Source organism: Thunnus albacares, chromosome 13, assembly GCF_914725855.1.
Source record: "Thunnus albacares chromosome 13, fThuAlb1.1, whole genome shotgun sequence".
Taxonomy (NCBI): domain Eukaryota; kingdom Metazoa; phylum Chordata; class Actinopteri; order Scombriformes; family Scombridae; genus Thunnus; species Thunnus albacares.
The window spans coordinates 22963591-23107769 of record NC_058118.1 but is presented as its reverse complement, the minus strand read 5'-3'; the positions used below and the strand labels follow the sequence as shown (position 1 = coordinate 23107769).

Here is a 144179-nt window from a genome sequence, read left to right as displayed (position 1 = left end):
TCCATTGTTCTCGACAGTAAAATTGCTGGGACAATAACGTCTGCCTCCCACATCATGGAGGTTTGGGTATTTGGGCATCAAAGTTCAATTTAAAGTTTTCCTGCAAAACCTGTTGAAAAATCTGTGCAGTGTGAAGCTTTCACCTTTGGAAAAAATGCTCTTTCTTTAAAAAGTGTTGTGAATATTAGCTGCATGTCTCTACATATTAATTATCACATGTATAAAATATAAATATAACAGAAGAATCACAAAAAGTATAACATGGCCCCTTCATCCTTCTTCTTGCTTCACTTTTTTCACATTAATTCAAGTGTATTTTATTTTACGTTCTCTTGTTCAGTTGATATGCACTTTGTATACCAGGTTTTGAAATTTCAAGTCTTAAATAAACTTTTACTCAGTTGCTTGTTTACACTGCTGTTGCACTGTTGGTCTGACTCTCAGAGGAAAAAATAGGCTTTATCTGGATCCAGCTCCAGCATACTTGAGACAAAAACAAACAAAAAACTGGGTGTCAGCTTATTTGCTGTGTCTTATGTATCTGTTACGTATGAATTTCAGATGAACTTGGGCTCGTGTAGAGAAACAGAACAGTAAAACCAAGAGTACCATTACCTTCATTGTAGTTCCGTCTTTTGTCATGGTCAAAACTATAAAAATAAGATCCAGTTTTTACGAAGTGGCGACCTCTGGGGCTGTAAAATGAAGCCAATGCTGAAGTACCAAAAACTGCAGTTCCTTGAATGGCCACTCGAGGCTCCAAAAGGAAGTCAATCCCCATAGACCCCCATGTTAAAATGCCCAACTTTACAGCAGAAATAAACATGTTTACAGCCTGGTACAAAAAACGGTTTAAGTCTCTAGAGCTAATTTCCTCTTTCATGACAACTGTACTTATAACTCGCCCGTTTAAGTTTTATTAAACCGTAAAGTTATGCATAATGAAGGACATGGCTGCTTTGAGTGACAGGTCTGCTAGCCACTAGGTGGCTTGTTTCAGCCATTCGGCCCACCTCTTTGCCCATTTTTGATTGGCTGGGAGTTAGGCAGAGTCACGCAAGATGGCGACGGCCGGAGAGGCTCACTTTGAGCTTCAAAACCGCTCTTCAGAAACCAACGAGTGACGTCACGGTAACTACGTCCATATCAACAGCCGAAGAGGAAAACCTCCTATCTGAAAAATGCACTTTTTTGAGAAAACTAAAAAAAACTTGTTTTCTTGCAGAATGCTATTTGTTAAGGATACCCAACACATAATACACTGTTTTTGGACTATATTATTATATTATGTGTTAACAATAGCGACTAGATGTTAATGCCTCGCAAAGTGCAGATAGGAGCTTTTGCACTTGGTGCAAGTTGGAAGAGGTTCTACAAAACCATGCTCTAAATTAAGTTAATAATTAAAATTAAATTAATTAAATAAAATTAAGTTTGTTTTTAGATAAAAAGATGTAGTAAATATAATAGTTACTACGTTGTAGTATACAAGGGTCAGAATTCCTTAAATTCAGTGTATTTGCTTCCTCGTCCACTGGAAATGAATGTTCAGTGATTGTGTAACTCACTCGTGCTGCAGCCTCTCTACACATCCAGGGACTCTGCGTTGTGTTTTTGTTTTGTTGTGTGACTTTTCTGTGACAACAAAGGGCGGGATTATCTTGCAGACAGACTGAATATGAGCAAAACCTTCCTTGTTCTCATCATCCAAAATGAAATCCGCCAATCAGAAAATTCTGCAGATCGGAGATTTTGCACTTTGGCCATCGATATTTTTATATAGTCTCTGGTTTTTACGAATGATGACTTAAGATAAAATTTGGTGTTAAATATGGTGATTATAAATGAGGTGCCTGAACTCTTCACATCCTTTGAACCATCGTGTTCTGTCTTTATTTGAATTTGTTCTTCGTTGTCGGGTTTACATTTCACCCTCAGCTTTGTTAGATGGGAGAATCTTTTGTCAGTTTCCTCTTCATTATAGCGTCGCTTCTTGATTTGCATGACTTTAATCCTCCCCCGTTTTGGGCTGTAATGCAATCTGTCAAGCAGCTGCTTTTTGTACAAAGTGCCATCAAAGCCATAGTTGTGAGTTCCTTCCAGCCTTTCTTCTTCTACAATCCAATTTGAAGCCCTAATGATCACCCCCATTTCCATACTGAATGCTGGAGGGGAGCGCTGCACCCCTGCCATCAGCTCAATTTCCAGGTGCTGCCACGCTGTGATGTATTTCCATGTTGTGAGTCTGCTGAGCCTTAGAAACAGGCTTGCGCTGGGTTTCTAAAATCATTTTTTACTTCAACACTGTGTGGAACTGAACCAGAAGAAGGTTTTGTTGTACTGTTTGATTGCTTTTGGTACCAAATCACCCTTATACTGCTTTTGGCACTGATCTGTAAATTAGTTTGGTTTGTTTCCAAGTATTTTTGTTTCCAAACTGTGTTTTTTTTTTTTTTTTTTTTTTTATATTTTTTTCTTCGATAATGATTTCACAAAGGAACATCTTAACATTAACATCCTGGGAAAAAGGATTCTTTGCTTACTTGCTGAGAGTTGGGAGGTCAAAGAAAAATCCAAGCGTACCAAAATGCATCATTAAAACCCACATGAGAACATTCTTTCCTCTCATTGGTCAGATGTATCAGGAAGAATCTGCCCAAATATCAAAGACAACATACTTGGTTGTTAGTCCAGGTTCAACCTTGATTCATTCTCCGGCTAACTGCTAGAAACTGATGATTTCACCCGTCAACATCCCAGCATGCAAAGTGCTCCTAGCTACGGGAGCCGTTAAGCTCAAACTTGGAGCCTTGCAGTCAGTCAGATGGAGGTCGGATCACGTTCCCACCACAAATGAACCACTCCAGAACCAGTTTGTGACCAGACTGAGACCACTTCCTTTAAAGGGTCCCCCAAGTTTTATAAAGAAGTGATCATGACATTAGGTGCCGTGGTGAATGGCACTTTTAAGGATGCATACCCCTGCGTCACACAAACCCACCTACCACTGCGAGCCAAAATAGTCCGATATTTGTCAGATTCCAAATCCGGACATCCTCCATTAACCTGCCGACTTCCCAAACATCCATTCCCCGAGCCGAATGCAGCACAGTGACCAAACTATGGGAGGCAACTTGCTTTTGAGTGGCAAGAGGTTTTACTCTGCTTTATTTGTGTTGGCCAACATTTGCAAATAGTGTTGAACTGATACATCTTGTTTTTGGTTTTGCCAGGATCCTGAAGAGGAGTTCTTTGATTGAGAGATGAACTCTTGTGATACACTGCAACTGCAATTGTTTTGTGTGTTTCTTGTTTGCTTGTATTCTTGTACTACTATCTGTTAGTATCTGGTTATTCCAAGGGTTTTGAATTTGTGTGCAAGTATGTTTTCTAGGATTGATTTTTATTACAGGGACTAAAAAATATACCCCAGCTCAGTATCAGTCAAAACGCTACTCTTTTCATTCATTTTTATTCATAGAAGGAGTGAAAAACACTGAAAAATTATGAATAAATATCATGAAAAACCCCCCAAAGTGCTTGATTGAGGAAAAAATTGGTGTATCATTATAAATGATGACATGTCACTAAAACGTCACTGAAGGTACGAAAACATCATATCTGTGTGGAGCGATGAGGAGACTGTAACGTTCCTCAAATGAATATATGAAACAAACAGAAATGTCATATTTCCATCATGTTTTTCACATGGTTTGGATGCAATTAAACCTCTCTGTGGTTGAACTGCGCCGACTGGAGAATTAGCACCACCAGCTGTTTATCTCTTGATATCAACACAACAGGACTGGATAGAAACATGCACTAAATTTGGATGGAAACCTAGATGTTGTTGTAACGTGCATCCTGGATAGTTTGTAAAAAGGGAAATTTGGCTGTTGTCTCTGTGGGAGTCATGTGGTTTGGTCCATACGGTACAAAGCGTGTCATCAGACTAAAGAGACTTCAGTAGATGGTGTCAGAGCGGATCATGCTTCAGTCTCATGACTTCTTATAAACAACAACATGTTCTGTTCTCATCTCTTTGTTTCTATGTAAGCAGAGGAGCCACAGCTGTCAACATAAATACAGTGTGTGATGAAACACACACACAGTACTATGTAATGGAGTAGTGTGTGTGCTGCTGACGGTGTGTTGTTGTTAATGTTAGTTAGTCCTGAGATCTCTGATGAACACAGGGCTTGCACATTAAACACACACACACACACTTTTATACTTGTGAACACAAACCTTAACATAATTCTAACATTAACCCTGAAACCAGCTCTTAACCTTTAAAGAGCCATGAAGGTCTACAGAAGGTCTTTTTACACTTGACTGCAGAGAAACATTTGGCACACTGATAATTATGATAGATTTATATGGGTTTATATGGATTACAGACTATTTATTTACAAACTGGATCAGATATACAAAGTTCTAACTGACATAAACGGATGCACAAATGTAGATTTATTTCTTTTTTTTGGGTCAAGTTTGTTTAAATTTGTATATTATGTTTGTGTCTGCGGGGCTGTTTCTATATATATTTAATTTCTACTGTTGGATATCTCCTGGGACATTATTTTTATGCTTTTCATATCAGGATGATGTTAATGTGTTATGATTTTGCTGCTGGGTTCAGATGCAGGAAGGTTTAGTTTGTTGTTGATCAATGTTTGTGAATAATTCCATGTGGGACGTGTCATTCAAATGGCCGGACGAGAAAATAAAACTATTCATTTGATAAAGAGGTGTGAAACAGGTTGATTGGAATTTTTCAAAAAAAATAATGATAATGTTGCAGTGACAGCTTCTCATTGACTGTTCGTTAAGCCCCATCCGCCTAAATTACTGCTGCTACGGTTGTCGAGCTTTTTGTTCCTTCATGGCACATAAAGATGTTTACAATAATGCTCACCAGTTGATGATCCATGTAGAGGACATGTAAATTAAGATGCAGCTTGCTTTGCAGAGTAGAGCTAATTATTACTAGAATTTATGACAAAATACTCTTTCATTCTAACATAACCGTTTGGATATTTAGCTGAAGACAGAGGTTAGATTCATGAGGATGAACTGAAGTATTTGGTGAACTTGATGTTGTCTCGCATCACGTTGGTTAAGGACCTGGAGTGTAAACTTCCCATCAGGGGTTTTGGGGGGACAACAGGGGCCAGTGCCCCTGTAACACTGAGCTTGGACCCTCCCGTGGCCTCCGTCTGAATGAAGAGTCTAAAATAATAATACAATTATGGATTTGCGATGATATGAAAAGCGTAACGAATGTGGCTCAACATTCCAGTCGGACCCGTTAGAGCGGTACAACGCCGCTGGCTGAAGCGTGATTCAAAAGAAAGCAGGATACCAACAACCTGTCCGCTCTGACCGGAAGCAAGAATCAAAGATAAACATTACAAGACCACAAAGAACTGAAGGTGAGCAAAACTATTTTATTTGTGTTACTGTTACAAGGTAAAACTTGTTGTTGTTGTTGACTAGTTAACTTAAAAGCAGCCAGCGTGAACAGCTGACAGTTTGCATGCATTAATATTTGTTGTGAGCTTTGTGATGGTGTTTGGAAGAAAAATTCTCTCTTCATGAATTGTTAGCCTGAGTTGATGGCATGCTATGCATTCATCTCCATCATTTTTGCTATATAGTCGTGAAATATAAGCGCAAAGGCTACCACAACATAAATTAATTCAAGCAAGCAACAGTATATTAATATTCTGGGTTGCTGAAGTGTTGTGCATTCTTTCCATTGTTTTTAATCTATAGTTATCATCAAAATGAAGAGACAAAAAGACATTATGTCCTATTTCACCCCTCAAAAATTAAAACAGCAATGATGAAGCAGACATTGAGACAAAGCCAGATGATCCAGGTGTTGAGAGAGCTGAAGAGAAAAGGCAGGAAGTGGAGAGCGCCACAGAGAGAAAGCATTAAGACTTGTTAGTTTGAGAGGCTGGTTTTCAAAGTGAGGACACAGAGCAGGAAGTAGAGACAGATGAAGATCCTGAGGATGACATACAAGCAGTGTGAGACACAGACAGAGGATATAAGTGCATCCACAAGGTACTGGACCTTCAGGTCTGTAATGCTGAAAAAAAAAGCCTGCTTGTTAAGCAAAGTAATTACAGTTCACATAGTGTGTCCATGTAGAGGTTTGTAGTCTTATTATCTCCACAGATATCAACAAATGTAAAGCAGCCGAACTTGAAAGAGTTTCCAAGGACCTTGATGGGGGACAGGAGAAGGTGGTTCAAGGTAATGTGGAACAACATTCACCCCTGGCTACAAACATTTTAACCCTCCAAATAGCACAGATACAGTATTTGACTAACCATCCATCCATGCCAAGTCTGAGCAGCAAAAACAAGCAATGATTACATGGAAGGACTATCAGAGAGCTGTTAACAACTAATGCAACACTGGCAAATGTCCTAAACAAGGAACAGGTTAGAGGAAATCAGGAATATATAAAAAAAAATAAGGGAGATGCTACTAATTACTGCTAAACATTGCTCAAAGTAGACACAATGAGTCTGCAGTCTCAGATAATAAAGGGAACTTCATGACAATTCAAGTGACAATTGCTAACCATGACAAAGATGTTAAAAAAAAGTACACAAGCAAAAATCATTCAGAATGAAGCTCTGGATTGTTTAGCAGACATGGTTCGAACTGATATAACCAGAAGAAGTAAAAAGCAGTGAAGTCTTCAGCATCATGGCAGATGAAAAAAAAAAAAGAAACAGATGTCTCTAGTACTCAGGTACCACTTCAATGGAGCTATCCAGGAGAGTTTTCTCCATTTTTCACCCTGCTGAGAGGCTAGATGCAGCTTATTGAAAAAATAATCCACATACTGGATAGTCATGGTTTAGAGTACAAAAACAACCTTGTAGGCCAATCATATGACAGTACTGGCGTCATGAGTGGTAAGCCTTTGAATCAAAGAGTATGCAACATATGCCTATTACATCCATTGCAACGCTCGATGTCTAAATTTAGTTTTAGTAGATACAGTCAAAGCTGTCCTGGAGGCAGAGGAGTTCTTCTCCTTATTAGAAAAACTATATGTGCTCACATCTGGGTCATATATTCATCCTAAATGGTGAACTACGGCACCAAGAGAACTCCAGTGATTAAGTGACACTCAATGGGCATGTCGATTATAGCTCTATGTCACATTATGGATAGATTGTCTGCCCTTAAGTGAGTACTACAAGAGATAGCCCAAGAACACACTGGTGAAAGATCTACTGAGGCTCGAGGTTTACTGGCACAGATAGTTCTTGAATTCATTGTTCATCTTGTTACATCCATGAAGTGTTCGGAGAAACAAAACTTCTCCCTGACGTGTCGCAGTCTTCATAAAAGCTGTTTATTTAGTTGAAGCTTTAGTTCAGACATTGAATGACTTCAGGCAGGAGTCGTTTTTTTGATAAGTTGTGGGATGAAGCGTTGAACATTTTCGAGCAATGCGATACTGCAATAGAGCCAGCTGCGAGAGAGAGTCAGAGCCAGATAAGGACGGGTTCGTACGGTCTTTTTCTACCCCGTCACTGAGCGATGAAGGGCTCAATGAGCTTAACAGACGGTTTTCAAAGACAAACTGTCTGTCGGAATAGCATCCAAGCTTTAAACCCCGAAAGTGATGCATTTCTGAAAGAGACGGCTCTGTTTTCATTTGCTCTATTGTATGATTCAAATATTGATGCACTGGGGCATGAACTACATCAGGTCAGCAGAATTTTAGAGAGAAAAATATAGAGTGGGATGCAGAAACCCTCCAGTACAGTAGAGCATGTACTGTTCATTGAACCTTATAAAGAAATGTTGAAGCAAAGAATGTGCTGTAACGTGAGCTGAAGCTAACAGGAATGTGTTTAATTTTGTTTTCAGTATTATAATTTAATAAAATTGTAAATCTAGTGAGTTACTGAAACAAATACTGTTAGTGAAACAAATACCAATCATGTTGTTGGGGTTTTTTGTGTGCTATTACTTTATATGCTGAACTAAACATTTTGAAAGCTTGAACACTGTCATTGTCTCTTTTGTCCCCGGTCAAATGTGCCCCTCTGACAACTATCTGAGTACTTTTACTTGACGCTCAGACAACAAAACAACCTGAATCTGGTCCATTCTGAACTCAAAAAAGTCTCAGCAGAAGACAGTTATGGTTTTTTTTTTTGCCAGCACAAGTTTTGAGATTTATGGTCTAAGCTACCACTGTAGAAGTGAGTTATATTAAGTGGCCGGGGGGCAGCTGCGGGTTTTGCTCATGAGCACTTTAACCACATCCACTGATAATGTCGATGGGGACTGAACCTGCGACCTTTTGGTTTCTGGTTTCTCTCATCTCCCTGCAGGCCTCCAGCTCAGTGAGAACAGTTTTCCTGCAGATCTGAGGATTAAAACACTCCTCCCTGCAGCTGCCTGCCTCCCTGCCAGCTCTGTACATCCACCAGTACAGCGTGAGCACGAGTGTGTGTGTGTGTGTGTGTGTTGCTGCCTAAGTCGCTGCACCCCACTCTGTATTTATTTGTGGCCCAGTAAATCTGCGAATCATCAGTACTTGCCGTACTTCCACCCTGAAAAACACACACACACACACACACACACACACACACACACACACACACACACACACACGCACACACACACACACACACTCATAGCCCTGAAGGAACCTAAAAACCATCAAATGGCTTCAAAGAGTAGCTTGGTTTCCATGACAACTGGCATAAAAAGCAATTAGAAAGTGATTTAAACGCTGATTGGCTGCTAATGGTTTGACAAGAGAGAGCAGATAACTGCTGGTTCAGAGGGACGGAGGAGAAAGTGTGTGTGTGTGTGTGTGTGTGTGTGTGTGTGTGTGTGTGTGTGTGTGTGCATTTGCATTTTCTCAAAACACACTTTCACAGCCCCAAGCATGGATAAAATATTTCTTTAACTGTTTTTTTCTACGGATGCAAATGTCAGTCAGTTGGTCCTCACTGAAATATCTCAACAACTATCAGATAGACTGACATGAAATTTTGGTGCAAGAAGATGAATCCTACTTTGGTTTGACTTGATTTCACTTTATTATCTCATTATTTTTCTGAAATATGTTTATTTTCTGATAAAATATTACCAGCCAGAGACAACACTCTTTTAGCAGTTTGAAAACTCGACTTATTGGATTGATCTGGTTTAGAGTGACGACTATTGGATGGATTGCATGAAATTTGGTTCACATATTCATGCTGTCAGGATGAACTGTAATTACTTTGGTGATCCTCTGATTTTACATATAGCACCATCATCAGGTCAAAATTATAGTTTGTCCAACACTTTGGTGTTTGTGTTTAATGATAATTAGCAAATATGAGCATGCTAAACTAGGATGGTGAACATTATATGTGTTAAACATTAGCATGTACTGTAAGTATTGCCTCTGTGAGCATGTTTGCATGCTGATGTTAGCATCACAGAGCTGCTAGCATGGCTGTAGGTTCTTGCTGTGAGTTCAGAACGCAAAGTGAATTTTTGTGTCATTCGCCTGTAATTGGCTGCTGAACCATCTGTGTTTGTGCACCTCAAACAGCCAAAATACCAAATGCACATTAGCTGTAAGCTAACAAGCAACTTTACATATGCGTTTACTCGCATCTTTATGTTGACTTAAGTGTTTCAGCATCGATTTTCAGTCATCCATTTCACGACTCTCCGACAGAACAGATAGTTTCTATTTTAATAAACACAGATGTCTACAAAGGGTCACAATTTATGTGCACTTTCCATGTAACCTATGGAAGTGCATTGCATTCACCAAAGGAAAATAATGAAGGCTTTATCTCTTATACTTTTCCTTATTTTCAGTCATATAAATAATGTGACAATGTTGGATGTTCATAGTAGTCATGGCCAAAATAAAGAGGTAAATTTATGTAGAAGTAATCCCTATGAGTAGAAAGCATTGGCTTCAGATTGCTCTGAACGCTCGGTTTCCAACAGTTTTTTCTACTTTCAGTCCAAGCTGATGTCGGCTTGTGACAGATTTCTTTAAATGGTCATCTGCTCCACACACAGGGTGTGAGTTAACTGCTCTGCTCCACTAATATTACGGCATTTTCCATTGTTTTGGGGGCAGTCATGCCAAGCCATAACTCTACTTGCTGGTCGTCTGCAGCTCTTCATCAAACATCATCATCACTATGGCTGTTTCTGCTTGTAGTATTCCTCCTTGCATGATTTCTAAATGATCCGCTGAACAAAACTTCAAATTTCCCCATATCTTGTTGTGTCCACTGGTATTTGGCGCTGCTGACGAAGCTCTGCTAATTCAGGGGAAGGAATATATTTCATTCAAAAGCTTTTAATATGAAGCAGCAAAAGAGGGAAATGTTTGGTTTTCAGAGGCAGTAACTTAACACGACTCTGATACGGCTGCCTCTCAGCAGGCTTCCAGGAAGCTGGCCAATCAGAATAGAGTGGGCTTATCGGGAGGGGAGACTTAAGAGACAGGGGCTAAAAAAATGGCCTTCAGACAGAGGCTGAAGTGAGGAGCTGCATAAAGGGCCAGTATAAGATAAATAAGGAGTTTTTTAAACTGTGAATCATGCAAAGCTACTCTAGTGGAGTCCAAGAATAAAAATATAGAGCTGGAAATAAGCATAACAGGTCCCCTTTAATTACGACTTCGGTATCTCGTAATTATTTCTTAGTATCTCATAATTGCAAGAAAACTAGAAAATTTCGTAATAACAAGAAAACATCCCATAATGATGAGAAAACTACAAAACTATCTCGTAATGACGAGAAAAAATCAAATAATGATGAGAAAACTACAAAACTATCTCATAATTTGTTCTGTTTGTAATTGTGATGTAATAATAATAATAATAATAATAATAATAATAATAATAATAATAACAATGATACATTTAATTTGTACTGCATTTTTCATTCATAGTGAGATTCAAAAGTCTTGTAACTATGAGTTACTAATTCATAATTACAAGCTATTTTTTATTGGTGAATGCGGTGTGCTTCCTAGCAACCACAATCAAGGCTACTCTGATTATTGCCAAATTGTGTTGGTATGTCTGTCTATCTCTCTCATTCCATTGTATACTGTCTAATAAAGCAGAAACATACACAAAACCTAGATAATGATATAATCCTTGAGTCAGAAAGAGAAATACATGTGTATGTGATGTGTGTGTTGACCTAGATGTGTATCTAATAAAGCAGAAATACCATCAAAGAAGCACATTTTTTTTCCCCAGAATGCCCTCAAGAAGTTGTTTTACCATCATCTTTGCTGGAACAGTTTGCAGCTTCCAGAGCCTCCTGGAACAACAACAGAAACAGTTTCCTGAGGTTTAGAGGAATCACACAGACCGTGAGAAACTCTCACCAATGGACCTTTGAGCCAGGCATCGATGCCTGGTGGAGATCATCAGCGGAATCATCACCCCTCTCTCATCTCCGGCCAATTAACAGACTGTCTGCGCTCAGGAGGAAACACCAGGCTGTTTGTAGCAGTGAATGTCTGATCCTGACTGACAGACCTGTGAGCTGAGTTGCTGCTGCTGCTCTTTAGCTCACTTTTATCTGTACATTCGGTGGCTCAGGGCTGCCAACTCTCACGCACTCACCGTGAGACTCACACGATTGATACTTTTCACACGCTCTCATGCCACACGTCCTTTTTCTCATGCAGTGAAAAACAAATTCATAACTGATAACGTTGTGCCACGAAAAGAGAGACACTGATAGCGCACAGACAGACAAGACAGAGCAGCACAGCGCAACAGCAGCACTGTACAACAGCAAGTTATTTGTTGAGAAATATACACAAATCTATTATATTGTAATTTATTCTCATGCATGCTACTCAGTGTGATCTCAGTCAGCGGCTCTTCTGGCAGCAGCACAGTGTCTCTCCGTCTGCTCTCAAGCCGTACACATGCATTTAGGAATGAGGGAGAGTTACTATGGTTACAGGGGGCGCTTTGTGTCTCACATTCACAAACTATGCACGACATAGCCATTACATATACTATCGTTCAACGTTCTTTTGTGTGAATAAACAGTAGTACATATCTTTTCACACGCACTTAGCTGTAATTGTCACGTCACTTCCTGAGAGCCTCCTTGTCATTTGGAGCCGCATAACCATGGTAACCTGTACCAGCCATTAAGTCTGAACTAATTTAAAAAATATGTTACACCTAGCAAAGTGAAACCTTACTTAAATTGAAGCATTATTGACTTCACGCCAGAGCTGCCTTGGATGCTGTCTGCCATTTTCTGTTATGTTATTGTTGTCATCATTGCACTGTTGTTGGCATTGCATTGTGGGATATTTATGCTGGCGTAGTGTCCAGTGCTTGCATACTGTAATATTTCCCTGTAAATAGATGCATTTCACATACTATTGGTTTCATACCAAGGTTTTGGACATACATACTGTATCACATACTGTTTTAGTGTACTAATTAGCTAAAACAGTATGTGATTAGTTAGTGTGGAATTTCAGACACAGCTTGTCTCTGAAACTTTCTTGTGATTCCCAGTAACAGGTTTTTAGGTAACCTACTACCATTTTGGGCTACATAATGTTTTTATGAATGTAAATAAAATAGTCATTCCTCTAATAATCATTTCCTGTCCTGATCCACCCAATTACACACTGATTTTAGTCATGTTAACTTGACAGATATGCAATGGTCATTTGTCTAATTTTATGAATTCATTGGGTGCTACTCAGGATCTGTTGGTGTAAAGTTGTAGAGCTGGCCTAAGTGGAGCAAAGTTAGTAAAGTTATTGCAGCATTGCAGCACTGAACAAGTGCTGCAATGCTGCAATAACTTTACTGCAGCGGGGACAAATCTCACTCCAAGCTGAAGTTGGAAGCCCTGCTGTAGCTGCGTTAACAGTCACATTTTGTTTTTCAAACTGGACAATTTACAACAAAAAAATGTGAGAAAGTATTCCCTTTCAGCTCTGTGAACAATTCATAATAACACAAACAACCCTGTGTAACTTTTATTAAAATTAAATAGGACGCATATTAGTATTTTGAGTGTATTGTTTAAAATCTATTTCTGTTGTAAAATAATTTTGGGAGAACTTTTAACAGTTGAAAAATTTGCTATTTATTTAATTTCATGGCAATATTAGATTAAACACCAAGAGGACATTAAATGGACACAGTTCGTTATGAATTTTCTATGCTTGATTCATGATTATTAAATTAAAAATCAACACGTGTTTCTCTGGTCCTTGGTTTTCAAATTTAAGAGATATTACTATGAAATAACGTAGAAACAGGTAGCCCTGATTTATCACACAGAAACTACCAAAAGTGTTTCCAGGTAACAATTTACAGCATTAAAAGTAGAATTTTTACAGTATTACCTTAAAACAAGAAGAATTTCAGCGTTATAAACTGGTAATTACCAATTTTTACTTCCAAGAATTTTCATGTAATTTTGAAGGTTTATTACACTGATAGTAGCCTGTAACATTCTGAAATATGATCCTATGTTACCTCATTATTATCAGGTTATTACCTGATTATGTCACCATATTACAACTTTTAATCATAATATTACGCTGATATAACCTTATTATAGTTGCAAGTTACCTTATTGTTACCAAAATGCTACTTTACTGTTACTAAATAGTTTTGCCTCGTTGTTATGTTTAGATGTGTTTCGCATTAGTACGCTGTTATAATAATTTCTGTATTATCTAAATATACCCATTGTTAATACAAGCTATTACCTGTTATTACTTTGTAATTACCGTGATATTAGTTTATTATTTCTCTTTATTATAGAATATTACCTGTCTATCACCTTATTACCGAGCTGGAATGTAAAGTGCTACCAAGATTTTCAGCCATCTGGTGAAAGTTTGGAGACTGTGTTCTTGTGGATGTTTGTGAAGTTTTAATAATGGAATTAACACTGAACACGTTTTGGAGAGTGTTTGTGCTTTTGGCCATCTGTTCCCCTCTCAAGGCAAACTGGTACATAACATTTTAGTTTACTTAGCAGCTGCTTGTTTACCTATTTTATTTTATTAAGATTCTTTTTGGCTTCTTTGCTTTTATTTGACAGATAAAAGAGGTTTGATTACAGTGGGCTACCAGGGCACTGAGCTTGTATATTTAATTTAGTTTTATTTTCATTTTTCCATGTTAAAAGCTGTGTTTTATCAGTGGGGGTAGGTGTAAAGACTGTCAGCCTGCAGTATTTTAATGGTATTTCTATGGAAAAAGACTTTTGGCAGAAGTTTAGCTTTGTAAGAAGCTTCTGATGTTTAATCGTTCTGATTTTGGTTGGCTGTTTTATCGGAGGATGGAGGTTTAAAGAATTTGTCTGTTGGTGTGTGATGTTGGTTAACTTGGCTGCTGCAAGCTTCATATTTAAAGTAGAATTCCGGTTTGTTTTCAACATGGTGTATTTCCCAAAATATGGCCATTCTGGCTCCATGGGTCATGCTGAATTTGCACTCGTGATAGAACCCGCACAACTTGCAGGGTAACCTAACCACCCTGTATCTTCATCCATGCACTCCAGTTTGTTCACAGTACATATGTGAGGCTGACTTTCACTGTTTTGGAAACTCAAACATGTCTTTATGTCGTGTTTGGTGCATGCTACAGGCATTACCTGATGCACACCAAATGATGTTACACTACGCACTACGTGTTAAAAAAAAGCTGTAACTGGTTATAATTGGGGTAGTGAAATAAACTTTTCTTGTTATCTCCAGAAATTCAGTTCTGCCCCTACACACTGTTACCATGGAAACACATCAAACTACAGAGGAAAAAATTCTCTCAAAGCCATGGGACGTTCAAGAAATAAGAGATACGAGAAAGAAAAATATTGAAAATGTAGTGAGTGCTTTAAACAAGCCTGATTGTTGTGGTTGTTGCGTCTGAAAACTTTGTGCTTTTTATTTCTTTGTTGGTGTTTTATGTAACTTCAGCTGCGAGCCGAACTGTCGCTGAGAGGGCAGAGAAGTTTTTTTTTTTTTTTTTTAAGTCAAACCTTTTTTTAAAATCTCTTTCCATCTCTTCCTCTCTTTTATTTTGACATCTCTCGCACTAGGGGTTTCATCCATCCAAAAATTACCCAGAAAGATGAATAAAAACACCTCCTCGACTCCTCTCTCATCCTCCTCTTCCTCTCTTCTTCACCCTCCCCTGTTCCTCCTCTCCTCTTTCCTCCTCTTGTCTCCTGGAGCTCTAACCACTGCTGACAGCCGAGCCGGTGAAAGGAAGTCTTTGTTTTCTTTTCTTCCTACAAGACGAAGAAAGTGGAAATGGAGAGAACAGTGAACATCACAGCTTCTTTCTTTTGGGAGTATTCTGATAACATTCCTGTGTTAATTATACAGACACATATTGAATGATGAAGAGGAGGGCTGACAGAGAAAAACATCTGCCACCATTTCTCATCTCTCCAGCAGGGCGGAAGTTTCAGGGACATTTGAGTCACATGCTTTCTGTACGTCACCATTTATTCACTAAATCTGTTTCCATTGCACTGGGGTTAGCGTCCATCGCATTTTGCTTTTATCAGTACATCAACTTTTCCACCTCATCCAAACATAAAAACCTTTTTTGCAATATTTCAACAGGTTTCCACTCACGTTTTTTTTTTTTATGTGCAAATTGAAAAAGCGCATAAAAAAGGATGGATGGAAACCAACCTAATAAACCTCTCTTAATCCACTAAGAAATCAGTGAAAAAAGAGGCTGCAGAACCTGCCTGACAATCATCACATTTTTAAGTTTTCTTCAATATCAAAGTAATCCAGTGATAGTTGTCTGTACATCCATGGCTGCACTGCAAACAGGAACTGCTAGTAGACAATTTGACAAGATGTAAACAAATATCGGCTAAAAATTGGTCTGAAAGAGAACAGTAGTACCTACCTGTTGCTGACATTCCAACACCATATTTTTAATGAGCTTTTACGGGGTCTTGCTCTCCTGATGCTTTTATTTGTTGGTTCCCAAACAGACCTATATGTTGCTGTTAGCATGTTTTCATTTATTAGCAGATTAGCAAAAACGTTTTTGACTTCCACCTTAAAATCAAGTGGCAACCTCTGGGGCTGTAAAATGAAGCCAATGCGGAAGTGCCAAAAACTGCAGTTCCTTGAACGACCGCTTGAGGCTCCAAAAGCGAGTCATTCCCCATAGAACTCCATGTTAAAATGCCCAACTTTACAGCAGAAATAAACATGTTTACAGCCTGGTACAAAAAACGGTTTTGGTCTCTGTAGCTAATTTCTCCTTTCATGACAACTGTACGGGGGATGAATTTTTTTATAACTCACCCGTTTAAGTTTTATTAAACCGTAAAGTTATGCATAATAAAGGACATGGCTGCTTTCAGTGACAGGTCCGCCAGCAGCTAGGTGGCTTGTTTCAGCCATTCGGCCCGCCTCTTTGCCCATTTTTGATTGGCTTGAAGTTAGGCAGCGTCACGCACTGCCAAGATGGCGACGGCCGGAGAGGCTCACTTTCAGCTTCAAAACCGCTCTTCAGAAACCAACGAGTGACATCACGGTAACTACGTCCATATTTTTATACAGTCTATGCTTAAAATACAAAGACGACGCTCTGGACGGGATTTAAAGGAGGAGCAGCGAGTTCACTGAAAAACAGTAGCAGCTGTAATTATTATTGAGGTAGGGCTGAAAAATTGTTCACATGGGCCAGATTAAAATCACTGATCAGGGCATGTAATGCCACACTTTCCCTACAGACAGAAATAAAGTCTGAAACTTTTCCTTTCCTTATGAAGGAAAAAATGAGAAATAGAGCAACAAAAGGATGGAGAGGAAGTAGGTTTGAAGGTGTGAAAGATGGATTAGAAAGCGGGTGGTATGCAGGAAAAAAGACAAGAAAAATAGTAAAATAGTACAGGAAGGAAGGATGAAAAGACAAAGTGATCTCCTCAGTTCACTTCCTTCCTCCTTACTTTAACTCGAATCTGATTCTCCTCTGCAGTGAAATCACATGAACTCATTTTCGTGTAATGTGTGTTCTGAGTAGATGTGACGCGTTATTTCTGGCCTTCCTGCACTCTGCAAAGTGCTTTCTGGCTTAAGTGCTTTTGTTAAAACTGCTTTGGTAAACAAATCAGGTTGACGGCGGACAGAAGCGAGCTGGCAGTGCCGAACTGGGTTTAAACCATGGACCCGAGAACAAGCAGCATGGTGGCCATCTGACAGCTTTAATGCACGTGAAGTCCATGAATAAAACAAGACTAAACTACACACAAGTGTGCTGTTTGCACACGAATTTCCTGGTTTACTCGGGTGTTTAGTTGCAGAGTTACAGAAACCTAAGCATTAAAATTTTGTCATTAATTACCCAGTGACAGCAGACATGTTGTTGGACAGCCTCCAAATACTTTTCCATAAAACAAATTCAAATAAGAAATAAATTGGCCCTCCAGCTTCAGTTTGGTCATGATTTATGAATACTCCAATGATTCAAATTTAGTCAGTAAGAGTTATCATGCTCAGCCAAAGAGACACTAACCTCAAAATGTATGTAAAGAAGAAGATAGAGTAAAGGCCTGGTCACACCAGTATTTAAAGTACAACTGAAATCACATTTAATCGTCCCTCCTTGCAGTCAAAAACAATTTCAACGCCATTTTAAATGTATTGTTAATAGTTTTGTATGATCAAAATGAAGAATATGATCTTTGGGGAAATACCAGAATAATGCTCCTTTTTGTCTCAGCCGACTGGAGGGGCAGGTCAGTGTCTGTGTTTGACTGACAGAAGCTGGCAGGCCACCGGTGTTACACTGTGTGAATGGAGACAAAGTAAACAAACTGCAGCTGCTACAAGTCATGGACACAGTGTGTCGCTAACAGAGATTTTGAAGAGTGACGCCCAAACCAGCATCTAACGGGTCTGAAGTGACATTTGCAGGTATGTTTACATGCTGTTTAATGTGCTGCAGCTGAGCAGCTAATTGGCTATGTAGCTGCTAACTGATGTTAGCGGTGCACTTTTTCCTGGTGAACGTTTGTTTGGTGGCTCGTTCAACAAGCTAAACTGCAGGATGACGTGTGTTCATGTTTGTTAGTTAGATAAGAAGGAGACTTTAGCAGGAAGCTAATGTGGGTTATTGTTCAGAGTCTGTGGCTCTTGTGTTGTGTAGCAGGATGCAGTCAGGCTCAGTGTGACCGTCTGCTCCGACTATGATAGAACGACACGTTATCACTTTATGCAAAGATTTGCTGTATGGAAATAAGGACTCCAGCTATATAAGTGGATGATGGAACAGTATTTTATGAATTTAAAATAGAAGTGTATCCTTTTAGGTTTCAGATTTTTTCTCAAAGGAGAACATAGAATAAATTTACAAGCAGATATATTGTTGTAGGAGACAAAAAAGGCAATTTGATTTGTGGAAAATTCAATTCATTCCATGCAGTGGAATGATCAGTGGATTCACTTGCAGGGTTGAAGTTTAAAAATTTAAACAGTTAACCAATAGAAAGCTATTTCCTTTTGACTGATTTTTTTTTCTTTAAAAATAAAAACAAACTTTTGAACCCTTCACAAAAACGTCAAACACAGAGACAGAAGGAATACACAGCAACGACAAAAATATGAAACACAAATGTTGAATAAAGACCATAAATCCAGTGTTTTACAAGCCTTTTTGGTTTTTCAGGGCACAACATTGTTTTCATGTATTGCTTACAATCAATTTCAAAGACTTAAATTAAATGTTTGTGGTTGGAGAACTTAGATTTATGAATAAATAATATTAATAATGTAGTATTCAATACTTAGTAAAAACCAAACAGTTCATTAGAAAGAAAACATTCAGTTAGAAATAAATGCACTTTCATCTTGCCAGAACTTCAGGGCACATTTTAAATTTCTCTTCATCTTCACAGAATGAAAGATGGTAAACTTGTGTCAAATATTGACCCAAAACAAAAAAAGTTTCAACCCTTCAGATGGACAGTGTTTGATACTAATACAAAACATTTTGCCGGAAGAAAAGGTTTGCCTCTGCTAATGTGGTCTAGACAAGATGAACTGAATGAATTTCTTTGATGATCTCTCAGTACAGAAAATGTCTCTGAAACTAACCGGACTCGATGGAAGTTAGCATCTCTGGAGAATCAAGATTGTTCTGTTTAACTGTGAGAAGAGTGATTGAGATTGAAATTAATTTGACCTTCGTGTCGACGACTGCGTTTATTAGACCACGCTGAGAAGCTCCAGTGATTTGTGGCAATTAGAGTCTTTAATTTTATACAAGAGGAGGTGTGATAGCGAGATGTTTGATTACAAGAGGAGTAAAGAAAAACAAAATCAGCCTCATATATGCTGATGGGGCTGCCACACTTCCTGTTTTACTGTATTATTGACTTCCTACCTGTTTACATGCTCTGTGCTTCCTGTAGTGTGTTTGTGTCTTTTTGATTGGAGGAAGCAGAGAGTGTCTCAACCTCATGTCCTAATTCTAACCTCAAACTAATTTTAAAGTTTTGACCTTCAAACCTTTATACCAAAATGTCCCCACTTTTCAGAATATCCCATTTCATCACTTTCGTAAATATCCTCACTTTTAAAAATGATTCACTGTAAATTTTATTTATATAGAGCTTTTCAAGGTACTCAGGGATGTTTTACAAAGAAGAGAGAAAAAAAAAGTATAACATTTCCTCCAAATTATTCACTTTACAAAAGTTTTCACTTTCAAAAATGTGGTTATGTTGCAAAATGTCACCCTTAATGCAAAAAATGTCCTCACTTTTTAAAAATATGCACATTTTCCAAAACAACGTCCTTCTAACTTTGCTAAATAATCTCTTCACTTTTTAATATTAATTGTTGTGATACCGCAAAATGGCATCTCTTATTCGAAAATGTCCTCACTTTCCAAAAAAATGATTCGATTTCTAAAAATGTCCCCACTTTCTAAACATTTTAACACTTTAAAACTTTTAATTATATTGTAAAATGTCATTCTGTATCCAACAATGTCCCCACTTTCCTAAAGTGTCCACACTTTTTAAATATATTCCAAAGATTTCTTAATTTTCTGAAAATGTCCTCGGTTTGCCAAAAGTCTTCATTTTCTTGTGTCCTTCACACTGTATGAACAATGAAATGATGCTGTACTTCAGTTCTGTTTCTATTATATGAGGTGGAGAGAGGTCAAAGGTCAAACTCCATCTCTCTCTGGAGACTCTCTGCCTCCAAACAGGGTTCTCTGTGTCCACGTCAGCCAATCAGAGTTCATATTTCAGTTATTAAATTTAAAAATATATAAATAAAATACAGTCTGTTTAAATTTCCACAGAGATCAAAACAGTTTCTCTCTATGAGCAGATGAAATAAATGAAATCTAATTTGTCGTAAAATCAGGTGACTTTAAACCAGTTAGGTACACACACACACACACACACACACACACACACACACACACACACAGCTGGAGGGTGTGTGGATGTTTTATTAATAGGTGACCTATTATGGATTCACATGCTGAGGTTGTCTCATCAGCAGCCGGCTCAGAGCCAAGAGGATCCTCCTCACTCTGAAGCAGAACACTCTGCGTTAAGGGGAAACACCGCTCAATTTAATGATGGATGGCAGCAGGTTGTTTTTTGTGCAACATGAGACTCTAGAGAGAAGTTTGGTGACTAAGCTCAGTCTGGAGCTACTGCATAGTTCTCGGATTTCTTATTAATTGAATTTGTGTTTCCACCATCTAAGGCCACATATACACTTCTGCCTCATATCTGAATAAAATCAGATGAGATTTAAAACACATCTCAGTTGATCAGATCACAAATCTGACTGCAATCTCTCTTGGTTTTCACGGCCACATGCAAATAAGACTATGTCTACATTAAGCCGGCTAAACTCTAAAATGCTATTTTTGTGCAAAAAACGACATGCGTCCACAGCAGGAAGTTTTAGCTCGTTTCTGCAAATACCTGCGTCCACATTAAAACGCCAGAACAGGTAATTCTCCTACTGTGCATGTGTGGAGGACAAACGAGTAAGTCGGCCTCAGAAAACCAGCGAAGAAGAAACGGTAACTGTTTCCATTTCTGCAGCGGCTTCCTGACATTTACTTAATTTCAGCAGATTACAACAGTTCCAGCAGAGAAAAGGTGGCAGGTATCTACATTTAACTCTGAACAAGCTGTCAAAGCATGAAGCCGTCCGCCATTGTTGTTACTGTCGTTGTGTTTCTTCTTCTTCTTCCTCCTCCAATGAAACGCTGCACTACTGCCACGATCTCTTTATTCAGCGACATGACAGCATTTCTACAAACTCTGTTTTCCCCCGAAAACACTACAACACTAAGCCAGTGTGTGGAGGACATTTTGGAGAAGCTCAGTTTTTGAGGGAGAAAAACACTGTTTTAGTCTGGACAGAGGGACAGAATGGAGAGAATCTAGCATGCTTAGTGTGGACCTGGTCTAAGGGTCGGATCAATCACTACTGATGTGACTGATCAGATTTTTAGTCCGCGTTTTGAACTGTAAACTCATGAACATCATTAATAATCCGAAATCATGATGATTTAAATACCTTAGTTGTTGCATTAATTATTGTTCTTGCATTAAGGCATGCAACCATTAGTTGAGTAATTGAATCGCCGACTATTTTGATAATCAGTTTTGAATAATTGTTTAAGAAAAAAATGTCCAAATTCTCTGATTCCAGCTTTTTAAATGTGAATATTTTCTGGTCTCTTTATTCCTTTATGACAATAAACTGAATATCTTTGAGTTGTGGACAAAACAAAGACATTTTTGGGCTTTAGGATAAAATAATCAACATTTTTCACCATTTTAGGGCATTTTATTGACCAAACAACTTATTGATTAATTGAGAGGTAATTAGTTGACAGATAAATCGATAATGAGAATAATAGTTAGCTGCAGCCCAATTCAGCATGAATGAGATGCTGGTCATTCATGAGGAATTGTGTGCATGAATTCATGATCGTTACCAAGAAGGGATTTTGTTGAAAAAAGTAAACAGTTCATTAAGGCTGCAACTAATGAATAGTTTCATTATTGATTAAACTGCCGATTATTTTCTAGACAAACTGTTTGTTTGGTCTATAAAGTGTCAGAAAATATTGAAGGTGTCAAACGTGACATCTTTAAATGTCTTATTTTAGTCCAACCAATGGTCCAAAACCCAAAATATTCAGTTTACTATCATGTATGAGACATGAAAGCATCATCTTTGTTCTCATGTATTTGTAGTTTAACATTCTCTTGCACTTTAGTTACATGCTGCATATCACTATTTTCACTCTATTTAGTTGGTGAAGCTGGACTCTGTGTTTGGACCTGCAGATCAATGACAAAATAAAATAAAATAAAAAAACATTAAAAACACCTTTTTAGAATTTTTATTTGTACAGATTTGTTAATGTCTGCTTTTGTAACAGTGTGCTCGTTGTTCAGTGACTCTCTGCAGTCTCGTCATTAAGACTAATTCCTTCACATTTATTGCACTTGGTGTCTGATCTGATTCTGGGTCAGATTAAAGCAGTTTTCAGAGGGAGAGCTGCCACTGCAGTCACATGTCTGCAGAGAGAAACACTGCAGCAGGACATTTCTCTCTCTATGGACTCTCTGTTTCATTGTCTTGTAAAATATACTGAAGTTTTATGGTGTGTTTACATGTTTAGGTGAACAATTAGGACACTAGAAACTTCTTTTCATGCCTGTACATACACTTAAATTTCCATGAGGGAGCTCAGCTTGCAGAAAGGCCCAATCACACGATGGCTTTACAGAGCAGTTATATACAATTATAAAAGGTGGCAGGTACAACTGATGTGAACCTTTTATGCTGAGCTGCAAAAAAGCAAGATGAGATATTTTATCTTGAGTATAAACTAAAGGTTCTTGCAAAAAGTCCTCATAGAGCTTCACATTAAACTAATGTTTGGGTTCAATCCATAACAGAGGAAAGTTTAGATATTATCAATGGTTAATGTAACAAAAAATTAACAGTGAAATGTAAAACCGTGTAAGACCTTTTAAAAGTTTTAACTACAAATACTGCTCCGAAGAACGACACAGAGCAGCGTTTTCTGATCTGATGCTTTATCAGCAGTTTGTGCTTTCCAAAACTGTCACACATGTTTTATGATGTCACATCGCTTTGGTTATGGTTTGATTAGGGTTAGGAAACACTGTGGTTTGAGTTAAAATTACTAATTTGTTAAACCTGACCTCTGCGCCAAGGTTTCTCTGCATGAAGCCTTTAACTCTCTTTCCTTTTTTTAATCAACTCAGTGTGAAATCTGACTGACAGATGGAAACATGCTAACACCAGCATATAGGCTTGTTTAGGAACCAATATGATGACAGAAAAAAATAAAACCATCAGAAGAGCAAAACCCTATAAAAGCTCATCAGATGTGCTCTTTCAGACATGTTTTTACATCATATTTGTTAACATTTAGTTAAATAATCTCCATTAAAAGTCTGTTGAATCTGTTAGCAGCTCCGGTTTGCAGCGTATTCATGGATGTACAGACAACTATCACTGGATAACTTTGTTTATTGGTGCTGGACATCAGAGATTATGATATGGACAATTTACTGAACAGGTTTCTGAAGTAAAATATCTCGGCCTTACGTTAGATCTCATTAGAGATGGTTCACCTTTCATGCTGCTAATAGTTTTATGTGCTCAATAACCTTTTACATTTGAGTTATTGTGTAACTTCTTGGTCACAAGCAGCTTCAACAATCAAGTCTCTTATGATGATTTATAATTGAGCAATTAATAATTGAGCAATTTATTAAATTTGCTCTTCTATAAACTCATCTATAAATGCCTAAACAGCGAGAAATTGTAAGGTTCCCTTTTGTAAATCTGCATGTGGACAGACGCCATTTCCTGTAGGGATGTGCAGAGAGCCCAGTATTTGTATTTGTATCTGTATTTGTTGAGGCAGCAAAAATATTTGTATTTGTATTTGAATAAAAGTGGAAAGAGGCTTAAAAATACTGTTTATGTTTTTATTACACTTTTAATTTTAGAATATAAAAGTGTCAGAAGCTCCAGGAGTGATGTCCAAATTAGGAAATGTGCGTCATGTAGCAGGTGGATGTGACTCCCCTCGTTGAGACCTGCTGATAGACGTAACAGCGGAGCAGAGGAGAGACACTGAGATAGAGATGTAACCGACCTGCACGCTGGTATTTGACATGTTTTTTTTTTCTTCCCGAAAACAAATAATTTTAAAAATATTTTTATGAAACAAATATTCATAAGAAACACCACTATTTGTGCTTTGCCGAATAACGTATTTGTATTCGGTCACACCCCTAGTTTTCTGTTCAAGGGGTCATCATGCGGTGCTCAAAATGGATCATCACTGGGATCATTTTAAACTCAGTCATGTTGTCACGAGTGATCTAGTCCTTTTATGATACTTTTATTTATATTTATAGTATTTTATTGTTTAATTTGGAGGACGTGTTGAACAGGACCCAGATCTGATTAGACTAAAACTAAAATGTGAAGACCAAACGTTGGTGAGTTTGTGCAGCACTGCAGCAACATCTGCTGTATACATGTGTAGGTCACATCAACTGAATGGCTGTTATTGTAAATGTAAGGTGGCAGGTGAGACTGTGGGAGATAGGAGGGGTGACGCAGAATAGCAAAGCAACAACATCAGCAATGTACGTACACTTCCTGTCTGTCCCTTCCTCTCCACATCTATGATTTACACTCGCAGGAGGTGAATATGAGCGCTGAGGATTGTAAACCAGCTTTTAAACACAATACACACACGTTACACACACTCTGCATGGGTAAAATAGTGCTGCGCGGGCACAATGAAGTCATCATTTATTCATTCGCCCATCATCCTTTTATGGAAAACCACAGATTAAAAGCATCATTCTTTCATGAGCCTACTGGTTGTTTTAGATAATTCAATGTATAGAAATATTGTACGTCAGACCTGAAGGCAACAACAGGGCTTTAAACAGCAGCTTCATGTCAGACAGCTCTGACTAAACTGCTACCAGCTCGACAACACGGTGGCACAAAATGTAGTGAAATGAACATGAAATTTTAATTTGAACACTGATTATTGTGGGTCTGAACATGTGAAGACTGTGTTCCTTTAATACATTCATTCCTATGACAGTACTTGATGTTTCTGGCATCTGTCCAAAAAAAAAAAATTACCCAGATGTTCCACTCGCTTACAGTTTTTGGCCCCATAGAGCATGCTCAGTCCTTATTCAGCTGAGCTGGTTGACTTCCTGTTGGCTTCCTGCAAACACGAATAAGATAACGTCATCATATTGCTCTCTTAGACTTTTCAAATCTTACTGTACCAAATGCATCAAATTCTGATCATAAAAAGAGTCATTTCTGAGGGGTTTGTGATGCTCAGAAAAATGTATTCACCATTTTACAGCCACTCCATTTGTAATGATTGTGGTTGTGATTTGGGCCAGTGTGCATCATGTGATGAACGTTGTATTTACACAGTATGATCACAATATGTTCACAGCCCAACACTGTTCCTGTGGGCTTGATACAAATAGTAGCCTTTCAGTTTGCGCCTCTCACACATACTGTGGCAGCTGGTAGTGTTAGCAGTGCTGTCACAGAGGCTACGTAATCTCCCATGAATGGGAGATTTATTCCTCTTCTGTGGCAGTAAACACAATGCATGACTCTGCTGATAACTGCGCTATATTCAGAGCTTAACAAGATATTTAGAGCTGTAATGAACAGTAATGTTAACCCTGATAAACAGCAGGACCACAGCTATGTACAGTACTGACACTTCCCCCAAAACACACACATACACTGGATGATCCTCTCGTAGTAGAGCCGCTAGCTCAGCTACAACACATGCACCACACAGAAACTTTTACAAAGAGCCATATATGTGCTTCTACTGATTCTACTGATTGCTGTGAGTTGTGACCATGGATAGAAGAGCTGGATATATTGTAAAAACTCTGTCACAGATTGTCTGACCTCCAGATGTCGTCTTCTGTGTAATGAAATTGGTTTCCAGCTACAAATTACAGCATCAAGAGCAAAAACCACAATTCTTTCTATCTTCAAACCCCTCTCAAATCTCTCCCTGTTCTTCCAGAGAGTACAAGTCCTATCGCAGCCAGATCTCCTCCAGATTTTATCACTAAACGGACCGTCGACTAATCACCTCCGCCTGTCAGCAGGCAGGCAGCGCGTGGACTCAGATTAGACTGTTTGATGTTATTGTAGCTCGTGTGCCGCCACAGATAAACCAGACGTCTAACTGTATGTGCTGCTTTCTGCCGCTTCAGCTAATTACACGCAGCGCTAATTAGAGTCTAAATGAGGCAGAGAGTGGACTCCTTATTGCTACTACTGCTGCTAATAATACTTTTACTATTACTATCTTAGTCTCCAGAGAACCTCTCTGACCAAGAGTCCTCCATGTCCTCAACAAACTGCCACATCAGAGTTTTTGCTTTTGCAACGACAGAAGCTTCAGTCGGTCTGGTCTCCCGATTCGATGTGAGTCATACTGTACTGTATCGTTCATTATGATACCAGTGTAAATCTTAATTAAATAAAAGTTTGTCACCTTACGTTAATTGTTCAGAAAATGCTTTACATTACATATCAGGTGACAACAAGAAATATTAAAATTTCAAAAAGCAAATTCAAGTCACACGATCACAAGTTACAGTGTTTAAGGGGGAGTGACAAAAATGCTTTAAGAGCACCACTTCTACAGGTTATCTCGTGATTGCTCACAATACTGTGATAAGAAAAAATAACCAAAGAGTTAAGTCTAAAATTCCTTGTCTGTTCCTCTTTCTGTTCTACAAGTCTTCAGGTGACTGTGTGTAAGAAATACTCATAATAATGAACCTTTTAAAATTCAATCAGGGTGCTGTTTAACGCATGGGGATATTACGTTTGGAAGGGATTAAAAATGAGACATAATGTGTTGAAAAAGACTATTAAATGCATCATAACCTGTCAAAATGCATTTTCAAAGCAGCATAGTTACAATACATACAATATACAACAATTATTCTCTTTACATTTTCTTACATAAAGCACAACTCATGAATTTAGAACCATTTTAAAAATCAATGACACACAAATACAATGTTTTGAAAAAAAAAAAGATTTTCAGATACTTAAAGGGGACGTATTATTATGCTTTTCCTTATTTTCAGACATATACATATATAATGTCACAATATCGGATGTTCATGTTTAAAGTGGCCGACGAGTCAAATAACGAGGTAAACATATGTAGAAATAATCCCTGTGAGCAAAAAGCAGTGGCGCCAGACTGCTCTGAACGCTCAGGTTTTTTTTCTACTTTCAGCCCGAGCTGACATTGTTTGGTGACAGATTTCTTTATATGGACATCTACTACAAAGTACGTACGTAAAGACATCTACAATGATAAGGAAGTAGTGAATGGGAGTAGGACACCGCTTTAAATAGGGTAGGACAGTATCAACAGTTTAACACACAAAACTACAAGTGGACAGTCAAAAGCTAAATAAGTAGCAAAGCCTTCCTAAAATCAAAATCATGTAACTCTGACATCGGTAGTGAGAAAGAGGTTTGATAAAATTAGGAAAAAGAGTGTCATCTAGTGACTTCACTGACTGTAAGAACAAGATCTGATCCAGTTCAGGTGACATTGATTGATCGCAACATTTGAGTCAATAAAGCACCAATACAACAGCGAGTTCACAGTAGCAATCTGTTATTTTGACCCAGTGTTACACACAACAAGCTTTAGTTAAAAACCGTCAGATACGTGTTATTTCTTGCACAAAACGATGTGCATATGACATCCAAAAGATACACAAGTTATTAACAAATCAATAACAAACTGTGACATATCAGTTTAAAAAGAGCAGAGTAGATTATAACAAGCTTTAGTTTGGCTAAAGAACCCAACAGTAAAATAAAAAAATAACACAAAAACTGGGTCAAAACAATCTCTTCACTTAAATATCTTTCTGGGTAACAATAATCCAGTATTGTGTTGGTGCTATATTGATCCAAACTGGTTAAAATTTTAACCCAGTGTTTTATAGTGTTTATGTTCACTTTGTGGTAATTAAACCAAGCAGAGGTCTAGCGAGGTAGCCTTTTGTCCTACAAATGACAGCAGCAGCTGCATTGTTTGCAGTTTTTCACAACTCAATGTGCCGATTTTAAAGTCAGAACCTTTTTTCTTATAACAACCTGCACAGCTCAGTCTCATCCATGCTTGTTGCCATTTCTCTGTTTTGTTTTTTTTTCATGGAGAGGTGGCACAAAGCTGCAGTGGTTGGCACTAACGTCTCACAGCAAAAAGGTCCAAGGTACAAATCTCTAACTGGCTGGATGGGGCTTCTCTATGAGGAGTTCGGAAGCTGCTATTGCCAACAATACTTTTATTACTGCTGCCAGCATTACTGTAATGCAGGGTTTAGCAACTACTTTGAAACATGGGCCAGTTTCTTTCAGAGGTGTTTCTTGGGAGGTTGATGTTGTACAGACATGGTGAAAACACGGCCACGGAACACCTTTCAGTATAATGCACTCCAGTACACCAACACCACCCACTACAACCTCAATTGGATTGCACAGGTGTTACTAATGAATGAAGTGCACAGTGAGTCAAAGTAGCATGAACTAATGCCACATACCACAGCATTTATAAGCTAAGCTAGTTTGCAGTGTCTGTCTCTAGATGAGCTGTTGAAATACACAAAAGTCAACAATACTTATACATACATACCGCAAATCTCACAAGAAAATATAAGACTAGAAATGTAATTAATAACTTATCCACACACAATAAACAGTGACTTGACACAAATGTGTTATTCAGTTTATAAGATGTTACGAGGTCATATTTATTGTGATCTACTGTAGAGTCATGAAGTGTAAAAGATTTGCTGTTATCCGTAAAACAGAAAACTTCAGCTTTCGTTAAGGAACCAGATATTTTTGTCGGAGGGCCAGATTAGTGTCTACTACTGATTTACTGTTTTACTTTGCTTTGATTTCCTGTCGCGCCTGAGACTTCTAGTGCCACTCCAGTACAAAGATGAAGGAAATACACTTTGTGGTCATCCAGCATTACACCTGAAAATCTCAGAAATGTCTCTCTTACTCAGGATAATTTACAGCTTTTGCAGAGAACAGTGTTCAATGGGGACTACGTTTTATCAACAGAAACAAAAATGTGTGATAGATGTCTTCGCCCAGCAAAACCGAAACTATCTGCATGGCTAGACCATGATGGTGTCTTGGGTGTACTTACTGTCTACGGCCCAATTAAATACTGAGAATTGCTCGGTTTAGATGCTAACATTTGCAACAACATACATCAAACACCCAGCTGCTGGATAGAAAAAGATAAACGAGAGCTGTGAGCAATGAGAACAAGGCATCTTCACCGCATGTCACCAGAAGTCGATGGTTTGTGTTCAGCGGATCCACCTACGCTGCCGTTAGCCTGTTTGTAGAGTGCAGATAAATTAATTAGGCAGGGATATGGATGAAGGAGGGTGATCATTTTCCTTTCTCTCTTTGTTTTGTCTCAGTAAATTGGCTGGCTAGAAAGTGAATAGAAGGGGATTATTTGCGTCCCCATTATTCCTTGTGTGGGCAAACTGTGTAGGAGGACGGCCATTTTATGATTAGAAAACTGTAAAGCCCAATAAGTTCATGTTGTGATTGCTTTCCTTTGGACCTGATCAAGAAATCAGACAACTAAGGACTTTAATGTGCTTCTATAAGGGATGTTAAAGGATAGATACTATGAAATATTGATTAGCTAATGTAATAACAGTATAGGAAATAAAATTACCATAACATGAAATACCCAGACTTTTCCTTTAGCGCCACCATGAGGTTCACGTTTGTGGTTCTTAGTGAAACATCTCAACAACTATTAGATGGAGTGCCATGAAATTTGGTACAGATATTTATGGTGCCCAGAGGATGAAATTAGGACAAATGTCCCAACTACTATCGGAAGTACTGATGTTAAATTTAGTGCAGACATTCATGTGTCTCACAGGATTTTCTGTCATTTATATCCTGTTCTAATGTCAGATGTTGAACATGGTCAAAGGTCCAAAACTTGAGGTGAATGTTTGTGAAAATGCTCCCTGTGAAACAAAAGTCGAGGCTTCAACCTGCTCTAAGCCCTTTGTTTGCAAAGTTACCTCTACTTCCTCCTTGTGATGACGTCAGATTGTTTGCACATACCCACAAATGGCCGTTTGTTCCGTAGCCTTGGTTGCTAAGGTGTTTCCATGTGTTGTTCATGTTGTCCACTCTCATATTTCAGGCCAGATTTTGGCTTGAACATGTACAGATGTATTTAAGAAGTTTATATTTCTAGTAAAGAACGAGAAAAAGAAGTGAAATCCTACTTCAACAGATTGTTTACGTAGCCTCTGGAGCCGGAGGAAGCTTCCTGAAGCTGACCAATCAGAACAGAGTGGGCTCATCAGGAGGCGGGCCTTAAAGAGACAGGAGATAAAACGGCCTGTTTCAGAGAGAGGCTGAACTGAGGGGCTGCATAAAGGACCAGTAGAAGATAAATAAGGAGTTTTTAACTGTAAATCATGCAAAGATATTCCAGTAGAGCCCCAGAATATAAAATATACACCTGGAAATGTGCAGAGTATGCCTCCTTTAATCTAGCAGCATCATAATTGTCCAATCCTTCGGTTTATGATCAAATTTTAAGCTCTTTTTGTTTGGTGTTGGTGTTTGGCTGCTGTTCTTTTATCGCTCTGCTGCATGTGGTGTGTCAGTAAATGAAAGGGCTGAACTGATCTTTGTTTGAGCTTCCTCACTCATCAACATTTAAAGGCCAACATGACAGCGACTCTACCTATGACGCAAAGTGATGACGATAATTAAGTGTCTGAAATCTCAATTTACTGCTTATTCGACTATTATGTGTCTAATCTACATTATACAGGTAATAGTGAGGGAGTGATTTTGGACATGGTTTTGTTTTATCCTTTTCTGACCTTTAAAATGATCCATTCATACAAATCATCTCACATGCTGGAGAAATATATTAGAGATGTGATCGTATTAATCCTTTAATTAAGTGACTTTGCACCTGTATGTATCAGAATGTATTTCAGTATTTTGCTGATCATCTAAAAGGCTCTAGCTGAATTTCCTGCAGCTCATCTCTGACCTTTCACTCCCTGACAACCCACACAGCAGCGTGAGATCCTGCGGAAAAGCTTGGTTAGTGTCTCCTGAATCCTGGCTGATCGATCAGACCGGCACAGCTTCTTCTGCAGTGTCTTCGGTTCAATCTGAAGTGTACTGAAGCAATTTAATAGAGAGAGTGTGTATTGAGAGTATTGCACTCAGGGATGACACGAGTCATGTTTATTATCACATTTTCAGTATTAGTCACGTCTGTCAGTTTAAAGAAGGTAAGACTTTATAAATTCAACAACTTCTGTGATCTCTGGGACAAAGCAGCACATGTACGTTTGTATTAAAGTAGAAAAAGAACAGGTGAACTTCAGATAGCATGATCCCAGTAAGTTCACTGCTTAATAATTAACCAGCAGAGATCCGGTGCTGAAGGTAGTTTTTTATATTTAGAATCTAGATCTTACGCTTATAGATTTGGTGATATTTCATACCAGTAATGATAATATTTTATTAACAAGCTTCACTGCTTCACTGACATGCAGTGGTAGCAGGAACAGAGCCCAGAGTGCATCACACATGAAGTCAGAACATGTCCAGTGTAACCTAGTTATCTGAAGACATATAAAGGGGTGAACGTCAAAAATATTTCCCGAAATGTACAATTTAATTTTTCAGTCCATTGCTGAGCTACTTCCTAGTTCAATATGTGGAGAAAGTTGAATCAGGACTGAAGGTTTGGAGTCAACTTTGTCCAGACATTGTTCACAGGTCACAGAGACTTCTGTCCTTTATTTCAGAAGTTTGACCACTGAAGTGAAGGTAACGCCAATTGTACGAGTACAGACGGGTTATGCTTGTAAAGAGCAAGTTTGTATGACATTGTCTGTTCATGTCAGAAGGCAAATATTTGTTTGGATCAGCCACACTGGAAGGTGTTGAAATCTTTTTAATGTGGGGAAAATGTTAGACATTTTCAGACAAGGCATTCTTAGTGTTGCACTCTGTTGTTCACATGAAAAGTGGAGGCAAAGAATGTTGTGCAAAGAAGTTCATCCTGCACACAGCTGTCCCAATCCCGATGTCAAAGAGGTGTGTGGGGGTCGGGTTTCCAAAAATTATTCGACCATCTGATAAGTGTTTCCATTGAAACATACTGGCCCCTTAACACTCTAATGTCTGAAACATGCTCCACGCAAGTACACAAATGTGCATGCTTGATCTACGCTAAATCATGTCATGTTCTGGATGACAAAAAATTCAAAAATTCTTAAGACAATGTGAACTTCAGTCTAATCATTGCAGCTAGGGTCACTATAGAATGAAACAGAGGAAAGAGAAAGCTAACTTCTTTTGTTTCATATTGCTGAGCAGTTCAACAAAGATTCAGCAGAACTTTGTCCACTTTGACTCTCTGTGTTTTGTTTTTCTATTTTTCTGTGCAGTAAGTACAGCAGGATAGATTCCTCCACAGATTCCATGTTTGTTTACCACTGTGGTCATGGAAACGCTCTTTATAGCTTTAATTAGATTTGATGACTGACATTGATCACCTCCACCGGTGTACAATGAGTATGATCACCAGGGCCATTTGCATTAGCATACTTGCATGGAGCACGTTTTGGGCCTTACAGTCTTTAACAGAGCTATTAGTTTGCTCACAAGACTCCACCTCCACCTCAACACCTTAGAGGCATCATTATGCTTCATCTGAAGTGCTTGTCTGAGGGTTGAACACCATCTGAAATGCCTTCCTGGGACACATTTCCACCATCAGAATTTGGGGAACTCATAATCTAACAATTACACCCACTTGGGTTATCCCAAAAAATATCATTTGGACTGAAATTACAAAAACAGAGTTGTTAGCTGAGAAAAGGCAGAGGAAAACATGAATGATTATTCTCACTGTATACACAACTACTAAGTAAAGCAGCATGGTTCCCATATTTTATTCTGAATTGTGTGTATAGTAGCAGCATTTTTAATGTCTTCGACTCTCTTATTGTGCTTTTATTCTGTTTATGTTTCATGTTTTTTGTGTTTTTATTCTGCCTTGCTTCCTCTTGTGGGACAATAAAGATCTGAACTGAACTGAGTGTGGTGGGTGGTGGTGGTGTACTGCAGTGCAGTAAATCGAAAAGTGCTTCTAATATTTTGTCCGCCCCATTAACATACATGTATAAACACCATTCAATATAATACACTCCAGTACACCAGCACCACCTGCTACGAGCTCAATGATAAACATAAAGTAGAATTATCACCTTTCTGACAATGTCAACAAAAATTGAAACTGTATAAGTTTCATAAAAGTAGAATTTATGGCAGAGCTGTTGTATTGGATTACATTAGATTGCACAGGTGTTCCTAATAAAGTGCTTGGTGAATGTATGTACGGCAATGATACAACACTAAGTACACACTATACACTATATTATAGGAACTGAAGAGAATACGATGATATATGATAATAAGAAGCACAATAATAACAATATTAGGTGATACTTTATTTTACAGGTCATTTAATTCCCTGGACATTAATTAAAAGTAATTTGCAGGTATTTAACAGTTAATATTTTGGACCAAACTTTTGACTGGTATTGTATATTGAGTAGATACTTACCAACTTAACATTTTTTTTTGTTTTTTTCTTATAATTTGTACCAAATTGCACCACCTGCTCTGTGAAATGTCCTAATAGTTAACAGTTTAATGCCTGCAAATTACTCCGGGACTTTTCCAGGAAATTAGTGTAAAATTAAAGGACCTGTAAAATAAATTGTTACCTAATATAACACTAATATGGTAATACAACGTGAATTAAAGTGGTGTTATCTGCCAATAAAGATTATTTGATTTGAGAGAGAGAGAGATGGAGGTAGAGGGAGAGGGGGGGTGGGGAGGGTCGTGTGTTTGTGTGTGTGTGTGTGTGTGTGTGTGTGTGGTGGGTGGGTTGGGGGGGGTACAAACACTGTCGACGCGGCAGCTGAGCTCTGCGCTGCAACTACTGTATGGATGTTTGGTGAGAAGGAAAGAGTCAGAGAGAGAGAGCAGAGGTACAGAGAGAGGAGAGCAGGACTGCCGCAGACTGCCGGTGGATGTCTGAGTCTGTAGCCGGGCTGCGGTGGATCTGTGCCGGCCCCGGTGTGGATGGGATTACGCCGGTTGTTCCGCGTCTCCTGTCGGTGCTGCTGCTGCTGCTGCTGGAGGAAACATGCGGCTGCAGAGCTCCCCGCTTCCCTCCGTCCTCCTCCTCCTCCTGCTGCTCGGGCTCTGCAGCGGCACAAGTTTCCCAAGTAACATCAACATAGGTGAGTGAGCTGCCCGCACCCAGGGGCGCCGCGGCGGGGAGAGGGGCCAGCTGGAAGACCCGGCTGGATCTCAGTATTTATATCTTAAATCATGTCGGCACCCAAGATTTTAACTGTAAACGCTTATTTTGATTTATATTACACTCATTATGCATTCATACAATTACGCACTGTGTTAAGGCTCCCCCAGCTCTTTATATATTTTGACTTAAAATGATTTTTGGGAGCCTAATTCTCAAACACTGCTGCCCATAAAAGTGATTCTGTGTAACTCTCCCAAGACTGGATCTTGTAACAATCCTGTAATATTGGTAGAATATCTCTGTTGCGACTTATATTGTATTTACAGACTATAGCTCCTCTCAGCACTCCTGTAATAATGCCTGTGGCCGGGATTCCCTCCCTCTGTGACTTACAGTATGTTAGTATTCATGTATTCATGTCGTGACTTACAGTATTTTTTTGTTAGTATTCCTGCAACGTACAGTAACCCATTTAATCCTATGATGACGTATAGTTGTGTTCAGGTGATTAAAACAAACTGCTGTGATATTGTGTTTTTTCACTTCGACTGAGTCTTCATTTAGAATAATATTGAAGGAATCAGCACCATGGACAGAGTCTGACTCTGTCCATGGTGTTGATTCCTTCAATATTCATGTTTGAGGTGTCTTATATATTTATTGACTCATAGCGTGTTTATTGGTACAGATTGGTAGATATAAAATTCAAATAATACCCCATATTGAGTTAAATTGTGTTTGTTGGTACTTCTTCCGTTATTTGCTTCCAAAACGTCGGCTTTCTTCACACAGTTTTGTCGTAAAGGTACTCCGTAGTGCCCTTGGTAGTAATTCCCTGTAATAATCTTGACTTTTAGTGTGTTTAATGGTTCCTTTCATTTTCTCCGGGACTCTCAAGCTATCAGGGACTGTGTAGAGTGCAGCCTGCATCCATTCTTTATCCTATATTTCTATATTGGCCTCTACTCTTTCAACACACTCAATCTTTTCTTGCAGCATTTACCGTCCATGACTGTTATTATTGCACTCCATCAATAATCACAACTGCACCGGTTGAATCGTCCGTTTTTTATTTTATTCCCGTTTGAACATTGTCTGGTTTGGTCACATTCAGCGTGGATCAGGCAGCTGTTAGTCTATATACTCTCCCAAAATGAAGTTATAATGTGACTCATCCAGACTTCCGTTGCAGTTTCCTCTCAGGTTTGGTGCTGATGTGACATCAAGTTGAACTAATTTTCTCTCATTTTTGTCACTTCCTTTTGTTTCTGCATAGGGAGGCTTTTAACTGTATTTTGGGAGGATACATAGAATTAGAGAAATCACGCCTGAACCAAAAACATGCGTGTTTTGCGCACACAGAAAAACGGGAGTGCGCACTGTGCCAAAGATTGCGATCCGACATAACCTGCATTTCATCGGAATAAAATCACTCAGTCTGCAGCCTGACCCTGCATACCAACCAGGCTGCAGAGCTCAGCATTCAAAATCACTAACATTGGGTTTCTCTGAATGTTTATTGAATCAGTGAGTCCTTCTGTCAGAGCAGATGGACTGCTTCCAGCCTTATGATGAATAAATCATATACTATTTAAATAATATTCCTATAACATTCCTATTTTATACATATAAATTGTATTTTGCCTTGAAAATAAATCTGCTCCACCACTTCTTTGACTAATCTGAGCTTCTGTGACATTTGTGTTTTATTCCTGATGACTTTAATGCAGGTTTAAACAGTTAGTGGTGGAATATAACTACACAAGCTCAGTACTGTACTTTACTTTGTACTTTACTTGAGTATTTCCATTTAATGCTTCTACTCCACTACATTTCAAAAGGAAATATAATTTTTTACTCTAGTATTTATTTGACAGCTTTACAGATTAAGATTTTATATAGAAAATATATCTTATATGATATGATGCATTGCTGTAAGATCATCTACCCAACATTTAAAATGGTTAAATTAGCACTCAACCAATTGCAGCAGTAATAAGAGCGTCCAGCTGGTTTAAGGGTTTATAGTGGCTGACCATGAAATTGCATCGACCCCAGTTTAAGACATGCTGGGTACGTTTGCTGCAAAAGTGCTACAATAATTAATCAATTACAAAACTGAAATGGTTTAAACACAATAATGAAGCCTTAATAATAATCCTGTATAACATCAACATGGAGAATTTCTGCATTATGAACATTTTAACTTTTAATTCTCTGAGCACATTTAGCTAAAAACAAACATGTACTTTTACTTTGAAAACATTCTCAATGCAGAATTTAAGAATTGTGTTGCTGCTTTTATTTAAGTGTATTATTAGGCTATTCTTATTTATTTAAGATCTGAATACTTCTTCCACTGTAAACAAGTGTTTATAAATTATATATTTTAAATTAACAGTCTAGTAAACTCAAGGAGTTTCTTTTTATCTTTTTTCATTTTACAGTCATTTTCTTGAGCCTGTGTTGTTATTTATCTCTAAAACAACGGGTTCACAATTGTTCAAGTGTAAAAAGACTGTAAATGTGTCAGATATCCACTTGATATGACTAACTCACACTGCTGAAGCCTCATATAAGCTTCACAGAGACTTTTAAATGCATTTTTGCACAAAGTGATGTTGGATGCTGTTCTCTTCTCTGTGCAGAGTTTGTTTTTATATTACTCTGCTGAAGGAGGAACGTTTCTCTGAGTTCACCTGAAACCTGCGTTTAACACCTGGATACCTGCAGGTTTTACAACATCACAACTAGCTTGGAGCCAGTCGTGGTCCAGTATTTAATTTACACAAATGTGATTTGGAAACTTGAAGCCTCCAGTGCACAAATACTGAAAATGGACTTTACAGTGAAGGAGGAGACATCTTGTGTCTAGAGCTGCAACGATTGGTCAATTATCATATGATCGTTGCATTTAAGAAGCTGGAACCGTCAAATGTTTTTGGAAAAATGATTAAAACAATTATTTGATCATCAGTTGCCAATTAACTTTCTATCAGTTGACTAATTGATTAATCAACTAAGTGTTGCAGCTCTAATAGATTCAGGATTTTTGTCATTTTAAGGATTTGAACAAAGTAATTTCATATCATATCAGACCAAACGAATAACTGATTAGTCAAGAAAATAATTGACAGATGCAACCCTAATAGAGATTAGACGTCACACCTGCAAATGTTTGCTATTCTCCATTTAAGCAGGTTTCCTTTGTTTGGTCAAACTTTGTCCAGTCCCACAGAACTTTATTTTAAATACCTGTAAAGATCTTAATATGTCAGGCTGAATTTTGGGGAGATGTGAGTAAAATGATGCACTAGATGGTGGTGTTTTGTAATAAAGTTTAACGATTTTTAAGAGAAAATCTGGGACAATTTCAGTTTATTGGACTGTTTTCTCAACCAGAGGTGACAGAGCAGAAAACAGAATGATGTTAAACTCTTTGTGAAAGAACCAAAGGACGGTGAAAGTTCATTTAAAATTTGAATTCAGCAGAGAGAATCTCTCTATAGTCAGTGCAGAGGTATAAAAAAAACATCTCTTCCCTCTTAACCACAGAGAAGACAAGAGGGTCAATCACAGTCACAGTTTAAGTGTTCAGATAATTTCTCTGTGACCTCAAAAACATGATGTTGAGAGGGTGTGAGTGCCAGGAAAATAGGCAAGATAAGAGATGTGATAAGAGGCTTTTAACAGCAATTACTGCAAAAACCAGACAGTCTGGTTTTTTTGACAACGGGAAACTGCCCATGGTGTCATCTACCATCTATTGTGCCAACAGATGCAACTTTGCAGCACAAGTTGAAGCTTCTTGACTTCATTCTTAAAGGTACTTTATGGAGTTTTAGAGCAAAGTGAGTAGCTTTTGTTTCACACTATTCCACTGACCCACAGCAGGTGGTGGTAATGCGCCAAGAAATGCGGCATTGAACCAACAAAAACAAGGACCCAAAACAGAGAATGTATTATTTAAAGTGTATATAATGTATATTTTTTTAATACCAGTCTGAGCTGTCAGTGTGTAATGTGTTGGTCGTGGCTCGTAGTGATGAACATACAGAGAATTATCAGTGACTCTGCCGCTCATCTCGGCTTCACAGAGCTTCGTAGTGAGTTTCAGCTCATTGTTCAGCTATTTTACTGTTTTGGTTCACTCTCAGCGCTCTCATAGCATTGTTTAGGGCTGCAGCAGGCAGCTGTTTTCAGAGAAAAAGCTATAAAAAGCCACTGTACACTACTTTCTCAGCACCAAACGGCAAACAGACACAGTTAGCTGTAGACTAGCTGGTGAACATAGTGGAGCATTTAGTGGCTATTAATAATAATGTTGCTCCGTAACTGCTGGATGTAGAAATAACCAACTGTTTGCTAACAAGTTCAACATATCAACTTAAAAGCTGATGATGTGTCAGTTCATGCAGGTTTGAAGTTCCCCTTCAGACATTTTTAAGAAATACAAAAATACTCTACTGCTTTGACTAATAATTTGTGTCAGATCTGGTTTTTCCGCTAAAAACTACCTTGTTAAAAATGATTAAACCTGACTGACAGATTGACATCAGGGTGGTTAATATGAAAAATAGTGGTGGAAGTAGAGTTGTGCAGGTGTAACTGTTTTCTGTTGACTGGTGATCACATGATGTGTCCTTTATAAAGAGAGTGCTCACTGAGGGCTGTATGCTAAAAGACCAACACATGAAGTGATTGGTTTTGCTGTTTTTTAAACTATGGACTGCTGCCTTTTTTCCTAACAAACTGTCTGCAAATTTTCATCCCAACAGGATTTTTAACTCAATATTTTATGTTAATGTCATGTATGTGTTGCTGCTGGAGGCCTTTACCTCCTTTTTTGACAAAAAAGTGAATTTTCAGTTAACGTGAGTGGTTATTTCGTCCTCTCTGGTTCTTTCTGGTTCTTTCTGTATCTGCTTTAGGACAGGAAATAATTTCCACTGTGTCTCTGTGTGTTTGTCAAACAGGAGGCCTTTTCCCCACCGGCTCCCATGAGTACGAAGTGTTTCGTTTTGCCCTGGCACAACACCAGGACATCCCCAAACTGGTGCCACAAGTGGACATGGTGGACACGGGGAGCAGCTTCGCCATGACCTACGCCTGTAAGTCTTGTTATCTGACTCTCTACATGTAATCAGACAGAGCTGCAGCTCATGCAGGACGCTGTCTGACCTCATGTTTGTGAAGTTTCTGGCTGCTGCTCCTTGAAATGTTGATGTTTAACTGAGCTACAGTGATGTTAACTTGTCTAAAGTGAGCTAACTTTAGCCTTGTCTGGCCCAGCGACAACAGCGACTGATTGAAAGAGGTGTGACATTGGCCCTTTTCTGTTTTCTAAGGCATTGTATTGCGTCCTGCACCTGTTTTCTGTGTGAAATCTCACACACCAGCGACACCTAAAAAGCCAACTGAAGTTAAATGTCTTGTTTTTTTGTCTGCTGCAGCAACATATCTGCTCTGTAAGTCATGTGTCCTGAGTTCCTTTGAGAAAAAATCAGAAAGGGAGATATTTAGATATTAATATTTTAGGTTCTTTGTTTTCATGATGTGCCCTCTAGTTTTACATTATTTTGATACAGCAAATCAAATCTTGCAAAAACAATAACATGTTGTTCTATCATCAGCAGAGCAGACAGTCACACTGAGCCTGATTGCATCCTGCTACACAAAACAAGAGCCACAGACTCTGAACAACAACCCACATTAGCTTTCCTGTGAAAGTCTCCTTCTTATGTATCTCACAAACATGAACACACATCTTGTCCTGCAGATTCGCTTGTTGAACGAGCCACCAAACAAAAAGTCACCGAGTAAAAGTGCATCGCTGACGTCAGTTAGCAGTTAGACAGCAATTAGCTGCTCAGCTGCAGCACATTAAACAGCATTTTAACAAAGTTGCAAATGTCACTTTAGACCCATTAAATGCTGGTTTGGTTCTTACTCTTCAATATCACTGCTAACAACACACTGTGTGTCAATGACTTGTAGCTACAGCAGTTTGATCGCTTTATATGATGTAACACCAGTAGCCTACTGAGACAAAAAAGAGCTTTTCTGATATAAGACCTTTTTTCCTCCTTTAAATAATAAAAAACATTAAAATGAAGTTAAAGAACTTTTTGACATAACTAAATGTGATTTCAGTTGGCTAACTTGACTGCTACTTCTCAGTGTATGGTATGTTTGATGTGTGCTACAGGTGTCTGTAAACAATGTGATGCTGTGTGGTGAGGTCATTGCCAGTTTCACTGCCAGCCATCATCAAGTGTCCCAGGTCCCTTCAGGGATTTTTCCTCGGAAAGAGGAGCTGATTTAGGCGACAAATATCATGAAATCCCCTGATCTCAATATCCGGCATTCAACCCTACTACGAATGTAACATGTGAATTCAGTTTTGGAGTTTATTTAATGTCAGATTTACATTCTTTATGTTGTCAGTGTAGCTTCAGGTTCTCTGTGCTGTCTGTCTGAGTGTCCTGTAGGTTTGTGATGGTGTAACCTGCTGTCCACTGTAGTCACCGTCACGGGTCGGTGCATCATTCCTCCATCATCCAGACTTCTTTCAGCAGACTTGGGATTTAGAGAACATAGAAGTAAATGGAAGCAGGCTTTAAAAGAGCAAACTGCAGCAGTAAGTGGACATAGACCAGAGGGAGCTCGGCACTAAATGGACTCAGGCTCCGGGGAACGTTTAGTGCAGTACAGTAGATTTACAGAACAATGTTCTGACCTTATTTTGTTCTGAATTTACTAGCTTTCCTTTTAAAACTTGAATTTAAATCTGCTGATAAATTGAACCTCACTTCAAATGCGGACATGAGCAGTTGTCTTAACCTGATGTAAGCTATTTAAAGGAGGGAGTGTGCTACCAGACACTGACACTGTGTTGATACTTAAATTGATTTTGCTGCATATGACGCAGATTTTAGTGTCGTTTTAAGATTTTAAATTTCTTAACAATGCTCTCTCAGATTCAGTTTTAGTACTCAACAGTAGTGCCAAATCCCAAAATCCCAAAATCAACCTCTGGTTTAACTCCTCTATACTCTCTGAAGCAACAGGGAAAATCCCTGGACTCACATGTTGACACACGTTACCATGGTTACCAAATGATCCTGCATACATATGGCTTTTTCAGATTGCTCCCTTAAAAGGATATGTCTGCCGATTTTCTGTATTTTTGAATTGATCTACTTACAACTATTGTGTGTAAATCCAGAGCCTGATGTATCTTATTCCTCTGTGCTGTAGACCTCCGTTGTTGTCCAAAAACTATTAAAAACACATCAATGAGCCACACCACTGCACTGGGTAACATGTTTCTTCATCATGAAGGGTATGGTCACGTTAAATTGTTTAGAAATGTTTAGAAAGGCTCCATAGACCAATAACAGTGACCACATTTTCAGTCTCCAGAGAGTAGCTCTTTGTAAAGCTGAGTATGTGAGGGAATGCAGTTTTATTTACATCTTTGCTAGCTTGTTGCGCTACATATCACAACCTCTTGACTTTGTGCTATATTATAAATTAAACTTTGTACTATATTATAAATAAAAGAATGTCAATACAAAGTCAAAACACAGCAATCTTACTTAGACCAAAACAACCGCACACAGACCCTACAGAAGAAATGGTCTTGGTTCGTTTGTGGTGGGAATGTGATCCGACCTCCATCTGACCGACAACAAGGCTTCAAGTTTGAGCTAAATGGCTTCTGTAACTTATTCCTGTGTGTATAGTCTTGCTCTCCCCCCAGACGCATCTGACCAATTAGAGGAGAGAACGTTCTCACCTGGATTTTAGTGATGCATTTTGAAACTGAATCAAGGAGTTTGTTTGAACAGACTAAATAGTTTAGATGTGAAAGCACTAGGGCTGCAACTATTGTTTGTTTTCTCAAATTTATTTATTAATCTTTTGGTCCATATAATGTCAGAAAATTATAAAAAATGTTGATCACTGTTTCCCAAAGCCCAAGGTGATGTCCTCAAATGTCTTTTGTCCCGACAAACAGTCCACAACCCAAAGATACTCAGTTAACTGCCATAGAGGACTAAAAAAAACGGAAAATGTTCATGTTTGAGAAGCTGGAATCAGAGAATTTGGTCATTTTTTCTTAAGATATTAGTCAAAATGATTTATTGATTGACGATTGACTAATCTTTGCAACTCTAGAAGGCAACTTAAAATGAAATCAGATGAGTCAAGAGACAGCTGAATAATACATTATTGATACAGTTAATGACCAAAATGGTGAAAATAATCTAGTTGTAGTAAACCAGTTGGTGTGTCCTGCTTCAGCTTGGTGCTGCAGGTTATGTTTCTAAACCAGACGTGAACAGAGTCTGAATGACGGAGCTGCTGCACCTCAGTTGATCCCACCTGCCCTCTGGATACTACTGACAAACCCTCCTCTCTGTGTGTCTGTCTCCTTCTATCAATCTCTCTGTCTTTCTCTTGTTTGCCCTTTTCATTCTCTCTGTCTGTCCTCTCCTGTGAAGCTACCTGTCTTCATTTCTCTCTCTGATGGTCTCACAACCCATTTCTCTTCCTGTCTGTCTTCTTCATTTAGCCTCTAATGTATCTCACAACACGTCTCTCTCTTTTTCACTTTCATATAGACATGAAACACACCCTCTAGTTGTGATTTAAATTGAGATCATAATTTATGAAGTAAGCTCTGGGCTTGTATTGGTGGTCTTGTCAGTAAGAAGAAAGAAGACACAGACAGGTGACAAATTAAAGGAAAAACCGGTCCAGGTCTGAATGCCTGACCCCTACAGTGAGGGGGGCTGGGGGCTCTGTTATGCTTTGGGGGGAATTTTGCTGGCATGGTTTGGGTCCACTTGTCCCCTTAGAGGGTAGGGTCACTGCAAATCAATTCAAAGTAGTTGTGAGTGATCACCTTTATCCTATGATGAAACATTTCTATCCTGATGGGAGTGGTCTCCTCCAGGATGACAATGTCACAATTCACAGGACGCGAGGGGTCACTGAATGGTTTGATGGGTCTGAAAATGATGTGAATCATATGTTATGACCTTCACAGTCACCAGATCTCAACCCAGTTGAACACCTATGGGAGATTTTGGGCTGACGTGTTAGACAACGCTCTCCACCACCATCATCAAAACACCACATGAGGGAATATCTTTTTGAAGAATGGTGTTCATCAGTCTACAAGTCTATGAACTGTTCTGGAGGGATGAAAACCTCAATTGATTGATTAGATGTCTAATTGATAATCGATTAATTGTTTTGAGTCATTTTTTAAGAAAAAAAGTCCAAATTCTCTGATTCCACCTTCTCAAATGTGAATATTTTCTAGTTTCTTTAGTACTCTATGACAGTAAATCTTGAATATCTTTGGGTTGTGGGCTGCTGGTCAGGACAAAAGAAGACATTTTAGGATATCACCTTGGGCTTTGGGAAACAGTGATCGACATTTTTCACCATTTTCTAACATTTTATAGACCAAACATTTAATCAGTTAATTGAGAAAACAATAGATATATAAATCGATAATTTGAATAAACTAAAAATAGTTGCAGCCATAGAAATCAGAGAAAAAATACACTCCTTTTCTCCAGTAAAAGTTTTTACCGCACATCCATGATTATGAGACAATGGGCCCCTGGGTGCGGAGGCATAAAAGCTTCGTGCGAGATCATCTACGATATCATCAAAGTACAATGTATTGGTCATTTTGCTCTCAATTGCTATGAGAGAAAGTGCCTTGAGGTGTTTTTACATCATCCTAGTCCTCAATTCATTTATAATCCTGGAGAGGAGAGAGAATGACTGCTCCCCTTCGCAATTACTGATGGGCAGAGTCAGAAATAGCCACATTACGACATTAACATTTGGAAACATAGATTGCAGGCCATAATCTAGAATTATTCGGAGCAGTCCTTTTGGGCTTGTATCATCTTCAGACTTAATAAATGATCTGAGCTGAATTACTTCATCACCTCTGTCATCTACGTCAGATGGGTATCCAGATGCCAGAACTGTAGCCTTCTCAATCACTGAGGCATTGGACTTACATTTTGCACAGAAAAGCACACTGAACAAACTGCACAGGTACCCACAGGCGTCTAGACAGTGTCAGAGGCTCTGAGTAAGCATGTCAATGTCAACACTGAAGGTCTCTATTTGAAATTTGTGTCCTCTATCAAGCACAATATCCTGCTCTCAACTTTCATCAGCAAAAGTCTTGCATCTCTTTCTGCAATGGCTGTCATGTCTGTGAGTCTGGCTGACGCCAGGTACAATCAGAGCGGCCCTCTCAAAACTGTCAAGAAGGTCTCTATGCGGCCACAAAATCACGCAACAATTCAAGTGCCCTAACTGCAGTATCAAGGGCTATATCACTTCACTGCAAAATAGTGCTAGTTGCTTGAAACCTTGACAGTATCTTACAACTTGGCCATGAACACCATTACAGAGCGTTTGTCCCTTTTTTCTGTTAAGCCTCTTTTGTATCTTTTGGTAATTTTGCCACAGTGCTTTCATGGAGTCAGCACAACAGGTCCAGCGTGTAGTGGAGAGAGATTTAAGAGTTAGATTGATGCACACATTGGAACCCCCAAAATACTGTGGAGGCAGAGGTGAACATATATAGAGACTGCAACAAGTCAAAATATTTGCCAACTACACCGCTAAAGGTTTCAATACAGTTTATTCCAACCAGATTTAAAGAATAGGCAGCACAAGGGACTAAGTGAATCAATGGATCCCTCTTCTTTAGATGCACCTGCTATCTGTTGTATTTTCCAAACATATTACTTGCATTGTCATACAATTCACTGCGGTAGTTTGCCAAATCTAGTCCAAGATTGTGCACCAATGAGACAACACAGTCCGCTAAACTTTCCCCTGTGTGACTAGTGATGGGCTCAAATCCTAGAAATCATTCCACTACATGGCCTGTTTTGGTCACAAATCTGAATATAAAGGTGAGCTGGTTTACATGGGATAAATTGGGGTCGAGTCAACTATCACAGAGAAATGCTTAGTATTGTGTAATTCCTTTGTAATTGCTGGTTTAGTTTTCTCTCCCATAAGTTCTATAAACTCTTCACAAATTGTTGAGGATACCCATCTGTCCAAACTTTCTCATATGCTCTGCCAAGAACGGGTCAAATTATGACCACCGGAGCTGTCACAATATTAGATTTTCACAACATGATTATCATGGCCAAAAGAATTCACAATAACGATATTATCGTGATATTTATATTGAAAATTGGAAAAAAATTGTTTCAGTCAAATTATCTTTAACTTTGTTAACTGTGCATTTTGCCTCTTTTCTGGCACATGAATTACACATAAAATATGAGTGTAGGGAGGTGCAGAGAAAGTCGGTAGTCATAGCTGTGCAAAGTTTCAAAGAAGTTTGAACACACTGAAGTGTAAGGTTTTTATTTATGTCGGCAGATGACCTTTAGCTGTGATTTATTAGCTGGAAAACACAATGCTACCGCAGCATGGAGTCTTACCAAGTCCAAGTTCAAATTTAATAACAATACCTCAGAAAATGAATATTTAACACATTTTTCTGAGGATATGTCTGGGCGTCTTCCAAAAAAAAGGCCATTTAGAGACACCCAATAACCCCTGCGTCAGAGTAACTGAAGCATAAACACATTATAGTGCTTTGTTCTCTTGTTGAAACTAAACTTTGTGCATATAAAAGAGTCAAAACAAGTGCTATGGTAGAAAAGCAGTTCATATAAAAAGTAAATCACAGCAAACTGTTTATATTTACATAATTTCCATGTTGTGGCCTTATAAAAAGCAATAAAGCAGCATAAGGTAATTTTCAGAATTTCATTGGCTATTTGAAGCACCAGTCATCGGCAGAATCTGTTCCTACTGGCTCGGTCTTTATATGAAAGAAGAGGGGCAGGCACCTCATTTCAACACAGACTCTCGTTGGCTATTGTAGGCTGTGGACAGGACATGGAAGCTCCTATTGGGTCAAGGGAGGTGTCAATGGAAAGGTCAGAGTGCAGCCACCATTTTGATACCAAGATGTGGCTAATGTCTACATGCTAACATGAGTTATGATGGAGAATGCATTGGAAGATTAGGACACCTGCCGGCTAATTTGTAATGATGCAATGATATTTATTGATGTAATAATGTATTTTTGACTAAATATTTTACTGGATTGGATCAACTGGACCTTTGCCAATGTAACAAGACCATTTTTGTCAGAGTTGTATCAGTCAGTGGAGTAATATAAGGCTTCATAGGTGAGTAGCATGAATTTTGTAATTGTTTGTTTGCTGGTGGTCTGACAGAAGCGTTGATTGTACCTGTCCATTGTCCATCAATGGAATCACAAAAATCTTTTTGTGTAACTTACATAACATAGTTGTGTACTTCTCTGTTTGACGGCCCGTGGATGGGCCGTCGGAACATTTAGGGGTTTTAAGAGGCGCTGGATTATTTACACAATATTATCATATGTGTATTATTAACATGATATCAATATTTCATTTTTTATATCACAGTTATCATCAATACCAGTATATCATGACACCCCTGCTGTCAACTGTAAGAAGTGACTAAATTTTGAGTCAGAAGAGAGAGTGGTTAATCTCTCCTGACCTCCATAACTAGGTAAATCTCTGTCTGATGTACATTATATTTCTTAATTACATCATTGCTTCAAACTTGTCAAATGCTTTTTGTGTTTTATTCCTCAGCCATGCTAGCAGCTCTGTGGGGCTGGAATGCTAACGTCAGCATGCTAACAGGCTCACACTGACAATGCTTACGTGTTATGCAGGTATAAAGTTTACCATGTTCACCATCTTAGTTTAACGTGCTTATAGGTAATTTCCACCACACCTCACAAAGCTGGGTCAGTTACAGCTTCTAACTAAGCTGAGCCCTGCTCTCTTTCAGGAAGCTATAGTTGATCCTCCATGTTAGCAGGTGGCGGAGGCGATGCGTGTTGCCGTTGGCCCTCTTCTTTAGAACCGGTCTTCTTTAGCATCGCCAGTGCTGCTAACTGGCTGTTCCTCCTCACCACCTCCTACGGTGGTCTTGTGAGCCTCCGCAATGTTGTTATTCTCATCGTTCATTTGAATGTTTTTGAAATAACTGGAAATATCTGCTTCCCTTGCTCCACTTAGTGTCTGGCGGTGCTCCATTTTACATACACATATGCAGTTGTCAAGATCATGCACATATTGACTTTATCGTCATTTGTGACCTCACCTGTTCACAAACCTCCAGTTCACAAACTTTAATAGCGCCCTCTATTGACCAGTTTCTATACTCATCAATCTAATATGAATGGACATTTGTATCCCACATAAGCTTCTCCTTCTTGAAAAATGACAATAATAGGTTTAACAATATTATATCTGCAGTAAATAGGGCATCCCCTGATTTTTGCAAGCAGTGGGCCCCTATAAACTATTCAAAATAGTTTTTCATATTCATGTAAGGAATCTCACTTGTCCTAGTTAAGACCTAAAACTAAAAAATATTTAAAGGAGCAAACAGTAAAGTGATACACCACAAAAAAAACAAAAAAAACCCCCCAATAATAATAAATCAGTCAATGTAGGTTTTGGTATGCATAATGTTACAAAGAGCATTCTTCAACAGGCAGCACTTTTAGCACCTCAAATATCGCGCCCTGACCTACAAAAAGATCTACTGTATCCATGCAGTTGTAGATTGGTCTACGGGCCCATGTTAAATGATTAAGGCGCCCCATTCAGACAGATCAGGGGTGGATAACAACATTATGGGGTCTTCATGAACCATGACTTTACAGAAATGTCACATAAACAGCTGATTTGTGTGTGTGTGTGTGTGTGTGTGTGTGTGTGTGGCCCCTCAGACAGTCTTGCACTTGCTTTTTGGATTTCTCCCCACAGAGTTGAAGGGTCCATATTGCATGGAGTACTCGGCCCCTCTACAGTCCTATAGATAAACTGAAGGGATAAACACTCACTTAAAAAGTATCATGATGGTTTCTTTCTTGTGACAACTTCAAAGTGAATGTTTTGGCTATTCCTTCAATTTGACTCATCAAAATGATTCATTTATTATCAAAGTAATTGTCAATTAACTTTCAATTAATGGAATAACTGATTAATCGATGCAGCTCTAAAAAAGTCCATTCTCTATATTTTCAAACATCATACAGAAAGCATCAATCGATCAGTCAGTCAAACTTTATTTGTATAGCATCTTACATACAGGTTAGTAAAAGTCAGTGCTTTATATGCAGAATATGACAAGCTGATAGTAAGACAGAACAAATGTAAACAGGGAAATATTTACCAGACAACACAGTGTTTGAAGTGTTTTCATTGGTAGTGTAACTCGTCGACTAAAGCTGCCATGGACTGCTGTCTTTATGCAAACAATTCTTACGTCTCAGACATGTAATGATAGAATACACATAAAGAATTACAGTTTCATGTAAAAACTGTACTGTTGCCTCTTTTCCTGCACCAGCTGTACCAACAGTCTCCCTCTCTCTCTCTCTTCCTCTCTGTCTTTTGTCGTCTCCCCGGTCTGTTGTTGTGTGAAATGTAAAACAGACTGAGCTCTGCCTCCTGTGAGACAGGCTCTACAGTGGCAGCAGAGCAGCATGGCTGCATCTTTTCAATGCGCTCTGAGGTAGAAAAACAAACATCTCTCTGAGAACACAGACTCTGCTGCGTCTGACAGCAGCAGCAGCAGCTCAGAGTCTCTTTTATCAAGAATTAGTCTTAATGACAACGAGGTTCAGGACTGATAGCCGGTCTAAATGGGCTCAGGTGTAAAACCCACAATCAGCTGTGTGACAGGAGGTTATGTGCCAAATTATATTCTGGCCAGCACTAGTTTCACTGTAATGATTCCTGCGGTTCCTATTATCCTTATTCCCAGCCTCACGATACCTGCAGAACTTCTGCTTATTCTTTTCACGTCTGTGAGAGTTAGCGGTGCGTGACAGGTGTCTTCAGTCGTCAATGTGCTGATTCCAGCTTCTTAAATGTAAAGATTTGTTTCTTTTCTTTGTATTTTTAAATAAAGCGTATTTGCATTTTTCAGACTGTTGGTGAAAACAAACAAGTTTGCCACCTTGGGATTTGAGAAACTGTGAATGGCTTTAACAAAAAAAATTAACTTATTAATAAAATAAATGATAGCATGAAAATTGTAGGGCTGGATATCTGCACTTATCTGCTCATTTGATTAGATTTTGATTCACAAAGTCCAGAATTGATTAATTGCAATTCAATTCTTGATTCAGTTACATCAGATAAATACTAATGTTGCATAAATCAATTCTGAGTTCATCACAAGAACTTAAATTTCTTCTTTAAGTTTCTTCACTGTTGTTGACTTGAATATAAAATAGTATAAAATGAACGTTACAGGCTGAACTGTCAACACATTTACGGCTTATAAAACTACAGACTGAGGACTTTTTCTTTGGGCCGCTGCAAAAAGACTAAAACATGACCATCTACTAGACCTCTATCTTTAGGCCCACATGTGCAAAAATGTTGAGCAAACCTGCAACACTTGCATGGGCTTCATCATTATACATATTCAAAAAACATAAATGCTGTTCCATACAGCAGAGCTGCAATGATTAATTGATTAATCGATTAGTTGATGGACAGAAAGTTGATGGAACTATTTTGATAATGAGTAATTTTTTTAAGGAAAATACTCCAAATTTTCTGGTGTCAATTTCTCAAATGTGACGATTTGATGCTTTTCTTTTTCATACATGATAGTAAACTGAATATCTTTGGATTTTGGATTGTCTATAAGATAAAACAAGACAACTGAAAACATCAAATTATAACAAGCGTTTTTCACCATTTTCCTGAAATTTTACAACAGATAATACAATAAATGGCTGCACATGGACTTTCAAAAACCTGCTATTTCGACTTTATTACTTTCAGCACAGACTGCAGACAGCAGGTAGCTAATGAAAGCTTCAGTGACAGACAGCTGACCTCTGCGGCTCCATGTCTCGTAGACAGAGACAATATCTTTTTAATAAATACAAACAGATCTCAGATAAGTGTGCAGAGTCTTTTTCTCAGTCTGATGCTCTCATAGATGTGATCTCTACATCCGCTACGTGAGTCACGACTGTCCCGTAAACTGCAGCGGATCCATACACTCAAACTATTCACGTCAGAGCTGCAGCTAACAATTATTTTCATTATCAATTAATTTGTCAATTATTTTCTCGATTAATTGAGTAGTTGTTTGGTCTATAAAATGTCAGAAAATTGTGTAAATTGTCAATCAGTGTTTCAAAGTCCAAGATGTCGTCCTCAAATGTCTTGTTTTGTCCACAACCCAAAGATATTCAGTTTACTGTCATAGAGACTAAAGAAACCAGAAAATATTCACATTTGAGGAGCTGGAATCAGAGAATTTGAAAAAAAAAAAGACTCAAAACAATTAATCAGTTATCAAAATGTTTGGTGATTAATTTAATCATTGGCAACTAACTGATTAATCGACTTATTGTTGCAGCTCTATTAACTCGTTATGGTTTACAGGACTGTCGTGACTCACTGCTAATATAGCAGCTAACAGCTACGCTACTTTTTAACTTAAAATAAGCTTTTTGTGTAAAGATTTTACACATCATGCAGCTCTAACTGAACCTTTTTACAATAACTTAACACAGCAGACAAATAATATTTAGTGCATGTGTACAGTTGTTTTAAAAAAAGTGAAAATGCAAAGATCGATCTTGGGATTGATCAGAAAATCGATTTTTTTTTAGTTGCAGCCCAAATCTTGTGTCATAGTGAAAAACAACCCCGAAGTAAAAAAAGCCTGTTTTTGCTTTTTCTTGCCAAATTTGACATTGTCTACAAAGTGCCCAGTGATGTTTGAACACTGTAGTTGACATTTTTAACCCCAGATGTCTGATCACAAGACTGCAAGCTGTGTCTGATCAGTGAGATCTTGAGCTTACATCTTACACCGGCACAAAGCGGCCCAAAGCGGCGCAAAGCGCGACGCAAGTGTCTTTGCTAGTTTGAGACCGACGCAGTTGTCATTTTCCGACGCCCACGTTGTTTAAATAGCAAATGCACTTGCTCATCAGAGCACCAATGGATGTGTTGGTCTTAAAATGAGGTGCGGTCAGGCACACTGTTAGCGCATTGCTATCATCGGAAAGCGATTTGCACTATTGACCAACAAAAACCTGGTCAACAATATTTAACAAACATTCTTTAGTATTTTTGAGATTACAGTGATCAGGTTTCCATAATTTCAGCAGCTGACTTTACCTGTTACTCAGGAGCAGCTCGTAATGGATCGTGCGTTTCCTCTCCAGAGAAGCGCTCCTTCTTACTACTTGGCAAATGCGCCATAATAATAGCAATCCGCCAAGGTGCACCTGGCTTTTAAAGGGAATGAGAGATCACACTCTCATTGGTTTATTGCATGCTACACTCAAAACACACCCATGGTTAATTAAGAGACTAAGGACAACCCTTTTGCGCCTGGTGCTGCAACCATTTTCCCACCGTTAAACTAGCAAAAGTGGATTCGGACACACTCTAAATGCATTTGCGCCATTCGCTTCAGACCGTGTGCTTAGATTGTTAAAATACGGCCCCTTATCCCAGTATGAGAAAGAGATGTTTCTGCAGATGTTTGCCAGCTCTGAAGGACTTTACCGGCGTTGCTTCTGGACCCCGATGACAACGTTCTCCAGCTCTTACACAGTGTACAGTACATGCAGCAGGGTGTATCTGTGCAGGGGGATGGTGGGAGAGCAGCTGAGCATCATGGGGCGAGTTCTGCACCCAGAGACGAGATGAATGGAATAAGCTTCGTGGAAAAAACCTGCAGCTGCGTCTCTGCTGCTGCATCTTCAACACAACAACAACATCTGCTGCTACTGTAGAGAGAGAGAGAGAGAGAACATGTTCAGCAGGCGTTTAAATGTCAGGAAATATGCTGTTAGGATTTCTAATGTACCGATGCTGTTTACAATCAGAAGTTTCTCAGTGACGCCTTTTATTTAACACTAAACTCTGCAAGGTCGGCACAGAGTGACTGAGCTCTGCTTTTATTATGAGTCTGAATAGGAGCTGCTTTGTACGACTGTGGGGATGTTTTGTATATGCATTCCTTGAATGCTGTACATTATGGACTCATATTTATTAGTGGTTTCTAAAGTCTGTAATGGATTAGGTAAAAAAAGCTTTTATGTGTTTATTTTAGCGTATTTAAATAATTGCTGGACAATTTATCTGTTCTCTCTTCTGGCTGATGATGTTTCAGGATATTTTACAATCTAGAGGTGTCGGTCTCCTTCGGTTATTGTTTTGGATTTAAGTTGGCTCTATAATATAATGTTTTATATGACTGTATGAGAAATTTTATTCATGATTTATAACTGCATTGTTTGTTTGACGTCTGTACTCGTTGCTGTTGCCTACTTTTGCCAGGAGGCTCTTGAAAACGAGATTTTCCTTGTTGAATAAAAAAAAAGAATGAATGAAAAAATAAATAAAGGAGTTCAAACTCTCAGCTCAGTAGTGTAAAGACGGGCAGACGTTATACAGATTAAGTCTGATTTTAACCCTGAAATGGTCTCCGTTTTAGAATCAGTCATCGTTTGACATGCTGCTCTATTAATCACCTGATCGATCAATCCGGATGCTGGATGATCAGTCGGAAATCTTGCAGGTCAGCAGTTTTGCTTGTCTGTCTGCAGTTCTTAGATCAGATTTCCAACATGGCTGCTGTCAAAAGATGCATTATAAACTGTAGTGAGCTTGTTTTTAATATGTTATCACAGTTCATCCTGAGGGGAACATGAATATATGAACCAAGTTTCATGGCAATCCATCCAATAGTTGTTGAGATATTTCACTGAAAAACCACAAATGTCAACCTGCTGGTGTTACTAGAGGAAAAGTCAGTGATATTCAGGTTGGGTGGGTGTTTATTTGTACAACCGTAACCTTAAAGGTGACATTTCTTAAACCTCAATATCAACGTGCGATTCATCGTCTTCTTTACTTGCAGATACTTTACAAATTAAAGCTGGTATTAAGCCACTTTCAGACTGTATTTTGTGTTTTGACAACATTTAACATTTGAGAACTTTGACTTCTTTTGTTAAATAACAGATATCAACAAATATCGGCACTAGTATCTAAACATTTCAATCTATACGCAGCCTTAAGCTTAACTGCAGAGGCATCAACACTCCTCTGAGCATGTGGAGGATGTCTTATATATCACAGCCAGTATTGAACCTGCTCAGAGGAAAAAACACTTATAGATGTTTGGTTTCTGGAGGTTTTCAGCAGTTTTGATCCAAAGTTGCACTTTGATTGACATCTGTCAGGCCACGCCTCCCACTTCCTGTTAGTACAAAATGTGAAAGTACGTTCAAATTCTTAAATACCGAGTGGAAAATAGCGTCGACATCAGCGCTCGAACTGAGAGACTTTCTGCTTATTGTGTCACAGACGTCCTCATTATGTGGAAGGACACACACACACACACACACACACACACACACACAGTCAGTGACTAACCCGTGACGTGTTTCTGTGAGTCTCTGTCTGTCACACTGTGTTTTCGTTGAACCCTCGCAGGATTTCTTCATCTCTGTCTGGGCATTTTTTTTTTTAACTTTCTTTCTTCATTTCCTCATATTTACCAGCTGTTCCGCTTTGCTTACGTCTTCACATTTGTTCACAAGATTACGTTCATTTGCATATATTTCATGCTCTTGATATTGAATTTCTATGTTCTCTCTTCATCTTTTTTTTTCTTCGACTCACTGTTTTCTGCTGCTAATATTTTGCAGACCCTTGCATACGTGCTGCCGTCTGCTTGTTTTTCTCTCCTTTATTTATGCTTATTAAGTGGCAGTGCTGTTGTTTACTTCATATTTATTATCTAATATGTTTATTTTGTTTTTAATTTATACGCAGGTTTCAGAAGTGTGTGTGTGTGTGTGAGTGTGGAGTTAATATTAACTGGTATTAATAATATAGATAAAAATATGTTTTTACCCCAAAAGCATCCAGAAAAGGCAGAATACTTTCTTCAGCCCTGAGTCATGTCTGCAGGCTTCCTTTTTAGGCTGCATACAACCTCCAGCAATTAACATTTTTATCAACTCAGGTCTTCTTTCATCTGGATTTTGCTGGCTGGACAATAAGATTACTTACTTTGCAGAGATTTTAGACCAACATCAGTGCTTAACAATGACCATCTTCCATTTAAGACTTCTCATACAAGAAGGACTGCAACTAAAAATGATTTTGATTAGTATTTAATCTGACCATTATTTTCTTGATTAATTGTTTTGCCTGTTATAATATCAGAGAGTCAAAGCTGACGTCTGAAAACTCAATATAACATTAAATTGTTACATTTGAGAAGCTGAAACCAGCAAATATTTGGCATTTTTCCTTAAAAAAATGACTAAAATGATTATTTGATTATCAAAATAGTTTCTGATTAATTTTCTGTCAGTCGACTAATCCATTAAAAGACTAATTGTTGCAGCTCTACATACAGTACTGTACATAAGTACAATATTGAGTATTTCCATGTCATGCTACTTTAAACTGCACTACATTTATTTAACAGCTGTAGTAAAACAGAACATGTATATTATTTTTGGAATTAATTTAGAACACTCATCAGATGTTTTCACTGTGACATATACGGATTTTAGCCTTTTTTGATCGGTCTAATACTTTGAATACATTTTTTTCAACTAATACTTCTGTACTTTTACTTAAAGCAGCTGTAATTTATATTTCTATAACTCCACAGTCAGATCTGTCAGTGTGTAATGTGTTGGTCGTGGCTCATACAGAGAATTATCAGTGACTCTGCAGCTCCTCTCGGCTTTACGGAGCTTTATAGTGAGTTTCATCTCATTGTTTAGCTGTCCGGCTGCAACTTTACTGTTTTCGTTCACTCTCAGCGCTCTCATAGTGTCGTTTTCTGCCGCAGCAGGCAGCTGTTTTCAGAGAAAAAGCTGTAAAAAGCTACTGTAAACTACCTGCTCAGCACCAAACAGCAAACAGACACAGTTAGCTGTAGACTAGCTGGTGAACATAGTGGAGCATTTAGCAGCTAAAGAGCCAGATATTTACCTCAGGAGTTGGTAGAGAGTAAAAACAGAGCTAAGAGAGAGTGAATATTGGACTTACATTCACCAGGTGGACAGAAACACGACTCCACATGAATGATAATGTTGTCAAAAGCGATTCTATAAAGGAGGTGTCTTTAGCTGGGATTTAAAAGTGGTGATAGATGAGGAAGATCTGACGGGGAGGGACAAACTCTTCCACAGTCTGGGAGCAGAGACAGAAAGAGCTCGGTCACCTTTTGATTTTGACCGGGAACATGGAACAGAGAGAAGTAACTGATCAGAGGATCGGAGGGGTCTGGATGTAGAATATGAACGTAGGCTGGTGCCAAAAGCATTCAGAGCTTTAAAAACAAATACAAGAATCTTCAAATCAATCCTGTATTTCACTGGTAACCAGTGGAGGGAGGCCAGTACAGGTGATGTGATCTCTCTAGTTAACTTACCAGGGAGCTCACTAAATGTTTCATTCCCCACCTCTTGTGATGTGATGTCATAATTATGAGATACTCTCCAATTTTTGTTCCTGACCTGTGAACTCTGATGAGCCATTTAGTAAGTGCTGAGCACAGACACAGAGACGAGGACAGATGTAATGACCTTCAGAATCACTGTAGACTACCAGAGAGACATAAGTCTGAATCTTAATAAATGTATTTGTGCAATAATAAACACATCCTGATATGAAGGAGCCTAAATGGAATCAGGCGCCCTGGCAGAACAATGTGATGTAGCATTCATGCCAGCAAATCAGACTGAATTGAATGGAGGTGGACTGAATGGAACTGAAATGAATTGAATTGGTGGAGGCAGGAAGAGAGACGGCGAGGCAGAGTGAGCATTTGGGTCTAATAGAGCATGTAACAGCGTTTTGAATGGAGCTCTAACCTGAGTTCGACCCCATGTTAACACAGGCTCAGGCTCTGCTAATGGCTTCGTGAACTCACACCTCGCTGCACATTAAAAAAAAAAATCCAAGGATGGGACCATTTCAAGAATAAATATTGCTTTTTTTTTCTTTTTCTTTTTTTTTCAGACTGAAGTGTGATGATTTTGGGCTGAGTGGGTGAAAATTCATCCGTCAGCAGAGGTGAATGAAATGCAGGAAAAGTCGCCAGAGCACAGACAATGAAAGTTTGTCTTTTTCATTTTTAGGTTTAAGAATAATATTCAGACATTCGCAGTGGTTTATCCTCAATAACTCATCGTCAGTTTTCACCAGATCAGTTGTGCAGTGCAGGATATAGATTGACGTCACACAGGTGTTATTTTTACTAGGGGTGTGCCCAAATACAAATACATTATTTGGCAAAACACAAATAGTGGGTTTTTTTTTTAAATATTTGTTTCATACAAATATTTTTAAAATTATTTGTCTTCAGGAAGAAAAAAAGTAAGTGTCTCTCCTCTGCTCCGCTGTTACGTCTATCAGCAGGTCTCAATGAGGGGAGTCACATCCACCTGCTACATGACGCACATTTCCTAATTTGGACATCACTCCCAGAGTTGCGGGTGTTGTTCCCCTTCTCCTTTCCACAAAGTTAGGTTGTAAAAAATAGGCAATAAATGAAAAGTGCAAAGCAAGAATCGCCTTTGAAGTTCTTCCCTACACTTTAAACGCTGTGCTGTCTCTGTGTTAGGGGTGTATAAATCGGTAGAGGTCTGTCTGCAATGAGGCGATGAATAAAGTTTTAGCTCAGTAATCAGCACTGCCTCTGGAGCCTGGCGCCATAATAGTCTAACAGAGCTTTTAAAATTTTGTTTTTATCTTTTTAGTTTTTTTCAGACACTTCAAACCAACTTTATTTTCATCTAGACATCATCAGGAGGCGGGGCCTTAAAGAGACAGGCAGCTAAAACGGCCTGTTTCAGACAGAGGCTGAACTGAGGAGCTGCATAAAGGACCAGTAGAAGATAAATAAGGAGTTTTTAATTGTAAATCCTGCAAAGATATTCCAGTAGAGCCCCAGGATATAAATATATAGATGTGGAAATGAGCAGGATATGTGTCCTTTAATGCAGAAAATGAAGCAGATGAGACATATTTTTGTGACATAAATGGATACAGACAGCAGCTTTCATTACACCCGAGAGGACAAACTGTAGAGGCAAAGAATACAATTAATTTAGCATTGCATAAAATGATGGTATTCCTAGGTAACCCAATATATCCTGAAAATAACAATATATGACAAATACTCACAGTATAATAAGTCTGTAAATATTGAGAGTAAAAACTCAGCAAAAAGAGTCTGTGGTTCAAAATTAAGAAATAATTTCAGTCAACCTTCAGAGAGAGAACCTGTGATCTCTTAACCTCCTCCTCTGCATCTGAAGTTTGCACTTTAAATATAAACTCCAACCGCTGAGCAGCAGCTGCAACAGAGCCAGCTAATTCACATTTTCACTCAGCGTCCTCCCCGAGGTTCAGATGAAGATGGGAGGAGGAGGAGGAGAGCAAATTAAATGGTGTTTCTCCTCTGTCTGGCTGCCAGGACTTCCCTTATCAGGAGCCTACAGATTGAGACGACAGAAGGATAGGACATGACTGCCCCGCTCCCCGTAGTTTTTATTATTTATTGTTTATTGGTGTAGAAAATAAAAAATAAAGAGTGCATCGTGTTGGACACATTCAGGCAGGAAGCCCGGTGAAAAGAGGAAGAGAGAGACAGAGAGCTGATTTGGTTTGCTGGTGACATTTCGCCCTTGAGGACTCACTTGTAGTTTCACGCTCAGTTGAACGCCTCAAATGTGAAATGAGGATAAAGAGAGCCACGTGTGTGTCGCCCAGAAAGACGTTTATCTTCAACAACACAATTTGGCAAATAATGACAAAAAGAAGAGTTCAGATGGGGGGGGGGGGGGGGTCTGTAGCAGCAGAGAAAAAGAGATTATCTTTAATTACTAATCTTAATCCTTCGTTTCATGTCGGGCAAACAAGCAAGATCAGATGAGAGAATGAAGGCAGCAGAGAGGGATTTGAGTCAGAGAAAATAAAGGTGACAAAAGAGAGGAGATAAACTGCAGGGCTTTGACTGTTTCTTTTTAATTTAAGTCCACTGAGAAACAATTTGCGGCTGAAAATAATATTAGTTTTTGTTTAAAATTCATGAAACAAATGCTAATTGTTGGATCGCAGCAGCTGTGTGGTGGAATCTGAATCCATGTGAGGTTTTTAAACTGCTTCTTGTGGGGATGTGAGGTCAGAGGTCAGCGTCATGTTTTAAGATTCCTCTCTGCACAGTCAGAATATGAGTATGAAACCCTCCGTTGGTTTTGTACAACAACAATTCCAATAAAGTTTATTCAAATAAGACGACAACATTGACAAAATGAGAGAAAAGCAGTCACTTGCACTGTGCAGTTCTACCATGAATGGAAAGTAAGTCTTCTGGTTATATTGAAGTATTTATCCAAACTAACTTCAAACCTTGTGATAGCCATGGAAGTATTGGCTGATAGCTCACAGCGAGACGTTTCCAACAAGTGGTCACATGACCCTGCTAGCTCCGATTGTTGTTGATTAACTGGCATTCGTGATGCAGACGTCTGTGCTGCTATTTGGCAGTTAGAGAGGATGTAGCCTTGTTGTGTTTCATCTCTGTTGCAAACTGAGTTGCAGATCAGATGTTTTTAGAGCAGGTTCAGTGGCATCAGTGTATATAAGGGTGTTTTTCACTCTCTAATTCAGAATTTTGATTAGGTTGAAGTAAAGATACTTACTGTATTTCAAAATTCTCCCAAGTGTCCCTTATCCATAGAGCCCAAGGTTGTTCATTTTGGCCTTACAGCTGTCATTTCTGATTCAATCTGGGTATGTTTTTCAGGCAGAAATTCAAAAAAGGGCTTAAAGAATTTGGCTGGTGATTTTCTATATTTTTCTTGTCAACAAATCTCATCTTTGGAACCAAACCAACAACGAGCTGATCTACTTAGTATTGTGTGTGTATCCAAAGCCTGATATATCTAATTCCTATATATATCATACATATATATCTTAAGCTGTAGACATACGTTGTTGTCAGTGAGTCACACCGCTGCACTGGGTGACATGTTCCTTCATTATGAAGAGTTTGGTCACGTTGTTTCAAAGACTAATAACAGCGATGATGTTTTCAGTCTCAGGAGAGTAGTTCTGTGTAAGGCAGAGGTCCCTGAGCATGTGCTACATATCACAACCTCTAGTTTTTGTTCTCCATTGTAAATTTCTCAAAGAACTTCAGAAATTGATTGTGATTGCTGGAATAAGATATACAGTATGAGGCTTTGGATACACTCACAATTCTTACTAGTACTTACTAATTAGATCAGTTCACTGTTAGTTTGGCTCTGCATGTTAGATTTGTTAACAATAACAAAAAATAAGAATATCACCTTTAGTAGGTTAAACAGAGTGATAGTTTTGGTGAAGACAATTTGTCAGTTTATCTCAGCAGCTCAGCAGACTGTAAACTGAAATAAAATGCTAAACAACAGCAGTTAGTTTCACTTTAATTTGTAACAGAATTCACCGTTTGGGTAGTTTGGTTGGATATTTGTTTGTGTAGCTCGTACACACTGCTGGTTTGTTGTCTCTGGAGTGAATTGTGGGTAAACCTCTGTGGACGACTGAAATGTAAATGTAGACATGAAGGCAACAGAAAAGATTCAGACTGATTAGATTTGAACCTGCAACTGTTGGGAGAGAAAACAGCCTCCATTTCTCCTCTATATATATGTGTGTGTGTGTGTGTGTGAAAGCTGCATTCTCAGCAAGAGACTATGCCTGCGAGGCTGAAATGCCTAAATGACTTTAGACTGAATGTGTGTGTTGCTGTGTAGTGTGTGCACTTGTATGGATGTGTGTGAATCAGTGTGTGGATGTGTGCACTGTATTGGGTTGTGTGTGTGTGTGTTTGGTGTATCACCCTGAGGAAGGCAGCCATTTAATCTATTATTCAGCATCGCTACCAAACACATTAATTAGAGCCTGAGGTTCAGACGGGTGCACGGTGCCATTCAGCCTGCTTCCTCCTTTTATTTGAACTGAAGGTCTGATTGTTGTAGACATGGAAACCTATAAATACAGTATGTTTGTGTAACAGTAATAATAATGATAAAGTTTATTTTTATAGCACTTATCAAAACCAGAGATTACAAAGTGCTTTACAATATGAAAATGAAAATAAAAAATAAAGTTAATGAATGTATACATGAACAGTACCAGTCAAAAGGGAAAGTGCATCCAAACTACATACACACGAAAGACAAATCACCAGAATAAATCAACTTACAGAAGTCCTTAAAAATATAAAAAATACATTTTTAAAAGTGACTTTAAAAGTGATACTGATTTTGCAAGTCTGAGTTCAGCATCTTAAACTCTTCGGACAACAGGAACTCTTGTCTAACTGAAATGAAGTCGCCTTTTTTGTCTGTTCTATAAATCACTTGTCCTGTGTTCTCCTGGAACCAAAAGGGAGAAATTTAGTTATCCACTTACGTAGCTGGAGTCCTTATTTCCATACAGCACAATCAATCTTCTTTCTTTGCATAAAACAATAACATGTTGTTCTATCATTGGCAGAGCAGACGGTCACACTGAGCCTGATTGCATCCTGCTACACAACACAAGAGCTACAGACTCTAAATAACAACCCACATTAGCTTTCCTGCTAAAGTCTCCTTCTTATCTAACTAACAAACACGAACGCACGTCTTGTCCTGCAGCTTAACTTGTTGAACGAGCCACCAAACAAACATTCACCGGGTAAAAGTGCATCGCTGATGTCAGTTAGCAGTTAGACAGGAATTAGCTGCTCGGCTGCAGCACATTAAACAGCATGTTAACAAACTTTCAAACGTCACTTCAGACCTGTTAAATGCTGGTTTGGTTCTTACTCTTCAATATCACTGCTGACAGCACATGTTAGCAGTGATGTATGATGTAACACCAGTAGCCTACTGAGATAAAAAGAAGCATTTCTGATATGAGACCTTTTTTCTTCCTTTAAATAATAAAAACCATTCAAATGAAGTTAAAGAACTTTTTAACATGACTAAATGTGATTTCAGTTGGCTAACTTGACTACTATTTCTGAGTGTATGTTACGTTTGATGTGTGCTACTGGTGTCTGTAAACAATGTGATGTTGTGTGGTGAGGTCGTTGCCAGTTTCACTGCCAGCCATCATCAAACGAAGCAAATGATATCTATAGTTCACTCTTGAAGATGTGTATTTTCATTGGCAGTCCCCATAATAGACCACTAGGTGGCCGTTGATTGACAAGTTAACCATAATAATGTGACTCTGACATTAAGCTTTCTTTCTTCCTCGTCATCATACAGGCTGAAAGGTAATTAGTTATTTCCTTTAATTTAGTAAGTACAGTTTCTTCAGGTGAGATTCATGCACATAGATCAACATTTCTTATATATTTAGTGTAAGAGGATTTACAAATTTGTGAGGTCATTCTAATTAATCAATTAGATTTGTATATCCTTGCCAAATCCAGCACACATCTTGTCTTAAGAGTTCATGCAGTGGGGCCATCAGGGTTGCTAGGTTGGGAAGGATTTTGTTGTAATAATTTTGCAGACCCACATATGACTTCTGTTCAGTGACACTTGTGGGAGTGGGAGCCTCCATGATGGCTTTCACTTTCTTCTCCACTGGGTGAAGCCCCTGTGCGTCCACCCTATGCACCAGATACTCAACTTCATCTTGCAGGAAGGCGCACTTACTCCTTCTTAAACGCAACCACGCCTCTTCCAACCTTATCAACACAGCGTTGAGGTTCTTCAGGTGGTCTGCCTCATCTACTCCACTCATTAGGATGTCATCAAGAAATACAGCCACAAGCGGAATCCCTCATAACAAGCTTTTCATGGTCCTTTGGAATATGGCTGGTGCTGACGCCACCCCAAAGGGCAGTCTGTTGTACGTGGACAACCCTCGGTGCGTGTTCACTGTCAAGTACTGGATTCTTCATCCATGTGTATTTGCTGGTATGAGTGACTCATATCTAATTTGGAGAACTGCTTTCCTCCTGACAGTGCTGCATAAAGGGTCTTTTGCCGGGGGTATTGGATATTGTGAAAACCGTATTCACTGTGATTTTGTAGTCTCCACATGATCCTATGGTTCCAACAGGCTTCAGAATCGGAACCACTGGTGCTGCCCATTCTGCATATTTCACAGGTGTGATTATGCCTTCTCTCAACAAGTCTGTCTATTTATTAATCTACTTTCACACGCATGGCGTATGAGATGGAAGAATCGTAGGATAGCATTGGCTTTCACGTGGATGGTGGCCTTAGTACCTTTCAGAGTGCCCATCTCCTCATTGAACACATCCTCATGTTTGCTTAACACATGCTGTTGTGTGTTTTCCTCTGCCTTCATGTGTTGCACTTCTCAAGCTTTGCGTCTGCCCGCCTGACCCTAGCAAGCTGGGGCCGTTCCCTTTAACCACAGCGAGGGGCAGTTTCCGTCTTCGCTCTCGTAATTAACCATGACACGTGCTGCTCCTATCACCTTAACAGGGTCGTCTATATAAGTCTCCAACTCGATTTTAACTGGCTTTATGCAAAGACTTTTTGTGTCTTTCCATATCTTTTGTTCATTCATAACTGTGAGACTACAGCTGGTATCTATTTCAATTTTAACATTTAGTTTCATCTCCACAATACACGGCTGTACTCTTCACCAATCTGAACTTCATGTAACTGTACAGTGTGTGAATGTATCCTCTTCCGAGCTATCACTTACACTTTCACCCTGATTCTCATGTACTTTGTGGGAACAGTAGTATGAACTCCGTCTCTTTTCTCTCTTACATCTGCGGGTCTTTTACTCCCCTGGTTCTATTTATTTTTGTTACGGCAAGCTCTGGCAATGTGCCCTACTTTACCACAAGCATGACATTTCTCTTGTTTGAACTTACAGTCTGCTGCAGTATGCTTCCTTGCACCGGTAACACTCTTGTTTCTCCTTTGAATGCACAAGCCTCCTGTGGGCCTTTATTTACATGGAAGCACTTCAGCAGATCATGGGCGTTCTTGTTTGCTGTCTCTCCAAATATAGCAATAGACCAAGCTTTGTCAAGTGTTAGATCTACTTCTGCCAGTCTCTGAATCCGATCATCGTTGATCACATATATTATCCTGTCTCTCAACATCTGCTGTGAAGTCTCACCGTAGTTGCAGTCCTGCACTAGCAGGGCATAGAATCAAAATGATTTTTCATCAAGAGTAGGCTGGTAGTTGCTGGTAGGCTTTTCTGGGCTGAGAAGGTTCTGCATCAAGCTGTAGGTTGATGCCCCGATGACATTTCGGCTGTATTCAGACCAAATCAGGTGGTGTGCCATGAGGGAGCACAAAGACGTTACTAGGAGGAGGGGAGGATATTCCTCGTTGTTTGATAACATTTAAAGTAAAGTTAGACTTTGCTGTCCGCTTCCCGACTCATTTAAAAAAAGGCGAGAGAAAAAGAGAGAGAGAGCAGCTGTGGTTGAGCGAGCTGGAGAATGAATGAAGAGATGGAGCGCTGGTAGCAAGAAAACCGGTGAATCAGATCAATAAAACGTTTTCTGATTGTTTCACAGCGGTTAAGTTCTAGGGCACAAATGTGTGCGGCTGTGGGCTACACCGCATGATTAGGTCTGAATATGGCTTTAGGAGTAAAGCTCTTTGCCTATCTCTGCCATCAGTCTGATTGGTCGCAACTGGTCCAGGATTTCACAATACTCTTCCCATGTCTGATTTTTTGCGTCAAGCGCTGCTACGTTCATCCTTAATCCACTCTCTCCCCTTCCCAGATGAAAACAATATGTTCCCACCTAGCTAGAGACTGCTAGCAAGCCATGGATCCTCATCGACAGAAAGATGTTGTATCTTCTGAAAGAACTGAATGTCCACAACATCCAAAACTTTTGGAAACTTTACTGAACTCTTTGGCATTTTACATGTTTCTCTCACATGTCTCCTACAACATTCACTTCTGGTCTTCTGGTCAGTTCTGGTCTTCTTTACAGAACGTGCACTCTACCCTAAAAACAGTGTAGGATCGCCCCCTACTGGACTGTTCGTTTGCAACAGATAAAAGGTTTATTGGTCTACATCAGTTTTAAACAAGAGTATTCTTATTAACTTAACAAGTTCCAATAGCTAGGATACCACAGTAACAACTCAGTGTCTCGGCAGTATTATCTTCACCCCGTGACCCCGTGATGTTCCTGTTTGTGGCTGCTTCTAATGTCAGCCGTCACAGAATTCAAGCTGAATCTTATACTGCGTCACTTCAGATAAAACCAACAGCAAATATAAACGCTGCCATCGCTGAAATGCCGCAGTTGCAGCTGATTCTGTGTCTGACCTGGCTGCATGTCGTTCTGGGAAAGTGACAGTGGAAAGTGTCGGCTAAGTGATGTGAATACAGAACGATGGAGTGAAACAGTGACCTGATCATTGGATGTGTGTCTCTGGGGCCGCGCTGTCTCGTCTTTTCAGTAGAGGAGCGTAAACAGCAGAGCCGTGGGTCATCGTCAGTGGAGGCAGTGGAGGATGATGACGGGGGAAGCCTTTGGTTAATAGATGTCCTCACAGTTACTCACTAACACCCCTCAGCAGAACAATCCCTCCTTTCTTTTTCCTCTCTCCAAACATACGGGTAATTATTGTTTATTACTGCAGTGTGGTGAGATGGACGGATGTGTCAGGAGGATGAACAGCTCTGTGGGTCGACGCGGTCTCAGCTGTGCGCCCCGTGGCGCTCGTCGTCATCTCTGGGCTGTGTTTAAATAAAGCTCTGTCTAAAAGCCTCCGGTGGCGAGGAGCGAGATGTCTGACTGGAGGAGGCAAGGTTGGTTCGTCAAAGTGTCCTTGTTGAACATTTGTCTTCATTAATTTAGTTTAGTTTATTAAAGTGACTCATATTAGGGACCATGTACAAAATCTCACACACACACACAAATATTACATACATATACCCAAAGTTATAAAAACAGGTCATCAATGCTGACAAGTCTGGTTACCTAACATCAATTTTTTAACTTCACAGGAGAAAATATGGGAATCTGTGCAGGTTTTCAGATTGACATGTAGCTTATTCTATTCTTTAATGGCTTTAAAAGAAAAAGCCAACACATCTTCATAATTAAACAACAGTATAGGTCTAAAATTCACCCAGCAAAAGAACACACTATAGTTACGTTTACGCCGTCTAGCGGCTGTAGTAATTGCCTCCAGAATGACCCACAGGACCTTAATATGTTGCTTTCAAATCACCGTTAAACAACAATGATGTTTCATGATGCGACAACACTGTGGTTAAGGTCTGGTTAGGTTTAACAAAAAAACCATTTGGTTCGGGTTACGGAAAGATCATGGTAACGGAGTTAAAATGGTCACTTGTAACATGGTTTATACTTCCTTAAAGTTATGCAAGCTTTGTCGTCATGGCAACAGTAAACACCACAAGATTACGTTTTTTAAAAAGGTGTCCCGACTCGCGGTTGGCAACGGGAAACAAAAAGCGGCCTCCTGCAGCAAAGGTAAAATCATCTTATTGAGTCACTTTATTTTGATGTCATCTGAACTGCGTCACTTCCCCGGATTACAACGGCCACTAGATGGCGTAAACATAACTATAAGTCATCTTTGCCAGCCTGAATTTCAGACCAATACTGTTGCTTTTTGCTTGTGAGTTTAGGGACGCTACATTCTCTTCTGCTCATTTGCTCAGAATGGAGCCGAACAAAGCTCTGCGACAGTAGATCTTATCTTATGCATTAAACCGACATCTGAATACCAAAGCTTACACCGTCCAAGCTTAACATTTTATATTTAACAAGTATTCACAATAATGATACTGTCATGATTTCCTATATATTGCATTCATATATGTCTTAGAGGCTTCAACCGTTAATGAATTCCTAATATGTCTAAAGTTAACTATGTTATATGTCAATACATGGCTAATCTTTTTGATATGCCTTTTGAATGTAGGAGTGGAATCTAGAGTAACACATAAGTATTTAAACTCATCAATATTTATCTTTTGTCCATCTATAGAAATATTTGGAAAAACCTCAAAATATACGTGGTCACTGTTTTATCAATATTCAGAGTGAGATGTGAGTAACTGAAGAAGACTCGATCAAAAGTTCCAGAACAGCTACTTAGTGTGTTACTTGACAAGAAGACAAGTTTTTGGAGTTATATTACAGCTACTTTATTGGCAAGGGCCATGTTCACAACTAGAGCTGCAACAATTAGCTGGTTAATTGATTAGTTGTCAACTATTAAATTAATCAGCAACTATTTTGATAACTGATTAATCGTCTTGAGTCATTTTTTTTTTTAAGAAGAAAATGTCCAAAGTCTCTGATTCCGGCTTCTCAAATGTAAATATTGTGGTTTCTTCAGTCTTCTGCGACAGTAAACTTATTATCTTTGACTGTCGGTCGGGACAAAACCAGACATTTGAAGACGTCATCTTGGGCTTTGGGAAACAGTGATTGTCATTTTTCAAATTTTCTGACATTTTATGGACCAAACAACTCCTCGATTAATTGAGAAAATAATCAGATTAATCGATAACGAAAATAATCGTCAGTTGCAGCCCCATTCACAGCGCACCTCATGCAAAACAACAACAACTCTTCCTACGTCTTCACAATAAAAACTCCAACTCGCTCCCAGTACATGATAACATGTACACTCTCATACAGGCACTTATTTAGCCAACTGAATACAATGCAAAACATTATGCATACATATGTATAAATGCATTAATACTTTGAACTTGTGGACCTTTACTGAGCTCATTTTAATACGCAGGTCAAATTAAAACCACCTGATTAAAGCAGTGATTTTGAATGTGAATATTATCACAAAGAACGATCAGAAAGAGAAGAAACACACCAACAGGAATTAGAAAATGTAACTGAGGTTTTCTGCAGCAGAATAAACACAGAGCTCAGTGAAACAGCAGTCCATGTGTTTAAAATCTAAATTAAAACTCACTTCATTGGTTGATCCCATAGGTTACACATCTGGATCTCGTCATGGGGATGTTATTGACCTCAACACAAATAACTACAAAGCTTCCAAAAGCTCAAAGCATCTGTCGAGTCTCCGCTGCCCGACCCTCTGATGAAGGAGCGCTCTGTCGTCCCAGTGGGACAGGAGCGTTAATGCTAAGAGACAGATACCTCATTAGCATGATAGCATTCGCCTGAGGGCAAACATCTATTGTTAGCATGATAGCACGGCCTCAAAGGGAATAGTTATTTCCAGTGTTAGCCTGCTCAGAGGGACCAGACTTGTTGTTAGCATGTTAGCGTTGGCCGCAGGGATCTGAGGCTGCACCAAGGACACATAGAGAAGATAGATGAGAACATTTTCCAGCACACATGTGGCTGATCTAATACTGATACTGATCTAATGCTTAAAATATGATTTGTTTTTAATTTAACATTATGTTTAACTAGGAGCCATGGATAGATACAAAGACAGAATAGGGTTCATTATTTTCTTAATTAATTGTTTGGTTTATAAAATGTTGGAAAAGTTTTAAAAATGCAAACTTCAAATGTCCAAAACTGAAAGATATTCAGTTTACTTTAACATACTGTATAATAGAGAAAAGCAGCAAATTCTCACGTTGGAGAAGCTAGAAAATGGTTGGGATTTTTGGTTAAAAAATCGAATGAAAGATTAATCGGTCGAAATAATCAAAATGATTAATCAGCTGAACGTTTCACCTTCAGTTGTGGAGAATAAACCCATCAGCAGGGCTTAAAGCCTCTCCAGCCAGTGTTACTTCCTTTACTTTAACAGTTAAAACAGAGAATGGGGGAGCGGTTCATAGTCGGACTTAATCCATTACCATGGCAACCGCATTGTGATCCCAGCACGCTAGTGACGTGTTGGAATGGTAGCGACATCATAGCCTAACCTGTCCACTTACTACAGCGTTAGCTATATAGACGAGGTTACATGTCAGTAACAGAGATATGTGAAATCCATACGTGAACTCAGATGATGGATTCTTTATTGATGGATCATCAATCTGAAGCAGTGACATCTTGCATCTTTTTTTTATAGTAAATGTCTGTAAATTTTCCTCCTCAGTAGCCAGATGTTGCAACCTCACGTTAATAATTGGTACTCTCAGTTGAAATTAGAATAATAAATGCAAATGGTGAAGATGGTCTCTATGCATACCCGCTATTTTGGTTCATGTATGTGCAGCAGCGCAACATGAGAAGGACTGGGTGAAGGTGAATATAGATCAGCAGATGTGGTGATCAATAAATATTCTGTCAGTCAGTCACATCACTGCTCTCATAGCTCTGAAACAACTGAGCCAATCACAATTAAACGTGATAACGACAGCTCAACATGAGACACTACTTTTCCTAAAAAGAAAAGAGGATGATGAGCCCTGCTCGGTTATTCTGTAGCAGCATGGCGTCGTTTTTAGGTGGTTTAATGAAGGTAAATACAGTGAACGGCCGTGCACCACTCAGAGGCTGCAGATTTATCAACATATCAGTCCTACTGCCTTCAGATGCTGCAGAGATTTAATGAACTTAAGGAGCTTTTCATACAGTATAAACAGCTGTGAACAGCAGATACTGTAAGAATCAATGCAGACTGATTTACATTATTTTCTGAGCTGATTTTGGTTGAACTGTTTAATTGAAATACATAATTTATATTTTAAGCATTAATCCGAAAGACAGGCACCTGCTATTGTGTCAGTAGCCTATGTGCCGCTCACAAAAACAAAGGGATTTTCTGAGGTTGACATATGACTGCAGAGCTCTACTGTAGTTATATGTCATTGTTCCATTTTAGCAACAGCTTAAATTTTTGAACTTTGAGAGCAAAATCAAGTTATTTGTCAAAAAATATTTGCCAAAGATTGTGGCTAATCCACATTGTCAGGAAATGACTCAGAAAAATGAAATACCTTAAAAATGCCAAAATACACTGGAGGGGAGCTGTCAGTTTGTAGTGATGAACCTACAGAGAATTATCAGAGACTCTGCAGACATTTTTCCTTAAAAAAAAATCTGTCAATTATTTTTTCAAGTAATCGATTGGTTGTTTGGTCTATAAAATGTCAGAAAATGGTGAAAAATATCAATAACTGTTTCCCAGAACCCAGGCTGACGTCCTCAAGTGTTGTGTTTTGTCCCGACCAACGGTTCACAGCCCAAAGATATTCAGTTTACTGTCATTGAGGACTAAAGACACCAGAAAACATTCACATTCGAGAAGCTGAAATTAGAGAATTTGGACATTTTCTCCTTAAAAAAAATTACTCAGCATGATTAATCAATTAATCAATTATAAAATAGTTGCAAACTAATTAATAGTTGGCAACTAATCGATTAATCACTGCAGCTCCACTCAGCTGTGCTGGTTGCCACATTCCTCTTCGTCCAAATTAGGATTTTCTGGGAGATGACACAGATACTACAGACATATTTTTATAAAGTCTAAATCCGATTGTGCCCAGATGAGCATAAAAATAAGACAGAATGACTTGTGGTACCTCAGCAGTGAGTATAATTTTGTCTTAAGCTCTAATCCCTGACTGTGAAAGAGCTCCGCATGAAAAGTGATTTGATTACAGTCATTGTGACTGTGGGGATTTACCATGTGGAGGCCTTTTGTGTGAAAAAGGAAAGTTAAGTTTATCAGCTCCACAGAAGCAGATAAGTCAGCAGCAGAAATTGTGTCTGTCTACCATGAAGATAAGAGCACTTTATCATCTGTTAGCTTATTATCAAACCCAGATTTTGCTTTTTTATGTTGCAGTTACAGATTAAAAAACAGACAAAAGCAGATAAACAATAAATGTGCGTGACAAATGACACACGCTTGGCTGGGAAGTGTGCAAGTTAAAGACAGATGAAGAAGAACTTATTAAAATGCAAAAACATATGGAAAATGTGGAAAAAAATGAAAGGGACATCACTGTTTGGAGGAAATACAAAAGCTAATATATAAGGCACCAACTGCAGCTGCGGAACCGGTGTAATAATTTACAGACTATTGACATGGAATGGGATTCCATACCAGTAGTCCACAGGCTGTTGGTCCGGACTGGTTTTCCGCACTGATTCTGCTGTTAAATGGGGCCTTTTTCCCACATTTTACTGTTTTAACCAAAACCATGATCTTTCCCTAACCCTAACCAAGTGGTTTTTGTGCCTAAACCTAACCATTTTAACACATTCCTCCATTTTGAAACAATATGAATTTGATCATGTGCAATCACTACCAATGTGCATGCATATTATTTGCGTACCTGAGTAGTGGGTGGAATTTGCAACCCACCTGCCAATTTTTAGTGATTCCAGATCTTACGGTTTTTGCTGCACAAACACTTTTAGCAGAGAAAAATAATAATAAAAATTAATTTTCAGAGGGTGACAACAGGCAACCTTTCACTTAATATGACCACAGTAAGCATCGAAAACACATCACACGATTGACTTGCTACATCGTCTCCAAGTAAGACTTGCCAACCTTGGGATTTGAACCCTGGACCTTTGTATTATAGTCAGCAACTTTAGCTCTGCTGGTAAATATAGCGGCTTTTGTTTTCACAACCTCAAAGTTGACTACAACAGGAGTCTACAGGACTTAATGCAACTGAAGTTCAAATATTCACCAAAATTACAGATAAATAGTTGAAAGACTAATCACATGATTGTTATCAACAAAGAAATGTTTTCTGATACTTTCATGACTCTTGCTTGGTGCCAGGTGGGATTGGAGACCTTACAGTTAGAAAGTTTGTGTTTAGACCACTAGACCATCAGCAGAGCCCAGCTAGCTCTGACAGCAGTTGACACTAAACACTAACTTAGTTCTGCATGCAGTAAAGTACTGCATTGAAATCAATGAGACTGAATAAGTTGAATGAATGAAGTGTATGTGATGCGTCCAAGCAAAACACAAAATCCTAACCCATCTGGCTGGTGGAAGCCTGGTAGGAAGACAATAGAAAGAGGTTAACAAAGAAGCCACAACTAACCAGGCGCAGGTAGTTTTCTGATGCCGTCTCCAACCTCGCCAACCGGCTCCAGAGCCTGGAAATCAAACCAACTTCACAAGCAGAAGGCAGAAAGAGGCAGAATATTCACAAGAATTTAACTGTTGGGGATACAACTCTGGAAAAAAATCATGCTTTCCTTCTTTTCTCAGGTGTATAGAAATGTGTTCAAATATTGGATGAAATAGAAAAAGCTGTTACAGTACAAATCACAGTAAGACACTTTATTTCACTGTGGACTCACCACCTGACCGGTCTGAACACCATTTGAAACATGTGCTATCTAGTATGCAAAGAATGTCCAAGAGAATTTTGGTAGCAATTGGATGAAGACTTTTGGAGATACAGATGTTAATTTACTTTGCGTATGTTGAAAAATATAGAGTGACTGAGTTATGAATGGACCATAGGTTGCAGTGAGGCAAACTTTTGTCACATTTCAGTCTATGTGCTGAAAAGATTTCAGCTCTGTAGGACATACGGGTGATTTATTTTGATTTTTTGAAGTTTGGATTGTTAAATATCTAGAAATTTAGATTTGTTGTAATAAGCCATGCCCACTTTAATCAATCATTACCAAATTTAATGCACTGACTGAGTCACCACCCAAATATGTGCAAACCAAATTTCATATGAATCCGTGCAGGCGATTATGAAATATAAACTTTTTGCATTTGTGGTGCCCCCTAGAGGCAGAATATCCCGGGACTGCGCAGCAAAGCTCGGACACATACATCTAGTTTGGTTACAGTGGCCAGGGTTTCCCATACATTCATTTATTTGTGGCAGCCCACCACAATAAAACTTTGCCCGCCACAAATTGATTTTCTAATTTTGGAGCTGTGCACCTCGGTGATATACTCCGAAAACAGACGTGGACGCACCAGCATCGACTCGTTCTCCCCCCGCTGCACACAAACAGCCTCCTGTGAGCTTTTACCCTACAGTCTTGTCATGACATCTACACTTGAGAGGCGCAGTCATGCTATCTCCACTTAAAAACGTAAACACTTAAATATAGATTGTGCGTCTACATTGCTTTGTAAAGCACCGAATATAGACTGTAAAAACAAGGGACGTGGTGTGGTCATTCAAAAATTCTATAAACAAATACAATCTGATTCTGTGGGAAACACTGATAGCTTAAGCCAATTTTGATTATTAGCATTTATGTAGAATTGAACTTAAAGACACAGGTTTAAAAATGTATGCATATATGCAAAACACATTGACGTATCAAAATTTCCTTAACAATTTAAGATCATTGAAGTCCGTAGATGATCCTGACAAAACTTCGGGATGATTGGCCCAACGGTTTCTGAGGAATTGTGGCAAATAAGATTTTGAGAAAATCGAGAAAAAGTTGCAAACGTCAATGTAATTTTATGTGCCTGAGTAGAGGATGGAATTTGCAACCAACCTGCCAATTTTAGTGACTTGTGGTTGTACAGTGTTTGCTGCAGAAACACAAAGAAAGAAAGAGAAAAAGAGAGAAAGAAAGAATAAACAATAAGGCTCCAGCTTTGCTGCTTGGATCTCTAATTATCTTAAAGGAAATTTGGTTTGCAGGCATTAAACACACAAGTCACAAGAAGCCACAGATGATAATGAGCAGCCATAGTTGAAATTTAAAATGCAAAGACATGAAAGAATTTATTTATAACAAGACTGAGAGTCGACAAACACTATCAGCTCCAAACCAAAACCCAAACTGTCAGATAAAAGATAAAGGTGGAGGTCCGAAATCAGTTTCTGATCTTTAGCAGTCATGGTAAAGTAAATGTATTTTGGAGCAATTAGTCGATTAATTGATCGACAGACAATTAAGAGAATTCATTGTTCAGGGTTTTCCCTGCCTATATAACTCAGAGGTGGACTGTCTTTGTATTACTGGCTGCTGCCTTTGTTGAAACTTGTGGAAAGTGATGTTGACGGAACTGCGACGGCAGTGCAGAGTTATCTTGTAGTTCATCTTCAAAAAAGGTGTTTTGATTTAATGACTAGCAGTAACAAACAAGACCGACTGACCAACACACACTGCAGCATTAAACAACTTAAACCAACTTCTGAGATGAAGAAAATAAGTCAGTGCTCAGTCTGTTTCACCTCAGAAACCCTGCACCCGCTCAGCGTGTTGGACAGCGATGTCTTTCCCCGGAGCTAACGGTGCAGCAGAGATGCTGCTCTCCGCTGCTGGAGACATGACGTTAATAATAACACAGCAGAGCGCTCCTCCTCCCCCTCAGCTTGTTATTCTCATACAGGCAGGAGACTGTAAGATGCTTTCAAATTGATTCATTCATTCATTAATGCAGTTCACTTTTTAAAATAAAAAAGGCTGCGGACCATTTAATCTTATCTGCCAGTTCTGTTTCATATTGTATTTCAGTGGAATAAGGACATCAGTGAATGGTTCAGCACACAGTGTACTGGAGCAAGAGACTGAAAATAGTTCCCCCTTTTCTATTCATTCAATTGAAAAATCAGTTTTGAATCAGTTTTCTGAATCAAACAGGCAGTATTGTGATAGTATGGAACTGGGACATAAACACATTGTCCCAGGTCTACATAATCATGGTATAAAAATGATATCCTTACACTTTTGTCTGTCAAATCATGATTTTTTTTCACTTAAGTGCACAACAGTCTAAAAGTGTGAACACAAACTACATACACCACACACGTTCTCCAGACTCATAAAAAAATCCAGAGAAAACCTTGTTTACTTTTTTATACCAATATATTTGGGGTTTAGACCGTTTGTTGAAAATAAGACAATACTTTAGATCGTATTGTTAATTATTATTATTATTAGATTAACCAATTATTAAAATCAGGAGATTAATCTATAGTGAAAATAATTGAGGTCAACATGACCTTACTTCTCCAACAAGTAGAAGCTTTCTTAAACAGCTGAAACCAGCAGATTTCCAGTGATGAAGATTAATTTTCAACAGTACATATAAGCTGTGAGATTATGTAAAAATAATGCACAGCTTGTTTATGGCTTGTGTAAATATTACTCTGTTATTACCTCCGTTGTAATGCTCTTCTCTTTTTTCCTCCTTCTTCTCCTCCATCTATCCCAGTCTGCTCCCAGTTCTCTAAAGGCGTGTACGCCATCATGGGTCTGTACGACCGGCGGACGGTCAACATGCTGATGTCTTTCTGCGGCTCTCTGCACGTCTGCTTCGTCACGCCGTCCTTCCCCGTTCAGACCAACAACCAGTTCGTCCTGCAGCTGCGGCCCGAGCTGCAGGAGCCCCTCATGGCCCTGCTGGAGCACTTCTACTGGACCAAGTTCGTCTACATGTACAGCGCCGACTCAGGTGAGGACACACGATTCATCAAAATGACTTTTATGTGTATCTTAGAGATGTTGTGTTTGACGGCAGCAGTTCTTGGAAGAGCAGGAGAGAGCGTGAAGTCGATCAGGAACACTGCAGGGCTATGAGGTGATTTCGGGGGTACGCTGGCACAAAAAGCAGTTTTTTACATAAACAGTTGTAAGAAAAGGAGCAGCTACTTCATCAGGATTTGGTTGGCTGTAGAAGGCCTCTACTGAGCATGCTCTATGGGCCTACAAATGTGGAAGCATGGCATCCAGTTTTTAATGCATTCATTGTGAGGATGTCTTCATCACCAGTAGGTTCATGTTCTGTCTCATGATAGAGGTCAGAGTTCACATTTTTATTATTTAACTATCTTTTTATAAACTGGCACAAGTAGTTTTAGTTATTTATTATAAATTATCTAAATATTAGCTGGAACAAATGAAGGCTGTTCACTAAAGGATAACATCGGGGGGGGGGGGAGGGTGTAATTACCTGTAATACATGACTTACATTTTAACAGTATTAATTCCATCAGTATAAAAAACACCATCATGTCATACCCACCAGTCAGAGTTTCTCTTTTTTAAACATTTTTTTGATATTTTAGTCTTAATTTGATAGTTGAAAGTGCAGAGAGAGAGACGCTAAACATGGGAAGAAAGAAGGATATGACATGCAGCAATGATTTGTAGTCAGAATTAAACTGTTTATAAAATAATAAATTCACATTAAAGTGATATGGCCCTCTAGCAGCAGTAAAAAGCAGCAAAACTTAAGACTTATAAACTTTTAATAATGTAAACCTTGAAACGATGAAGGAAAGAGCCCTCTTTCACCGACGGGGGAAAAAAAAAAAGATTCAGGAAGTTAAACTCACAGAAGGATTGTGCTGCTTTTGCGGCCGTTAAACCTGCACAAATGAGACCAAAAGAAACTGTGAAATCCACAAAGCACCTGCAAAGGTTGAAATACACCCCAAAGTGCACCGCCAAGTAAATAGCGTCTCGGTGCACCTGTGCTATTTGCTCGTATATAAATTAGATAATATGCATACATTTGGCGCAAAATTGGCCCCTTTCTATGCAAATGAGCCTCACTGCAAAAACAGTCCAATTCACAAAGACCAGCGCTAATAACCACACACAGTTAGAGAAAAATTATTAATGTCTTCAGATAGCTGGTGGCACTGAAGCCACTCACTCTCTCTCCTCAAATCTTCAAGCTTGTGAGGCTTGAATGATATTGAATTGATATTTGGATCTAGTGAGTATGTAGGGGTGGTAGTTTATCTCGAACTTTCAGCTACTTAAAAACAAAAATACTCCTGACAGCTCTGATGCAGCTCAGGATTAATCCATAAGGGCTGTTTTATTCCAAACAACCCCAGCGTATAAACCTGAATCTGTGTGTATCAGCTGATCTGTGTGGATGTGCAGCAGAACACAGAACATCAGTTACCGTCAGATCCTCACTGATCCGATTTTAATAAAGTTACGGCTGCTGTGCCGCGTGCGTAATCGTGCACATCCTCTCTCTCAGTTTGGAGACATATTTATTGTTTCAGCTGCTGATCAGTACTGATGTTTCTGTGAAATCCTGGATACACTCAGTGACATCTGAACGTTATTGTAAGATTCAGACATTAATCTAATGTTTCAGTCCTTCCTGAGACACATTAATAGCTGTGACATTTCAGTAGATTGGAGAGCTCTGTGTGTGTGTGTGTGTGTGTGTGTGCACCTCCACTAATTAAAGACACACAATTTGAGACTTTTGTGTTCTTTGCAGTTTTCATTGTGAACCAATCTGTGTGCTGAAATGTGGAGAAAAGCCTGAAACACTGGAAACTGCTCCGCTCATTCAAACAGACCCCAAAACAAGGGTAAACTGCACTCAGCTGCAAAAACCTTATGGGTGTGTTTGTGGCATCATATCATTAGCGTAACATCTATTGTGAACAGGACCTTGAGACGGGGCAGATAGAGGTTGCAAATGATGCACAGTTCACGGTGCGATCAGCGGCTGCAGTCCATTCTTTGTGAATTCGCCCCTTAGTTTTTCCCTCCACCTCCGCAGCCCAGCTGTACTGAAATATAATGATGGTGTCTGACAGAAAAGTCTCACATCCAGTTCTTCATCTCATGGGTGCAAGAGCTCTGTCTACAGATGGATTTCTGTCAAAAGTGAATTATTTATTCCGTCATAGTCTGTTTATTTTTACTGCTAAAGCCAAAAAAAAAAAAAAAAGATCTTACTCTGCCACCGTATTTCTGCTTTGTATAATATTTAACAGCAAGGGAAAGAGATGCTTGTTGTTCCTACGTTACCGGTTCTTTTATCAGTACTTTTTAACGTTTTGGTTTAATTTATTATCACGTTGCAGCCTCTCCTCTGCTCTCTGTGTGTGTGTCTCCTCCACACACACACACGGAGCAAAGTGAGCGAACAGCAGAGCACAGGTCAAGTGAAGATAACTCAAAGATTACTCCTGTAAGTGCAATAAAACTTTTGCGAGTAAAAAGCCAATCAATACACCTGTTCAACAAGCATAAACATGTAGAAAACCGACATTTCAATCTGCTCTGTCCGCAGTCTCTCATCCACCACAGCGCGCTAGCTCAGCTAACAGCGGATTCTTACAAACAAACTAAAACAAAAGCTGTCTGTATGTAGTCGAACTGTTTAGCTGAGTTTGTCACGTATCTTCAAATTTGGCACATTCTTGTAAACTGAGCTGCTGGCTGAGACAAAACCAGAACCTGATCTCTGTCTACCAGCAGAACCTGCAGGCAGTGAATCACAGCAGCGGCAGCAGAGGGAGGAGGACAGGTTGTGCAGCAAAAAAAAAAAAAAAGTTCCATCAAAAAAAAAAAAAATGTTCTCACCGGCACCCGTGTCATCTGCTGCTGCTTGTCAGCCGGTGTCTTCTCTAACTGCTGAAACTTTTTAAATGGTGTGCTGAGTTTCCTCTTCGCCCTCAGCTCTTCCAGTCAAACAAACATAATTGGAGAATTTGCAAAAAAGGGCAGTCGGCTCCGTCGTTTCCTCCCTCGCAGACGGGTGTAGTGTCTCCCGGCGGCCTGTGATCTGACGTTATAGTCCATTTGACAGGTGGTTGCAGACTCTGTCTAATCTTATCGCCTTTAACATCTGCCCAGGAAGTCGATCTAATGTAATAATGCGTAACTGTCTGCCTCTGTGGCGCAGTCTGTCTGATGTTATTGCTCCTCAACATCTGCCGAGGAGACATTAACTGTTTGTTGGAGGCGGAGGGGGCTTTTCCTGAGGCCAACAGTCATTTAACAGCCTTGGTTTATGTTCACTATCAACATCTGTGCATTAACACACAGCACCCCCTCTAGTGATCAAGAAAATGATCAATAAATAACCAGTTCAAACACTGATTTTGCACTTTGTGGAGAGAAGTTACAGCAGGAAGCAGTGTGTGTTCAAAGAAGACAAACTAAGAAGTAGAAGTTGTTAGAATGAAATATATTCTGTATCTCTCATTTTTCCATTTTTGGTATCCTGATCTTTTCCTGCTGTGTGTTTTTTATTTTCAGTCATTATCTCCTCTGCATTCCTTCCCCCCGCTTTGTTTTTCTTCCTCTCCTCTCTTCTCCTCTCCTCTCCTCTCCTCTCTTCTCTTCTCTCCTCTCCTCTCCTCTCTTCTCCTCTCTTCTCCTCTCCTCTCCTCTCTTCTCCTCTCCTCTCCTCTCTTCTCTCCTGTCTTCTCCTCTCCTCTCCTCTCCTCTCTTCTCTTCTCTTCTCCTCTCCTCTCTTACCATCTCCTCTCCTCTCCTCTCCTCTCTTCTCCTCTCCTCTCCTCTCTTCTCTCCTCTCCTCTCTTCTCCTCTCCTCTCCTCTCTTCTCCTCTCCTCCCCTCTCCTCTCTTCTCCTCTCGTCTCCTCTCTTCTCTCCTCTCTTCTCCTCTCCTCTCCTCTCCTCTCCTCCCCTCTCCTCTCTTCTCCTCTCCTCTCTTCTCTTCTCTCCTCTCTTCTCCTCTCCTCTCCTCTCCTCTCCTCTCTTCTCTCCTCTCTTCTCTCCTCTCTTCTCCTCTCTTCTCTCCTCTCTTCTCCTCTCCTCTCCTCTCCTCTCCTCTCTTCTCCTCTCCTCTCCTCTCCTCTCCTCTCCTCTCCTCTCTTCTCCTCTCCTCTCTTCTCCTCTCCTCTCCTCTCTTCTCTCCTCTCTTCTCCTCTCCTCTCCTCTCTTCTCTCCTCTCTTTTCCTCTCCTCTCCTCTCTTCTCCTCTCCTCTCCTCTCCTCTCTTCTCCTCTCCTCTCTTCTCCTCTCTTCTCCTCTCCTCTCTTACCATCTCCTCTCCTCTCCTCTCCTCTCCTCTCCTCTCCTCTCCTCTCCTCTCCTCTCCTCTCTTCTCCTCTCCTCTCTTCTCCTCTCTTCTCCTCTCCTCTCTTACCATCTCCTCTCCTCTCCTCTCCTCTCCTCTCCTCTCCTCTCCTCTCCTCTCCTCTCCTCTCCTCTCCTCTCCTCTCCTCTCCTCTCCTCTACTATCTGTAGAATCAGTATATCCCTCTCAGTAAACACTGTGTTGAGTGGCTATCTTCTGCTTGGTTGCTAGTATATGACTCGCTGAAACAGCCTCACTAATGCCTTTTAATGTGTGTGTGTGTGTGTGTGTGTGTGTGTGTGTGTGGACACTGCAAACAGATGTGTACAAAATCAACAGCCCAGCCATTTATTACATAATGAACTTACTGCTTTGACCTTTATTCAACACACACTCATTCACACACAGATAAAGATGTTATCAACTCTGACTTATCGCGTAATTATCGTTCCGTCTCGTTGCCATGGATACAGCCTTGCAGTAAAGCCTGTGATCTGTAATGTGACTGACTGCTGCAAACTTACTGTAGATACAGTGAAGTAGAGCAGAGTGTTGTGTTTTCAGTCCTTCACCACCTCGTACTTCTTGTTCTGCACCTCCTCCTCCTCTTCCTCTCTCACCTTCGTCTCCTCTTCCTTCCTGTCCTCCTCATTTTAGGCCTCTCAGTCTTTATTCTTGTCTGGTCTTGTGAAATGCCGTCAGTCATCATGGCTGACCTTCTGTTCCGCTTCAAAATCCACATTTAAACGAGTATGTTGCAAATGACCGGATGTGTTCTTGCTCCTCGCGTTTTATCGAGCATACTTTGGGAACTGATTTGTGTGGATCAAGTATCCCAGCATGCATTTTGCATTAACCAGCAGCGATAGCAGAGATAGCAGGCTCGTGTTTTTTTTCACTAAATTAAAGGGGACATATTATGCTTTATGTGATTTTCTGTCATTCATATCCTGTTATGATGTTGGATGTTAAACATGGTCAAAGATCCAAAACTTGAGGTGAACGTACTGCATGTAAAAAGGCTTCCTTTGAGACAAAGCCCAGGTTTTAGTTACCCTGAACGCTCCGTTTGCTGTGTTTTTTTATTTTCCCACAGTGGTGGAAGATGTTTTCAGATCCTTTACTTAAATAAAGTAGAAATACTGTAGTCTAAAGTACTTCATTACAAGTAAAACTCCTGAATTCATAATGTTACTGAAGTGAAAGTACAGAAGTATTATTAGCAATATGTACTTTCCAAAGTAAAAGCACTCATTATGCAAACTGTTAAATTATTATATTACATTATGTTGTTTGTCTTTAACACTAAGAAATACATCTAAGGGCATTTCGATGTTGTAGTTCACCAATGTGGAGCCAATTTTAGATACTTTTGGTAGATTAATAGTAATAGTACTACATTATGTTATATGAATGTATCATATGTTTTATAATAATAATAATAATAATAATAATAATAATTACACTTTATTTACATAGCACCTTACATACACTAATGCAGTTTAAAGTTAAATAAAAAAATAAAAAAGAAGATTTAGAAAAGTAAATGTTGTGGACAAAGTAGTACAAAGTAGCATAAAATGGAAATACTCAAGTAAAGTACAGGTAACAGGTACTTAAGTACAGTACTTGAGTAAATGTACTTAGTTACTTTCCACCACTGCTTTCCTGATGAGATGATGTTAGCTCGTCACAGGTCCATAAACAGCCGTCTGTTCCATAGCCTTGGTTGCTAAGGTGGTTGCTAAGGTGGTTGCTAAGGTGTTTCCATGTGTTGTCCACTCTCATATTTCAGATGTGATTCAGCTCCAACATGTTCGGATGGATTTGAGAAGTTGACATTTGGAGTAAAGAAGGAGAAAAAGAAGTGAAATCCTGCTACTATAGTTTGTTTACGCAGCCTGGAGGAGCCGGAGGAAGCTTCCTGAAGCTGACCAATCAGAACAGAGTGGGCTCATAAGGAGGCGGGCCTTAAAGAGACAGGAGCTAAAACAGCCTGTTTCAGACAGAGGCTAAACTGAGGGGCTGCTTAAAGGACCAGCAGAAGATAAATAAGGAGTTTTTAACTGCAAAGATATTCCAGTAGAGCCCCAGAATATAAATATAGAGCTGGAAATGTGCAGAATATGTGTCCTTATAGAGTTTAGATGGGATTTGATTCCAGCTAAATTAGTGTGCTATATTAGCATTAATCCTGTCAGATAAATGCTAACATGCCAATGTAAAATGTTAGCATTCAGCTAAAAGCACAGCTTAGACTGATCAAAGAGTTCAGTCTGAGCACTGGGCCTGAAATGTACAGAGGAAGAAACCTATTGATTCAAGTAACGACTAGTAGAGCTGTCTCTCCATCAAACAGTTTGTTGTTTGTTTGTTGTCTTCCTTTTTTACTTTCTTTCTTGTCTTTCTTTTGTTCTTGTCTTTCTCTTACTTTCTTCTGTTTGTTTGTTTGTTTCTTTCTCTCTTTCTGTCTCATTGACATAAAAATCAAGGGAGATCTGGTGAGGAAGGATCTTTTTCTTCCTCTTAATGAGTGAATATAGTCCAATATGTGTCTGCATACACGGATGTGTTTACATGTTTGTCATACAATTTGAGCTTCATGTGGAGAGCATGTGAAGACAAAATGTTCAAATGATGAAATGTATGTCACCCACACGCTCACAGCCACACGGATGCAGAAGATATAATTTGAGCTCTTCTTTCACTCCTCTTTCTCATTTTTGTGCTCGTCCTCCTCCTCTGTTCCTCTTTAGTGTCCAGAGGACTGAGAAAGCTTTTACATGTTTCTCTGTCCTCTGCTGCAGTCTTTTAGTTTCTGCTTTTTCATGTCGTCTTGTCTGCCATCAAGGTGCCTTTGAGCAAGGCGTTTAATCTCCGGTGGTCGATGTGACTGAACCAGACAGTCCACTGTTCAGTCAACCTTCTATTAATAAAACAAACATTTGACCGCAGGACAGACGGACGGACGGAGAGGCAGACAGACAGACAGACAACAGCTGCTAAAAAAAATGAACCAGAGAGAGAAAAAAAAATAAACTCGCATGAACAGAGAGTGTGTGTAATTGAACATGAAACTGATTTTGTGTGTGTGGTTGACATAACTGCTGCCGCATCACTACACTAATGTCTTGCTAACACACCGTTAGACACGCAACACACGCACACACACACACACACACACACACACAATGATATTCGCACATTCACGCACCAGCGCACACATTACAAGCATTGTTAAGAGACAGAGAGGAAAGACAGATTGTCTTTCTTCTTCCTTTTATCTCAAGTTGAGCAAGCAAAAAGAGAGAGGTGTTGCTCTTCATGCTTTTATATATAAAACTGTGTTGGATGTTTGTATGTTTTGTCTTGAGGACTTTATGTTTTTGGCAGTTTTTATGACCCGGTCCTGAGAGGTTTAGATTACAAATGAACTTGGCTCAAAGCAAAGCATCTCTGATGTCCACAGGATCCGTCTGTATGGTGTTCTGGTTGTGCTCTGGTTCAGTCTCGGCTCCGTTGTGGTTCAGTATCTGTTTTTCAGTAGCCACATTTTTAATATTGTTTTAAGTTGTTTTGCAGTCATTTTTGTGTGTTGCACAAGCATAAACACACACTTGATTGAATGACTGTCATACAGGCCTATAGAGTATGTCTACGTCCACGTTCAAGCTGGTAAACACCAATTTATCTCTTTGTTTCAGCCCTCCAGCTTCACTAGACTGGTGTTTCTGCGAAACCATGATAGACCTGTGCTGTGAGGGTCAGGAGCTTTGTTTTTTTGATTTTGTCGCCTCTTGTGATTAATCCTTTTGAATAAAATTGCAAAGTGTAATCAGCTGCTGGTTCCAAAAGTGTTTTTCCTCATTCTGTATTCCCATTTCAATCTTTTCTTTAGAAGCACTGTTATTGAACATAGAAACACTCTCTTACATAATATAATGATCCTACAGTTTATATTATTACACCCAGTTGTAAATATCTCAACTTCATTCCTGAGAAATCATGTTATGTCCATTATTTCTAAAAGTTGTGAACAAAACGTGGCGCCATAGTTGCTGAATTCACTCAAAACAGAACTGATTCACTCTGCAGATTGTAAAATCAGTTTTCTCAACACTGTAATTGACACACATGACAAAATGTTAAGCCCTGTGATTGGATGTTTTTTTGCTGAAATGCATCTTGGGAGTTGTAGTTAACTTCTACACAGTCTTGTACCTTCGACCGTTTTACCAAAGAACCAGATTTTCTAACACAGTTGTTCATCTTTTGTACTGATGATTCAACCAGAAGAGTTTCATGATGATTCAAGCTGTAGAAGTGCTCAAACTGTGAGTCACAAACATTGTCTATGCGAAAAATGGATGTATGTGGTGGATGGGGAACAAAAACCACAGTACTTGTTTACAAAAATGGATTTAAAAATGTATTTTAAGTTAATATAAGTCTTTTTAGTATAAAGTTCCCTCTTTGTGTTTCCTAGTTGAGGACAGTGACAAAAAGAGGGAATTTGTAAAACATCCACTTGATTTGTCTCACTCAGATTAGCTTCAGATAAACCTTTGAATGAGATGCGATCAAATCACTATGTCACAACAGAACAGAAAAAATATGCAAGTGAGAAAAAACTAAACCACGAATAAAGCTGCATTAAAACAGCTGGCGAACATCGTCTGTAAATAGGAATAAAAGTGACCCAAAACAATCAGCTGCATCAATGAGATGATGGTATTTGATGCAGCTGAAATAGTCCAGAGCAGAAAAAAAAAACTTAACTGTGTTAAATCAAATAAAAGTTTCCATGTTTCGTCAAAAGCTTTCCTGCAAAAAAATGTGTCGTCAACTGTAAAATCTGCCAGTAACCTTGATGTAACTCCAGTTCTGTGAGTTCTGCTTGACACCCAGACCTGCTATTATTATTATTATTATTATTACTCATATTTCTATTATTATTATCGTTGTTATTATGCTTCTCTGTGTCTCTCTCCTCCTCCCTCCTTCTTTCTCTCTCAACCCAACCAGTCAAGGCAGATGGGAGCCTACATAGAGCTCGGTTCTGCTTGAGCTTTCTTCCCATTAAAGGGGAGTTCTTCTTCGCTCATGGGGGACTGTTGTGTCTCCGTAAACTAAAGAGTCCAGTCTAGACCTGCTCTATGTGAACTATAACGTCTATTGTGATTTGCTGCTATATAAATAACATTGAATTGAATTGAGTGTCGGATCCCTCACAGTAACCTTTTTGTCCTGTCGTATGAAGAGCCTGGTCAAACAGAATAAAAGCATATTCTGATATAACGGCCCCGTGTCGGCCCTCTGTCGGCCCTCCTGTGGCCCCGGTATCAGACAGACAGCGATGTTTTAATGAGCATCTGAGGACAGATGGAGGCTGATGCTGTAATTCTCTGTAAGAGCTCTGCTGGGAAAAAAAAAAAACACTGGGAGTGATGGAAACATACTGGTTCACTGCTGAGGAGTCTCCTCTTCCTCCTTCTTTGGTTGGTTTCTTTTTTCTCCTCTTCTGTCTTCATCTCCTCTTTCCCTTTTTCCTCTCCTTCTCTCCTCTTTCCTTCCCTTTCCTTTCCTCTTCTACCCTCTCTTCACCTCCTCTTTCAACACTCCTGACGTTTCCTGACATCCTCTTTCATTTCCCTTTCTCCTCTCCTTTCCTCTTTTGGACTCATCCTCCCCTTCCGTGTTCCCTTTCTTCTCCTCCTCTTTCTGTCGTCAGCTCCTTTTCTTTCTTTCTTTTCCTTCTTTTGTCCTCTTTCATTTCCTCTATTATCCTTTCTTTATTTTCCCCTCCTTTTTTCTCATGTCTTTCTCTCTCCTCTCCTCTCCCCCCACTCCATCTCCACTTTCCCTTTTTCTCTCCTCCAGCCCTATTCATTCTCTCCTTCCGTCATCTGTCCCTTTTCTCTTCTTTCTTTCCTCTCCTTTTGACTCCTCTAGTCTCCTTTCTTTTCCTTCTTTCCTTTCCTTTTGTCTTCTCTAGTCTTGTCCTTCTTCAAATTTCCTTTCCTTTCTCCTCTTTTGTTTTTTCTTCCCCTCTCCTGTCTTCTCCCTCTTCTTCTTTCATCACCTCCTCCACCCTTTCCTTTCCTTTCTCTCGCCTCTTCTCCTCCCTATGTCAACACTTTCATTTACTCTTTCCTTTCCCTCCTTCCCTCTTCTGTCCTCATCTCCTCATTCCTTTAATCCTTTCCTTTTGTCCTCTAGCCTCTTCTCCTTTACTTTCCTCTCATTTCCTCTCCTCCCTCATTCTCGCTGCATTAATAGTAAATGACATGCATGCAGGATGTTTATGGAAATTAGATGCAGAACGGAGAGCAGATTAGTGTCTATATTTATAAAAGTTCTCTCTCTCTTCCAATCTGTCTATGTCTCTCTCTCTTGCTCACTCTTTCTCTATTTTTATCTTTCATCTCTCAGTATTATCCTCTCTCTCTCTCTCTCTCTTTGTATCAGTGACTGACAGTGTCTCTGTCAGTGTGGGTGTATCTCTAATTGAAGGTTACACATTATCATTAACACACTTAACTTTTTTTTTGTCTCATGCAGAGTGTGTGTTACTGTGGAGAGATGAGACTCAGCCTTTGCAGCAGCTGTAAACACTCGCTAACGAGCAGTTACCTATCAGAGGTTATCACATAATCTCTGTTCTCTGTAGCAGCAATTATGAGCAAAGTGTCCCCTTTTTTTTTTCTCCACGCTGCCGCAGGTGTAAGAGCGGAGCATGAGGTCCAGCTCTGATGTTTAACACAAAACCAAAAATGTCAACCTCATGATGGTTCTGGAGCAGCTGTTTTCAAACTCTGACACTGTGGCTACTCTCCTTCCCCCTAGACATAAATAGCAAATTGGCACGATTACAAGTATGCCGAATTAGTTATTATCAGTTCCTGTTTGCAGTGTAGCCACGGATGTACAGACGACTATCACTGGATTACTTTGATACCAAAGAAAACTTAAAAACGTGATGATTCTCAGGCAAGTTCTGCAGTTATAAGGAGCGTCTATTTTCTAAGCGGATTTATAGACGTTTATTCTTGATGAACACCAGACATAATAATAGCATAAGCCACACTGAATCTAAAATATGTTTATCATTATTGTGTTTAGGTTTGACTGAGGTATGGGCCCTGAGAAATAGTACGGATTTTGATGCAAATTGTGGCAATCTGGGGTTTAAATTACCTTAACTGCCTCCATGAGCTGCTGCAGCTCAAACTGCCGTGTTGAAAAGGATCACAAAAATCAAGAGGCTTCACCCTTTGAGGTCCATGAACGTCATAGCAATCCATCAAAGAGTTGTTGAAATATTTCAGTCTGATAAAAGTGATTCACCGACTGACTGACATCCATAGAGCAGGCACATGGCCGTGGGTGGGTCTAGGTGGGCCTGCGCCACCCACTTGGCAGAAGGCTTCCTTTTCTGCTGGATCGTCCAATGCATAGCAGTCAATGAATACTGGTTCAATTACTATGCGACCGATAGAAATAAAACCATATGACGATGATGATAGGTCAGATTTTTGTGGAGTGCAAGATTGCAAGCAGCCCTTCCTCTTTCACTCAGTGTACAGTCTGCGAATAGCACAGATGAACAGAAGTCTACTGTCTGCTAGCTAGCTGCTTTTTACGTAGGTTAAGACAAAAGCCATGGCGAAACAAAGCAGTCACAAAAAGACGTTGTGAGGAGCAGAATGAAGAGAATTGAGCTCAAGTTCAACCTCATTCTCAACCGAGACGCCTCCTCCCGCACCAGTTTCTCCTCAGCAAGTGCCGAGTAGTAACGACACGCAGGTCTACGTGGCTGCTAATTCAGCCTTTTTCCCCGTCAGCATCAGCAACAAACTGTACTGTTGAAAGACTCTTTTCAACTGTCAGATTAAAACTGGCATCAGGGCATCAGTGATGACATACAGACTGAACTCTTTGTCCCTGTTCTCCATTGAAAGAGAAATGACTGAATCATTGGACTATAATTAAATAGTTTCCATGCTGAATACCAATAAGCCCCGTCGTCTCCTGCTGTAATCATCAAAAGTATGCTGTTGCGTCTGTCAGCTGTGTGTGTATGTGTCCACCATGCCAGGCTATGCAACGCTGTTAATGTCTGTCTTGGTGCCTGTAACATTACCTCTGATGATGTATAAGGGTTGTGTGATTAAACTGTGGTGCATTCAGGCAAGTTTCAGAACCTATTAAGTGTGATTGGTCTTGGACAGTCTGGGCCCACCTGATTTTCTCTGTGCCACACTGTGATTTATGCCAATACTACTGCCACAGAGCCACACTAGCATAGCTAAAAAATATGTACCATATCGGCCTGAATATAAGACAATATTTTATTCTAGATATTAAACACTTATGTGTTCACAACATCAGTGTGAAGAGGGATGGAGCAGGTGAACCCAAGTGCAGACACTCACGGCGAGGAGACAGGAATATAGAAACAGAGTACTTATTCTGTCCTGGGGAAGCTTAGGCTGGGAAACTGGGGCTGGAGCTTGGGCTGGAAGCTGGGAACCAGAGGCTGAGGCTTGGACTGGAAGCTGGGAACCAGGGGCTGAGGCTTGGACTGGAAGCTGGGAACCAGGGGCTGAGGCTTGGGCTGGAAGCTGGGAATCAGGGGCTGAGGCTTAGACTGGAAGCTGGGAATCCAGGGGCTGAGGCTTGGACTGGAAGCTGGGAACCAGGGGCTGAGGCTTGGGCTGGAAGCTGGGAACCAGGGGCTGAGGCCTGGGCTGGAGGCTGGGAACCAGGGGCTAAGGCTTGGGCTGGAAGCTGGGAAACTGGGAACCTGGGGCTAATTGGGCTGGAAGCTGGGAAGAGTGGGGATCCAGGGCAGGGAGGCAGGGTTGACGACATGAGATGAGGGGCTGGAAACAGGGGCTGGAACCAGAGCAGATGAAACAGGAGACAGAGTTAGGGATAAAACAACCGACAACAGAAAACTGGTAAACTAGTAATGGATGAAAAAAATGGCTCGAAGTGGCGACTGACTGGTGGAGAGGCTACGATCTAGCAGGGTGGTGATAGCGGAGCTGGGTATTTATAGGGAGCTTGATAACAGTGAAGAGGTGCAGCTGGTGTGGCTCTGCTCTGACTCCAGCACACCTGTCTCCACTCACATAATCACACACACAGGGAGAGAGATAGAGAAAGCCACTTTGAGAGAGGCAACAGATTAAGGAAACACTTTTTGAATGTAGAGAGTTCCTACAGAGAGTGTTGCATAATTGGTTGTTTGTAGCCTTAATGTTGCTAGGCTAGCAGGTTTCTTCCAGTGTCTTTATAGTGATTTTGTTAGAATCCATCAGTATAAGACGTGTTTGATTAGCTCAGTTTAACTGCACGAATGTCTGAAGGCTTGTGTAACATGTTTTCCTGCTGTGGAGGAAATACATTTGTGATGAGCGAAAACAACGTCTTTAGCCTACTGCAGAAACACAGCTGACTGACTCACCTGTCAAACAGCAGAGCAAGAATTACTGCTGTCACAGAGGATGAGGAGCTCAAACAGACAGACAAAAATTTGATGCCTCCAAGCGCCTGACAGATTATCTTTCATAAAGTAACAGGAAACTAAACGTGATTCAAAACAAGGTTAACAAAACATTTAAATTTTTTGAATATTAATGTCATTATGGAAAGATTTTACTTTTACCTGATGTTGACCTGATTTTACTCCTGGAGAACACTGATTTCTTTGACATGTTAACGGGTAAAACCAGCTTTCTAATCATCTTTTCAACGTGAGCGTGTGCAGAATAAAGACTTCAGACAGAGGAAGTATCACGGTGACAGCAGCAGAGTGAAGTGATGGTGAAGCAGAGATCATTACATCTCGGAATATATCCTTAAAATAATAAAACTGAGACAAAGTCGCCTCTTCTCCTTCGATTCATATTATCTCAGAGAAACTTTCCCAACAAGATGAGTTTCTTGCAAAAGGGGGCGGGGGGGTCTCTCTATATGCGGACCAATAGGATACTTTGCAGTTTTGTACCAACAGGTAAGGCATGTAGACACACAGTGAGGACTGAATCATCTATCAAACAGTCAAGATTCACTGCTGTCACAGACGAGGAGCTCAGACAAAAAGAAAAATGATCACTGAGCAACAGGGTTAGAATAACATTTAAATTTTTTTTATATTACTATTATTATGGAAAGATTTTACTGTGATTTGTTTCAAGTTATCCACCATCCAATATTTTTCTTTTGTTCTTTCCAGCTGAGTTGTCCTTCCGTTTCTATTGTCTGTTCTTTGTGGGATGACGCAGCTCATCAACTGTAATGTACTGTTTGTTCTACTGTAAATGCGTTACTCAAAGCACAATTGCAGATGGTGTTTAGTATAACTGGGTTCTCTAAGTCTGAGCAAAGGAAGACCACACACACACACACACTCACACACACACACACATACACGTTCAGAGTCGGCTGATTGTCGACTGTGAGACACACTGAGGTAATAGCCCTGGAGGAGGTGTCGCTGTGTGTGCGTCAGACTGTATCTTTGAAGTTCCTTCTTCAGTGTGTCTCTCTCTACTCTTTGAAGTCTATCTGAATTTTGCTGACTTGTCTTTTCAACACGGTGTCCATCTGTGTGTATGTGTGTGTGTGTGTGTGTGTGTGTGTGTGTGTGTGTGTGTACTGTAAAATGCTGATGTGATTACTCTCTGTTGACTCATAAGATTTTAAAACACAGCAAAAACTGCTAGTTAGGTTGTAGAAACACTAAAAGAGATTTAAAGATCCCCTCCAGACACGTATTAAGACATGTAAAAATACTCTGCTTGGAATAATAATGTGTGTCTGATGTGGTTTTTACACAAAAAAAAGTATAATTACAATGTTAAAATCCTCAGAATGGCATCTACTCCTTCTCCCTTGTTAAAAAAAAAAAATCCAGAATCTATGAATATGTAAATATATTTCATTTCTGAAGTTTTACTGCTGATGTCTCCTACTTCACTGTTAAATCCATTTTCACTGTACAGTTTGTGCACTGGAGGCTTCAAGTTTCCACATCACACTTATGTTAGTTGAATATTGGACCATCGTCCTCCAAACTAGTCGAGATGTCACAGATAATACTTAAAATCAGATTTTCAGTGAGCACAGAGAAACTTTCCACTTTCAGCAGATGAATGTGAAAACAAACTCTGCACATACATCGTTCTGCACAATGAAGCTCAAACATCCAACTGTAGGAACAAGAAGAAAAACATAGTTTTGAGTGGAGGGGGGCTTTAAAGATGCATTAATTTAACTTGACACACAAATCAGCTTATATTTTGTAAGCTAACATGTTAGCAAACAGCTGCCTATTTACTAAGGCTGAATAAAGCAGTCGGTTTTTCTGATTCTTTTTATCTAAATGATCCAACTTCACCCTAAAACTTTCTGAAGCGCTTTCGTTCTTTGAAGTATTTAGTTGAAAAATCTTTGTGTTTTTTGCAGAAAACAGCTGCCTGCTGCTGTAAATGTTTCAGTCCCTCTAGTGAGTCGACACTCTTGATGTTGCCAGTGGGATTGGAGTGGTGAGAGGGAGTGTAGTTATGTCATCACGCACCCTCCTTCTTTGACGTTTCATTGATAAGTCCACGACATCTCCAGAGGGCTCAGCGGTGATACCTGGCGTCTCAGGTACACCCCCCTCACTTCCATACCCTCCTACCTTCATCTTGCAGCCCAGTTGTGGTACTTCTGGTCCTTTTCCTCTCATAAGCTTCCTCATCACCATCTTCCCATGGTACTATCAATTCCCCAATGCATGCCAGCTTGGTTGTTGTGGACCACAGGACCATGTCTGGCTGGAGTGCTGTATCCACAATGTTTCCAATGGACTCTGGTGCTCTGGAGGTTGACCTACTGGTACACATGGTGTGAAGTGGACATTTCTTGCTGATGTTTGTGGGAAAGCATTTGTGGTGGTTCACCTCTGTTCCAGGATTGATCCCAGCTGTCTGAGAACTTGGTTACGCCCTTGGGTGAGGCTCGTCCTGTTAAAATGTGCAGGTGCTTGACAAAGGGAGTAAGTAGGGTCTTCTCCCAACCACTGCTTCAGGTTCTGGGGTGTAGGTAGGAGGTCATAAGTGGCTGTGATGACAAAATTTAACCGAGATCCCTCCATCTCCCAGATGTCACGCCAGCTTTTCTCTGAGTTTCCTCTTTTCCAGGCTCTCCCAGTTAGTCCGTTGGCCCTGCTCGGCCATCGGTGTGTCGCTCTGCCTCCTCCTGTCTTCTCTCCTCCTCCACCATGAGCCGTTTCTTCTGCACTGATGTTGCCTTGTGCCTTTTTGGGACGAGCCCAAGACCGGCTCTCACATGTTGAACTTGGCTGACCACATCCCTGAAGTGAAGAATAGACTTAGCGCTCTGGTACACTTCCTCCCTGTTGCCACACTGGGGGGATCGCTGTTTGAATAACAGTATCTTCAGATTCAGTGAGGGTCATGACCAACCCTGCTTTGCTGCATTTGAATTCTTCAGAAATATAATAAAATAATAATAAATAAATATTGATAAAATGGAGCTTTAAAGTCTTTGAACTGATTATAAAAACACATGAAGATGGATTATTTTTCTCTGTGTCTTTGTTTGGAGTCGTAGAGTGTGCCTACCTGCATCAGGTCTTCCAGGTTTGATCTTGAGGCCGAGTTGGTGTATCCAGTTTCTGCTGACTGTCTGCCTGTGTGAGGTCAGGTTTCTCTGCTTAAATAATGGATTACAGCCCAGGAAAGGAGACCAAGTGAAAAACAAGATGAGAGACGATTACTATGAAAAGATATTCAGAAGAATTTCATCTCAGATAACTCATGATATCACCAATATTTGTTTATTTCTTGTTTAAATCAGCCCACTTAAACAAAAATAAAACCATCACAGGTCTGTAGCGTCTCAGTGTGAAGCAGCTTTTTTGAAGTTTCACCCAGGCCAAGTCCAGCCCGAGGCAGACAGCAGACATCACAAGAGTTTGATTCCTCGGAAAAAAAACAAAAAACCCCCCCGACATTCAGTTCAAGAAGCCAAATCCACTCCTCAGTATCCAACATGATGTTTTCTTGGACTCTGAGAGCTATAATGGCTTTTACTATTTTCAAACATTTTAAGAACTTAACGATGAAATCAGAAAACTCAAGAATCAACAGGATAGTTGTAAATTGCAGCTCTACTTTGTGCTAACAAAGTTAACATTGTGATGTCTGTTTTGGACACACAGATGTAATTAATGTTCATCTTAAGACATCTAACAACAGGGTTTCCCAAAATGTTGGACTGTTCCTTTATTATTTTTTTTTAATTACAAGTGCAAATTGTCTTAAAGCTGCTGTGAAATTGGAGGTTTCATCCAGGACATTATAATGAAATCAATGTCATATTTTTCTTATTACTAAATTATTCCTTTTTAACAAGAAACGTATCACTTTGTCTTGTAATATCACAAAATCTAGTTATTACACAAGATCAGTTACAGTATCATAAGTGTTAAATAGCATAGTACGATGGCCCTCTATATTTAGTTGTGTTTTCTGTATTTGCAGTGCATTTCTGTGTATAGTTGTGTTTTCCTGAGCTCTCAGGACCATTGTAACATGAGGACCTTTCTAATTAAAACAAGACAAATCAATTCATTAAAAAAAAAACACAAATACACCTGTTCCAACACTGATGCAAGAGCTACAGATTCTCCATTAATGGTGTCATCTTGTTCCTCCTCTCTTGAACACATTCACATAAAAGTGAACGATAGAAACTGAATTGATTTATTTTGCCCTGTCAGGTCTGTCGGTGCTGCAGAGGATCTTGGACACGGCAGCAGAGCGGAGTTGGCAGGTCACCTCCGTTAACTTGGACACTCTGACAGAAATCGCCTTCATCAAGCTGCTGGCCGACCTCGACTTTAAGAAGGACTATCAGATCATCATCGACTGTGAGCTGGAACGACTCAACTCCATCCTCAACCTGGTAAAACCCTCACTCATCCCCATGTCAATAAAACACTGAAACATTAGAAACATCATGAGACATTCAGTGGGCTCAGAGGATGTTTTAGTTGATATTATTTCTGTTTTGTAATATAAATCTTTTCACTGTCATGCAAAAGTGCTGTATAAATAAATATTTACTAAGTCTCAGCTCTCAGGATGTGATGCTGAATAGTTTTGCTCTTCTGTTTTCATTTTAACAGAACACTTTGATTTCAGCTTCACTGATAATTGATTGGCAGGAGAGAGAACTGAGAGAAGATATTTTTGCAGTGAAAAGGATATTTTGGAGCATGATTGAATAAATTTGTGAGAAGCAGCGGGAGAAAGAGCGGCCGGCAGCAGAGAGCAGAGGAATAGATAATAATAATAATAATAATAATAATGATATATTTAATTTGTACTGCACTCATAGTGAAACCCAAAGTGCTACAGTATTAATAACATATAACACACAACATAAAGAAAATAGTAATAAGAGTCAAGATGAAAAAGCCTTCCTGAATAGAAAGGTTTTTAGGCCTTTTTTAAAAGAGACTCAGTTCTCTGCTGCCGTTTCACAAGTGTGGTGCAGCAGAGCAGAAGGCTTTGTCCCCTATGGTGCAGAGCTTAGTACTGGGGGCCCAGAAGAGCAAGCTGCTGGCAGATCTGAGGGTGCGGGCAGGGAAGTGCATGTCCATTCACAGATTTGTATGCGAGTAGCAGGACTTTGTAGTCAGTCCTGAAAGAGACAGGGAGCCAGTGCAATGAAAACAGAACTGGTGTTATATGTTTGTGTTTTCACAGTCTCAGCAAGATCCTAGCAGCGCTGTTGTGAATGTACCGGAGCTTCTGGATGCTCCTGCCGGGGATCCCAGTGCATTGCATAGTCCAGTCTTGAGGAGATAAAGGCATGGACGAGTTTCTCTGCATCTGACAGGGTTAGAGAGGTGCGGAGTTTAGAGATTTTTTTGAGATGGTAGAAAGAGGTTTTGCATAGATGTCTTATATGGTCATCAAAGGTCAGATGAGGGTCAAACCTAACACCCAGATTAGTGAATGAGAAGGAAAGGCGGATGTCCTGGCCGTCAAAGGTCAGATGAGGTATGGTGGATGACTGAATCTAGTGTGAAGTGCCAATAAGGAGAGTTTTAGTTTTGCTGGTCGTGCTCATCCAGTCCTTTATCTCTTTGAGACAGGTGCTGAGGTGTGACAGGGCAGTTTTGATGTACAGCTGGGTATCATCAGCATAGCAATTAAAAGACACCACATGTCTGCTAATGACACATCCAAGGGGGGAGCATGTACATGGTAAACATGATGGAGTCAAGAACCGATCCTTGCGGAACACCACAGGTGATAGGGAACGATCTAGACCTGCATCCTCCCAGTGAGACACACTCAGTCCTGCCTGAAACCTCTACAGTGCAGAGTCTGACAGTCCAATGGTGGTGTGGAGGCGCTCTGATGTATTTTTTAGGAAGCCAAAAGCTGCTCAGTGTGAACTCTGGCCAGAAACCAGCTGTCATTGGGGAAACTTCTCTTCCTGCTGAAATCCAGCTGGCTGCCAGAGACTGAAGGATCAGGTGCAGTTTTGGATCTGTGAAATGAAGCTTTTGGCTTCAGCTGAATTATTCTCATTTTAGTTTCATGTAGCCCGGCTGAGATCATCAGGCCCACTCTAGTTTGACTTCATCTGGTTCATTTAGTTCGGTTGGATGTGAGTGAAATATCAGGTGGAGTTTCAGAGTTGCTGGGTGATGATGTTGAGTTGATCTGACAGGTTGATTATTCGAGCTAACGGCTAACACGCTAGCCAGCTGGGCTTCCTCACTGTCAATAACAAGCATGTTAGTTAACTGGACAATAAGTTCACACTGTTTATTCAAAGTCATATTTGGACCATTGACTCCTGTGTCATTACTGTGTGCAAACTCACAGGCAGAGGAGCTTAAACAAAACTGGATGCTGCAACACAGCTAATAAGCTACGATAGCTTTCTCTAAATCTGGACTCTCAGGCTCTCCGTCCCCTCAAAGGTCACCTCTGTCACAAAAGTTTTGTATTGGTCAACAGTGAGTATTCACCAAAGTTGAATTTGACATGAAACATTTACTTCCCAAAAGTTTAAATGCTGGTGTAACCAGACATTATGGAAGAGGACTGTGACAGAGAATTGAGGAAAGTACACTTCAATTCAATATAGTTCAAAATAATTTTACAATCAATTAAGACCTCTCACAAGATCCAACAACATAATGCACACAACCCCAAACTCAACATCTCTAGATTGGTTACTATTCAAATTCTTAAAGTCTAGATGAAACGGCATTCGAGAGTGTCTAACTTCCACAACAGGAAGTAAACAGGCTGTTGGAATTTGATTTGAACGTTGAAAAGTGGGCATGTGATAATGAATCTAGCTGCTAAAATTGAAGATTGATTGATGGGTGGATGTCATGATATTAATGGTTGAAATGGGTTGGTTCAAGCCTATGTAAGCACACGTCATATTTTGTTTTACAGGAAGAAAACATGATTGGATTTTATTATAAGAATACAAAGAAATTGATTTTTTTTTGTATTTTTTGGCATATCTTGTTAAATAGATGCACAATATGACAGTGGATGTGATCTTAAAAGGTTGACTTTAAGATTTTAATGATTATTTTTAGGCCTGCGGCGACTTATTTTCATTATTGATTAATCGCTTGTTACATAAAACATCAGAAGGCAATGTAAAATCACAATGTGATGTCTTCAGATGTCCTGTCTTATCTGAACAACAGTCCAAAACCCCAAAAGATTCAATTTGCTATAACATAAGACCAAGAAAAGAAGTGAATTCTCATATTTGGAAACGTGGAGCAAGTCAGTGTTTGGTATTTTTGCCTGAACAGTAATTGTCGAAATAGTTGCAGATTATTTTTCTTTTATTCAATCATTACAGCTCTAACTATTATTAAGGAAGGTATGAGGTTGACCCTTGACTATATATCTGACCTCTAACCCCTTACGAGTCTGAGTGCAGGTTGAGAGCCTCTAGTAGTGGTCTGTTAGTTCCTCGGTTGAGGCTGAAAACTCGAGGAGATGGAGCCCCTCAACTCTGGAACTGGAAGTCTGGAAATGCGGCACTGTCGAGGCCGGCTGTTGTAAAGGAGAGCAGCTCTGCAACACCTCACCAGGCTGAGGTGACAAAACACAGTAGATCTGCTTTATTTTAGTCTTTATGATCCTTTTAAAATATGCCTGATCATTAGGATCAGCTCAGGACACACAGCCATGTAAAGATACTGTTAAAATGTATTGATCACACAAAATGAAAAAGAAGCTGATATTTAGGGCTGCCCTCTAAAAGTTGTTGAGTCGATGCATCAGTCGAGAAACCCCCTGAGTCGATTTGCATTTTGTCAGTCGAATTGCTGCCTTTTTTATAGCCATGTCATTATACACAGAGTAATGCAGGGTGACAGCATGACAGGCTGTAAACTTTTACAGATTCTTAACTCTAAATGACCTAAATACATGAGTGTGATGGAAACAAAGAGGGATGATACAACGTGATGCAGAGCGACTGTTTCCTGCTCCGAGCTCTCAACTCCGGTGTTAAATGCAGCAAAGTCGCCTAAACTCCTGTTTAAACAAACATGTAGCAGTTTCTCTACCGTCCAGTGTGATCGACTCTTCAGCTGACAGCGCTGTCAGCAGCCGATCGGTAGAGAGGCTCATGCTGCGCTTGGATATTATAACTGAACTAACACCAGGACGCACACTTTTGATTTCTCTGACTGTGTGGAAATCTGATGTTTTCACATCACAGATGATGAACAACAGCATTAAAACACGAGTCTTACAGGTAAAACATGAGTCTTGTGTAGCTGTTTAACAAGAAAGAGAGAGGGAAGTGAGGAGGAGGGGGAGATGAAGGAGGAGTGGTCCTTTTCAAACAGTTTTCTCCTCCTACAGCGAGTAGTTGTGTTCAGCACTGCAAAGCAGCTGTGTTAGTGAATGTTTATCAACTGATGCTCATTAGGAGCCGGACCTGAGAGGAAGACTGGAGCCAACACCTGCCTCCTCTACCTCCTCCTCTTTACAACTGTTTCTCTTTCCACCCCCTTCTCTGCCTCCTCTTCCTCCTGTTTCGGGCCTCTCTGTCTTTTCTCTCCATCTTCCTTCCTCTTCATTCTCTTCTCTTTACCTCCTCCTCCTCCTCCTCCTCCTCCTCCTCCTCTCTTCCGTTCCTATCAGTTTGCCGGTTGACTCTCATCAATCTGAGAGCGCTTCCTCTCTTTCTCTTCATCTCTTTCCGATGGTGAAGATGGGCAATTAATCCCTCAAAGAGGAAGAAAGTCTTCCAATTAGCAGCTGTTTAGCTGTTTGAGAGAAAACACACACACACACACACACACACACACACACACACACGTACAGATGAGTGTGATGAATGTGTAATGAAGGCTTTTTATCATCATTAGAAACCATCAGAAAAATCAGCACGTCATTTATTCTGACTTTCTCTCGTTCAGATCGCCGCTCAGAGGAGAAACCTGAAGAACTACCATTACATCGTGGCCAACCTGGTGAGTCTGGCTATTTACTGGGAGGAAGTGGTGAAACGTGAATACAGTGTGTGTGTGCATGAGTGAATGCAGGTATTTAATCTGTGTGTGTGTGTGTGTGTGTGTGTGTTAGGGTTTCATGGACCTGAACGTCACAGAGTTTCAGAAGCTGGGGCCGAACGTGACGGGCTTCCAGCTGGTGAACCGGTCCGATCCAGCTGTGGAGAAGATCAACCAGGAATGGCTCGACTTCGACAGCAAAGACCTCAAACTGGCTCGCAGGAGGCTCCGGGTACACACACACACACACACACACACACACACACACACACACACACACACACACACACACACATGCTGATCTCAAATGGCTGAAAGTTGAATATAAGATGTTAAGATATCGGCTATAAAACTGCAATGATTAGTTGATTCTTTTTGTTATGGAAAACTCTACAGTAACACTGGGTCAATTATGGGATTCAAGCTCACAGTAGAGACAGCAGTAAATCTTACAGAGGGAGACTGACTCCTCTCCTTGAGATTCACAGCAGCTATCTGTGATGTTTGGGGAAGCGGGAGCCACTCTGATAAAGAGTGAGCCGGCGTTGTCACGGTAACCAAGGTCAGGGAGATGGCCCCGAGACTCCCCAGACACCACAGATAGGTGACCTGAAGCTCCATGCAATGTGACTGAACTAACACGGGGTTTCTGTTCTCTGCTTGGTCAAGTGTTCAGTAAATATTCTCAGCATAAGACATCAAAGGCTCCTGGACACTTTCTTCACCAATATGTTGACCATTGATCAGCATTTCTCCATAACAATTTTGATAATCAATTAATCATTTTGAGTCATTTTTTAAGAAGAAAATGTCCAAATTCTCTGATTCCTACAGAGCCCCCCAACGGTCCTCGCAATATGTTTTGCATTGTCTTGCAATACTTTTGTGTTTCCTCACAATACTTTTCTTCTTCCATTCCTTCTGAACCATTTCCGCTGCCAGCGCAATGCCCCAGTATGGATCAGCTCATTGAATTTTACTTTGAACTGGGCATTAAGTATGCTGATACAGTATTACTGCTCAATAGGACTGGTTATGTAATTAGTGAAAGTAAACTTGAAACGAATTCTTTGATCAAGAGGATTCTTCAGAAGAAAGCAGTACAGTAATCTGCAGGATGCTGTCAGTGTCATTCATGACCAGTTACTGTACAACTGCACGGATATCGATGGATGTTTTCTGAATGTCGAGAGTACGGCCTACGAGTAAGTGAAGAGGATGTTCGCTTGATTATGAAAGAGCTGGATCTCAGAGAGGTTTCACTGAGGAAACATGGGAACCCAGAACTATTGCAAGGTAACGCAAAACATACTGTGAGGGAATGTAAAAAAAAAAAAAAAAATCTCTCTGTGACCCTTGTGGGACTCTGTAGATTTCAGCTTCTCAAATGTGAATATTTCTAGTTCCTTTAGTTCTCTACAACAGTAAACTGAATATCTTTGAGTTCGGACAAAACAAGACATCATCTTTGGCTTCGGGAAACAGTGATCAACACTTTGCATGATTTTCTGACATCTTACGGTCCAAACAACTCATCGAGAAAATAATCAACATTTTAATCGACAATGAAAACAATCGCTAGTTGCAGCTGTTAATTTTGTTTGGGAACATAATAGTATTGAATAGTGTTGTTCGTACAGATATCAACCAAGGCAGGTGAAGAAAGGTCATATTACGATACCCCAACCAAAGACCAATACTGTGGAAAAACAGTATGACAACGATTACTGTCATTGTCGATTAATCTGCTGATTATATTCTCGATTATTTTTTCTATAAAATGTCAGAAAATAGTGAATAATGCCCATAATAATTTTCTATTAGCCATTGTGACATCTTTAAATATCTTTTGTCTGATCAACAGTCCAAGTATGACACAGAAATGTTCAAATTCTCACATTTGAGAAACTGCAACCAGCAAATATTTTCCTTCATCGGCAGATCAGACGGTCACACTGAGCCTGATTGCATCCTGCTACACAACACAAGAGCAACAGACTCTGAACAACTACCAACATTAGCTTTCCTGCTAAAGTCTCCTTATTATCTAACTTACAAACATGAACACATGTCTATTTGACATTTTGATATTTATATCAACTAGATTTCCATATAATCATTTCATTTTCAAATGCACCAAAACAGAAGAACAAACATCTAAATCACCAGCAGCAGCTCACGGTTGCCGGCTGTTGAAAGTAATGTAACATGCTTTCTGGTTTTTCCAGCTGCACAGCAATCAAAAATAACGACTTTCAGAGCAATGATGGAATGATTTTGTCTCTGTAAACAGATCTCAGAGAAACATGAACACATCTCAGGCCTCATCACAGTCTGAGACGACGTTAAGTTTGACTGTATGGTGACTGTAACTTGATGCTACAGGGGAAGCTAGCTGTTCCACAACTGAGTGGAAAGACTGCTAAATATAGCAGTGGTGCCAAATTGGGCTGCAGCTAATGATTATTTTCATTATCAATCAATCTGTCGATTATGTCCTTGATTAATAGATTAGTTGTTTGATCTATAAAATATCAGAACATGGTGAAAAATGTCAATTCCTGTTTCCCAAATCCCAATATGACGTCCTCAAATGTCTTGTTTTGTCCACAACTCAAAGATATTCAGTTTATTGTCATAGAGGACTAAAGAACCAGAAAATATTCACATTTAAGAAACTGGAATTAGAGAATTTGGACATTTCTCCTGACTGAAATGACTCATCGATTATGAAAGTAGTTGGTGATTAATTTTCTGTCGATTTGACTAATTGTTGCAGCTCTAGTGCCAAAAAAGTTTAAGAGACAGCCGATTCTTGATATCATGTGTTTTTTGTCTAGAAAACTAAAATGTAAGTTAATTTTACTTTTCTCGTTTTATTCAAAAATAGGTTTTTATTCATATTTATCTTAAGTTCAATATTGATTTGTAAATCTGCACAGCAGCAAAGACTAAAAGGTCTCTAATATTAAAAAGGGTTTCTATTAACTCAAACATGTCACATAGTGTTTTTAATTTTTTTTTTGTATCACTACGAGCTGCTGTGGTTTAAAGAGTTTGGTAAACGCTGATCTCTGACTGCTCAGTATACAGGAGCTCTGACGTACGACGGCGTCAGCGTCATGGCGACGGCTTTCCAGAACCTGCGGCGGCAGCGGATCGACATCTCTCGCCGCGGCAACGCAGGGGAGTGTCTGGCCAACCCTCCCGCTCCCTGGGGACAGGGCATCGACATACAGAGAGCCCTGCAACAGGTACACACACATACACACACACACTATGCAGCATGTAAACGTTAATATACACAATAAAATGTAACAAAAACACTGATGCACATCACGTTGGGCCAATTTTAAACAGTGATAACTGAGTTTTTTGTCTGTATGTCTGGTTTTCATCACAGGACAAATGTGTGTATATGAATGTAGAGGAGAGTGTCAGTGTTCCAGGAATATAAGACTCAACGTGTTTACATTTTGTCAAGTAGTCTCCATTAAAAGTCTGCTGAATCAGCTGTCAGCAGTCCCTGTTTGTAGTGTAGCCATGAACTTACAGACAACTGATACTGACTCTGACCAATACTGAAGAAAACTTAAAAATGTGATGATTCTCAGGCAAGTTTTGCAGCCATAGGGAACGTTTTTCTGCATGATTTCTAAGCATATTTAAGGAATGTTTATTCATGATGGACATGAGAGATGATGATATCCTTGGGAAGTGTCACACTGAATTTAAAAATATGTGAATCATGTCTGTGTATTTAATCATTTATTTTATTGTATTAATGTTTTAAAGTCTTTTATTCCCATTGTCCTTTATCTGTTTAATCTAGTTCTTATTTTATTTTGTATTATTTTAGATTGGTTTCATTACATTTGTTTAAACTAGACACAAGAAGTACCTGCACACTCAATCAGAGCTCCCTTTTCTTTATTTGTGATGGTTTGACCAACTATGAGGCATATATATATATACATATATATCAAATGACAAATGACAATCATCTAATGACATCCACATGTGTCAAGACACCATCATCATAAAAGGAATAAAAAACATTACAGAGGTCATACAAATATAATAGGAGGTCTTGACGCTAATTGTGTCCAAATTTTTCAGTCAACAAAAAAATTACAATGAAAAACAGAAATATCAAACACTCATTTCATATAATTAGTAGTAATAAGGTGGTTGCCATAAGTTAATCTCCTTGTATCCAGCACCACTACTTTGTTTTCATTCATTACATTTGTATATTTTTTGGCGTATTGGTCTCATTGTTTTTACTGCTCACATTTGCACTAACCTGTACAAAAGATGCTATACCAATAAAGTTTGATCAATTGATTGAGTGTGTGATCGGATTTGAATGAGTTATGACTCAACGAAGGAGTTTTGATGCAAATTTCGGGCCAGACTTCAACTCCTCTGCACCCCCCCCCGGGGAGGTGCCTCACAGTTTTAAAACCTCTGATAGAAAATAAACATGGTGTGTGTGTGTGTGTGTGTGTGTGTGTGTTTGTGTGTGTGTGTGTGTGTGTGTGTGTGTGTGTGTGTGCCCGCAGGTACGTCTTGAAGGGCTGACGGGTCAGGTTCAGTTTGATGAGCGAGGACATCGCACCAACTACACGCTGACAGTGATGGAGCTCAGTCACACTGGACCCAGGAAGGTGCTGCTGCTCGCTGTTTTGTCCTTTTTGTTAAAAGAGTTTCATTTTAACAGAAGTTTGGTTTGGAGTCACACTCAGCAGAGAGTCAGGACTTGGCAGGTTTTCACTATATCAGCTCATTTCAGTAATTAGCTCCCTCTTCTCTGATTAAAGGTGTGATAATCAGTCAAATCAGCTTGTTTGGTATAAAAACCTGCAGACTCGCAGCTTTCTTTTCAACCCCATCAGCAGCACAGAAGTACAGTATGAGTTCTTATTGTAGTAAGTAAACAGTTAGTTGCTTCATAGAGGTTCAGGCTTCAAATGAGACTTCAAAGTCTGGATTTCATGTTTACAACTTGCAAACATCTTTGTCCGTCACTTTTAATCATTTTTGGGGCAGAGGGGGGCAGAGCAAAGACATAAACAGGACTTTAAATTAGAGGATATAAGCATCTTTCTGTGTTGAGTATCTGTATTGATGAAGTCTCTTATTGGAAAGGAGGTGCATTTTCTCCTTCTAATCTGCACGAAGTTGCTCTGTTCATTCACGGGCAGCTACAAGATGCTTCATGTACACAGATTCATACATTGGTAATACACCCAAACAATCAAAATCTGTAAACATACCTAAATAATATGGAACCATTTGGTAACAACTGTCAAAATAAAGCCTGCAATAAAGTGTGTAAAAACATTTGCCGTGGAAATATAGCAGGTCACAGAATACGGTGTGACAGTGTTATCTCGTAATTATGAGATATTAAGTCATTTTTTTTATTTTTTCTTTGGTGATTGCAATGTGCTTCTGTAGAAAACAAAGCAGTAAAGACCTGTCAGATGACAGTTGAGACAGTGAACAGAGGCTGATGACTTGTAGTCTAACAGTGACGTTGTGTTCAGATTGGCTACTGGAATGAGAAGAGAGGCTACGTGAACACAGCCATCTACAAGCCGGTGGTGGAGTCCCTGGGTCTGCAGAACAGAACCTACATAGTCACCACCATACTGGTAAGACTGGGAGGACACAACACTCTTCACCTTACTCTAAATTTAATAAGGTAATAAGGTGTAGTTCATAGCAAACCTGACAGTTTGAAAAAATTACAAAGAACAAAGAATAACAAAAACTAAAGGATTCAATTTAGATTTCTAATCACCCTTTTATAAGCTCAGAAGTCAGAAACACAACAGTTGTGAGTTGCATCTAATTAATGTTCACAACCTGATAATGAAATAATAAACCTGCAGTCAGTTATATTTATGGCCACATGGGGGCAGCAGACATATTGAAGTCCAATATTCACTCTCTTTTAACTCTGTTTTTACTCTCTACCAACTCCTGAGGGAAATATCTGGTTCTTTAGCTGCTAAATGCTCCACTATGTTCACCAGCTAGTCTACAGCTAACAGTGTCTGTTTGCTGTTTGGTGCTGAGCAGGTAGTGTACAGCGGCTTTTTAGATCTTTTTCTCTGAAAACAGCTGCCTGCTGCAACTGAAAATGACGTTATGAGAGCGCTGAGAGTGAACTAAAACAGTAAAGTCACAGCTGATCAGATAAACAACGAGCTGAAACAAGCCGAGAGGAGCTGCAGAGTCACTGATAATTCTCTGTGGGTTCATCACTACGAGCCACAACCAGCACATTACACACTGACTACTCAGATTGTAATGATAGAAAATATAGTTTATAGCTACTTTAAAAAAGCGATTACGTAGGAATCATAATGTTAACTAGTTGATATTTAACCTATAAATAAAAATAAATTGGCAGTAACAGTACTGTCTCTTCACAGGAAGCTCCCTACATGATGCTGAAGAAGAACCACGAGCAGTTTGTTGGAAATGAGAAGTATGAAGGTTACTGTGCTGAACTGGCCTCAGAGATCGCCAAACACGTCGGCTTCACCTACCAGCTCCAGCTGGTGGGTGACGGCAAGTATGGCGCCAGAGACGCTGATACAAAGATGTGGAACGGCATGGTGGGAGAGCTGGTGTACGGGGTGAGTGTGACTGGACCTGAACCACAGACATGGATCAGAAAAAACATTTTTTGTCCTAAAACAGATAGTCACTGTAGTTTGTTGGGGACTATTTTCAGTGGCGGATGAATCCACATTTGGTACTCTAGTGAGTGTTTTAGGGTTAGGGGTTAGGGTTAGGGTTAGGGTTAGAACACGTCACCTGATACCCAATTATGTTCCAAACGCAAAAAAATATTTTAATGGTGGATTTCTACTAGAGAATCTGAACGCGAGAAACCACCTACTAGTAAAAACGGCAATAAATTAAGAGACATTTTTCAACAAAAAAAAAACATGAGGCTTGCTGAAAAAGGGGTTGTTGCTCTACTGCAGTCCACTTTAGATGATGAGGAAGGCTTATAAACATCCAATCAAATAAGTCTGTGCATATGGGTGGAGTCAGATGACAGTAATCATAGATGTAGTCATCCTAAAAAAGTTATACCATTGGAGTTGTCGACGGATCTTAATGGGTTAATAGTTTTTGGACAACAACGGAGGTTTGTGATACAGACAATACTTGTTAGTAGTGGCGGCTGGTGATCACAGACACTGAGGGGCTTCTGCTGTCACAGTTTGTTGTCTTGCTTGGTGCACTGTAGCAGACTGTTACATTTACTCAACAATTGAATTAAAAAAGGATGCTATCAATTAAAGAAAGGCCTTTTAAAAAATAAGGTTTGAGTTGGTTTGAGATGTCACTGGTTCTGCAGCCTCAGATACTCGGGCAGGGAAAACAGGATTTAGACGTGCAAATTAGAGCCCTGCGCGGGACTGTTTCCTTAATCCCGCTCCCGCTGGATTTCTGACCATTACTGCTCGCTCCCGCAATGTGTGTGTCCACTCCCGCCCACACCCACAAACATTCTGATCATTCATGCCTGCACAATAGGGTTGCATTGATTTAGTGTCTTCTCCCGTCCTGCAGGGAAAATACGTTATTTTTCTGCATAGTATTAATAAAGAGACACTTTTTGATACGGTAATAATATAGCAAAATTACGTTCTAGGGCATAATAGTGCAATAATTACAGTTATTCTAGTGCAATAAGTAGGCTATGTCTGTTCTAGGGCAAAATTACATTGTATTTATTTATTTTAGCCCACTTATTATTTTAGAACGTGTGTTGTTGGCTGTGTTTGTTTTGCTGAGGTTGTTTTATTTTGTTTAGTTTCCGTGTGTCTTTTAACGCACTGATCAGGAGAAACTGAACTGAATTGAGTAGCGCTCCTAATGATGATGACGTGCAACTCCTCCGTTACCTCCTAAAAGAGCGCCAAAGTAGTAATAACCTACAGTATCGCGTAATGCAATATGCATGCATTGTTTGGTGTTTCTGTTCCTTGCTTGTTCAGGTGAAGTCAGCAGGTTGCAGCAGCCGGTGGTGCACGCTCATGAGTGTGTGTGTGTATGTGTGTGAGGAGGAGCAGCGGCAGGTAGCGGTGTCAGGGAGCATCAGGAGGAGCGCTGACTGAGCACTCAGCCCGGCTCTGTGAGAGTCAGCCTGCAGCGCTGCCTAAATCCAGGGACCTGCCTGCAGCAGAGTTGAAACTGCCCACTCCCGCAAGATTTGCGGTGGGTCCCGTGGGACCGTGCAACCCGTGTTCATCCCTCCAGAAGAGTTCCAGATACTTGTAGAACCAATACCAAGGCTGATGAACACAATCAATCTCCCATAAAGATATTCCCTCATTTAGTATTTAGATGATGGTGGTGGAGAGCGCTGTCTAACACCTCAGTCCAGAATCTTCCATAGGTTTCAATTGGGTTAAGATCTGGTGACTGTGGAGGTCATAACATATGATTCACATCATTTACATACTCATCAAACCATTCAACCCCTCGTGTCCTGTGAATTGGGGCATTGTCAACCTGGAAGAGACCACTTCTATCAGGATAGAAATGTTTCATCATATGATAAAGCTGATCACTCAGAGCAACTTTCTATTGATTTGCAGTGATCGTTCCCTCTCAGGGGACAAGTGAACCCAAACCAAGCCAGCAAAAGGCCCCCCATAGCATAACAGAGCCACCAGATCCCCTCACTGTAGGGGTCAAACATTCAGACCTGGACCAGTTTTTACTTTAATTTGTCACCTGTCTGTATATAAACAGTATGATGTGAAGCAAAATGTGTCTGCTTGAGCTGAAAAAGTTTCAACGTCAGCAAAGACTGTGCAGTTATTGAAAGTTCAGTCCACTGCAGTTAAACTGAACAGAAAAGAGCAAAAAGGAGACGTGAAGGAAAATAATAAAAACATTAAATTGTGTCCATGTCTGTTTGTGGCTGTATAAGAACTCTCTCTCTCTCTCTGCAGAAGGCCGACGTGGCCGTCGCTCCGCTCACCATCACTCTGGTGCGAGAGCAGGTGATCGACTTCACCAAACCCTTCATGTCTCTGGGAATCTCCATCATGATCAAGAAACCCACCAAATCCAAACCGGGCGTCTTCTCCTTCCTCGACCCGCTCGCCTACGAGATCTGGATGTGCATCGTGTTCGCCTACATCGGAGTCAGCGTGGTGCTCTTCCTGGTGAGGGCTGGTGTGTGTGTGTGTGTGTGTGTTTGAGACTGAACAGATGTGTGTGTTTAGAGGTTTATGATAATCTTTTCTCTGTCATCTTAGAATTTATATTATTCTTAATTTCTCTCATGAAGCATAAATAGATAAATAGATAGATATAATACTTTATTAATCCTAAAGGGAATAAAGTGTTACAGCAGCTACTGGACAAAAATCAATATACAAAAACAATGAGGTTGATAGGTAAGGATTAGATAAATAGAATACCTAAAATATAACTGAAATTATGAATAGAATAATATAACCATAACTATAATACTATCTGCTGAGTATACATTGTTCAATGATGTTAATATGCTATAGAACTGTACATTAGTGCATGTGAGGTGGATATTGCTAAGCTAATAGTAGCATGTCAAACATCACAATAATATAATGAATGAATAAATACAAAAAAATCATTTAATATGTATATAACATTTAATACCCCCCTAACAGAGTCCATTAATAAATCGTCTCTGCCTTTCAGCATAATTTATTAATCAATTAAAATACTGCATTATGCTGATAAATTGTTAAACTTGGAGGACAAACAAGCAAGCACATCTTGAAAAGGAAAATGTAAATCTGAAGCTGACTCCTAAATCCTGGATGTCCATAAAAGATAAAAACAAAAGAATCAAACAATTTGTGACGTAAAAAATTAATTTAAGAGGAGATGGAAATATACAGATATAACTGCCATACATGCATGGCTTTAGTCTCTAGTTATTAAATGATGGAACAAGGCAGAACAGAAATTATCCTCAATATTACACCTCATAGAAACCCGACAAGCTCAACAGCTTTGGCTAACAATACTTCACTACCCATGAGCCTTGGTTGCCGTTGCTATGGAGAAGAAACCAGTCGGAGGCCCAATCAGAGCAGTAATTAATTCAAAATGCGTCTTTGTTGAAGTTAAGAACGAAACATGACACCATATTTGCTAAATTCATCCACCAAAATCATCTGAAAATAAATGGATTTAAACTGCAGATTGTAAAATCTGGCTTCTCAACAGAATAATGTTTAGCTACCGCCTGCCGTTACCGGCGCGTGTAACTGAATTTGAAGGTCTGTGATTGGATGCTTCCAAGCAGTAGAAGAGCTCCAACTGTGAGTCATCAACACTGTCTATGTGAAAATGAGACTTTAACTTCAGGAAACAGCTCCAACTTCACAACTCTTCGCCAGTTCCAGTAGTATTAAAGCACTTTAATGAACACCTGCTGTTTTTTAAATCTGCTCTACAAATAAACGCAACTTAACTTTACCTCATTTACATCTCCAGTCCTAATGAATATTGCGCTAAATTGAATTGCGTTTGTAATTAGAGTCAGTCATAGTAAATATCCTCCACAGTGTCTTGTGTGGAGAACAGGCAGGTAAATGTAAACAGAGGAGCTGCAACTGATGATTATCAGAATATTTCAATTAATCGATTACTCATTTAGTTTACAAAATGTGGAAAAAACAGTGAAAGATGTCTGTCAGTCCAAACTGACGAGATATTCAGTTTCAATCTGATAACTAACAGAGAAAAGAAACAAATCTTCACATTGAAATCTTTCTTTGAAGTTTCTGATGATCGACTGTTTCAGTTTAATAGTAAACAGAATTATTTATAAGAAAATTACCTTTAATTTGTGCTGGTGACGTCTGTGTGTGTCAGGTGAGTCGGTTCAGTCCTTATGAGTGGAAGGGTGAGGATGAAGATGATGAAGATGAAACTCTGCCTTCCTCTACCTCCCGGCGAGCTCTGCCTCCCTCCTCCTCTGAACTCGCTCACTCTCCAGGTATCTCACCACCCTCGTCATCCTCATCACAGGCACTTTTATCTTGTTTATTTTCGTTCTAGTCACATGTGAAACTGTTGTTTTCCACATGATATGAATCTAACTACGATATTATTTTATCTGTCAGGGTTCTCACAGGCTCAGGTCCAGAACCAGAACCAGCAGAAAGAAAAGGAGAGTCCCGAATACACCAACGACTTTGGGATCTTCAACTCTCTCTGGTTCTCTCTCGGGGCCTTCATGCAGCAGGGCTGTGACATCTCCCCCAGGTAGGACACCTGGACAAACACATAACGGGTCTGTCATGATGTGATGATACACACAAAATGATTACTGTTTCAACCCATCGTTTTTCCATTTTTACAAACATTTTGACCTGACGAAGATCCAAGTAGGATCGAAACGTCTTCCTGATCAGATTGTGTTGCTCAGAGTAAGTGTGCAGGTGTTTTTCATTGACGCTGCTTTCTAATAGCCTTGTACCTACATGATGTCCTGTCATGATGACCTTAAATAGCACTCACGACGAAGATACTCCATAACACCACTACCCAGGAACAAACCTCTGCAGGACTCTTGAACTCACAGAGGGACGTCTATGAATGTATAATCGTAAGAGTCTCTTGGTTTGGCAGAGAGACTGAATCGATTGATGGCCTACAGAAAAAAACATCTTTATAATTGAGATTGAATAGGAATAAATGAATATACATGTCATCACACTCAGTGATTACCTACATAACAAACAGGTCCACAGGACCTGAGAATTACAAAACCATCATCCACTGTTGGATGCATAGACTGTATAAAAATATGGACGTAGTTACCGTGACGTCACCCGTTGGTTTCTGAAGAGCGGTTTTGAAGCTCAAAGCGAGCCGCGAGTACGTGACGCTGCCTAACTCCCAGCCAATCAGAAATGGGCAAAGAGGCGGGCCGAATGGCTGAAACAAGCCACCTAGCGGCTGGCGGACCTGTCACTCAAAGCAGCCATGTCCTTCATTATGATAACTTTACGGCTTAATAAAATGTAAACGGGTGAGTTATAAAAAAATGCCCCCCCCTGTACAGTTGTCATGAAAGAGGAAATTAGCTATAGAGACCAAAACCGTTTTTTGTACCAGGCTGTCAACATGTTTATTTCTGCTGTAAAGTTGGACATTTTAACATGGAGGTCTGTGGGGAATGACTCGCTTTTGGAGCCTCAAGTGGCCATTCAAGGAACTGCAGTTTTTGGTATTTCCGCATTGGCTTCATTTTAAAGCCCCAGAGGTTGTCGCTTGGTTGGACGGGACAACAAGGCCTTTTGTGATACATGGTGTGAAGTCTTACGGTACTAATAATCCAAGAAGCTACTGATCAACTTTCTAGGATTAATGACTATATACAAACTGTGAAAACTGAGCTGTTAGCTGAAACCTCAGATATTGAAAACAATCTGCTCAGATACAAAGCAGATCTTAAAATGGAGATAAAATCTGCCAAAATTAAGACGTTTAAAAGGGATTTGGATGACTACAAACCACAGAAAGTTGAGCCTTGGTGCAGCGGGAAATGTCACGCCGAGAACAAAAGAGGATCCCCGATCCAACAGAGGGAATCGATCTCGACAGCCCACTGTCTCCAGCGCATCATCACTGGACGGCGAATCGGACGGCAGCCCAGCTGTAACTCTTAACCCAAGAGTTAACCCTCAAACATCGACATGTAAAGACACACGTGTAGCTTTATGAACTGAGATACACACATAAACAACCATCAGAGACATACAGAACATATTAATGTAGACACACACGTTATCATGAAACACATACAATGCTGTGTGACATACTGCCGGGTTAGTTGTATGTAACTTCTGTGTGAAGGCCTGAGGCTGTTTCTATTCTGGATCTACTGCACTGTGTGTGTGTGTGTGTTTTCCCCGTAACCTCATTAAAGTGATGTTACAGTCATGTTTCCTTATACATACATCATGTACTGTACATATAACATAAAGGTAAAGTGTGTGTGTGTGTGTTTGAGAACCCTTACTATCAATCCAAAATATGGCACAGACTGGAAAACCTACAAAAACCTACTTGAACTCGATGATTCATAATAAAAGAGACACGTGATATAAAGGGAAAATTAAACTCGATTTAAAATGTGTTCAACCTGATCAGACACTAATAGAGAGAGAACAGCAACACCGGCAGGAACATTATTATCTCATTAAGATACTCAAATAGTGGCAGAGAGAAGCAGGTCTTCATCTCTAATTTCACCTGTTAAACAGGGCATATCGTGCTTTTTGTTATTTCTTGTTATTTTTATGTTCTTATACTGCAACAATTAGTCAATTAATCAAACAGACAATTAATGGGCAACTATTTTGATAATCGAATAATCATTTTAGTAATTTTTTCAGTAAAACATTGGCTGGTTCCAGCTTCTCAAATATGAGGATTTGAAGCTTTTATGTGTCATACATGATAGTAAACTGTTGGTTTTGGACTGTTTTCTCTATTTCCTGACATTTTATAGACTAAACAATTATTCAGGAAAACAATCGTCAGATGAATTGATAATGAAAATAATCATTAGTTGCAGCTCTAGTTGACATTCTTTCTTTAAGCACATAAGCAATTCATCCTCTGCTGAACTTAGCACATTAGCATATTATTCTGTCATGATGCCAAAACACTGAGAAGGTTAGAAGCAGTTCACATGTGATTTTATGTTTGTTTATTTTCCATCAGAGCAGCGGGAATATATCACCACGCGTGTCACAGAGGGATCGACCTGTGTTGACTTTCCGCTCGTGAACAAAAGTGTTGGTCTCCTCTCCACTCTCACCTGATCCTCTTTCATGTTTGTTTACCGGGAGGTGATGCCTACCGCGCAGTCACAGAGACAGAAAACACCTGACCTGCATCTCTCTGCTTAGACTGTGATCTCTGATCTACTGTTGATGTGTGTTTGTGTGTATCCAACTGTGACAGGTAGTCAGGCGGTGCTATATAAGATCATTTTTGTGCCCTTGAATGAATTTTAATCCAATTAGGAATCAGTGTGTTACCTTTGAATTAGTGGATTCTTTCAGAGTGTTAAAAAAAAAACCCAACATTTATCTGTGTAAAAGACTTATTTTCCTCCACAACTCATTGAGTCGACTCGAAAGTGATTCAATGTGCCTTTAAAGTCTAACATCCCTCAGAGGCTTTAGAGTTCATTACAGCCACAATATGAAAGTGTTTATTACAACAATTAACATCCTGATGATTTATCTTTTCTCAGAGTCTTATTAGTGGTGGAGCTAAAAATTTCCATTTTTACCACCCACCTTCAGAGACTGCTTGAGGTATGAAACGTTAGACGAATATATATAATATAATAATAAGTTTATTTAGTGTAGCGCCTTTCACAGAAATGAAATTCACAAAGTGCTTCACAGGAACGAGAGTTGAAAATAAGACTGTAAAAACATACATAGTGTAAATAGATGTGAACAAGTTAGAATTAAATGAAAAATAAAAATAAAAAAACACAATCAAACAAACAACTCAAGAAGACACAAAAGCCAATTTAAAAAGATGGGTCTTCAATAGTTTTTTAAAAGCTTCTACAGACACTGCTGACCGTATATATACAGGAAGAGAGTTCCATAGTGTTGGAGCCACAAATGCAAAGTCACGATCACCTTTGGTTTTCAGCCGTGAGCGAGGGACAGTCAGTAGGTCCTGGTTGGAAGACCTGAGTGACCTACCTACACATATATACCAGGACCAGTGTGTGTTTATGTGAAGTAAATAAAGTAGTCAGACGTTATTTTTTTTTAACACTGCTGCCATGTTGTGGAGTAGCTTTCTGTTACGCATCCAGCTCTTAAAAATAAAAGAGGCTTATTTATGGAACAGGGTCTCATATTTACAATGAAATATTCAATGACATTGTCATCGAATTGTCCTTGAGGTTTTCTTGATGTTGGCGTTATTATTTTTTGTTGTTTGTTGATTTTGGGTTTCAGTGTTTTATTTGGTTTTATGTTGAATGTCTGGTGTTTTTTATGCGTCTTGATGGAAATCATTTACTTGTTGCAGCTTCTCATGTGATGTGAAGCTTTTATGTGTTGTGCATTACAGTTCTGAATATGTTTAGATTTTGAACGTTGATCTGACAAAACAAACAACTTAGACTTTCAGAAATTATTACGAGCATTTTTCTCTCTTTTCTGGCATTTTATAGACAAAATGATGAATTGAGAAATAATCGGTAGACTAACTGATCAAATAAAATTGATTCTTTATTGTCATATGCATGATGTGCTATAACGTAACTTCCAAAAATAACAATTTCAGGAGCCAAAAGATAAAAAACTGTCCTTGTGGTTCGGTTACCAGAAGATGTTTTTTTTTCCGATAAAGACAGCTTTTCTCTCAGTAAAACTATCCTGTCTAAACAAAAGTTTAAAAAAAATCAAGCTGCTGATTAATCTGTCTCCTTCTTCCCTCGTCCCTTCCTGTTCTCTGCAGGTCTCTCTCAGGTCGAATCGTGGGAGGAGTTTGGTGGTTTTTCACCCTCATCATCATCTCCTCCTATACAGCTAACCTGGCAGCCTTCCTCACTGTGGAGAGGATGGTGTCGCCCATAGAGAGTGCAGAGGACCTGGCCAAGCAGACAGAGATCGCCTACGGGACCCTGGACGGAGGCTCCACGAAAGAGTTCTTCAGGGTGAGGACACATTGTTCTTCTTACTTTTTAATAAACCAGATTCATTCCAATCTGCGCTGCGTTGGAGGTCTGATAGAACACGCTGTTATTCTGGGATAGATGGAAAAAAAGTGCTGCGTTCTTTGACTTTCTTCAATCAAAAAGAGTCCAAAACAGGTTGAATCTAAACCTGTTTAGTATAATCAGTATGTACACAGTTAATAAATGGTTTATAACACAATATAATGTAGTTGTTAGCAGATAGAAGTGTCAATTCATGTATTTCTGTGGACACCCACAGTTTGCTGCTCTATAAACAGATGAATGACATTATAATACTACTATATCTACTATTTATATACACTATATACTTTTTGTCTGAGAAAATACGTATATGCTATCATCTTATACAAATATACTATAGATATATATCATTATTATTATTGTTTTTTTTCCATTTTGATAAAGCTAAGCCAGAAGTTTCCCCCTGCTTCTAGTCTTTATACTAAGCTAGGCCTGTCAAAGCATTCCTTTTATTTCACCACATTATATTTTTGCCGGCATTATATAACTCTTGAAAGGTAATCAGGGCTCAAAGTAAAAAGCAGTAAAAAGGTTGTCCTTTCATGCTCAGTAACATACAGTACTGTATAATACCCTTATAATTATTTTGTCTTTACTATCTCCTCCAACTTTTAGCGGTCAAAGATTGCAGTTTTCGAGAAAATGTGGTCGTACATGCGGAGCGCAGACCCGTCTGTGTTCGTTAAGAACACCAACGAGGGCGTGATCCGAGTCAGAAAGTCGAAGGGGAAGTACGCCTACCTGCTGGAGTCCTCCATGAACGAGTACATCGAGCAGAGGAAGCCCTGCGACACCATGAAAGTAGGAGGCAACCTGGACTCGAAAGGCTACGGAGTGGCCACACCCAAAGGATCGCCCCTCAGGTACACTCTGAATCTCTGGACAGGGGACGGTCAGTGTGGGGTTAATGTTGGTGTCCTGTTTTGTCTGTTTTTGTGGGAAATTAGACCAATCAGAGCAGCGATATCGATATGAATTTATGAATTTAACAGCTTCAGTTGATCCCTTTCATCACCCGCTGCCACTGATCAAGACTTTACACATTTTAAATGATAAATACTCACAAGTGCAAACTGTGGTGTTTTTTTTTAAATACACATATTCTTTCATGAATTCAGTTCTCTTGGTTTTAAATTAATAAAAAAAATTAAAAAATATATAGTTTTCAGCAGGAAATATTCAGCATTTAATCAAAACACTGGCATTGGTCACATAAACCAAACTAAATACACATTTTTAACCATTTCATGGAGGGAAGATGCCGATGTTCTGGTGCAGAGGTTTGGACCAGTCATGAGTTTGGTGATTTCAAACTAGATAAAATCAAAAGGACTTGACCTTGACACCAGTGACTCTTGATGAAACTTGGACTTGAGCCTTATAGCTTCAAAGACCTGAAGCTACTTGGCTGGAGCAGCGATATCTTCAGACACAAGACAGATATGACCTACAGGAAGTGCAGTTTTTTCAGTTTTTAAATTCTTTTAGGTACAAGAGAAAGGAAATGGACACGGTACAGTGAGATAAGAGCTTGTAATGACCTGACATGGAAAACACATAAACTGCTGCTTATTTTTGTTTATTATTTAGCTAATTTAGTTAATTTTGTCTTGAAAACAACCTACATCTCATATCATGTGCAACCACAACTTAGTTTTAGGTCTTTGTTGTACTCTTTAGTGTCTCTCTTAAGGCTGTGTAGATAAAATGAAGATGAGAAAGCATTTACGTCTTCATGCCTACGTATCAAAATGGCATTAAATGGGGTGCAGAATGCCTCATGACTTGTAACGGACTTGAAACCCAAAGTTTAGAGATTATGACTTGATTTGGGACTTTACTGTGAAACTGAGACTTACCTGCAACTTGAAAAACAATGACTTGGCCTCACCTCTGCAGAGCACAAAGTACTGTAACAATTAAGGCCAGTTCACATAGAAAGCGTTTGTAGAAGCATTTTTTGACGTCCATCACTCGCACGTCTCACGGAACAGATATGCTTCCGTTTTATTAAATGTATCAATCCACACTGACTCCAAGACACGTGCAAGTGAAGCGCATCTCACGGAGACACCCTCTGTTTTTTTACGCTCCGAGACTGTTTCTGTCACATTTAGTGAAGCGTAATCTGCACAGACAGCTGTTTAAATCACTCAAATATCCTGCTGTATATGTGTTTTGTTTATTAACGGTATCTACATTGGTTGATCAAGGCTCCCAGTCTGTCTGTGAGCTCGCCTGTTTCATTACAGGCAGATTCCCCTCACGTGCTACGGTGGGCCGGGCCGGGAAATAAAATCAATAAATCAATAAATACAAACACTGTTGATTTCTTCCCATGGAGCCAACATGAAAACTGTTTTGGTTCAGTAAATTTATGCTGTCAGTCAGCTCGGTGAAGGCAGGTTAGCCGGCCGCTGGTCAGGAGCTACTGCTGACACACGGCCGGTTCTGTGGACAAAGACGCTGAACGCAGGTTGGAGTCGGTGTGGATTGAACAGATAGAACGCACTGCTCGCGTCTCACTTCCTATGTGGATTCCAAGTTAGACCCACAGGACATTTTCTTAAAAAAATAATGTTTGTGGTCCTTGGCTGATGGTACCAGAGCACTATCAGGTTTTAGAGATGATGACAAACTGTATCTATGATTGGAATATCTAAACCCTACAAAACAACCCCAACCCTCACAGGACAGTCGGCCAGTTTTGGGTTTTAGACTTGTTTACTGTCTGTCTGTGTCAGTCTGTCAGTCTGTCTGTCTGTCTGATCGTCAGTCTCTTAATCTGTCTCTCTGTCTGTCTTGTCTCTCTCTCTCTTTTGTTTATCTTGTCAATATTTGTGTTTTTCTGTCTGTCTGTCTGTCTGTCTGTCCCTGCCCTGTTGGTTCGTTTACCTGTCTGCTGTCATTTCCTCTGCCTGTCTGATTGCCAACCTGCCTGTCTCTCTGCCTCCACAATCACCAGAATACTGACAATGTCGCTAACACCCACATCTATCTGTCTGTCTGTCTATCTACATGTCTATATGTGAAAGAGCACTGCTGCTGCCAGGTAAAACCGCGTACTAAAAACAACTAGACTTTGTTGAGCCTCATTAACATGTTAGTTGTTGTTTATTTAATTGATAAACTAATAAGACTAATATTCATAGAAACAAAGGAGTATGACACCCCGAACAATAACAAAATACACTATATGAATTTCTGTACACCCTGGCAACCCATGCAGCATGCCCTAAAAACCACCCATAATCACCATAGTAACCACATCATAAACTGTAACAAGCACCTATCACCATGCTAGCAACCATTTCAAACACCCTAGCAATCACCTAGTAATGTCCCAGCAGCCGACTGGAACATCAAAAAAAGCATCTAGCTCCATCTAACTCTGAGCCCAATAACAACTATGTAGTAACCACTTAGCAACCACCCAGGCAACCATAGTCACCACCTAACAACCACCTGGACTCACCTTATCAATCAGGCCCCAAAGATCCATCTAGTAACCACCTGGCCATTCTTTGGTAACCAACCAGAACAGCAATACCACCAATGGTACAGTAACAACAATCACTTTGCAACCACCTAATAATGTCCCATGAGCTATTTACCAACGCCTGGGTCTTTCTCAGGATATGTATAGTTATTGATTTTTCGGTTTATTATTGAGTTTGATCAAATGGGTTACATTTGGCAGAAGGAAACGTAGGTTTAATGTATTTGTACACTATTCTGTTAATTTGTATTCAGCATCAAAATGCTTGTTGGTTTGATATAGGTGTTGAATATTGAATTGGTTTTACTGGACACAGAATAACTACCTCTAAAAGCTAAAAAAAAAACGTGATAAAAATACAGAAACCTGTTTGCAAGTTTGTGGGATTTTATTTTTACCTGACAGCAGCAGTTGAAAGTCATGTTATTTCCTTTTCTTTGTTTCAGACTTTGTCCATGTTTTTATCAGATGTTCTGAAAGAGAACATCATTCTCATTCTTTCAGCTTCACATTAGCATTTTACAGCCAACCCAGAGTCAGAGAAAGGAAATTACTCCAAAGATGAGATTAGTACATGCTGAATGTAATAATTTGTATGTTCTTTTATGTTATAAAATGTTCAATTTCTGGAAAGCGTGTGTGTGAAGGCCCTAAGTATATCAATCTGTTACACAGAAAGCAAAACAGAGCCCAGTAAATTGGCTTGACTTTCTGCTTTCATGGGAAAATGGTTTTAGGTTTGTGCAGAGCAAATTAATAATTGAGAATTGCTGATATCTCTACAGTTCGTGAATTTTGAAAGCAGAACAGCCATGAAAGTTATTCACCTCTGTTGTCTGTCTTGTTGTTTACTTGATTCTGTGCGTGGAATTGCAAATGCAGAAAACATAAAATCATTCGCCATTTTTGAAAAAAGAACAAGAAGGGTGTCCCTTTTTGTGATCAGTTGCCTAGCAACACTGTTGAGTAAAACCATTTGAATGTTGGATGTATTGTATAATCACCTTTGCACATGAAAAATATTAGTTTCATTTGAAAGCAACATCAATTTGACACAGTTTTACTGTTGTTGATTGTACTCTTATATAGCATACCTGATGTTAAGAAACCATGAAGAATAAGGGCAAATTTTGGCATCATCTGTGTTATAAACATGGAGTTTATACTCTGACTCTGGGTTGACTGGTTCTCAATACTAACAACTGACAATATCAAGTCAGCTGCTTCATTTCATTGTTTCCTCTGATTAAACTCCATCAACCAGCATCTGCTTTCCTCTCACTGTTGCTAAGACTTTTGATGAACTGTTCTGACTGGATCATTTGGAGAGTATTGTTCCAAAATGACATTACAATGTCCATCTTTTCAAGGTGTCTGATTGATTGATTGCAGTTTCTGAATGTCAAAATAGTGACTTTTAGAATGAGTGTTATACAATATCGACTTCTAGGCCAGGTGAGATAAGCCAGAAGCAGGCCAAATGTAAATACTGCAAATTTATTGGCCATCGATTAATAACAAATGGCTTTGTAGCATTTCTATTATCTGGCTGTGGCTGGATTGGGATAATATTTCCATAATTTGGTTGTTGATAGTTGAGGAATAGTGCAGTATTATGGACAAACACCTTTCTGACCAAAGTTTAATGGCAACTTTGATTACATAAAGAAATACAATGCCATTTAATTTGTAAAATAACAGAAATCTCTATGTCATAACATTTTGTTCTTGATTTTCTTAAAATTGCAATTGCAACTTGATTAATCAAACAATGTAGCTGAATTTTCACATGCAAATTTTTTATTTTTGCACAGTTCAACTGGACCATTTTATGTTTTACATTGAATTGTTTAAATTAATATTTCTTTATTGTACATTTTTTATATGCACAATGCACTTTAGAACAAAACTCTTCTGTTGCTGTTGCTATCATTACATTGATTTTTGTTATTGCACCTTAAAACTGAACTCGTTAACACAAAACTGATCATTTCATTGATTCATCCGTAGAAACTTCACTGCAGCTTTCCGCCACTCTTTAGCTTTGATCATCACTGTTATGTAAAGGGGAACAACATGCAACTTAGATGGCATGAAATTGAAAGTGTAAAAGACGTTTTGCCACCTGCTTCCCCTCATTAGTTTGAACCCAAACCTGATATTTTATATTCCACGTGCTATTCATGTCCAAACATTTGACTGTTGTTCCTGCTTTATTTATCAGGTAATGAATGGAAATGAAGTAATAGGATACATTTGCAGTTTTTCAACCCAGAGGATGTAAAAATGTTGTTTTCTGTCATTTGAATTTTTGCATAGTAGCTTCTCCTAGACAGTTTTGGTTTTGGTTCTGCTGCTGTTGATCACTGGGCTCCTCACAAACCAGAGAAGCAATTTTTCCATCAATATGTCCATCCTTTTACTGCCAAGAGGAGAGGGAGGTCAAGTCAAATGGGATGGATGGTAGAGATGGGAGAGATTCCCATGTTGACGACTTACAAGCGCTCATCAGACAAGTCAGGATGGTTGTGTGATTACACAGTTGGTCGAGTGATGAAAAAAATACTGGACACCGACAGCATAACTATATATCCATTGAATTTGGTTTTAATTGCCACAAATGAAGTTGGCATTACTATTGTAAACAAGTCAGAATCTTATAATTTCGATAACTCTGATATGATGTCACGCAGCAGAAGCCCCAAAGTCTTTCTCCCCAGCAAAACCCTCCAGCAACTCCTAGAAGTGCTCCTAGGCCTGTCGGGAAATGTAGTCTCCAGTATGTCCAAGCTGTACACCTGGATGTCCTCCCACTCTGTCATGCTTGGGACATACCCAAAGGAAGACGTCCAAGAGAAATTCCTTCAAGCATCCTCGACTCCTCAACTGGCTCCTCTGAGTGTGAGGCACTGGTTAATTTTTCCCATTATCACATACAGCGACAACAGCCAGCATCTTGACACACTTCATCCTTGCCGATTGTATCCGCAATCTCATTCCCCATTATCATTCCCCACTATCTAGTCAGAGGTCCTCAGGCCAGGGCACTTTAGGCCAAAGGTCGAACAATGATCGAGACAAACCCCTGTGGAGCAGTTTGATTCCAAAACTATATCTGCCTGGTACCTCTTAACTTCATGGAGTAGGTTCTGCTCCTTCACCCTGAGAGAGGTGATGATCCGAGATTCAGTCATCACTGCCAAGGTGCATAATGTCCAAATCTTTCTTGAACCTACTCCTTGGGCATTGCCCTTCACTTTGTTGGTGGTGAGACCATCGAGTAATGGCTCCAATATGCTTTTTCAGGCTGTTTCCTGACTACAAGCTTGACCACTAGGTACTCACCTGTGAGCACCACCCCAAACTTGTTCCAGGAACTGACCCTGGTCACTGTTCTGGGATCTTTTTCAGTTAGAGATACTCCAAGGAATCAGCCATTAATAGCAAATGGTTATACAGTTAGATTTGGTGGAAAAGGCTCTGCTCTTTTCAAAGAATCTCAGAAGCAACAAGGATTCCTCTGGAAGCTTAACACATTAGGAGGAGAGTCACCTTTGCTCACAAACCGGGATTTTCTTGGGTCTTTCTTTTGGTTACATGTAGAGTGGAGGCAAGAATCGAAGCATGGTTTGTTACCCTGCTTTTGTCTGTAAGATTTGTGCTTTTGAAAATTAGATGTGTTGTGAAAATTAGATCTTTGAAAGGCTAAAATGTTATGGAATTCAACAGTGTTTAAACCTGTGAAAAGGTGCAGCAGTGGTACATTTCTCAAACTAAAGCATGTGTTTTGATATGCACAACTTTAAATGATGGGAAACAACATTTCAAGAAAGTCTGGGTTGAAGAGCAGTGAACCTGTCCTTTAATGAACCATTCATTTTATGATTACACCAATAATAACATCCCTATCATAAGTAGATTCATGCTATGATGTTGCTATATTCACTAAGGCAGTCCTCTGCTCATTAACACCTAGTTCCCTTCTATCCCTTATTGTTGCTATCATCCCCGTAGAAACCCTGTTAACTTGGCAGTGTTAAAACTGAACGAGCAGGGCCTGTTGGACAAATTGAAAAACAGATGGTGGTATGACAAGGGAGAGTGCGGCACCGGGGGAGGGGACTCCAAGGTCAGATCACCGTAACCCCAACGGGTAACGACAGGCAATGGCACACCGGGGTAACTGGCAACAACCCATAACTTAAATACCAAGCGTAAAACACTCTGGATGGCAGCTCTGAAACTATAATAGAATCTACTGTTTGGGTGTCTTTCACTATTGTAGTAACACTGGTTTCACCTCTGGAATAGGAGGTGATATGAAATTATTCACTCTATGTCCTTGTTGATCCAGGGGGTATTTTACGAAAACATGTTAAAAGTCTATTTCATGACAACAAACGACTCATTATTAGCTCTAGTACAGAGTTCATTCAGTTTTACTGGAGGCAGAAGGCTAATTTTTTTAAATATATTTTTTGGGGCATTTTATGTGTTGTTATAGGGACATTGTAGATATGACAGGAAATGAAGGGAGAGAGTAGGCTACCGGAGCATGCAGAAAGCACGCTAATTTAATCCAGATTTCACAATTATTACATGCAACTAAACTTTATCTAAAAGTAGCGTGAGACAGATAAAAAGAGAGAAAGATGGAGCTTATATCTGAAACACGATTTATCATGTATTCTTCTTGATTATGGATTAAAATCTATGATGTATTATTTATCATGTAGACTTGTTTTTCGAACATATCTGAAGACAGAAAACTGATGTAAAAACACTGGTGGTTTGAGAAAAGGCTAATTTATTTAGGTTTTCCTTACCAGTAAGTAGTGTATCTGTCTCACCAGCGTTATTTTCAGTTGATGCAGAAGCTTCGGTAGAGGTCGTTATGAGCAGTTAACGTTTTTCAAGATGATCCACAAAATGTGTCGATTAAGGTTCAAGGTTCAATTTCCACGAAAACAGGTATATGTACAGCACAGGATAACCCAAGATTATTCATGAAGGCAATCACTGTAAACCAACTGAGGAAAATTAAGCCAAGATACCTGACAGTAAACCAGGATTATCCAGTTATCTTGCTTAGTAAAATACCCACTCTGGTCATTTTACCTCTGGAGTCAGTTACTTTTATTTTATGGACAGTGTTGACCCCAGTCCCCAAAAAGTTAAACCTCCCTCCACCACAGAATACAGTTTATATGTTTTCTATTTTTTGGATAGCAGACTCTATCTTTGTGAAGCAGTTTTGCTCAATAAACCCAAAGATCCCGGAGTGTTTTCAGCTCTTGCCGGTTACCCAAAGTGATATAGTAATACACATCTCGCACGTAGGGAGTCAGGCCAAACCAAGCTAGATGGAGTATTAATGCATATCACTTTGACTCTGATAATTTTCAAAACAGTTTTATGTGTGATTGTGCCTGTTTTCTCTTTGTTTTTGTTTTCCTTTCTGTTGTTGAGGTGTTCTCTGTAGCGCTAATGCCAGTTTTTCTAAAAATCGTTGCTGCCACTGCTGCTGATGCTGCTACAGCCACCGCAGCCCTGTTGCTATGCAGCTGAACAATAACATAAGATAACATGGAGGTGCATAATGTTATTTATGTTATTTCCAACCCCCCTCCCCCTCCCTTCCTCCTATGGTTCTTTGAAGAATCCCAGTAAACCTAGCAGTACTGAAGCTCAATGAACAAGCCGTCTTAGACAAGTTGAAAAACAAGTGGTGGTATGACAAAGGGGAGTGTGGACACAAGGACTCCGGCAGAAAGGTCAGTTCTTGAGGTCGCTTGGCCTGGTCCCAAGGTCATGTGTTGATTTACCCCACCCCCACTTCCTCATTAACCCCACACCACAAAACCCCAAACATCAGCAGGTACACTCTGAAAATAAAACGTTTTTTGCAGATATCAGTTTTCTGTATAGTAAGTAATGTGGTAGAAAACTTCTATAATGGGCACTTCATTTGGTGCCAAGTTTTTTTCTTTGTTGCTTTTAAAATGACGATATTACCCTGTAAACTTTGACTTCTCCCTTAGTCGGACAAGTAGTTACCTGGATGTAACTCTATGTGAGTATGGGCCTTTGTTGTGAACCCATTGCAAAGGGCATGACCCTGTTAGAGATCTTGTGATATATAAAACTACAACTTGTACACTTTGGCTTTTGTACGGATTAAACAAACGAGATATAATGTGTTTCAATTTTAGAGGTGCTGGTTGGACCGAACCATGCTAGCTGTTTACCTCTGTTTCCAGTGCAGCTGGAGCTTCATATTTAGCATTATTATCGATCTTTTAATCAAACTCTCAGCAAGAAAACAAATGTATTTCCCAAAATGTAAAACTATTCTTTTAACTTCAAAACAAGATGTCAAATCTTGATATACAAGTTCAGATTTGTCACCCGCTGGTTCAAATATATCTGCTTCTGTTTACAGTCAGGAAATTATTTTTTGGTTTATTGAAAAACTTTTTGTTTTTAGAGTGTAACACTGCTGCTCAGCTGACCGTTCTGAAGAGCTGAAGGATGGATCAATAAAACATGAGCATATTTAAATATTTTGCTGGCATGTGAAAACCTCATGACTCAACTGACAGGCTGTGTTGAGTATATTATGTGAACTTCCCACAAAAGTTCTGCGTATGGTCAGACACATTTATGCAAATTGATGGGGAAATGAGCCGGGCTTTAGCTGATTCTGACAAAGCAGACTTTTTAGAGATAATGGGTTTTCATGTCTCCAGATCAGATTTCTTCAGAGGATTTTTTCTGCTCAGCCTTCCCTCTGTTCTCCAGAATATCTGTGGTCAGCACAGTTCACAGGAAGCAGCCACAGACAGACAGACGAGTCACTCTGCTGAAAAATGTGACTTTTTACATCACTTTTAATCGCACATCCTGACTGCCTTCGGCTGCCACATTTACATTTTTATTTTTAGTCTCTCTGGGTGGTTGTACGGTGTCCTGGAGTTTTTTTTTTTAAAAGACACAATTTCAGGCAAATTTTTAAAGAGAGGAAGATCTGCTCTGCATCAATATGCAAAGTCTGGCTCGGAGGAGAAGCTCCAGATTAAAAGCCAGATTCTTTTACATAAACCCTAGATGTAAAAAGTCAGATTTTCAAAACTGCACATATATTCTCCTCTCTCTCTCTCTCTCTCTCTTTTGCTGTCTCACTCCCTTTCTCTCTCTTTCTGTTTATGGCTGCTAACCAACACTTAAAGAAATTGAAGCTACTTTATCCCCTTCCTCCCCTCCCACACACACACACACACACACACACACACACACAAACGTGATGATGTTTTTGTCTCCAATCTGTCATGTACCTCCTGTTTCCTCTGAATTCGCTGAGTAACAAACCGTGACTAACAAATGGGAGGAAACGTTCATCAGTCTGTCGTCAGTGTGGCAGTGAGGAGAAAACACAGTCTTAATATCAAACTGCAGTAATTCAGTTTAGTTTATTTTAGTGTGGTCGGGTCATGTCCACACTAATGCAAATAAACCTTTAAAATGCATCTTTGTCTTTTTAATTTCTTCCACTCACACTGAACTGCCACCAAAAAACTCATTGTTTTTTTATCGAGAACGTTCACACAAGACGCCAGATCACAAGGAGAAGTCAGGTTACATCAAAAACTGGATGAAACATCTATTGTACAAACATTGTAGAAACATGTTAACTGTAAAATCTTCATCTACATGCAGCACGTCGATAATCAGATTAACTTAATTTGAAGATTTTGCTGACAATTTCAATTGATTGCCGTTCAAAACACTGTTTGAAATGCTGGTGTGATCATGACGCTGGTGGAGAGTTGTGTAAAGCATCATTGCCGATGGTATTGTATTGGTTTAATATTTTGGTACACTGATTGAATCCTTATCACCTCACCTGCAATCAAAAAATGCTCTGCAAAGTTCATTATTGTTAGATTTTTCCAAAATCCTGATGCAAGGAGGCCCATTACCTGGTGAGCAGGTCTTAGTGACTTAGTCCTCTGGACTTCCTCTAACTTCTCTCAGACTTTGGAGTTACTTTTAGTGCTTAAATGCTTTGTGAAATACTCTCAGCCCACAAACGTAGGAGTCCTTAAGGAGTAACACGCTCCTCATTTCTAGGATTTTCTCCTCACTCAACCAGTTAGCAGCCTTAGGATGTTTAGTGAATACAGCCTGAGCTTTTTTCAATTTACAAATATTATGGAAAAAAAGCCTAATAATCACAATGTTCCAAAATCAGTCATATTAAAAAAATGGAAAATTAACAAGAAAAATACAAATGTATAAACAAGAGAGATGCATTAATACAAACATCTCTTAAATGTACAGAGTCCTCACCTAAACCTAACCCCCAACCTTTAGATTTAGTAATAAAAAATAAAACTTTACCTTAATTTACACTTTACAGTGTATTTAAAGTGTTTAGTATCATTTCACAGAAGCTGATTGGCTGAGGTTAACATGACAGTTTGGAGAGGAAAGCACACTGATAGGTTTTGCCGAACTTCACATCACTTCCTGTTGAAGCGAGTCCTCGCACACTACGAGTGCTGTTTGTTCGTGTTGTTTTTTTTTTTTTTTTGGTTTGTTTTGTTTTTTGACAGGCTGCATGCTATTGGATGAGACAACAAAGTCCCGCCCACTAAAACCAAGTGATGCATGTGACAGAAGAGCACACAACCAGTGATGTGATGAGAAACAGGAGCTTACCAACCAATCAAAATCCCCCTTTTATTAAAATTCTTTTCTCTTTTCGCATTTTTTTTTTCTTTTTGTACAAGTTGAGTTGACATTAAATGTGAATTTTGGAGATTATTTTTGAGATTATTTTTTTTATAAAGCAAATAAATTAACATTAACAACTCTTTTAATAAAGAGACATTTTTTCTTTGTTTTCCCTCCTTCTGTTTGCATTTCTGTGCATGAAGTTGCATGTGACGGATGTATAAATATGAATCCACAAAGGCTGTGATTTGAGGCAATGGAGAAGGTAATTTTACCTTCAGTAGGAGATGAAAATTAAAGGGCTACTTCACTGATTTTGTACTGCACTTCCATAAAGTTGGGGGACTCACAAGAGACAAAAAAAACAACAATAAAATAAATGAAAGAAACTGATGCAGCTGGACTTTTGGTTCAGCTCCGAAAATAATCTATACTACATTTCCCATAATGCAACTGGATAGCATCATTAATCGTTAATTAACACTTCTGGAGCTGCTGAGTGTTTTTCCCCATACTCTATTCCCATTTTAAACTTTTTCTTTAACTGATGTCCTTAATATTTCTGAACAGAGAAACTCTAAACAGCTTTGAATACTACAATTCCCATGAGCCTCTGCTGCCATTTCTATGGAGACGAAGCCAGTCAGAACTGCAAATCAAATTTAACGTCAGAAAAGTTACTGAATTCACCCAGAATTCAATCGCAAATTAATTTAAGCTGTATTTTGTATGATTCGTTTTCTCAACATCGTAATCTTTAGCTTCCACCCGCCGTTAGTGGCAAATAAAACAGAAATTTAGTAACAACAATAACAATAAAGTTAATTTGAATAGCAGTTTTCAAAACCAAAGTTACAACAAACAATAATAAAAAAAAAAAAAAAATGGAATAAAATTAAAAGTCAGAAACCAAGGTTTTTATGTCCACAGGCTCATAACCTTTGACCTTTTTATCAAATAGACATTTTCTAACGCTGTTGTTCATCTCTTGTTCTGATTATTTAACCAGGAGAGTTTAATGTTGATCCAAACTGTAGAAGAGAGAGAACTGTTGTTACTTCTGATGTAGCTCCTCAAACTTTGCAACTCTGTAACACAACTGTTTTGACATGGGCGGTAAAACTCCTCATGATGATTAAACTGATCTTGGTAAATCAGTGGAGTGTCCCTTTAAATGATCATGAGAAAGATAATTGACTGTAAAAAATGTTTTTAATTTAAAGTTGTTTGCTAAATATTTATTTCACAGTCATTTAGAAAGTTGCCTTCTATCACGGCCTTTAAAAGTTGAAAAATGTCATCTTAGTCAGAAAGATAGTTATTGAAACTAGAGTTGTAACTGTGGTGATGTCATGACTATCTGCACTACGATTGGTTGTCCCTAACCTCCCTTCTCTGCGCTGACAGGACAAGACGAGCGCGCTCAGTCTGAGCAACGTGGCGGGAGTGTTTTATATTCTGATTGGTGGGCTGGGGCTGGCCATGCTCGTGGCTCTGGTCGAGTTCTGCTACAAATCCCGGATCGAGTCCAGAAGGATGAAGGTGAGTCCAGTTTGATCTGAGTCTATGCAGCGGTGGAAAGTAACTAAGTACATTTACTCAAGTACTGTACTTAAGTACAATTTTGAGGTACTTGTACTTTACTTGAGTATTTCCATGTGACGCTACTTTTAAATATTGTACTTTCTACTCCACTACATTTATTTGACAGCTTTAGTTACTTTTCAGATGAAGATTTGACACAATGGATAATATAACAAGCTTTTAAAATACAACACATTGTTAAAGATGAAACCAGTGGTTTCCAACCTTTTTGTCTTTTGACGTCTTACAAAAAGCAGTGTGTAGTCGGGGTCACATTTCACATGTCTATGAGTTGTTAACAGCTCCACCAAATAGTGATTTTTCTATCTAAACTTCTCACATGCTTTCATTTCAATAGATGTTCAAATGATCCAATATTTCAGCAAAAATCAAAGATTAGAGAAAAAGTCCAAAAACTGAAAACAGATTTGTGTATCAGAACTTTGTTTTTTCTTCTTTCCTCTCCCATTAATCATCTCACCACCCCTCAGATTTATCTGCTGACCCTTTGGAGGGGCCTTGACCCCTAGGTTGGGAACCACTGGACTAAAGTAGTTAACTGTATATAAAGTAGTGTAAACTAGCTCCACCTCCAGCAGCTACAACAGTAACATGCTGCTCTAACACTGATGCTTCACTATTAATAATCTAATGATGTCATATATAATAATATATCAGTCAGAGGGACCAAACCACTACTTTTACTGCAATACTTTAACTACATCAAACTCATAATACTTATGTACTTTTACTGCAATACTTTAACTACATCAAGCTCATAATACTTATGTACTTTTACTGCAATACTTTAACTACATCAAGCTCATAATACTGATGTACTTTTACTGCAATACTTTAACTACATCAAGCTCATAATACTTATGTACTTTTACTGCAATACTTTAACTACATCAAGCTCATAATACTTATGTACTTTTACTGCAATACTTGAACTACATCAAGCTCATAATACTTATGTACTTTTACTGCAATACTTTAACTACATCAAGCTCATAATACTTATGTACTTTTACCGTAGAAGGATTTTTCATGCAGGACTTTTACTTGTAATGGAGTATTTTTACTGTGCTGTATGTTGGTACTTTTACTTAAGTAAAGGATCTGAGTACCTCTTCCACCACTGCATCTGTGTATAATATTACTGTAGTAATGCACATTAATAAATTAAAACATACTCGACGCAACAGCATCAAATTTTCATGCTATGGCCAAAAGTATCTCTGTTAGTGGTATTGTAATACTGCATCAAATGTTTCTGAAATACTACTGTTAGAGTTTAAATATCATAAATACTTCACACCGTGTTCACTTTGGATTCAAAACATTAATATAAAATTAAGGCTACAACTAACAGTTTTTCTCATTATCGATTAATTATACAGTAGAGTCTATGAATTTTCAGGAAACAGTAAAAAATGCTGTTATAATTTCCTGCAATTTAGGGAGATGTATTCAAAATGTCTTGTTTTGTGTGACCAACAGTGGAAAACATGAAGATATTCAGTTTACTGTCATATATGAGAAAGAAAAGCAGCAAATATCCACTTTTGAGAAGCCATAACCTGTTAATTTGGGGAATTTTGCTTGAAAAATGAGTTCAACGATTAATTAATTATCAAAATATTTACAGAGTAATTTTCTGTCTGCACTTAATAACATCATAAACACAAGCAGGTTGGTTGTTAAAAGTTTATTACAGCTAACAGGTAATTAATTTAAATGAATTATAATGTCTGTCACTTTAATTTTAATCTGCTCATATTTTAATAAACTTATTCTGAGTTTTGATGTTTCAAATCATTTTTAGTCATACTAGCAGCTCAACTCTATGGATGTCAGTGTTTGTCGACTGGTCTACTGCTTTAGTCCAGACTGATGTATCTCAACTATTAGATGGATTGTTATGAAATCTTGTGTAGACGTTCAAGGTCCCCAGAGGATGAATCCTATTGACTTTGGTGATCCTCTGACTTTTCAGCTATTGTACATATCAGGGTTTGGTTTGTGGAGGCGGTGAGCAGCTCTGATTAATTACTGCGACAAAGGTACAATGTGATCAATCAATCACCTGCTGAGAAAGAAACCTGGCTTATCTAGTCTCATTAATTTACTTACTAAATGACAGTTTAGATAATGGCCTCACTCAATAAATCTGTGGCTGATGTACAATAGCGGCTCCGCTCATTGTCCTCAAAGCTCAACATTATGTTTCATACAAGAGTAATATTTTTTCTGAAGTTAATAGAGTTTACATCTCCACTCTAATACCTCTAAAAGGACGATTTAGTGTTAACTCACATTTTAAAGGAGAAGTTCAACATTTTGGGAAAAGCAGCTGGTTAGCCTAGCTTAGCATAAAGACTGGAAACTGAGGGGAACAGTTAGCCTGTGCCCGTCCAACGGTAACAAAATCCACGTAGCAGTACTTCTAAAGCTCACTGATCAACATGTTTTGTCTCATTTGCTAGATCCACACAACAACCAAAGTGTAAAAATGACAATTCACAGTTTAATGAAGGGCTTATGTAGCGGACTATATCTTGTGGAAGAGCTGTTGCCTGGCAACCGATGAGGAATCCAGGAAGATGCTGTCCCCCGTAAAACTGGAAATTGTCATTTTTACACTTCAGTTTTTGTAGATTAAACAAACAAGATATAATCAGCGAGCTTAGAGGTGCTGACAGGAGGACTCTGTTTCCTTTGGGCAGAGTCAGACTAGCTGTTTCCCCTCGTTTCCAGTCTTTATGCTAAACTGGACTAACTGGCAGCTGGCTGTAGCTTTGTATTTACTGTACAGACATGAGAGGGCTATTAATCTTTTACTCTAACTCTTGACAAGAAAGTGAATGCGTGTATTTCCCAAAATGTTGATCTATTACTTTAAATTCTCAATAAATGAAGAAAAATTCAACCGGTTAGAGTTTCTATTGCGACCGTCATGACAGTTTATTTTCTGCTCACATGTCAAATATTTCTGGTTGACTGGAGAACTAAATGTACATCATTTCATTTCAGTCATAATCATGTGCATCAGGACTTTGTCTTTTAAGTAGCTCTGTGTTTAAAGCAGTTCTTTATCGAGCAGACTAACAGCAGCCACAGGGCAGCAGACACTTTTACTGTCATTTGAAAGTGCATCAGCCAAACTCTGCTTCTCTGACACTCTGCTCTCCAGCTCCTCTTTATCGCCGGCGTCTGTGTGTGATGAAACTGCGGTCGCCTCATTACAGACTGTGCCGGTTTATAGCGAGACTTTGATGGGCTTCTCAAAAGGAACAAACAAGTCATTAGAGCCATTTTCTCCATCAGTCTGTTACTCTCATCTCTGCTGGACTTTTGTTATTCTCCTCACATGAGCACAAAGTGAAGACTTGAAAACCTCGCTGAAGGCGGCGGTGGCACAACATGTGAGGAGGATTTCATCAGTCGGAGCAGATGGAGGGACGAGCAGAGCCGAGTTACGCTGCTGTTACCTGCTGCGGAGGTAGATGTTTTCACCCGGAGGAGCAGCGCAACACACATGGGACGAATAATCAATACACCACGATACATTCCCTTCTGATACATTATTGATACTCAGCCATGCATGCTGCAACATGTTCACTTGTAACACTGAAGCAGAGGAGAATCTTTGCTTTGCTGCAGACATTTTAACCCTTTGCACCCGATGCAAATCGCATCAATAAGCAAACTCAGATAACTCACTCAAATCTGAACACACTGATATGATTCACATCTTGTGATCTTAAAGGATAATTCTGGTGATTTTCTGTATTTTTCTTACCGTCAGTGAAAGGAAGGATGTGTGATGATATCGTTCAAAGGAAGAGCTGTTCTTGTTTTGTAGACGTTTATTAGACGATGGCCATCGGGTCCATTCCATATACAAAGATGGTCTGGGCAATGTACCACTGTCGATGCACAGCTTATATAGGGTTACACATCTGTATCTTATCAGATGAATAACATGTTTTCCAGGGGCACTACCTCAGTTGGGAGCCGTCCATCAAGTGATTGACAGCTATCTCACAACATATTATGTGTCACAACATACCCACATCTGGAACAGTTCCAAACTTGACCATGGATCCCTTGTTTGTATCTAAAAGGCCCCCCCGAAGGGCTATACCATATTACGGTGTCATGCAGACTAGGGAATGTTTCTGTCACACGTCCAACATCCAAAATCAGTGAAGTACATAGGGTCAGATAAAATCATACTAACAGTCAGCAATCTAATAATGAACTCATCCTACTAACAAGTATCCAAAGCCTGATATATCTTATTCCTCTGAGCTGTAGACCTCCGCTGTTGTCCAAAAACTATTATAAACACATCAATGAGACACACACTAAATGATGATCCCTTTGTTTTCCATTATGACATGCAGTACGATACTTGTCATGTCATGTGATTCCTCTTGTACTTGCGTCGTATGACAAATAACAGGTGGTTAAATTTAGTTTCAGGTGCTTCTGGGAATAAAAAGAAAACATTAACAGAATGTTGTTCAGATTAAAAAAAAAATATTGCAGAGAGAAAAGTTTATATTTTCATCAGGCACATGTTGCCTCTTATAAGAGATATTTGTCATTCAGGACATCACAAATCTGCTGTCTGATGTTTTAACAGGTGACTGTTTAGCCTGCAGGCAGCAGCAGCATTAATAGACTTAGTGCAGAGATAGATGCTGTCGTATTGTGTTTTGACAACATGTCGACCTGCCATGACGAAATAAACCCTCGATTAAAGTGAGAGAGATGGACGAGAGACAAAAGAAAGACATAAAGAGAGAGAGAGAGAGAGAGAGATGCCGTCCCTGTGTTTACAGTGTCTGCAGGTTGAATGAGGTGGATTGTAAGCTGCTGACTTCCTGCCGATGAGGTGAAAGCAGGAGGGAGTTGGCGTTTGACTTTGTTGTTGCGTTGTGGGAGTGCTTACTCCGAGGTGCTCCAATAAGTGAATCAACCTGGGATTTATTTGTAACATCTGCCTGACGACTGTTGATGTCAGCCGGCGAACAGCGAGGGAGAGTCAGAGCCTCAGAGGCCCGATAAAGGATATTAACTGCAGATCCACATCATTAGTTTCACTGAAAGCACAAACAGAGAGAGTTACTGTGCTACACAAAAACAACTTTTACTGTTATTACTACTGCTGATAACTACACACACACACACACACACACATACACACACACACACACACACACAGATGAAGGAATGTATGATTAGAAGACCTGACATCGTGAAACACCCAGTGCATGCTGGGTGGCACGAGTGAGTAAAATATTGATGACACTTAACATTTTTGCAGTGAGGTAATTTCTTTTTCTTTCATCTTACCGATATGTTATCACCCTCCTACACGACGGTGCGACCACACACACGCACACACACACACACACACACAAACAGTATACACTTATTTGACACTATGCTTTCCAGAAAACAAGTTCAATGCCAAAACAGTGTATTTTTATTGGCAGTGAATCTGCAGAGGTTACAGATGGACAATGACAGCACTTATCTTTGGCTTCTTATAAACACAACAGTCATATTTTAATGACCTGAACCAAGAGGTTTTAGTTCCTAAAGGTAAAGGATAAGGCTGGTGTTATTTTATATTTTCAGTCACTCAGCCACAGTGGTTTGGCTTTATGGATGGCAGTTGTTGTGAAGCGAGATATTCAGAAGTAAAAGTGCAATATATTTTTCTCTTGGACAACTTTACATGACTCACTGTTGAAGCTCTTCTTTGGCTCGGATCAGCATTAAACTCCTGGTTTAATCATCAGAACAAAACTGTGTTAGAAAATATCTGGTTCTTTGACAAGAAGAAGAAGCTAACTACAGCTCCCAAGGTGCATTTCAGCAAGAAACATCCAATCACAGAGCTTAAAACTCTGTCACGTTCTGTCATGAACGGCAGAAGCTAAAGATTACAGAGTTGAGAAAACTGATTTTAAGTGACTTCAGTAACGTGTTTTGTTTACAACTTCAACAACAACTTGAATTAATTACTGCTCTGACTGGCTTCTTCTACATAGCAGCAGCCGAGGCTCATGGGTATTGTAGTATTTTCATCCGTTTCCCAAAATGAAAGAGAAAAACCTGATTTCTCAACAATGGGACGGTTTAAATAATTGAAATTGGTGGTGATAATATAAACCTATAGGATTGTTACATTATCCAGGAGAGTCCTGTGTTTCTGCCTCAGTAATATTGAGATCGTTTGAAATGAGAATATACAGCAGCTCCTCCCACTTCACATCTCTATTGGATGGACTGTCGTGCCTCACAGAGCTACTAGCATGACTGAAAACTCTTTTAGTCTTGTTCAAATGTCAATTTTCGATTCTTTTAGGTTTCAACAGGAAATCCATCAAGATGCTCTGAAGAGACAGAAAAGTGCAGAGAAGCTAAATTTGAGGAAGATGAGAGGTTTATTTTTGACTGAGACAGCTTGAAACAGATTTTCCTGCTAAATAAAGATCAACAAGGAATGTAGGAGTCAGGTGAGATGGATTTTTACACCTGACTCCTACAAACATCCCTTAAATCCTCAAAACTCCCTCCCAGGATCTACCAAACTTCTCTGTGTGTTAATCGATGTGATTTTACATTGTTAAACAGGCTCCTTCTCTTCTCTGTGTTGCAGGAGCTAATCGACGCCGCCATGATGAGCAGCAGCCTCGGCGGGATGGCTGGCGGAGGTGGCGGGGCAGCGGCGGGCGGTTTAGGAGGCGGAGGTGCGTCGGGGCTCGGAGAGAACGGCCGCGTGGTGGCGCATGACTTCCCAAAAGCCAGAGCTCAGGGTTTACCCTGCATGAGCAAAGCTGCCGGCCTGGGACTGTCCTCCACCGGCATGTGATCACAGCAGAGACTCCTGATTGGACGGAGCGCTCCTGTCTGTCTACCTGTCAGTCTGTCGTTAGGGAAGGAAAGGAGAGAGGAAGGAGGCGAGGGGAAGACATGAGCCAGAGGAAAAGATGGAGGGGATAGGAAAGAAGAAAGAGGAAGGATGAAAGGAGGAGAGAATAAAGGAAAGGAGTGATGGAAGGTAAGAGAAGAATGGAGGTAGTTTAACTGAAAAAAAAGGAAAAAGAGGGAAGAAGGAAAGATGAAAGGAGAGGAAATACGATGGGAAGGAGAGAGCAGAAGTGCGAGGGAACAAAAAGAAAGAACATGAAAGAAAAAGAGGCAAAAGAGAAGGAGAGAAAAGGAAACAACAGAAGACGTTTGTCAGGCAGGCAGAAGGTGGAGTGTTCATGTTCACTGTGACTGCACTGGATATAACAGATCTCTGATGAACAGAGTGCACCTGAACACATCTCAACACACCTGAGCTGAATCGACTGGTCTTAACAAACTCTCCAAACCTGTCAAACTGAAGTTCTTTATTCAGTGTTTTTTCTACTAAACTCTTCTGCAATAATCGAGCCCGCGAGGAGAAAAAAACAGAGGAGGGATTCATTTTTTTAAACTTCTGAAAGATTGACTTCATGCACCTGCTCTTCTTCCTCTTTTTCTTCTTTTCCTCACGTCCTCCTCCTCCAGTTCAGCTTTGTCACGTTCACGCAAAACGCCACTTTCATACCAGAGACGGTTGAGAAGTCAAGAGTTCGAGCATGTCAACCTTTTAAACCTTTTTACTATAGAACACAGATCAACACTTGGTGATGAAAAAGCTGAGGAGAAAGATGATAACAGCTGATCAGTGAGCTGCCTCCACGACAACACGTCAAGTATGAAGAGAGAGAGATGAGTCACATAACATGCTGCATTTCTCCACTTTCTCCACTGAAAGTATATGTTTTGGCTCAGATTGTACGATGATGTCATGTTGGCGTTGGAGGTTTTAATGGCTTCAAAATGTTGTAACTGATCTGAGACCTCCTGTATGAAAACACCTGAACCCAATGTGGGTAAGTTATTTTTCTAAAAAGAGAAATGTGAATCTGAATAGACCAGAGGATAATTAGACCCGATCCTAAAAAGAATGTCAAGTAGAGCTGCAATGATTAGTCGATGAATTGATTATTTGATCAAAAGAAAATTAATCAGCAACTGTTTTGCTAATTGATTAATTGTTTTAGTCATTTTTTTTAAGCAAAAACATTAAACATTTGCTTCTCAAATTATTCCCAAATACCTGCCAAACTAATGACATTTCCATCAGCCTCAGCTGTACGTTATGTGTCGTGCTAATTAGCAGCTTGGTGAACATCAAGGTGCTGTAGACTCTTAAAGGCGTTTTTCAGACCTGTGCTTTTTAGTCCGGTTGAATGGGACTCTGGTTGGTTTCTGGTTCATTCATTGGTAGGATTTGTTTGTGCAGATCTGAACACAACAACTGCACAGAGACCCTTTACAGGAAGTGTCACAAACCAATTCTGGAGCGATTTGTTTGTGGTGGGAACGTGATCCAACCTCCATCTGACCGACTACAAGGCTGCAAGTTTGGGTCCGACCTGAGCCGACAACCATTGTCTTCTTGATATTTGGGCAGACAGGAGCTTCTTCAGGACCTACTTTTTTCAGACCTCGATTCATTCTCCAGCTAGTTGCTAGCAACTGTTAATTTCACTCATCAGCGTCGGGTTACGGGAGCCGTTGTAGTCGGTCAGATGGAGGTCGGATCACGTTACCTCCACAAACAAACAGCTACAAAGTTCGTTTGTGACCAGATCAAGACCACCTCCGAGTACGATTGCTGAGTTCAGATCTGCACAAATGAATTGTACCGAGGAGGAAAACCAACCAGATTCCCATTCAACTGGACTAAGAAGCACAGGTCTGAAAACGCCCTTAGTCTTGTTAAAGTTGCAGTGAGTTGTGTTAAAAATAAACCACTAAATGTCGCTGTGATCACACGCGATTCAGTGACCTTCATTTCCTCCGTCTTCTCGGACAGCAGACGTCAACATGTTGAGGTCAGTTCAGTGACAAAGTTTAAGTATATTTAGAAAGTGTCAATCCTGACATCTACCCTTTACTGTTTTAGATCCCTCAAACATGTTTTCTGCTCACAAAATGTCACTGGAGCTGCAGAAAAGACGTCATGTCGTTTATGTTGCTTGAACATGAGGTTTTTTTTTGTTTTTTTTGAGTGGAATTTACTGGTTAATGGAAATCTGCTCTGCCTTGTACTTTACATGATTGAAAAAAAACAAAGCTCAACACTTTGAAACTCCACTGATCATGTTTAAAGTTTGGATCAAACAGCTGCTGCCGTTGTGTTTAAGTTCAGGTCGGTCACATGTTTCTGGGTATTTTCTCCTCAGTGTTTTCTGGACTGAACACATGACGCAGCAGCACCACAGTAGAACTTTTTATACTCTTGAACTGAACAAATATCAGGAATAATATGTTCACATTTGTATGATATGAATGATACGTGCCGAGCTACACCTGTTTGTCTTTTGAACTGATTTATGAGTTTATAATTATTTTGATTTTGTTGATTCTGTTCAGATCAGTTAATCTATTTAATAAAAACTCTTAACATGATCTCCGCTTTTGTCCTTTCTTTAGTTTTGCAGACATTTGTGGTCCCTTAAAGATGAATCCTATCATTTACTCTCTCAGTGAATTTTGCTCAGTTGTGATGAAAATGTATGTTTGAACTTTCCATTATTCTTTAATGACTTCTCATCCATTTTGTCTTCTAAGTTGAACAGTTAAGCTGACATGGATGAGAAGTCCTAAAAGTGTCACAGTTCACATCCCGTCTTCTACCATCTGTCATCTGTTGAAGTTGCAGAGTGGTGAAGGCAAGATAGCAGAAATTGGGTTTTAATTTTAATGGACCTGCACGTTCTCTACCCAAACCTTAAAGCAGCTATAATTGATATTTTTTATAACTCCACAGTCTGAACTGTCAGTGTGTAATGTGTTGGTTGTGGCTCGTAGTGATGAATCTACAGAGAATTATCAGTGACTCTGCAGCTCCTCTCGGCTTTACGGAGCTTTATAGTGAGTTTCAGCTCATTGTTTATCTGTTCAGCTGCAACTTTACTGTTCTGGTTCACTCTCAGCGCTCTCATAGCGTCGTTTTGGGTCACAGCAGGCAGCTGTTTTCAGAGAAAAAGCTCTAAAAAGTCACTGTACACTACCTGCTCAGCATCAAACGACAAACAGACACAGTTAGCTGTAGACTAGCTGGTGAACATAGTGGAGCATTTAGCAGCTAAAGAGCCAGATATTTCCCTCAGGAGTTGGTAGAGAGCAAAAACAGAACTAAAAGAGAGTGAATATTGGACTTACATTCACCAGGTGGACAGAAACATGACTCCAAATGAATGATAATGTTGCTCCGTAACTGCTGGATGTGGAAATAAGCAACTGTTGGCTAACAAGTTCAACATATCAGCTTAAAATCTGATAATATGTCAGTGTGAACAAGTGTTCACTACTTGTTTCTGATGAAAACTAGAGGATAAAAACATCAGTTAATGCAGGTTTAACCATAGAAGCGCTAGATCAGATAATGTTTGTATGATTCATTTTTGTAATAGTTTTCGAGGCGCAGAAAATTGTTGTTGTGAGGACTTTTTGGTCCCGTGTCATGCTTCATGTCAACAGTCATTTCAGTATTTAAACAAGAGAACAATCTTTCTCAAACATTGACCAAGTGCTTTGAGTTCCCTCGACTTAAACATCAAATGTTAAAAAATAAATAAATGAATGAAATATGGTGACAGTGAATGTTTTGCAGATTCAACATTTAGTCATTCGTGTTGTTTGTATGATCAATGTGTCTGCAGCATTAATTAGAATTAATAGTTCCTGATTGAAACACAAGTTTAGCCAATTTTTGAAGTTCCTGTATGGCTGCTTGTGTTTATACAACATTTAAAGGTATAATATGTAATTATTCCACATTAAAATGTCTAAAAACAACTAGACCTATGTTATATATGTTGTTGAGTTGTGTATTTTCAAACCCAGAGAAATCTGTAATTGAATCAAAGTAACGGACCGTTTCATTCGGTCGCCTGTCGATGGCGTCATACCTCCTCTACCAAAGAGTAAACACGCACAAGATGCAAACGGCGGCGCTGTGTTTGTCCGCTACAATGGCGTCTACCAAAGAGTAACTTATACACATACAAGATAATACATTGGCGTTGTGGTTGTTCCACAGTAACTGTTATAAATTGACTTTTATTCAGTTTTAAGCCACATTTTCATGATAAATTTTAACTATATATTTTAGCCGAAAGAAGGATTTTAGTCGTTGGACGTCTGGATCTTAAGTTATCAGAGAAATAAACTGGACAAACGTTAGCAGCAGCTCGGCTAACAGCCCCTCCAGGAAGTCCGGTGGTCGCCGAACATCGTCAGAGAAATATTGATTTTTTAGGTGAAACAGCTTTAATTAGTATTTTTAACGATTTTAATCTGTGTGTCCGTTTGTTCTGGAGAGGAGGAGACCTCTGCGGATAATTCGGCTCCCGGGAGAAACCGACCGAACATCTGGATCTAAAGTTATAAGAGAAATAAACCGAACAAGTGTTAGCAGCAGCTCGGCTAACAGCCTGTACCGGACGTCCGGTGGTCGCCGTACATCGTCAGAGAAACACTGATATTTTAGGTTAAACAGCTTTATTCAGTGTTTTTACCTGTAATCTCCGGGTCCGTTTGTTCTGGAGAGGAGGAGACCTCTGCGGGTAAAAACATCCCGAATGATGAACACTGGAGTAATCCTATCCCAGTGAAGCTGGTTATTTAACAACAAAGACAACAACTCCCATGATCCCTTGCTACTTCACACCGTCATCACACTCCGTCTTTTGTTAGTGTTTTGATTGAGACCCCTAGCGGCTGAAATTACATGTTGTGCGTTTAAGAACTTTGGCTTCTTTTGGTCAATGAAAAACAAGTTTATATTTCTAAAGTTGGATTTCCATTCCTGCAACTGTGGTGTTGATGACATCTGTATATTTCCCTCATCTGTTGTTTTATAGAACATTATAAAATAATTGCTAATGATGCTCTGAAGCCACAGGGAGACACCAGATGGGGGGTTAAATCAGATTTTGTCTCCCATTTTCAGCTCAACATGAGGCGCTTTATCTCCGGTCTATTGATGGTAAAAAATCTCCTTTACAGGCCAGTACAGCTGTCAGATGAAGGAGTGTCATTTAGACTCTCTCTGGTTTAATTATCTGACAGAAAATATAGTTTTTGGGTGCAGAAATGCAGTTTACAGAAATATCCACAGACAGATGTAACGTGGTGATTGAGTCTCTGTAAAAGTTTCTCAGTAAAAGACGTCAAGCTCTGAAAGAAAAGTTGTGACTGTTGCTCAAACGTTGGTAAATATAAAAATACATTTAAGTTAGACAGCAGGAGGTTTTCTGATTAGTGACACCCCAAAATCTACTTTAGAGACAACTGGCAGGGAAATCTATGCTGAGTGGAGAAACAGAGAAATCTCTCTGGTATTCAAATGATAATTTCAGCTTAACCTGCCGTCACTTCAGCAGACATTACTGAAGGAAATCAGCCTGCGGGAAGGATGACACGATCAATACGCCTGAGTTTGAGAAATGTGAAATTTGTTCTCTGAAATGTGATGACAGACAGACTACTCCTCAGGAAACTTAAGTCCTTCAAGGTCAGTAGGAAGATTTCTTTGCCTTTTTTTTTCACACTTTCATTGTCTGGATTATTGTCAATGTTAGAAATTTATGTACAGTTCCTACAGCAGCATCATTAGCCTTATATACCATTTGTATTTGACTTTTAGTGGTGCAAACAAACACCAAGAATGAATCTTTTTCTAAATAATCTTTATTTGATAGTTTTAATCCTTTACAATAATTACTACTACACATCGACTACACACTGCTATTTACAGGATGTCAAAAGCCAAGAAGAGCAGTGGTGGCCTAAAGGTTAGAGAAGCGAGCTTGTGACTGGAAGGTCGTTGGTTCAATCCCCAGACTGGCAGGATAAATCTCAGTGGGGAAAGTGAAAAGCAGCTCTCAACCCCTCCCTCTTTACCACCACTGAGGTGCCCTTGACTACCAGCTGACAGGTGTGAATGTGATCAGACTGTTCCTGCAAAAAGAGAAGTTTCCTCTCAGTGGAACTTCCATGAATAAATAAAGGTTAAAGAAAAAAAGTTGGTTCTTGTATTATCCATTGTGTCAACTCTTCATCTGAAAAGTAAGTAAAGCTGTCAAATAAATGTAGTGGAGTAGAAAGTACAATATTTCCCTCTGAAATGTAGTGGAGTGGAAGTATAAAGTAGCATCAAATTGAAATACTCAAGTAAAGTACAAGTACCTCAAAATTGTACTAACGTACTGCGAAGTTCAATAAAATGAACATCTTTGTCTTCGCCTGTTTCCCCTCCAGTCTCCAGCTCAGTCCCTTATGGTTCTTTCACCTTTTCTTCTTTTTATTTCTTTGCTTTATCGATCTGTTTCTTGGTGCAACATCTTCATTTTCACCATCCATCTTTCCAATTTCCAACTTCTCCTTCCTGCACAAACACCTTTATCACCTTTGTGTTTATGGCACTTATTTTTTCCTCTTTCCTCTCTCTCTTCTTTCTCTGTCTTTTTGTCCTTGTTTCTCTCCATTAGCTTTCGCTCTTTTCCAAGCTCTCAGGACCTTTCATTGAACAGTTTGGTGTCCTGAGGGGGACATCATATCACGCAACACCTCATTACTCCCCCGGCTGTGAGGGAGGACGGAGACAGACGGGGTCGAAACAAAGCCGACAATTAGCCCCAGAAAAGGCCCTGATTAGGAGTTTGTGGTCCATTACCTTCCGCTGCTCACCCTCATAGAAACAGCGAGGAGGAGGAGGACCTGTTCCCTGAGGGGCCACCGAAAAAAACACCAGACCATTCTTTACTGGAGGAAATATAGAGAAGTTTGAAATGAAACAAGTGGAAATGAGCTGAAGGGTTTCTAGCACTCTGAGAAACTTTATTTTGTTAAAAAGAAGAATGTGAGTAAGAGGAAACATAACACAAATGTTTAAAAGTCAACAAGTTTAGATTCACTGTGTTTTGAACTCAGGATGAGAAGGTAACAGGACAGTAACTAACTACAGAAAGTCCAGACTGAGAGTGGAACATTTAACAAATATAACTTTAATAATGATGCTTTAAACTCATGTTAGCGTTGCCGTTTTGACATTAGCAAAGTGTGAAAAAGTAGTGAAGCATTTAACAATGCTAATGTTTATTTGATCACTTTTTATAGTTTTGTCTTGTTTGAAGTCAATAAACCAACACCACAGTCTCCATCAATATATATTTACCATCTGTGGAGACAAAACAATTTATATCTGCATTCAGTCATATTTATCTGGATAAAAGTCTGTGTTTCAGTAATTTCTGCTCCTGTTGTTGATCTCATCGTTGATGTGCACGTATTTATTCGTCTTTTAAGAAAATTGTGACATGTGACGTATGTAAGCACTTTGGGGAATAAAATGCAGTGTATAAAACACGAGAAAATAGTGAAAACGCTTGTTTTAATTTATTAGAGCCAAAGCCACTTCAGATATCTCCTTTTGTCAGATCAACAGTTCAAAACATGGAAAACATGGAATCAAATTTTCACATTTGATAAGCTGCAACTGCAAATATTTGGTATTTTTGCTTAAAGACTGTCTAAAATGATTATTTGATTATAAGGATTTTCTGTTGATCGACTAATCATTGCAAAGAATTAATTTTAAGTTTGCATTTTTAAAATAATTATGTTGTTTAGTTCTCTAGTTAGCTTGTTAGCTCCTTGGCTAGCTGGAGTGGCAGTCATTTGTACATTTTACAAGTTTTACACTGAAACTTGCTGATGCTGTGTTCATACCTCAAAGAAAAAAAAATCTTTTTAACAATAATAATTTAAAAAATCCATTTAATCCCCCCCCCCCCAAACTCTTCATCTCCATCGTCATCAACCTACTGCGTCAGAGTTAACAGCCCGGGGTTATAGGAGAGAGATCTAAAGGAATCTGATTAATGAAAGGTGGGTTTTCAATTAAAAATAACACAGCACACCCCAGAGAAACTCCTCATTCCCTCCTCCATCTCCCTCCATGAGAGGCTCTATCAGCCTCGTAGCCGGCCGTTTACTGACACATAACAGCCTCTCAATCCACCACCTCAGATGTGTCTAATGTTTTTCAACCCAGTTTAGATGAAATCACGCCCACTTCCATATGACCAAAGGCTTGACAGAATGAACTATCCCAAAATGCATTGCATCTCTTCAGACTCCGCAATGACAGGGATACGCCACACTAAAAGCTGTTGTAATTTTCACTGTAGAACTGTTGATATGTCACTTATTAAGTTTTAATATTTTTTTCAGATGAGAAAGTAATCATGTAGATTCCCAATATGTGGTCATTTTATCCAAATAACGCCTGTTTGTGAATCTGCTGCAACATTTTCGGAGGTTTTTCGGAACCACTGACCAGGTGAGATCAGCTGGTCATCTCAGCTGCTAGCAGCCCGACAACTTCCGTCGTCATCCTAGGGAGATTATGATCCGATGAACTGATCTGCAGGTGATTTGAAGTGATGTCATCAGATGACTTGTTTTGTCTGACCAACAGTCCCAAATATGTTTAATTTACCACTTTCCTGTAAGAAACAGGATTATAAAACGATTATAAAAATGGTTGCCGATTAATTTTTTCTGTCAATCAATTAATTGACTAATTGTTGCAACTCTATTAAATTGCAACAGCAAATACATTTGGAAATGTAATATTGTGTTTTCTCTTGTTTCCCATCCAAATATTCAATCTTGCAGTACAATATCCAGCGGTAGTAACATTTCTATGGTTATATTTAGGCATTTGCAGCACTTCGCTAAGGAACGTGAGAACATCTTTGGATGAAACCGACATTTAAATCCAGTATTTCTACAGTGGACGTGGCACACAGCTTGTACAGCGAAGAAGAGAACAGTGCCATGGTTGTAGTTCTGCTTCTGAAAGCTGGTCATAGTTTGTGGAAAATACTGGTGTTTCAACGCAGGTTTTGCCCTGGGCAAAGATGTTCTCATCCTGGGTAGATAGTAAACACCCGTGCAGTCATGAAAATACCTTGGAGATGCAAACCACTGCCAGATAACATGTAAAAAAATAACATTTATATTTCCCCCATAAGGTTCGCCCTGGGAAGCCTGTGAGACTCTGTCTTGGTTTAACACAAGTGTTTTTGTTGTCTAACTCTCTACACTCTGGTGTCAATGTCTGGCGTTTTGTACCTCCACCATCCACCCTGACCTCCTCCCTACAACGTCAGTGTGATATATAAATGTAGCTTCATACATTTGAAAAAAAAACATTGCATGTGAACATCATACAGATAGTGATTACTTTTGTAAATGCAATATAATTGGAAAAGCAATTTAGTTGTATATAAACAGAATTTATGAGAGACAGGGTTGCAAAATGTATATACAAG

The 144179-nt window shown here is 39.4% G+C and overlaps 1 protein-coding gene and 3 long non-coding RNA genes across 6 annotated transcripts; 2 read left to right on the top strand and 2 right to left on the bottom strand.

Moving 5' to 3' along the window:
- Positions 1–34285: 34285 nt before the first annotated feature.
- gria1b (glutamate receptor, ionotropic, AMPA 1b) lies at positions 34286–137241 on the top strand. 3 transcript variants are annotated; one of them, XM_044370489.1, is made up of 19 exons: positions 34286–34560; positions 39560–39694; positions 74884–75123; positions 93275–93459; positions 97985–98038; positions 98151–98309; positions 101164–101331; positions 102643–102747; positions 103630–103737; positions 104524–104730; positions 107071–107286; positions 108992–109115; positions 109243–109384; positions 113627–113825; positions 114504–114751; positions 115582–115584; positions 121402–121516; positions 127531–127665; positions 134390–137241. In XM_044370489.1, exons 1-19 carry the CDS (start codon positions 34464–34466, stop codon positions 134600–134602), a joined length of 2853 nt encoding a protein of 950 aa, XP_044226424.1. In that variant the 5' UTR covers positions 34286–34463; the 3' UTR covers positions 134603–137241. The 3 variants fall into 3 exon arrangements, with proteins under 3 accessions (XP_044226424.1, XP_044226422.1, XP_044226423.1); XM_044370487.1 differs by lacking the exons at positions 115582–115584; positions 121402–121516 and adding an exon at positions 123047–123161; XM_044370488.1 differs by lacking the exons at positions 34286–34560; positions 39560–39694; positions 115582–115584; positions 121402–121516 and adding exons at positions 46611–46852; positions 123047–123161.
- LOC122995329 lies at positions 81417–107892 on the bottom strand. Its single transcript, XR_006406778.1, has 3 exons — positions 107882–107892; positions 104378–104384; positions 81417–81542 (listed from the first exon to the last, which is right to left on the bottom strand). It is a non-coding gene; the product is annotated as an uncharacterized LOC122995329 (long non-coding RNA).
- Positions 87814–88596, bottom strand: LOC122995330. The gene is made up of 2 exons (XR_006406779.1): positions 88486–88596; positions 87814–88374 (listed from the first exon to the last, which is right to left on the bottom strand). It is a non-coding gene; the product is annotated as an uncharacterized LOC122995330 (long non-coding RNA).
- Positions 137242–139573: 2332 nt separating the features above from the next.
- Positions 139574–142275, top strand: LOC122995745. The gene is made up of 3 exons (XR_006406857.1): positions 139574–140353; positions 140597–140776; positions 141330–142275. It is a non-coding gene; the product is annotated as an uncharacterized LOC122995745 (long non-coding RNA).
- Positions 142276–144179: the final 1904 nt, after the last annotated feature.

Excerpts from the sequence above, each read along its gene's own strand:
- gria1b (XM_044370489.1), top strand. The coding sequence starts at position 34,464 with ATGCGGCTGCAGAGCTCCCCGCTTCCCTCCGTCCTCCTCCTCCTCCTG. Across the intron at positions 39,695-74,883 it reads CTTCGCCATGACCTACGCCT|TCTGCTCCCAGTTCTCTAAA; the intron begins GTAAGTCTTGTT and ends CATCTATCCCAG. Across the intron at positions 121,517-127,530 it reads CCGGGGGAGGGGACTCCAAG|GACAAGACGAGCGCGCTCAG; the intron begins GTCAGATCACCG and ends CTGCGCTGACAG.